This window comes from Erpetoichthys calabaricus, chromosome 8, assembly GCF_900747795.2.
Source record: "Erpetoichthys calabaricus chromosome 8, fErpCal1.3, whole genome shotgun sequence".
Classification (NCBI taxonomy): Eukaryota; Metazoa; Chordata; class Cladistia; order Polypteriformes; family Polypteridae; genus Erpetoichthys; species Erpetoichthys calabaricus.
Genome location: NC_041401.2, coordinates 101,622,128 through 101,766,306, shown reverse-complemented (window position 1 = coordinate 101,766,306; position 144,179 = coordinate 101,622,128). Strand labels below are relative to the sequence as shown.

At 37.7% G+C, this 144,179-nt stretch overlaps 4 protein-coding genes across 9 annotated transcripts; 3 read left to right on the top strand and 1 right to left on the bottom strand.

Moving 5' to 3' along the window:
* Positions 1 to 17,811: 17,811 nt before the first annotated feature.
* LOC114656710 (uncharacterized) lies at positions 17,812 to 70,857 on the top strand. Its single transcript, XM_028808337.2, has 19 exons — positions 17,812 to 17,897; positions 23,052 to 23,190; positions 24,735 to 24,880; positions 28,401 to 28,518; positions 30,268 to 30,396; positions 31,553 to 31,779; positions 36,241 to 36,346; positions 40,043 to 40,117; positions 41,515 to 41,654; positions 45,988 to 46,141; positions 46,248 to 46,326; positions 48,597 to 48,686; positions 56,503 to 56,593; positions 57,382 to 57,474; positions 61,253 to 61,281; positions 67,388 to 67,482; positions 70,017 to 70,127; positions 70,363 to 70,454; positions 70,576 to 70,857. Exons 1-19 carry the CDS (start codon positions 17,832 to 17,834, stop codon positions 70,741 to 70,743), a joined length of 2,148 nt encoding a protein of 715 aa, XP_028664170.1. The 5' UTR covers positions 17,812 to 17,831; the 3' UTR covers positions 70,744 to 70,857.
* A 4,307-nt stretch (positions 70,858 to 75,164) lies between these two features.
* Positions 75,165 to 78,013, top strand: ubb (ubiquitin B). Of its 4 annotated transcripts, none has more exons than XM_051931331.1 (3): positions 75,165 to 75,297; positions 76,081 to 76,136; positions 77,505 to 78,013. In XM_051931331.1, the coding sequence occupies exons 2-3, from the start codon at positions 76,089 to 76,091 to the stop codon at positions 77,916 to 77,918; spliced, it is 462 nt and encodes a 153-aa protein (XP_051787291.1). In that variant the 5' UTR covers positions 75,165 to 75,297; positions 76,081 to 76,088; the 3' UTR covers positions 77,919 to 78,013. The 4 variants fall into 4 exon arrangements, with proteins under 4 accessions (XP_051787291.1, XP_051787289.1, XP_051787288.1 ...); XM_051931329.1 differs by having other exon boundaries at positions 75,168 to 75,297; positions 76,821 to 78,013; XM_051931330.1 differs by lacking the exons at positions 75,165 to 75,297; positions 76,081 to 76,136 and adding an exon at positions 76,182 to 77,048.
* Positions 78,014 to 82,444: 4,431 nt separating this feature from the next.
* On the top strand, positions 82,445 to 117,473 carry si:ch211-209a2.2 (L-asparaginase). 3 transcript variants are annotated; one of them, XM_051931338.1, is made up of 7 exons: positions 82,450 to 82,731; positions 89,859 to 89,954; positions 96,621 to 96,784; positions 101,061 to 101,141; positions 110,796 to 110,895; positions 116,605 to 116,667; positions 116,850 to 117,473. In XM_051931338.1, the coding sequence occupies exons 1-7, from the start codon at positions 82,627 to 82,629 to the stop codon at positions 116,946 to 116,948; spliced, it is 708 nt and encodes a 235-aa protein (XP_051787298.1). In that variant the 5' UTR covers positions 82,450 to 82,626; the 3' UTR covers positions 116,949 to 117,473. The 3 variants fall into 3 exon arrangements, with proteins under 3 accessions (XP_051787299.1, XP_051787298.1, XP_028664168.1); XM_028808335.2 differs by having other exon boundaries at positions 82,456 to 82,731; positions 101,058 to 101,141; XM_051931339.1 differs by lacking the exon at positions 89,859 to 89,954 and having other exon boundaries at positions 82,445 to 82,731; positions 101,058 to 101,141.
* A 1,336-nt stretch (positions 117,474 to 118,809) lies between these two features.
* On the bottom strand, positions 118,810 to 139,801 carry ncf1 (neutrophil cytosolic factor 1). The gene is made up of 11 exons (XM_028807182.2): positions 139,659 to 139,801; positions 137,662 to 137,742; positions 131,564 to 131,639; positions 130,674 to 130,839; positions 129,408 to 129,466; positions 128,388 to 128,510; positions 127,791 to 127,898; positions 126,339 to 126,456; positions 122,854 to 122,967; positions 121,155 to 121,348; positions 118,810 to 119,898 (listed from the first exon to the last, which is right to left on the bottom strand). Exons 1-11 carry the CDS (start codon positions 139,728 to 139,730, stop codon positions 119,756 to 119,758), a joined length of 1,254 nt encoding a protein of 417 aa, XP_028663015.1. The 5' UTR covers positions 139,731 to 139,801; the 3' UTR covers positions 118,810 to 119,755.
* Positions 139,802 to 144,179: the final 4,378 nt, after the last annotated feature.

The window sequence follows — 144,179 nt, the reverse complement described above, 5'->3', positions numbered from 1 at the left end:
CAAAAACTACAACAATAGAAAATTAACATCCATAACAAAAAACAATCACAACAAAAATAATAATGTTATACTTGGTTTGTATTACAGTAAAGAATCCTTTAGCATACAATTCACGATCAGGCAGTGTCAGACAGTGCTCTGACTGTTATCTTCTCAATAGCTGATGAGTTTTGGAGGGTGAAACATTATGGAGAGTAGCAATTCAGAAGTCCTAGTAATTAGCAGGTTATTATCTATGTTGCTCCAGAATGTCCATGGTTCAGTGGCTGTGGAGACTCAAATGTCTGCATGGGGGAACACTTTTGTTTTTTTATTTTAAGATAATACTGCTTTGGTAAAATAAACCATTCAGTGGACATGATTATTATTATTATTTTTTTTATTTTTATTCTGCTCTCGAAAATGGTCATAGATGACTTTATTTAATTTCACACTATCACATGCCTGGTTGGCACCTTGTGGTGGACAGCCAGGGACCTTGCCTGGCCGGGATGCCTCCATGCTGGAAGGACCGGGGGAGCAGGCGTGGCCAAAACATTACCTCCCCAGGAACGCTAGATGGCAGTCCTCCTGGGTTGCAGTGGTGCCTTGGACTCCCACAGGGCTTCATGGGAGTTGGAGTTTGGTGCTGCCCTGTTGAGATCTGTGGGTGCCACCAGGCATTGCTGCAGCTGAGATAGGAGGTTCTGAGCCTTGGAGAGCACCCAGAAGTGCTGCTGAAAGTAGGTCAACGAGCACCTGGAGCACTTGTGGGTGACCTATATAATGGGCCAGCAAGCAGTATTGCAGGAGCCAGAGTCAGGAGGAGGAGGATGATAATGATGAAGATGAAGCTTGCTGAGGAGGAATGGAGGATAAAAGAAAAGGACTAAGAGATAAAGAGAAAATAAGAAAGCAAAGATAAAGAGTAAAGAAGGTGTGTGTTTGGGCTGTTGGGGACACTGTAAATAAACTTCACGTGTGCTTTTTGCCTCTAGTGTCTGTTTGTGTCGTGTTAGCATGTTATAGCACCATCTATCTTCCACAACCTCCATACAGTTTTTACACAAACCTCAGCATACACTCCCTCACAAATCTATACTCACACATACCCGGCTAATATACATTTAGTAGTAAACCTAAGAGTTCTCAGAATAGGAAAGTAAGGGTATCATATCGGGAAGTAAGTTGCTTGCATATAATAATTAATTTTGAACATTGAGATTTATGCTCATTCTGCATACTGTAGATCCATATAAAAAATAGGTCATTTGGAGAAGATTTATTATCCTTATTTCTATAGTGTATTATTGTTAAAGTTAATCTCTTCATTATTTCGGTTCACCTGCGCCACATTGTATATCTAACTATGGTGTGTATTTGCGTGTGTGAATATTATTAATATCTGTTTTCCAAATCCCCATGTGTATAAATTTATCTGCAAATAGACAGCTGCCATCAGCAAAATTAGATCTGGATATAATTGGTTTATTGAGCCCCACACTTGCAGCTTCACCCATATGTGGACACCTGCCTCAAGCACTGAGTTTTACTAACTTCGCACAAGCAGACCAAACAGTTTTCTTCAGATCTAAGTGCCTCTCTATGTCTGTGCACTTACTAACCACTCACTACACTGCTTCTTGTTGAAGGTTTCTCTTCTCATCTGCTAATTCTTGTGGGAATAGGGCAATCACACATACTAGATGCTTGTATAGTTATAACATGACAGAACCAAACAATACAAACTCACTACTGCAATAAAACAAAATTAATAAAATGCAGTTCAATCAATCATAGCTAAAAACAGGAAATGCATTTTTAAGGAGTCTCATTGAAAGATACCTAATGGAAGGACACAGAAGATGATGATGAGCCCCTTTAAGCCTGGGAGCAGAGCTGCTTCACAATTTATTCAGTCTGTAGAGATCTTGTGCCTTGCCAGTTTCAGTTTCATATTGTGAAGCAGAATGTGCATTGAGGATGAACACTGCCTTCTGTCCCTCCCACAGTTTAAATAGGCAGCCACAGGATGGCACCTTACACCTGCCTTTAGCTCCGAGATGGTTCCAACCGTTCAGATAAAGACATACTGTATATTGAAACAGGCTACCCTGAAGGATGGCAGCTCACTCTGGGAATGAATAGTGAAGAAGACGGAGCTGCCTACAACACAGCATAGATACTAGAATTACAAAAATTTTTGATTCCATTCTTTTGGTTTGGCAACAACAACAATTAAGTAGGGTAGCCTGGCTGGTTTCCCAGTTATTTCTGTCCACTGGTCACTATTATATACAGTATATATATATATATATATATATATATATATATATATATATATATATATATATATATATATATATATATATATATACACTAGGGGGCTTTGCCCCCTGTTCGCTTTGCTCGCAAACTCACGGGGGCGCTACATGCCAGCCACTTCACGTCTCTGCTGCTCGTGTTGTGAAGAGGGGGGCTGAATGCACACTAGAAGATGCAGTCGCTCCTCCAAAACCCCCTCTTAAACGGTAATACAATGGGAAACAAATACATTTTTTTTTACCTTTTTTGTTCAATCAGCTGCAAGCTTGCTGCTGCTGCTGCCATGCTGCATGATCTGCATGTTGCACAGCGCTTTGAACATTTAAAAGCCTGTACAGCAGCTGTCCTTTTGTCTCACTGCCTTGTCTCGCGGGACGTTAAAGTGTCTCCGACAAAATCACGTCTCGTCTCCTTCCAAGCCTTCCAAGAATTTTTTATAATATACTGTATATATACTGTATACAGTATATTATAAGTGCCAGGGTGGAAGGAAGGGGAATCTTACAGCCTGGAGGCTGTAATGGAAGAACAATGTGACAGGACACACATCCTGGCTGGGATGGTTATTGATTCTTATTCTAGTCAAGATAAAAGAATAATGGATAGACCAGGGGATTCTGAACAGTTCATCCCACATTATAAGAGGGGGCGGTGTTCCTCTGGTTTGGCCCCGGTTGGACCAGGTGGATTAGGTTAAATTAAAATTGAGTTAAGAATTTTTCAAGCTACCTTTCTATTTCTAGAATTGTCCACCACTCAAAGATTTTAATTTTTACTCATCCACTATTTTACATCACTAGACCAGTTAATAAATGTGTGAACTTTAAAAGTATCCTTTGGTTTATTAATAAATATAGTTGAGTGTCAGTTTATCTGCTTAGGCTTTCAGAGAGAAGTCAATTTACCACATAAAACAAAGCTAATACAGAACTTCTCTACCAAAGTGTAGTATTTCATACCTAAATGCCCAACCACATGTTCATGCAAATTGGTTCATGAGAATCTTAAACAAAGAACTGAAAAATTGAAATCTCACTTCCTGATTATACAAATATCTTATGAAACCACTTAAGTATAGTGATTAAAGATCTAAAACTATAACATACAATGTGCCTAATGAACAAACATGCCAGTTATGGCATGAAAAGGAGTTTGACTTATTCCAACATTGATTTAGACTAAAACATCCATGCTGGTATAAGTTTTAAATATGAAGAAAAAAATGTGAAAAAATTACACAAAATGTTAGCTTTCCTTCATTAGAATGTACTGTATGTGCACTTAATGAAGAAAATTACTCTTTAAGCAAAAAATGGCAAGAGTCAGGGAGAATTTGCCAGATTTCTACAAATTTAGCATTAACTGCTTAATGTCCAAAGATCTGTCATTGCAAAGAAAAGCAGATGACATGAGCAAAGTCTTTTTTCTTGGAAAAAGAATAACACTATTGGAGCAACATGTTTGTATATTACAATTACAGCTCAAGCATAGATGAAAGAAATGAAGGACACATAATAGACCTGAATTTAACAACTCTGAAAGTAATATATAATTTCTCTGGCTCCATTTTCTGTAAATCAGTAAAAAATAGTTACATTAACCTTACCTGACCCCTACTAATAACGCAAAGTTCCTAATAAAATCCAGAAACAGCATTTTTTTATGTTACAGACCTGAATCTTGAGCATGGGCTTACATTTTTTTAAAGGTCCCATGAAACTACCATCTTCTGCAGAAAACCTCAAGTATGTTCAGCTTCATTTAACAAGCACCATCCATTAATATCAAGAGCCATTGGGTAGTATAGTTTCTCTCAACATTCCAAAAAAAAACTGAAGCAAAAATAATACCAAAGATGTGCTTAATTCTGGAGGTCCGTTCTGGTGCTGCAGCAAAAAATGAAAAACTGGCTTCAAGGTTCATACTGTTGAATTTCTAGCAGTAGGTACGGAAATGTCTGCCTTGTTTTTCTTAAAATATTGATCTAATGGGCAATCAATGAAATATAATAAGATTTCTGTCTACAGACAATCATCTGAATGTACATGATCACATAGAGAAGGTGATAAGATGTAGTTTATTTAGTACATAGTGTCACATTTTATAGCATACTCACTTTAATATTGATGTAACTGCCTCATGCTACACTTCAAACCTGCACCTTGGCATGCAAACAATTGTACAGATGACGGACACTCTTGTGAGGAATATCAGTCCATACTCTTTTGAGCTGGAGACACAATTGGTCAGGGTTCAGTACTGGAGGCTGGGAGCAGGAAAGATTCTGTTCAGTCCTGTTTGGTACATGCTGAATCAGGGAGTGGTCCAGTGAGTAGGGGCCACTAGAGCTGGTGACAAAATATGAGAGGGCATTGTATTGCTGGAAGGACACATTACCCATTTAATGCAGGAATGGGTTCAGGGGTGGCTGGATAACATCCCTGACATAGGTATCGCTGGTTAATGTCTCCTCTACAAATACAAGCATTGCACACCACAATCCCAAGCATGCGTCTAAGTTTTGCAGGCATATGTCATGAACTAGCTTACGACTGTAAATTTTTCAAGCTGTTTGTTGCAGTGTAAAAATGATATCAGTGTGGTTTTGGGTGTTTCTGTGGGTTAGGAATCTAGTGGTTATATTATTTTTTGATTTCCTTATGTTTTTAACATCATTAAAAATTATTCACATTTTCAAGTGGCCCCATGTTGTTTTTCTTATGTTTTTTTTGATGAGGGGATCCTTTAGGCCTGGGGGCCATTTGCCTTGTGGAGGCATTCTCTACACTGGTGAATAAAACAGAAATTAAGCTGCTGTAACAAAATAAATACAATATGTTTATTGATATAATTTGCATGGAAGTATTAAATGTCTCAAAAGCCACACACCGGTTTCTTAATTAGAAGCCAGTTGTTCCTTATAATAATATCTACCTGAAAGATGTTGTCCAGTTCTGTGGACTCTTGTGGTGTAGCGGGTCCACAGCTCATGTCTAAAAAGCCACTTTTTAAATAAATAATCGCCGCACTCGCGGCTTAGCGAGGGGGCATGGTAGTGTAGCAGAGCAGTTCCCGGGTGATATGTGATGCGGATGGTCCTCACTTAAGTGCACAGGTGAGGAGTCGTCCGCATCTGTAATTGGTGCCGGGAGCTGCTAATTGCCACATCTGATCCATGTCCCTGTAATAAATAGAAGCGCGAGGCGGCTAGTTGAGGGGAGAAAAAGAAAAAAACGGAGGTTAAGGAAGAAGGCAGGAAGCAGCAAGGAGAAAGCCATTGTGTGAAAGAGAGAAAGAGAGTGAACGAGTGAGCAGACTCGCAGATGTATGCAGGCAGCTGGGAGTGGCGAGCCTGAATGGGGTGTTTGGCCGGCACCTGAGGGCTGATGGTAGTGGTCGTTCCTGCTGAGCACTTGTTGTGAGCAGGAGTGACCTGTAGAAGGTTGGTTCACCACAGCAAAGGCAGTGGGAGTTGGAGATTTGGAATAGAATCCCCAGCGTGAGCGTCCTGGCCGTTGGGGGAAGCCATGTCTCAGTCTGGTAGGGGCTGAACAAAGCCAGGGATTGGGAGGCCACCAGACCAGTCGAGCAGAAGAAGGTCAGCTGCATGTAGGGTGACTCCCCTGGTGCATAGCCTCGACGGGAGAAGCAGGGGAGTTACCAGTAGAAAGGCACCTGGGTTGATTTTAAACAGACAGCTTCCAGCCATTGTTTTAACCTCGTTGTTTTTAAAGGATTTTTTTTCTGTTGGATTTTAACCTCCACCTATCACTTGTTTTATGTATTATTTATTTAAAGACTAGCAAAATACCCGCGCTTCGCAGCGGAGAAGTAGTGTGTTAAAGAGGTTATGAAAAAAAAAAAAGGAAACATTTTAAAAATAACGTAACATGATTGTCAATGTAATTGTGTTGTCATTGTTATGAGTGTTGCTGTCTTTTATATATATAATATACACACACAGACACACATACACATATATATACATATACATATGTATATACATATCTACATATACACATATCTACATATACACATCCACATAAACACATATATACATATACAAATTTACATATCTACATATAGATATATATAGACATACATATAGAGACATACATATATACATACATACATTCACATATATATATATATATATATATATATATATATATATATATATATATATACTGTATATAAACATATGTACTTATTGGCTCCTGTATTTAGGATATAGCAGGTTGGATAATGGACGGATGGACATCTGTATGCATAGCCGTATTTGCCCGTTTTCGTTTTTTTTCTTTGTTCAGTAATATTTCAGTAAACACGGAGCTTGTCAGTTCAAATCCTGGTACTGACACCACTGTGTGACCCTGAGGAAGTCACTTCACCTGCCTGTGCTGCAAAAAACAAAAGTAATGTAACAAATTGTACCTCAGATGTTGTAAGTTGGTGGAATAAAGGCATAAGTAAAATAGATAAATATGTATTATACACATAGGAACTAGATAGATAGATAGATAGATAGATAGATAGATAGATAGATAGATAGATAGATAGATAGATAGATAGATAGATAGATAGATAGATAGATAGATAGATAGATAGATAGATACTTTATTAATCCCAACAACTATTCATTTATTTTCAGTTAAGTCATCTGCAGCAAACTTTTATAAATGAGGGTTTCTGATTTTTAGATAGTGCAAACTGTTTGTTCTTCATTGACGTTTTCTCTTGGAGAGCTTTTTTCATTTCATTGAAAATGAAAGCAGCAGCTGCCAAAATATGTAGCTTTCTTATTAATTTTTCAACATTGTGTAAAATAAATGTATAAAGTAACATAAAAGGTTTAAATACTGGTTATCCTTTAACACTAAAATATTACTAAAGAGATACAAAAAAAGTAAAATGGATATGTTCTTTTTCTTTAAGGAGATTAAATATTACTGAAGAAAGAAAAAAAAAATTAAACAGCCAAATGGGGCTATGCATACGAACTTAAAAGGTTTAAATAAAACAGAAATATATATTTTATTTTTACTTGCTTAACTTGTGGAGGGTGTATGCTGTAGCAAAGCCCTAACTTTTTTCGTGAAAGCCCGTTTCAGTCAATAAGTCTTAAAAAAACGTGTAAAGGTATTGACAATAAGCTACGCAAACCCAGGAAGACATGGAATCGTTTAAATCAAGTATCATTACATCTTCCTTTCTTAAAGAGAAGTAAGGCAGTACTTATAAGCTTACATATTTATATATAGACATACATATATATATACATATATATCTGAAGCCGTGCAAGCACACTCTTGAGAATGCAACGTATAGTTGTACAGAAGAAAAGCAATCTTGCCTCAAATGAATGGCAACCTTTTGTAGGTCTATGAACTTAATTTAAACTTTAGGTTTACACGGTGCTTTCTTTCCGAAGTACCTGCACTCATGAATATGTCTGTATGTGTCAGTCGGTCAAATCCACGTGCTTCGCACCGGTGAAGTACCGCTTTTAAATTTTTATTAAGAAGAAAATAAAACGTTTTTAAATTGAGGGAAAATATACTAATAACAGTTTGTTAAGGATCTGTTTTTTTGTGAAGCTGCCTTTACTCGAGTGATCACTTCGACCTGACTTGGTGGCCAAGTATAAGCGTTACCTCGTAGGTAACCACCCATACAATCAGATTGTGAATCAGACTACGAATGCCGTGAATGTAATTACACACTCACTGCACTTGCTTACGGTAATCGAACCTCGGACGTCAGCGCTAGAGGGGCTTAGCAGCGGTGAAGTATTGCTTTTAAATTTTAATTAAGAACAAAAGAAAACCTCAGAGGTTCGATTCCCGAAAGGGAGTGAAGTGAGTGTCCGGTTACCTACCAGGTAACGCTTATGGTTGGACAGCAAGTGACGTAACATCAGCCACGGTGCCTTCAGTTGTGAGAAGCAGATCATAGAATGATTGAAAATAGTTTTGCATTTACCTTTTTAGTAAAAGGCGAGCTTTTAAGCCTTAGAAATCACCCCGTAAATGCACACGTTTAATTGCACATGTGTTAATATGTATGGTTACACAGTATTAAAAGACAGTGAAGAACGTGATTTACCTTTGTTCCCCGCGTTTGATAAAAGGCGAGCTTTTAAGCCTGAGAAATCACCCCGTAAATGCACACGTTTAATTGCACGTGTTAATATGTATGCTTACACAGTATTAAAAGACACTCAAAAATTAACGTCATTTACCATCAGCCACGGTGCCTTCAGTTGTGAGAAGCAGATCATAGAATGATTGAAAATAGTTTTGCATTTACCTTTTTAGTAAAAGGCGAGCTTTTAAGCCTGAGAAATCACCCCGTAAATGCACACGTTTAATTGCACATGTGTAAATATGTATGGTTACACAGTATTAAAAGACAGTGAACAACGTCAGTTACCTTTGTTCCCGCGTTTGATAAAAGGCGAGCTTTTAAGCCTGAGAAATCACCCCGTAAATGCACACGTTTAATTGCACATGTGTTAATATGTATGCTTACACAGTATTAAAAGACAGTCAAAAATTAACGTCATTTACCTTCGTTCCCGCGTTTGAGTCGTGCTGTAAATCTCTTCCTTGTTTTCAGTTCACGTGATTACATATGACGCGATACGTGACTCCGCCTCTTCCATTACAGTATATGGACAAAAAAGAGGTTCCAGTTATGACCATTACACGTAGAATTTCGAAATGAAACCTGCCTAACTTTTGTAAGTAAGCTGTAAGGAATGAGCCTGCCATTCGTGCTGTAAATCTCTTCCTTGTTTTTAGTTCACGTGATTACGTAGGAGGCGTGATGATGCGATACGTGACTCCGCCTCCTCCATTAGAGTATATGGACAAAAAATATGTTCCAGTTATGACCATTACGCGTAGAATTTCGAAATGAAACCTGCCTAACTTTTGTAAGTAAGCTGTAAGGAATGAGCCTGCCAAATTTCAGCCTTCCACCTACACGGGAAGTTCGAGAATTAGTGATGAGTCAGTCAGTCAGTCAGTCAGTCAGTCAGTGAGGGCTTTGCCTTTTATTAATATGTATAGATTTTGATACACTGCACTTTATTTAATTTGGACACTTTGTTTTTATTTGCTGTTTTAATAAAAGCACTTGGCATTTTTGCACCATCCCCTTGCTTTGTTGTGCCTCACTGTCTAGCTCATCGGTGACATTACTGACGGTGTCGGGTTCAAGGGCTCCCAGAAGCAAGATGGGAGCATGGTGCGAACCTGCATCGTTACAACTCTTAGTGGTTCTCATTCTGCAACAGTGTCCAAAATGCAATGTGGTAATGAAGGGATCTCTTTGCATTTCAGTAGCTAAAAAATAAACTTTTACTCTGGAATTACGAAACATACAGTAATTCTGCATTGGAGAATGTTGTCACGTAAGAAATGTACATCCTAAGTAGACAAACTGTATCATATGTGGATATGTAATCTACAAACAAATGCCACAACACCTTGTACTTCTGACCAGCATCACTCAGAACACCTCCTCTGATGAGACATATAAATTTAGACGCTGTGTGTGCAACACAAAAATGACTATTTCATCATGTGAATTAAGGTAATTTTGTGCTGTGAACACAAATACCACCTTGCCACACACTAGTGCTGTATCTCTAGTCGTTAACAGTGTGGAAAGTAGAAGCCCCTTAGAAGCTGGCTAAGTGGTGTTCTTCCTGTAACGTGAGCAGTGTTAGCATAGATAGATAGATAGATAGATAGATAGATAGATAGATAGATAGATAGATAGATAGATAGATAGATAGATAGATAGATAGATAGATAGATAGATAGATAGATAGATAGATAGATAGATAGATAGATAGATAGATAGATGTTTCTGTAATCATTATCTCTACATCCTATGCTAGTTTACTTTATTTTTTAATATTTTAACTTTTAACAGGCCTGCATTTTGAGATTATTACTATAGTTAAGAAGGTGAGGGGGACTAAATCATTTATAATTATATAAGTTTTAAAAATATCTCTGATTTAATTGGAAGCCAGTGAAGTAATGTAGGTAGTGGAGCTACTTTTTGTCATGTTTTACATAGTCTAACCATCAAGTTCAGTAATAGCCAGTTCTTCCTGAGACAAATGAATGAACTGCCTTTTCAAGGTCCAAGATTACGTTAAGAGGATACCCTACCTGTGCACCTTACTCTTGAAATTCAAGATTAGGGGGTTTGATCAGGGAAGCATTATTTGTCACTTTGTTTATGACTTCATCGACTCATTCACATGTTCATTTTTGTCTTTTTTAATGTAGTTAACTGCTGTCCAATTATGGAAGAGATAAGATTTGAATCGTAAAGCTCTAAATCTGAATTATGTGCTAGGATTGTTCTGTCTGGTTCTTCTGTGAGCTGTTTACTGTAATTACATTTAGAAAGTAAGCTTCAGAAAGAGTAATATATGGTGACTAAAGATTTATTCATTTTCAGAGATGACATTCAATTTTCAGATAGATTCATCTAAATTAAAATTCAAGTCTTTTTAGTTAATAGTGTTCAATACTGCAGTACATTTCAGAGTTACCACAACTAAAAGAAATCATTTTATCCTAAATGTAAGCTCACATAATTATATTTCATCCTCAATTTTTCATCAATAAATCAGCTTAAATGTTTGGTGTTTCTTGTTTCTTCATATTTCTCTGATACTGATTACACATAAGTTTAAACAGGACCTGGTTAGCTATTGGTTCACATTGCATCTTTTAGTTAACAGGAAAACAGGAAGCAACTAAGATTTCTGAATCCTATAAAGTGGGTCAGTTACGTATGTTTCATTAACCACTGTAAGTGGCTACAATTTAGGAAAATGGCCGTGACATTCATGAGAAGAATTATAGTGTATCCAAGATGAATATAAGTTGTGTATTTCGGTACAGCCTAATCACTAAGTGATCACATGACTCTGCAACTAATACAGAGACATTGCATCTGATGTTTGCATAATTGCTAGCAGTCACCACAAGTTAAGCAGAATCAATTCCATATAATTTGCAACATTTTCTCACTTTGCAATTCTGCATTCAACATGTGGACATAAAAATTTTGCTTATGGATAGTTATTACATCATATATGCAGACAATGGACCAAAATAATTTAACTTTGTTGAGGTTTTATAAAGATGAATATACTCTGAGCATGTGACAATAAATGTGAACTGAACTGAACGGAAGGTCATACTCAAACGTGGCTTGTTTTACAAAACGTGGTAGCAGTGTGATACAGAAGTTACCAAAATAATACAAAGAGCACATTTTCTAACACCACTCACATTAGACATGTTGATAGCTGTCATAAAACAAACATCAGTGTTTATAGGACTATTCACACACAATCTTCAAATTTTACTGAACATCTAGTTAACTGCCATATATCCCAATGCCCTTGCCAAAATGTCTTAGAAGTTATTAATTATATTCAGAGTTGGATGAAAGTCTAGTCTGCATGAACACAGGTTGTTTTGGTAACTGAAATTGTTATTTTAAGGGAAGTTAGATAACATCAGCTTTTATCATAAGCTCATGTTTGCTGCAGTCTAGCTGAATCTTGTACTTCTCTGTCTGAGAGATGCATATAGGTTAACCACAAAGAAAGTGCTCTTTCAAATTTGCAGGCTGCATACTATAAACATCAATGGCTTGTAAGACAGAAGTGGGTCAGGCAGGTTTTTTTCACTAAACAGAACAAGCTTTGATATCAACTTCAACAGCTGGCAAATAAGGATATGAGTGTTACTTTTATACAGTATAGGTGATCTGGTATTAATGCATAAGAAATTCACTTTGCATTTACACAAAGTAAATCTTGTAATAATAAAATGAGGCCCACATGGTAGTGCAGTGGTTAGCGCTGCTCCCACACAGACTCCATGAGACTGGGTTTGCACTCCTGCCTGGTTAACTGTTTCTGTGAGTAGTTCACCCTCTCTCTGTGTCTGTGTGAGTTTTCCTTCCACACACCAAGAACATGCAGGATGCATGAACTTCCAACTGTAAACTGGCTTGGTACTCAATGCTCATAATGTGTAGGTGAGGGTACCCTACGATATTCTGGCATTTCATACAAAGTTAGTTCCTGTGGTTGTGAAGTTTTTTTTCTGTGATTAATATTGTTATTAAAATAAAATTTGAACACAAGAAACCTAAAACAATAAAATACGGGGCTAGTCTAACCCAATGGCTCTCAAACCACCTACCAATTCAATTAATAAGAGCCTAGAGACACAAGCAAAAGAAAACATACAAAAAATAAATAACAGTAGGAAACTAACCACATCATCCACGCAGGCTAGAAGAGTGAAAACAAAAATGCAAACAGAACCCAGACAACCAGGTTCCAAATGACAGGCAGACCAGTTCTCGATGAATTTAATTGAAGTATGATTCATTCGGCATGAAGACAGTTCAAGAGGGATTAAATTAAAAAATGAGGAATGGCAGCTGACAAGCTCTGGCATTTTTCTTCAAGAGGCAAGGCATAATTTGGCAGATAAATTGGCACTGATGAGAAGTGAGAGTAAATGTAGAGATGTCCAGTAATAGAAGGGTTTAGGGCACAGTCATAGAATAAAAGTGAACAGAGAAAGTGACAGAATTGTGCCCAAAGAGAAAAAAAGGGGCAATTCCTGAACATGTATAAAAAAAAGGGCTGAGCCAACGAAGCAAACCGAATCAGAGGACACACCAATTAAAAACCGTTCAGAGGAGTGGGGTAAAGTCTATGAAGTATTTTTTGTTGTGTGAACTGATATTTGGGATTCCTTGAGCAAAATCAAACATTCTTAAATATATTGTGCTAAGAAAGAGGGGAAGCCAGTGGAGAGAGACCATTACACCAGAGTGAAATGAGAGGGAGAAGTTGGTAGGATGATTTACAGAGTACAGAGTAAAGGGTGGAGACAATTTTCTTCTCAGGTGAAAAGGAATGAAAAAGCGAGTAAAGAGGGTTGGAAGAGAAGAGAGCCAGATAGTGAGAAGCAATGTGTCCTGAGCACTTCCTAGAGCTGTAAGTAGAAGAATAAAGATAAACTGAGAAGGTTAAAGCAAGCATGTAAAGACTGGAAGTCATTGTGATGTTTAAACCTTCTCACAGAGTCTGTTAGGGTTTCTTTCAAAATACTCTGGCTTCCTACCCACAGGCCAAAGGTGTGACTAGTAAAGTGGTGGTTGAAATTTGTATCTGTGTGAGTGTAAGTTTAGATGCATGTGTGTCTATTCTCTGTGCTCTGGGTGAGCATAAATTTAGATGCATGGGTAACTGTGCTGTGTAATATTCAAGGATTGGTACCTGCCTTACACATGCTGCTTCTCAGTTAGGCTTTGGCCTTTCACAACCCTAAATTGAATTAAGTGAGTTGTTGTGACCTAGAAATATACATTATGCTATATATTTTATGCTTTACAATAAATGAACAACCATATTAACTGATAAAATCATAGCTGGAGCAGAATAGAAAACACTGAAAAGTAGTTCAGGGTTTTGTTTCAGTGTTTCTGGATTCTAGAAAAGTGCATATACTATTTAAATGACTGATTTCATTTTATATGAAAGACATTGAAATTAAAATAGATTAACAAACAATGAAAAAGTAAAATTACCATCTCACCATAGCTCTATACTGTACAATTATACACTTTGTACTTTTACAACTGCACAGTAATTTTTCTTTGATTGAAGGAATGACACAAACATGCCTGAATAATGTGGGGGTTTACCTCCATCTAGTGTCAAAGAATCATGACAGCAGTTCAACTTCATAACAGTATTGAAACTTGAAGTCAGAAAAAAACATTCTGTTCTATTTTGTTGAGCTAATATATTTACAAAGTACAACTTTACAACATATCTAGAGTTAATAATAACAACAATAATAATGATTACCCTTTTATTTATATAATACCATTCCTAAATCTTTGATTTTTCTGGTTTCAGGGAAGAAAAAGAAATCCAGAGGTTAAGCCTCAGACAGAAGAAACAGCAAGAAGAGATGCTGAAAAAATTTAAGGGAGAAAGTGAAATCAGGTATGAGGTGAAAAAAAAGAAAAATTAACAGTAAAGCACAAAATAAAATACAAGATCCTTGTTAATAGTATCTAATTTTCCTATTGGAAAAAATGCAATAAAAAAATGTTTCGGTGTTAATCCATTGCTATTTTGGAACATCCCATAATTACAAAAGGTGCTTTCAGTGTATCTTTATCTTCTTTTAGTTGTATTGTTTAGCTTAAATAAATACCTGCAGTAATAAATGCAAGCCATTTCAATTTTTTTTCTTCTGAAATGGATTAACACAGTTATCATAACAGTATATATATTGCAAAACAGAAATATATAGAATATTAATGATTTATGGACTGGGGTGATAATTTTAAAATTCCACCTACTAAATGTGCTGGATCAGTTTAGATATTTGAACTGAAAACCAATGCAGGATAGAGCAATGCAGGATAGACATTGGCTATGTAAATCATTTTAAATTATAGAATACAGAATATGTCTATGGAATATTCAAAGAAAATGCAAATATGTTGCTGCACTTCCAGAAAATAAATAATATAAATAAATGCACAACTTGCTGTAATACAAATGAAATGATTAGCTTACTGTTGACATAGTACAACATGTTAGGCTTCAGTATTGTATATTTCTCTTAGAAAATGACTTGAATTCTTTATAAAAATATATTATTATGAGTTTCACAAAGTTCAATGGTCTTTTATCAAAGAAACTAAGAATAAGGGATATAATTGTTTAATGCATAATTTTGATGGAAAGATTTCTAATTCCTAAAACCAATTAATTCTTTGTAAACAATTTTAACAGAGTGGGCTGGAAAAATAAACAAATTTGAATTTTGATATTACATAGTGTTGATTATTATTCTGCTGTATATACATTCATCCTTCGAAATAACGTAATCTGCAGGAAGTGTGATGTTAAGTGGGTTTGGAAAAGGGCTAGGGAGATTCATGTTATTTTGCAGATGATTTTTTTTCTTGTAGGGCCTGGCTGAGTTTAGGTGAGCCACTTCTGGGCTAGTCAGTGAAGGTCCTGGGTGAATTTATGGGTCTTTTGATGGCCTCACATACCCTTTTGCCATGCTTGTAACTCTATTTCACACCAAAATGACCAAGGAGGCCAAAACGGAAAGGATATTTTATTATTAAAGAAAGAGTAGCAGGACTGCAATAAATCAGTTTAGTAAGTACAATTAAAAATAACAGATTTATTTTCTCAGGGCTTGACTATACTCAGTTGTTTAACTCTGTGATATGTGTGGGGGACTACCACATTTACTCACAAAACTATATATTACAGCAGTGGTTTTCAACCTTTTCAACAAATTTGACAAGTTTGAGAATCTCATCGAATGGCTAGATCAATTAACATTAGATCAGGGATCAGGGTATTGATCTCGGTTTGGCAACATTCTTTGCAATGTTTTCTTGGATGGGCAGTAAGGATATCACAGCATTAATATACATGCTGTGCCAGACTTTAAGTACAATATCTTCAATATTTCAGCCCTTCCTACCAGTTGTAGTCTTGTCAACTGTAATTTTCCTGGCTCCAGTTGTGCTTAATTAATGACTGGATGAGACCTTTAAGCAAAAGTTGTGAACTACTTTCAATGCACTCCTTCCAAAGTTACAAATGACACTGGAAATTCTTGGGGTTGTTTTCCTGGATTACATCCTAGTGGGAGGTGTTATTGCAATCCTGAAACCCATGTCTCATTTAACAACATGTTTACAAATGCACTAGTGAGAGGACATCCTTCCCTTTTCCAACCATGACATGATAATTTCTTTATAATAGAACAGCAGTACAGCAGCCATTTTCCCTGTTCCTTTGCATATCCTTCCAGTAACCAGGATCACCCAGGGTGCACTGAACTTCAAAGAACAAATGATGACAACCATTTGGAAATGTCTATAGAGGACAGACTGTTCTTAGAAATAATAGAGAAGGAGCTAGACAAAGATAATTTGAACAGTTGAACTGCACCTCTTCCCATTAGATCTCAGAGGCAACGTCTATTCATCAATAAAGTGCAAGTACTTAAATGTTCCTCTGCCCTTAGATGTAAACTACAAAGAAAGCCAAAGCACAATATCTTTTTTGTAGGCAGAAAATATCTGAGAATGGTCATGCAGAAATACCTCCCATGTTTAAAGACTCTAAAGAATGCATGTACCTACCAATATTTGACGTGTACCACCTCAAGAAACCTGGTCACATCCATTGCTTCCTTTTTCAAGAGAAGACAGGAATTTCTTGAGACTCTTCTGGTTTACGTACAAAGACCCCACTAAAGACATCACAGAGTACCTCATGATTGTGGATGACTGTATAAACTCCTTGTCTTCTTCTGATTTGCTTTTGTATGTTCAATACGTTTTTGTGCATTCTGATTTGTTTTTGCGTTTTCTGATTTGCCTTTGCATGATTTAATTTATTTTTAGGCATTGCTCTTCAGGGTCACTGTGGGGCAATCCTCTGCTTAAGGTGAACCGGGGAAATGCTTGCTTGTTCAAACCTGAGGATTTATAAAGTAGCTTTTAACAATAAAGAAGTTGTAGTTGTTGAGGCTTTCCCTTTCCAAGACCACTCCAATGAACTCAGAGATTTACATTTAAAAACGGATACTGTACCAATGCAGTACAAACTTAGATTTCTATAGAACTTAAAACTTAACACCTTTATCTTTTAAACAACTTGTATGATTCATTCGGTTTAGCAGCTCCTGTTATTATTTAAGGTAAAGTTTAACTCAGACTTAGACAGATAGATAGATAGATAGATAGATAGATAGATAGATAGATAGATAGATAGATAGATAGATAGATAGATAGATAGATAGATAGATAGATAGATGTGAAAGGCGTTAGTTTGATGTAACAGTATAATCTATATATTGCAGTAGTGTTTAACAATCTATATGGTGTCACGACTCAGTTTTTTTCCAAGTTTATTCACGAATCAAATGGGGGGGGGGGGGGGGGGTGAATCACTTGGTGAAACGACGGCAAATGTCTAAGAAGGTGGGGAGGTGTTTATTGGTAAAGTTCACCATGGTGGAAAGATCGCTAATCTAACAGTTGATCTGGGACCTTTATGAAGCAATAATCTGGGACGATCGATAACGAACTAGCGAAATACTCGCGTCTCACAGCGACACATTACCGCACGAAACAACAGCTACCCGCGACCCCAAAGCCATTTGCGACAGAGTCGTATATTTTACGGTTGTGGTTTAGCACTATATATAAAGAATAAATGTGAAACTGGAGCGTTTTAGCTTAAGAAAAGAAGACAGTTGTACAGAGCTCCAGTGCCAACTGTCGAGCTACACGACACTCCCACTTGTGGACCGTGGAATGTATGTCGGCGAATAGGGCACGTGGCCTTCTCTCCATGGCAACGGCGTCTGGTGGCACTGCCGCGCATGCACTGCTACCGAACTTCTGCAATGGAGGCAGGCGGCGGCGCCCCGTTCTGGATTATCACGTCGAAAGACAGCGTGGAAAACTCGCAGGTACGCAGGTAGCCCTTATGTTTGTTCGGGTTAGCTAGGGACAACGTAAAAGGCAACGGTTGATGCTGGATTCCAATCCACCCATCTAGTGTGAATTTTGCACTTTCGGCTTATGTGTGAATGGAGGTTTCTTGCCTCATCCCCAAAGAGGTACGTGTGTGTTCCGGTGGTACATGAGTGGATCCTGTGATGGATCTGTATCCTGTTCAGTGCTCTTTACTTGCCTTTTTCCCAATGACCCTGACTTTGAATAATGTGATTTGAAAATGTTATGATATTGTCTTCAAAATACTGTACATGGATCCTTAGCACACACTTCACACAAATACTAAAGACCAAGAACAGGAACAAACTCTGGAACTCACTGGTAGGGATGAAAACCATTTGATACATGTGTTCCTCAAGGCCGACTTTGACGTAAAAATCACTAGAATGCTTCACAGACACTCCTTGCAGAACTGTTTTCCTGATGTGGTATCTTATCTTTCTGGTAAAAACAGCATAAAAATCAAAAGCAACTTTAGTCACTCCAGAGAGAAGTGTATGCACTATTGACCTGTTGCAGTGTCATTTTTCCCTCTTTTGTTCACTTGCTCCTAATAACGTCGTTTTTAGCTTAATGGTTCAGCCTTGTAAAACAGCAGCTGGTTTGTCACTTAAGCTTCAATACTGAGTAGACCCAGGATGTAAAGTACTGTAATTTCCAGTTTTAAATATGTATCATTCATTTTTTATCTCTATTAAAGATAAGTAAGTTAAGGTGAAAAATAGGGATTCTGTATATAAATCAGTCATTACCTAGGCCATGTTTTCTGCGAATTTCATTATGAAGATGTATAAGTGCAAGTAACATTTCAAAATCTCAGACTAAGGAATGAATCATTATTCTTCCAGATACCATAAAAACATTTTATAATTATAAATGTAACATATTATTTTGTTGAAAACATTTTGTCAGAGGTGCATGTACTGTCTTGCAAATATCATCAGCATTATATTGTCTTTAAATGATCATTATTTTTAACATAATGTATATTGATAACTCATTGTTTGATATTCATAATTAGAAATTCTGTAGCTTCAGAAGGATGCGATTTAATCGTCAAAATGCATGGATCATAAATAGTGTACTGTATTTCCACATTCAGATGAATGATACCAAAATGTGTGGTTTCCATAATACATTTGTTTCCAGATTTGTGTTCTTTTCTTGATCTCATTTAGCTAACTGCTTTAATTAATCTAATTCATTCGGGACAATTATGCAGGACTACTTCTAGTAAACAATGCTCCAAAAATAAATATATACCGTATTATCTTTAACACACCACCAAAGAAGAAAATGTATCCATTAATTTTCTAAAGCTACTTATTACAATTCTGTGTCACAAGGAGTTGAATCTCCTCCCAGCAGCATTCAGCACAAGAGAGGAGGAAACTATGAGCTAAATGGCATTCTATAGCATTGACCACCAGGCACTTGCTGGCAAACACGACCCTTTTATCCCAAGTGCTATAAGTGGCAGAAATTACCTTTTTTTCCCAAGGCTATTGGGCTAATACTCCATGTAAGAGAGGGCCTCAGTGTAGAGTCACAGCTCCTCCAGGTAGAGAGGAGCCAGCTGAGGTGGTTTGGACATGTCAAAAGGATGTCCCCGACTGGCTCCCCTTGGAGTCTGCTTCAGGCATGTCCCAATGGGCAGAGACCCTGTGGGAGATCCAGGACACAGTATGTTAAATTAATATGAGCTAAATTAATATGTGAGCTAATCAGAGCTCTAAGTACTGTATACAATTTGTAATGTTTTTTTCAGAATTTTGAATGTACATGACATCCAATTATGTAGAAGATGCAAATATAATTGAGGCAACATCTTATTGAGTTGCCTTATTATTGTCAACTGTTTGGAATAATTCCTCATTCACCCAGTTTCCTACTGGTGTACTGTCTGGGTCTCAGAGAACCTGAAAATGAAACAAAGCAAACTAATGTCACTAAAGTAAACACTCCAGTTCGAGGTGAAGTGAAGTATACAGTACAGTAAATGGTGGTGTCTGCAGATAGCTCAGAGTCATATGGCATTTATTAAGCATACACTGGCTTCATTGCTTTGGCTTTCTTTTTTATTATTAATCCCCACATATGCTGTATATATATATATATATATATATATATATATATATATATATATATATACAGTATATATATAAACTGCTCAAAAATTAAAGGAACACTTTGAAAACACAATCCTGCTGGATATCTATACAGATATGGACTGGGTAATGTGTTAGGGATGAAAGGATGCCACATCATTTAATGGAAATGAAAATGATCAATCTACAGAGGAAGAGAATGTCCTGAAAAAGTTCTCTTCCCTGGTCCTTCCATTGTCAGGGTGTCCCGGCTTGGGTAAGGGCCCCAGCCGTCCGCCACACTATATATATACAGTATATATATGTGTGTGTGTATATAAGTATATATATATATATATATATATATATATATATATATATATATATATATATATATATATATACTAGGGGGCTTTGCGTGTCTGCCGCTTGCATTGTGAAGAGGGGGCTGAACACACACTAAGGAGATGCGGTTGCTCCTCCGAAACCCCCTCTTAAACGGTGATACTTTTTTTTTACCTCCTCTTTGCTCTATCAGCTGTTGGCTTGCTGCTGCTGCTGCCGTGCTGCGTGATCTGCATGTTGCAGAGCGCTTCGAACATTTAAAAGCCTGTATAGCAGCTGTCCTTTTGTCTCACTGCCTTGTCTCGCGGGATGTTAAACTGTCTCCGAGAAAATCATGTCTTGTCTCCTTTCAAGCCTTCCAAGATTTTTTTTTATAATAAAGATATATATATATCTTTATTATACTGTATATATATATATATATATATATATATATATATATATATACAGTAATCCCTCCTCCATCGCGGGGGTTGCGTTCCAGATCCCCCCGCGAAAGGTGAAAATCCGTGAAGTAGAAACCATATGTTCATGCGGTTCTTTTTATATATTTTAAGCCCTTATAAACTCTCCCACACTATTATAAACATTTCCCGCACAATTATACAGCATAAAACCTTTGTATTCTCTTAGATATTAGGTAAGATTCGTTGAAATTATGTATGTAAACACAGTTTATATACAGTAAAACCTAAATATTATTTTAAAGATATCGAGCGTCTCCGATATCACATATGTTACAGCCATTACGACAGACAGGCCACCAGCAATAAATACGTACAATGCAAGAAAAATTGTATACAGTAAAATGTGTGTACAGTGACACTAAACTATGTACATGTAATAAGTACTGTACGTAGATAATTAATTATGGTTACTCACCAACAATGACATGACGACTTGTCCGATAACGATGAGTTTAATTTTACTGCACAACAAAGGATAGCGTTACAGCTCTTCTAAAGGAGCCTCTTCAGGCAACTGTGTAGCACCGCCGTTGTTCTTCTTCCAGCACTCTTCAATCCAAATCCCTAAAGCAGATTCCATCCAGACTACTGCCTTATCATGTCCACTTGCAACTCATTTTGCGCCCTGGTTAAAGGACACTGCGGCCGTAGATCTTATATGCTTTTCCTCCTTTTTAAATAAAAAGAATCGTGGACTCATTGATGCCGTAATGGTGTCCTGCAGCGGTGTAGCTGTTCCCTTCCTTCAACATATCCAAAAATTTTACCTTTTCTGCAATCATTTGCATCTTCTGTTGGTGCTTGGACACGGCCCCTGAAGCAGTAGCAGGAGCACGTTAATGCTGAATGAGTGAGATGAGACTTCCTGGTTAATGCAGCACTCCGTCGGTGAGCCAATCATCACACAGGAACTTAACTGTGTGCTCTGATTAGGTAGCTTCTCAGTCATCTGCCAATAGCGTCCCTTGTATGAAATCAACTGGGCAAATCAACTGAGGAAGCATGTACCAGAAGTAAAAAGACCCATTGTCCGCAGAAACCCGTGAAGCAGCGAAAAATCTGCGTTCTATATTTAGATATGCTTACATATAAAATCCGCAATAGAGTGAAGCTGCGAAAGTTGAAGCGCGATATAGCGAGGGATTACTGTATATATATATACGTATATATTGTATATCCACCTTAATAAAATCCTAAGAGTCCGTGTGTCTGTGTGTGCATCCATCCGATTACCTGTCCATCCGATGTCTGTCATTCCAAAAAATGGCGCAAAACAAACATTTGTAGTAATAAAATGCTTTACATTTGTCATTTCAATAGATTCCACATCACAAACATTAAAACACTGCTGTTACGAATCCCATATCAAATGTTATATAACATAGACATATATATGCATTGCATGGTATACAGCAAATGTTAATGCTGAGATCAACTTTAATTACTTATTAGATTCCAAGCCGTCTTAGATGGGTAGCAGAGCTAGCATTCAGACATTGTAGAAATTTCAACTTAACATTTCAGGATATGCACATTTAGATATCCTTGACCATGATTTGACCACTTTCAGAATGATACCTGTATCATTGTGTCAGTATGCAAGTATGTGGACATGATAATCCCAAAATTAATTACTCAATCCAAATTAAGTTTGGTACCGTTATTAGTACTGAAAAATCCTAGAAGTCTATTGATTATGATTAAAATTACTCCATTAGATTTTTAGAATAATTCCAAATGTCTAAAATGACATGACTTCTTCCTGAACTCACATCACAAAGTGTAAATCTAACATTTTTTAAGTTGAATATCAAATTATTCAAAAACATAATTATTTTAATCAAAGTGATGTTCAGTTTTGTAGGGGTAACTGCAGGATATTCTCCAACAATGTCAGCCTCTGAAGCTTTATCTGGCCCATCCATCAGAATCAGTCTCAAAATCATACTTTTCTCAATCTGCTGTACCTTTTCCTGTTCTAATATTTGTTCTGTTTATTTTCTGTATTCACTAATATGTGAAGGCAATAAAATGCTGGATTCATAATGTAAAGTAATATAGGTTGCAAAAGACAATTTTTGTAAGACTCGGTGTGAAAAATTTTAAGATAGCTTAATTAGTTATGCATCATAAATTCATAGGGTGACAAAATATAGGTACAACTGAAACATAAAAACATTTTATTTGATTTTATATCTTCGATCACTAGGAATGGAAAGCATTTACAGCTGAGCTATTTGAAGCTGTCCAACAGCAACTGAATGAAAGTCATGTTAATCTCTTCACTGATCTCACAGAAGCAGAAAAAACACTCTTTTTGGAGCGAGCTGCAAAAACCATTCGAAGAGGTAAATTTTCAGTATGTGGTGAAATGCACTTTTTAAGTTCTCAGAGGATTGTAAAGGTTAAGGGGTTAATACAATATGGAAATCTGTAGGATATGTTATTATGTTGTGCTGTGTAATTATTAAATTCTTCCTAAAATAACAAACAAAAACACCTGCCAGCATGACCCTTTTTCAGATTAGTTTAGGATTCAGATTAGGATTAAGAAAATAGATGGGTGGATTTGAATATGAAAAAGCACCATATCTTTAAAAAGCCATGACTCCAATTTCCCAAAAAAAATATACCATATCAACAAATAACCCCACCATTCTCTTTAAAATAATAAAAGTACATACAAAAAAAATGCAGTTGAGCACTTTTCTACCATAGCTGCCCTCCACCAAAATTAGAGAGTCTAGAACTCAACTTGCCAGCACATCAGAAGTGATTCCAGTCTCTAGAATCTTCCAGTCCATTTTAGTTACAATTTTTTTATATTTTAAACACTACAGAATATAGTGCTTTAATTCCAACTGCCTGTTAAAAGTAAATAAAGTAGAGCTTTCTACTATTACTGCGATGGGCTGGCGCCCTGCCTGGAATTTGTTCCTGCCTGTGTTGGCTGGGATTGGCTCCAGCAGACCCCCGTGAACCTCTGTTAGGATGCAGCGGATTGGATGATGACTGACTGACTTTTGTACTATTAGATAATGATGCCTTGCCTATAATTTCCTTTGCATTCATTGGATAAGCATACAAATATAAAGATAATATGAACACATCATCACTAACATATTTACTAAAAGTAAAAATGTTTTTTCTACTGCGGTGGGTTGGCACCCTGCCCAGGATTGTTTCCTGCCTTGTGCCCTGTGTTGGCTGGGATTGGCTCCAGCAGACCCCCGTGACCCTGTGTTCGGATTCAGCGGGTTGGAAAATGGATGGATGTTTTTTCTAATGTTTATACCTATATGAAATATGTGTTGTGTGGAACTGGATGGATGGATGATGGATGGATTAAAAGCTAGAAGTCTGTATGACCATCAGCATCAAGTGACTCCGTGAAAAACCCGAACTACAAAGAGGACTATTTCATTTATGTTAGGTAGAATGCCCAGAGGGGACTGGGCGGTCTCGTGGCCTGGAACCCCTACAGATTTTATTTTTTTCTCCAGCCTTCTGGAGTTTTTTTTGGTTTTTTCTGTCCACCCTGGCCATCGGACCTTACTCCTTTCTATGTTAACTAATGTTGTCTTATTTTAATTTCTTATTTTGTCTTTTCTTTTTCTTCTCTTCATTATGTAAAGCACTTTGAGCTACTTTTTGTATGAAAATGTGCTATATAAATAAATGTTGTTGTTGGAACTGTGTTGACATTAGTTGGTACCAAAGAACATTTTAAATAAAAAATAACTATCAGTTATATTATCATAAAATAGTAAAAGTTATAGTTTGTTTTGGTTTGAAATTGTTAAAGTTGAGCTTGTATTAAGACAAGTTGGTTAAACCTGTATGCCAATTTGTTTGTTATATTTTAAATTAAATATTCAAAATACTTTTCTAGGCAATGCTTATAAAGAAATGATGAGTATCATCCGCTCCAGCCTAGAGAGTCAGCTCCGTGCATATGTTGGCAAGCAGTTAGAAGAGGGCAGCAGCAGCATCTCTTCTAATTCCGTCTACTTTCAAACCCACGTCAGGGAAGGAATGGTAAGGTTATTATTTTTGTCTCTCATTCATTAATATACATAAATGGGTCCTTTTATTAACACTCACTGAGGTACAGAAAATGAGAAAAGGCGGAAAGGTAAAAGTAAAGGAAAATCAGGTTATACCAAAGGGTCCTCTACAGGTTAGAAGAGAAACTACAGAGGTAAAACAACCTATAAAGTCTTGAGGCAATGACAAAAATAGTGAAGGAAAGCAAGTGTAATGGGTGGGAATTGAATTAAGTTTTTTTGTTTGCAAGGGAAACATGCTAACCATCATACCACTTGCATGGTGCTGACTTTCTGTTTATAGATAACATTGTAGTATTTCTTGCCACTCACTAAGATTGTGAGCTGTGGATAACTGTGGAGGCAAGGCAAAAATGTAAATATTAAAAACCTGACTTACAGTGAGAAGTACCAGTGTATCCATTTTCAGGTTCATGTCTAAATAACTAAGAAACAAAGATTGTTCTTTAATGATATAGAGAATTTTGCAACTATAATTTCCCTAAGTGTATTTGTTCATGGACAGTATCATGATCTGCATAATTAAAAGCAATGTTGTTAAACCTTTACATCTCATTTGTCAAGCTATTGTACTGATTTCATTTAATGTATTTGTTGGGAAATTTATATTGCTATACTAGGGTGCTCTGCCCCCTGCTCGCTTCGCTCGCCCACCCCTGTGTTCGGTTTACTGGATATACAATACAATACAATTTATTTTTATATTATCCAAAATCACACAAGAAGTGCCGCAATGGGCTTTAACAGGCTCTGCCTCTTGACAGCCCCCCAGCCATGACCCTCTAAGAAGACCAGAAAAAACTCCCAAAAAAAAACCCTTGGAGGGAAAAAATGGAAGAAACCTTGGGAAAGGCAGTTCAAAGAGAGACCCCTTTCCAGGTAGGTTGGGCGCGCAATGGGTGTCAAAAAGAAGGGGGTCAACACAATACAGTACAATGCACAGAATAAATCCTCAATACAGTATTAGAAGTACGGAGTAGAATTTCACATTAGATGATATCACATAATATGATTTGGATTTGTTTTAAGTCCTGGAGACCTCATTCATCAAGCTGCCTCCCCCATTTTGCCATTCCACATCTGAAATAGCGCTAATCCAATGAAAGGACCCCTCATTTCCACATCCCCATTCATCAGGGATGACTTTACCTTAGGCAGGCAATCTACAATTTAAAGAGATTGTTATTTTCTTGGGAATTGTTACATATGCATGTATTTTCACTTTTACTTTAAAAACTTTTGTAAAAACAATACTTGTCCTTTATTTTCGGCCACGTGCGTGGTTACATCTCTTTCTTGCCAGACGTTTAATGCTGCTCGTGTTGTGAAGGGGGGGAGGGGACGTCTGGATACACGCTAAGGATATGTCTTTGGATCATTTGCTGTCTCTCTGCTGCTTGCGAGCTGTCTCTTCTGCTTGTCGCATTTCGTTGTTTTAAGAGCTGGGAGCACATGATGCTTGTCTGCCAAAAGCAATCCAACAACTGCTTGGTTAGAGGTCTGTGGACTCCTTTTAAATGATGGCTCACTGCCTGGTCTCACATGATGTTGTAAAAACAATCCTTTTCCTTTATTTCTGGCCCCGGGTGTCGTTAAATTCTTTCTTGCAGGACATATAATGCTTCTCGCATTGTCGGCGGGGGGGCTGCTGTCGCGCTGCCCTTCGATCTTTCTAAAGTGTACAGCCGCTGTCATTTTTGCTACGGCCCTGGGACATTCTCTTGGCACCAAGTCTCATGTTTACGGTCCTCGCAAGACGCACCGTGGCAAGTCTCGCTGGTCTTTTAAATGTCTTTCGAGAAGATCACGTATCGTAGCCTTGCTTTTGCTTCCCAGAAGATTTTTTTTTATAAATAGAGAGATTGTAGTGCTACTTTTGGGCTCGGGAAACTGTAGTTAAGCCTTTACTGTAGGTTATTAGGCTAAACAGCTACAAACATATTGGTAATATGCTCATAATATCTCTTAGTCTGAAGTGCCAGTAGTGTTACTTTGTGTACTGTTAGCCAACATTAGCCTCCAAAGCTTCTCACAGATAGAAGGATACACAGACTACTCAGTTCAGAATACCTTTTGATGTTGTAAAACATGACTGAATGAGTTTTATAACAATGGCTTGTAGATTTCATAATAAAGTTTGATTGCTTCCAGGGCTTGTCCCTTTTCATTTACAGTAATCCCTCCTCCATCGCGGGGGTTGCGTTCCAGAGCCACCCGCGAAATAAGAAAATCCGCGAAGTAGAAACCATATGTTTATATGGTTATTTTTATATTGTCATGCTTAGGTCACAGATTTGCGCAGAAACACATGAGGTTGTAGAGAGACAGGAACATTATTCAAACACTGCAAACAAACATTTGTCTCTTTTTCAAAAGTTTAAACTGTGCTCAATGACAAGACAGAGATGACAGTTCAGTCTCACAATTAAAAGAATGCAAACATATCTTCCTCTTCAAAGGAGCAAAAAAATCAATAGGGCTGTTTGGCTTGTAAGTATGCGAAGCACCGCGGCACAAAGCTGTTGAAGGCGGCAGCTCACACCCCCTACGTCAGGAGCAGAGAGAGAGTGAGAGTGAGAGAGAGAGAGACAGATAAAAAAATCAATACGTGCCCTTTGAGCTTTTAAGTATGCGAAGCACCGTGCAGCATAGTTAAAAGCTGCACACAGAAGGTAGCAACGTGAAGATAATCTTTCAGCATTTTCAGACGAGCGTCCGTATCGTCTAGGTGTGCGAACAGCCCCCCTGCTCACACCCCCTACGTTAGGATCACAGATAGCGCAAGAGAGAGAGAAAGAAATGTAAGTTGGGTAGCTTCTCAGCCATCTGCCAAAGCGTCCCTTGTATGAAATCAACTGGGCAAACCAACTGAGGAAGCATGTACCAGAAATTAAAAGACCCATTGTCCTCAGAAACCCGCGAAGCAGCGAAAAATCCGCGATATATATTTAAATATGCTTACATATAAAATCCGCGATGGAGTGAAGCCGCGAAAGGCGAAGCGCGATATAGCGAGGGATTACTGTAATTGCATATTTTACAAGTTAGTATTAGAGAAAACTGAAAAAAGATTAAATGAGATTTATTCTGCTTGGATTTTAAGGGAAAGCCAAAGACCTTTATTTTGATTGTTTTCTCATTCGCAGAGATTGTGATGAATTATAATTTTGTTAATTTGTCTAAATCTAAAATAAAACATTTTCTTTTTTTCTTTCTCATTCATGAAAGTATATTTAAACTTGTAAAGTAGGAAGTTTGTATCTATTGTCACTAATTTAATAAATCTCCAAACTGTCAAACAATCAATTTTAATTTGTGATATAAGCTCTATTGTTTTCTGAGTTGGACTGGTTTGTCTGGTATTTGATTGCCTGGTACAACAATTTCACTTAATACATCATAAATCTCTGAACCTCTGTGGAATCTATCTAAAGACTGCTTCAGTAAAACTGTGTTGTCCTGCTGTATTTTTCTTTTCCTTTCACTTCTAGATTTATCTTCTACAAAAGTGGCCTGATATGAAAAATAAGTTGCATATCATGTTCAACCACCCTCTTCCATCAGAAATTCGAAGGACTGTCTGGAAACTGTTTTTGACAAACACAAAAAGTAAGATTTAATACAATGTCACTTTTATATGCTTCAGGAAATTCACTAACACTACACATTCCTGAAGATTTTTGCTCCACTCTGTTTTTAGAGTATTACTGTGTGTGCTGCTTTTTAATTCGGCACTTAACTTTTAGAACAAAGTAGGTTGTGGACAGTTTATTACTGTAATGAAAATAATCTGTTGAATTATCTTACTAACAGCTCAATAGCAGTACTAATAGTTTAGCTCAAGAAATTTCATACATTAGTGAAGCTGAATATAAAATAGAAGCAACACCTGGTATAAAAGCCATTATCTACATTATGACAGTTAAGCCTGATTGTCCATCCTGTTTCATCTTCCGCCATCTATGGTCTTGAGACCTTTTCTCTATTACATTTAATTCATTACCACTTATATTCTCCCACCTCTGCTACAGCACACCTTTTCACCCACTTATTCACCTAATTCTTCTGCACATGATCAGCCCATAGCCTAATTCTCCTCACCACACTATGTATTTCATCAAAGTTATTCTATTTTCTTAACTCTTCAGTCATCCTCTTCACCCTCACAGAATCCTTACATATCTAACTGAACAATTTCATCTCAGTCCTATATGACTTTCATGCTCCATGTCTCATGTCTCACTTTACCTCCCTTTCTAAAGGGGTACGTTTAAAACTCATATTCCAAAACAAACAATTCTTGGAATTTTTCATGTGCACATCATAAACACAGCTGCTGATCAATGCATTTGCATAAGAATGTACTCTAAGAGATGTGAACAACTGAGTGAGAAATAAAGCATGCACTGGTTTTACTATATACTGTAATTCTGTCAGCTTTTTTTGAAATGAGTTGGTACAACACGAAGGAATTAATTACATTACATTACATCTAAAGTTATAGAGCATACACAAATAGTGGGTCTACTGTTGATTATTTGTGAATATTTTATTTGGAAAATGCATTCATTAATCTACATTCAAATGCCTGAGGGGATATGATTGCAAATTCTATGCTCTAAATTCGTTTTTGGGACCTTTGCCCTTCTTTGTGAAGCTTTTATATTGCCAATGTATTTTAAATTGTTTTTCCAATGTCAGCTCGCTATTCTAAATGCTACAGTCAGAGATTGTGTGTGGTCACTAAACATTTTCAGTTGCCCATTTTTGCTGATCAGTTGGCCCAGTTTAGGCCCCCTACCTGCTATTAAGCCTAAACAGTTTGATTTGTTCACATCGGATTTTAATAAAAATATTAACACACCCTGTAAGGAGAAAACAAATAGGCCTAAATTACTTAGTTATTAGGTTTGTATTCAAAGCAATTTACCAAAACGCTGCCCAATTATGTCTACTTGTTTTTCAGTGTATATTCACCTTAGGCCAAAAAGGCTAACCTTAATGCATATGTACTGTATGCTTGTCTGAGGAAAAAGGCAGCCTATAATCAATGGGTCTGTTGACCTTGCAGTTGATAAATGCTGTCAGTAGACCATCTGCAGTGCCACCATTTATTATAGTGATCAGCTAGTCAGAAGAGTTCAAATAGTAACCTGCTGCCTGGTTACCACAACCATTCTAGCAGTTATGGGCCCATTTGTGTTTTGGATTGACTTAATTGAGAAGAAATTCTCATCAGATGTGAAGGTCATGTATATTCTGTTTTCTGTAGTTATTATCATAATTAATGTTTGCCACTATAAATATTTATGCTGTGCAAAATAAATTTAACATAGATTCCGTAAAATTTGTTCACAGCACGAATGGAATACTTAACAAGAGTGTCAGCAAACAAAGCCAAGTCTGTTATTGAACGGGATATTGCCATGAAGTGCAAGTCTTTGCTTACCTCTGAAGAAACGTTGCGGCCTCTAAATGATATCCAACGTAAGTATACTAGTAATGAAAGTATTAATCCAGCAAGACTGTTTAAAATATAGTTCAGAATTTAAAAAAATATGTTGGTTGGCCAACGAAATAGCAAAGGTAGTTTTTTCACACTTGGTTAGCTTACAAAACTACTTGTTCACTTTTCTCATTCAACATTTGTCCTGTAAGGCATTTGACTTTGTTCACATTCATCCATATTCACCATAGCATAGCATTCATATTCACCATAGCTTACTGCTGTAAATGAATCTAAGGAAAATGTTTTATATTTTCTATATTCTTTTTTGAGTTCTTATGAGAGAAAAAAGAACAACATGTTGATCAGTATATTTAATCATACATTTTTCTTTGTAATTTGTTTTGGCACATATGCAATTGGTCAGTGTCTGCAGCCCTAATATGGATGGATAGAAATACCTTATGTTTAATTCTAGTTCTCAATCAGTCTCAATTAGCAATGCTGATTTAAATATTTCAGGCACTTAAACCTCAAAAACACCAATTATAATAAAGGAAAAAAGTACATCAGTAGAAGAAATTTGTTTTGAAACAGTAGCTCGCTAAAAAAGCTAGCCACATATTGATCAATAACTTGTCCTCCTGATTCAAACTTTAAAAAGATGTAGGAATAGCTGCTTATTGTAATCAGGCTACAATGGTGCCAATTTACTAATGATACATAATGTAGAAAAACAAAAAAAAACTTTGTAAGGGGAGCTGTATATTTAAAGCAGGGGTCTAAGCTATCATGTCTGGCTCTCCAAAAGACTTCCATAATTGAGCACTGTAACAACATGCATCTAGGTTACACAAAGAGATAAACATGTGAATCCATATAAACCATTAACTACAGCTATGGTGAAGGCTGTGACCAGGAATGCCACTACAGCACAGACAGGCTCTGCTGAATCCAAGTCATCGGAATCCATATCATCTGGATTTTATATTATTATTCCACTTCTGAAAAGTCACTCTTTTTTATTTGCTTATTATTAATATTATTCCTTCTTCTGCAAAGAAAGTGTTTTTGAAATATTTCTATGTAATTATTTGAGCTTACTTATTTGATGCTATTAGTTTAACATATTTCTGTAAAGACTTTTTCCTATTTCTTATTTTTTATCAATTCCATAAACTTGTGCTCTTCCCGTAGTTGCAGTATCTGTCATGAAAAATGTATTATCATACTACCATCGACTACGACATATGAAGCAAAGCCTTACTGATACAGAATATTTTCTATTGATACCACTGATTCAGGCTGCTATTGATGGGATCAGCCCAAGCACCTCAGCAGAGGCTGTTACCACTGCTTTGGTCGAGGCTTATATAACATTTTTGGAATCAAGACCAAAGTACATGCAATCTGTCAGCCAAGAGGTGAGTTATTGTGTATCTTAAAAGCAGGACCCTTTCATTTCCTGGAAGTACATTTTAGTTGTAATAATTTGGGTAGGAAGTTACATTTTTTTCAGTACTAATATGTGAAGTTCCGGTCCATACAGAAGTGTGTTTTGAGCCTTGTCTCTAGATACTTTATTTTTTTATTTTGTTTAAAGAATGCAGCACATTAATAAATACAAAATAATGTCACCTACTTTTTGTTTCCAACATCATATAAAACTACAATATTGAACAGAAAGACAAAAAAGAAAACAAAATGATGCACTACCAAGTTTTAGTAATTCTTAATTCATTCCCTTATATACTTTCTACTGTCCATCAGAGCAACTGCCTTCTTTCACCTTGCCAATAAAACTACTCAGGATTAGTGGTTCTGACAAAATAAAACATAAACAATCAAAAGATTATTTACAATTGTTAAGTGAGAAAACTAGTAAAATCTACTGCTCCTTTTGTCCTATTTTAAATTGGTTCCTTAGCTGGATGGTAGTTATTAGCTGGGTACCATATGCATTTTCAGCCTGTAACTCAGTAATTTTCATGAATATGGATGTGGCAGGATTTTCATGAGTAAATACTCTTGCATTACATTTTCTATATTGTAGAATGTGCTTTATAAACAAAGACTCAAACAGCATGTTAGTATTCTGCTTTTCAGTAAGTTGGGAATATTTAATGAGGCTGATCATGCGAAAAGATGAGGTCATGACATAGTGAAAAGTCAAAAACTAAGAGATTGTGTACATAGATGACAAAGACAAAACATTGAGCAAAAATCAAAGTAAAAAATTCAAAGATCAAAGCCATAACCACAATCACACAAACAGAATTTGGATTTTTAGGACAAATGCATGTAAGGGGTTTATCTGTGAACGAACTCAAATAACAAAATGTTGCATCAGGCAATCTTTTAACCTGCCACTATTTTCGTTTTCAGGCTATGATGAGCGCTACTCATCAAGTGCAAAGGTGTCCCTCACAGCAGGAAGACAAAATGGTGACGCCCATGATAAATTAAATGGCTTCAGAAATGGTTCAAACTAAAATTACAAAATCTGATAGTCACAGAAGCTTAAATCTATTAAGAAAAATTTATGCTTTGAAATAAATAAACCTAGAAAAGAATTTCTTTTGATGGAAATTCACTAGGCGGCACGGTGGCGCAGTGGGTAGCGCTGCTGCCTCGCAGTTGGGAGACCTGGGGACCCGGGTTCGCTTCCCGGGTTCTCCCTGCGTGGAGTTTGCATGTTCTCCCCGTGTCTGCGTGGGTTTCCTCCGGGCGCTCCGGTTTCCTCCCACAGTCCAAAGACATGCAGGTTAGGTGGATTGGCGATTCTAAATTGGCCCTAGTGTGTGCTTGGTGTGTGGGTGTGTTTGTGTGTGTCCTGCGGTGGGTTGGCACCCTGCCCAGGATTGTTTCCTGCCTTGTGCCCTGTGTTGGCTGGGATTGGCTCCAGCAGACCCCCGTGACCCTGTGTTCGGATTCAGCGGGTTGGAAAATGGATGGATGGATGGATGGATGGAAATTCACTACAAAAAAGGAGCAAAAATTATCAAAACAAGTATCCCATAACAGTAAGAGTAATAAAATGAAACAGAAAACACCTTAATCAGTAGTATCGTATGATTTGTAAGGCTTATCAGACATATGTCTTACGCTATTCCCTACACACTAAGATAGCAACAAAGTGTTTCTCATCTTCAAATATAAAAATAAAGTGAAAGCCTGGATTTGCATTGAAAAAACCTGTAAAGAAATGTAATGGGAATGGAGAAAACATTAGAAAACATTTAGAGACAACTATTATGATGTCAATGACCTGAGTGTTACAGCAACTTCTGTTTTTCTTTGTTGCGAAACTGTGTGCATCCTTTACACAACAATCCCATTTTACAACAGAAAGAAGCCCTGATTCAATATAGAAGTAAAATAATTATTGTAAAAAAGGCTTCTAAAGAAGATCCATCCATCCATCCATCCATTTTCCAACCCGCTATATTCCTAACTACAGGGTCACGGGGGTCTGCTGGAGCCAATCCCAGCCAACACAGGGCACAAGGCAGGAACCAATCCCAGGCAGGGTGCCAACCCACCGCAGTCTAAAGAAGATGATGAGACTAAACATAAAGCCAGGAAATATGACTTCCATAAATAGTAAGGGAAGCTTATTTCTAGTTCTATATCAGTTGGTCTACAGGACTTTGTGCTTCATGACATTCCTCAACATCCAGAAACACCAAATACATGTCTGTATGTTCTTTACTATAACATTACTGATGGATTTAAGTAGCGATTCCTTATGTAATTAGTCATGGCATTTCTTTCTAGTGGGAAGCAGGTAGTAAACCCAAAGGATAACGTACATGTGAAACTTATCACCCAGAATATGGTTTCTCCACAGGGGTGTTTTTATCACCACTCCATTACACAAATTGCATAATTTCAAACATATATTCTAAAGAAATGATCAAGTTTGCCAATAACATCAAAGTTTGGGTTCTCATCACAAAGTAAGGCAGGACTGGGGTAGCTGAACTAGTTAAATAGTATAGTCTAAGTATCTTGGAATTAAATGTCAAGAAAACAGAAGAATTGATTGTGAATTTTAACCAAGGCAAAATATCTCTGTCGTCTTTATACATCAATGGCCAGGTTGCAGAGTTTCTGAGAATTTCATTTTCATGGATATTATTATTTCCAGCTCTCTAACATTAGAGGTCAACACAATTGTTATTGCCAAGAAAGCTGACTTGAAGTTGTTGATTCTGAGGTACTTAAAGATATTCAGGTTCTTCAGTGCCATAATGGAGTGCAGCCTTCTCTTTTGTATGAATATTTTAATAGTAGACAAAAACATAAAATTGATAACATTTCCCTCTCACACCTTGAGACTTACATAATGTAATGTCACTCTACCTCAAAAACTAAGAAATCTGGTCAAGCTAGAAAGTAGAAGATAATGTTAAACAAAACTAGGGGGCTTCGCCCACTGCTCGCTTCGCTCGCCAACCTCTGTGTTTGGTTAATCGGATATACAATTTAAAATTTTTTTTTCTTTGGAATTGTTTCAATTTCATTATTTGCACTTTTACTTTAAAGCTTCATTAAAAACAATATTTTTTGGAGACACATTGTGACAACGCAACATATAACTGTCCATGAGTGAATATTGTTTCGGTTTCTCTAATAAAAAATCTGACTTTTTGTAATGTTTGCCCCTGTGATTTATTGATTGTCATAGCAAAAGCTATTCTCACGGTAAACTGTAAACATTTTAATACGAATGGCATATCACGATCTCCTTTGGTGTGTAATGTTATTCGCGGAATATATACATTACCTTTCTTTTTGCCTGTTACAATTTGCATCGCTTCTCCGTGATCATCAATATACACCTGACCGAATTGTGTATTCTTTGAAATTTAACTTGTCGTTCCTTTAACAGTTCCGGGACCACAGATTCTCATAGCGTATGGTCCATTATTGTGTAAATCCACGTTTTGTGCATTGAATGATGCGAATGCGAAAAGACTTTGTTGTCTACTCTTTTATTTCTGACCTCGATTTGTCCTGCTATTTTTTCAGTTATACCTGGTTCTGATGATTAATCACCTTTTGTTTGCGGTAATGCAATCTATTCTATCTTTTCTTTGATACTGTAGCGACTGACATGATAAAGTGTCACAAAAGTTTTACTTGAACAATCGCCGACTTCCTAACCCCAAACACAACTTTATAGCACCCTCTCCAACGCGCCCCCCCTTAGCGCATCAATCAATATCCCGCTATCAGTCTTCCGTGCTGTACTCCGCCCTCCCTCAATCGGACGTAACAGTCACTTAAAACCAAAAAGCCCTCAACCTGGCTGGGACGCTACAATACTTTCGAATTTTACTGCTTTCATATTCTGTACCTTTCTCTGCATGTGTATCGCGCCATCATTTGTTTGAGCCTTTCGAATTCCACTGTTTTCATAATCTCTTATCTGCCTTTTTTTCTCTCCAACGCATTTGGGTCTCTATTCTCTGTATTGTCCATATACGCTTTATATGTGCTGAGAGCACATGATCTGTGTGTACTAAGTGCTTTTCACACCACTGAGTGTTTTTTGATGGGTGTGCTGTTATATGATATCTTTTGTAAATAGGGTGTGTCTTGCAAGAATCTCATGTTCCACGTCCCCGCGAGATGTCCCTGGGACAATCTCTTGGCACCAAGTCTCATGTTTATGGTCCCCATGAGCCGCTCCGTGGCAAGTCTCTTTTGTCTTGCGGGTCTTTTAAATGTCTTCCGAGAACTTCTGAGAAGATCACGTTTCGTGGCCTTGCTTTTGCTTTTCAGGATTTTTTTTTTTTATAATACAGAGGTATGTAAATGCAGACTAAATGAAAAGCAGATGGATGTCTACTAATGACTGAGTCTTTTCCTGCTTGTAGGCACCTGACAGCAATTACAGTGAAATCTTTGAAGAAGCGTGTCAGATATTGGAAAACAATGAGAGGGAACTGACAGATGTTTTTCAAAAAATATTTGCACAACAAGGTAGGTAGCTGAAAAACTGCAATGGCAGTGCAATAAGGACAACAATGAGTCTGTGTATGTTCCAGTATGTTTACAAGAAGGTTGCTAACAAATTGAATACTATACAAATTCATTAATAATATTCTCTTATTTGTTTGTTCAAATAGAATATTTTAAAAATGTTTTCCCTGTCCAGGGTTCCTGGCACTGACTCTTTACAACCCTGTACATGGATTAAGTGAGTTTAGCAATTTGATAGATCGATCAATATTGAGCTCGTTTTCAGCGCCCACACACAAACATATCTAGATGGGTTCTTGCTTATAAAACATGAGCTTGGTCACTTAATTAGATAATGAATCTGTAAACAGTCATTACAAACTTAGTCAGTCTAATTATTTTTAAGTGGTATAGCAGAAGTGAAAATGCATATAATTTATTGTAGTATAATAAAGTATATCTGCATTTGGTTTTTCCCATATTCCTGAAAGTGTTTTTGCTTTAGTATAAAAATAAAGAAAATAACTGGAGAGGACACAGGTATGGGTTGCAAAATACTATTATGCAACCCTTCACTGTTTCATTAAAGTATATATCAGTGCTTTGCACCTGCACTCAGTGAAGAGTGCAATACAAAAATAAAATCAAACTGAACTGAAAGTACTTGCAAATTTTTCAGGTTAGATACATATCTGGTAAAACTTAACTCTTTCTAGTTTAAAAGTTCTTGCTCTTCATTAAATGAGTATATAGGTTAAGACTTACACACCAATTTTTTTTCAAAGATGTCTCTTGGCCCAGATTACAAGCTTTTTTCTCTCCTGTTTAGTCTCCCACATTTCAGAACTCAGGTGAGAATATATTAATTTTCTAGATCTCTAAATGACAATAATTTAAAAAATCTAATTAAAAAAATATGAATTCAGATTATCCCATTTAATGTTTTTAATTGTAGAAATGGATTTTAGGTATCTTCACTGTCTCATCAGTAAGACTTGGAATACTCTTTAAGACATACAGCACTTCACAAATGAGTGCATCATATAATCTTAGTGCTTGGTAATTTATTCTGAAATGATGCTCTTATGTTTTTAGTTAGGGTTTCAAGCAGTAAATAAAATCTTCTTGTGTGTTGAATGTATGTTTCTATATGAGTGTAAGACACCAGACTATTATTGTACTGGTTTCACAATAAATTCATTATTAAACTTTCATATGCTTATAAAGCATACTAAACACTATTAGGTTCTCAAATACTAATAAAACTTCTACATTATACAACCATGGCTGCATGATGTTCGCTGCTCTGTATTACCCCTCTTTTCTTTTGATTATGGCACTTTGGTGCTGTGCTTTACACAGAAGCAAATATCAGCTACTCAGCACACTGCATCTCAGTTTGATGAGTGATTTCAGTAGGGCTATCTGCCATACAAAATTCTCTAACTTCTCTCTGCAAATGACAAGAATAAAGAGAGAGAGTGTGTGCTTCCCTGAGTTCTCTATGATTTCATCAGTGTGTGCACGTGCACAGCCTTCAGGTATTCTGATCAGATGTAGGGGATAAAAGTTGTTGTTTTCAGTGTAAGCAAACTTCTTTGACTTTCATGACAATACTTGTGAACTGCATGTCTCATACTATATCTAGCTTTTTCCTCCTGTAACATTATGAAAAACAAAATGCACCCAAATGTTTGAGTTGTAAGCAGACAGAGCATTTTGTTCATTATTATTAAATATTGCAAGACTACGCTATATTGATATTCCCATTCCCTGCTCCATTTAAATGACTTCCTATAAGTGGCCGCTTGTCCTTTAAATGAAAATCTTAAATCCACTGCCTAACCTGGAGTGACTGGTCTACAGTGCTCCATTACTATTTAGTTCAGCTACATATTGAGAAGCTTTTGCTTTTGTTACAAGCCATGTAATACTTTTCTTAATAGTTTGGCACTGGCAACAAAACAAAAGTTTTCACTTTAACATTGTTTGTGAGACATTGTTTAATATAGAAAGGGAAAGGGTAGCTAATTTGATTTTAGGACAAAATTAAAATTAAACAGTCCAATCAAAATTTTTTTTCTGAACTTACATAAATGATTGATATTCTTAAAACATGCTTACGTTACAAATTTTTGCTCTTTTCCCAGGCAAATGCCCATGCTAATCTAATTACTCTGGACTGATAAATAAGCTTATTTTTGACATTCCAGACAAAACAACTGATATGTCTAGAAGTATTTTTGGAACTCGAAAAGATTGAAGTGAACGATATAAAGTTCAAATCAATCAAGATCCAGAGTATTAAATCAATGCCTGGCAGTCTGCACGATTATAAGTTAAAAGATGCAAAATATCAAATAAAGATTTCAACACAAGGTAAACAACGTAGTTTGTTTGGATACTTATTTAAACAATCAGTACAGCTTGTTTAATTGCATGAAGTTAATTGGTCTTAGTTTTATTGCATTCCGTCTGAGAGGTAAAATACAAAATTCAGATATGGCATGTTTGAACATTTATTAAAGCAATCTTCAGTATGGCTTGTTTCCAATACCACACATCCAGCATCCGAGTTGTGCTGTCATTAATATCTCAAAGTTTTATATTACCAAAACTGATTACACAGTAATGTAATATTAGCCTGTTTACTTATTAGACCCATTATGAAAGCATTACATATACATGTGTAAATGTCAGCATAGCAGTATATTTAGAAAAACATATTAAGATCAACATTTGTTTTTGCATCTGGTACCTATCAAAGGCAGGGCAAGCACTAATATAAAGTAATATCCACTAAAAATCATATCATTGAATATATTATAAATACAAAATACAAGTAGATAAATGAATGCAGTAATAACAACTGTCAAGAAAATTCATCATCATTAATTTAATATGAGCTACTAAGTTAAGTTGTTACATCATCAATAAAATAAATAATTCCATTCCAAATTAGTTTGAATCTTTACACCTTGAAAATATAACCACAGATGTGACTTTGTATTATATGAATTGGATTTGAAGAGGAACTGAATAAAAAGAGCTACTAACATACTGCAGAACTTTACCCTGAGAAGCATTGTATGTGAAAATGTAACAATGAATTAGTCAAAAATTGCTAAATGATTTCCAGATGACAGATTCATAGTGAACACAGGGATTTGTCCAGAAAACTGCACTGGCTGTGTATTTTAGTGCATTATGATATAAACAATCAAGTTTTAATAATAAAAATGAATTTCCAGATTGCTGTATTATCTGCTATAATAACAAAGGCATAAACCATTATTTTCTATATGATGAAGAGAAATATGATTTTATCCTGTACAGTCAACTTAAATTTCTTTGTAATAAGTAAAGATCCAATTATTGTCCAGCCATGGGCCTAAATCTTTTTTCTGCCATGTTTTAATAATTAAATCAGCAGAGTCTAAACAGAATATTATTATGTCCAACTTCAAATTCATCTTTGCAATATTACAGTTAGGTACATGGAAATACAAAACAGTAACCTCTACATGACATGCTACTTTGGAAACCGTATGTTTGTGGAAATGAGAAAATCAGAAGTGGTGCCTATATTTAAAACTGCAAAAGTGCACAAAGATTTTCCATCCTTTACAATCTGCATCCTATAAAAAATTAACTTGCTCAGAGATGCTAAAGATTTAGGTTTCTTGCAGAGGTATTAATTACATGTTTCATTTTCAGGTGACAGTCCACATCAGGCTTTGCTTAGAGGACTCAGTTCCATACTTCATCCTGTGCTCCGAGTATTTTTTGTAGGTGAGGTTCATCATATTCTAATAGTCAGTACATGTTGTCTGAATCAACCACTGTTTATTTGGTGAGATTATAGTAAATGTATATGTGTTGCATATACTTTAATGAAGACACTTTGACGTCTACCATCATCTAAGAGTGAAGCAAAATGTTATTTAACTATGCTATATTATCTCTTTTAAGAAATTAATACGTCCAGTATTATGAGATTTTGTAAATAATATAATGTTTACCACTTATTAAATGGAACTTAGAAAATAAATATGATATGTATATAATTTTAGAATCTAAGAGATAAAAGTATTTTCTGAAAGGTGGAAAATAGTAAACCATGTGAAGATGCTTAGATTACTTTTAACTTTAATTTTTTTCACTTTTTCACTGTAAATAACAAGTTCTTCTTCCGTATACATACATTCAAATCAGTTGCCTAAATTGTTATAAAGCACACTACCACTAACAATCCTAACCTGTTGCACTAATTATAAATACAATATAATAAAAATATGTAAAGGGCATTCAAATAAAAAACCCAAACATAATTTTTATAACCAAGCCAAAATATACCATGCAATATATGCAAAAAATCAGCTGCAATGCTTGGCTCTGCTTATAGACTGAGAACGGTATCTCTCCTAGACAGCTAGCAGGATGTTTGTAAACCTTCAGGCTGATGTAGGGTGACTTATATTCCCAGGTTTTGAGAGATGTGTGGCTCTTAAGAAAACTGACACAGCTCAGGGGTGCAGGAACACCAGACGCTATTATAATGAACTCTAGAATTGTGGCTCTGTTGCAAAAGCAAGGATCTTCTAACCTTAGATGTAACTTTGGAGTTTGGCTGGAACTGACCTTGTTATTTGGTTTAAAGACACTCTGAACACACAAAGGTGAGAGGTGAGTGAGACAAAAGTGTGGCTGGCATGAGAGATAGGGAGACATGGATGGAGATGCTTGTGGTGTGATGTACATCGGTGGGCAGTTGGAGGAGCCACCTTACCTGTTCTACAGCCACTCAAGACCAGTGCACTTAGCCCAGAGAGTCTGTAGGTTTTGTTATTTTCCTTCTGTTTATATGCTGCTTTGCCCATTGTTTGTGCCTACCTCCAGTTTTGTTCTCCTCTGTCACCCACTGTGTTTTACTCTATATTTTATATAAAGTGTAAAATGTCTATGTTTCTAATTGCTGTAAATCAGTAAAACAGAGTTACAATAGTCTTACTAGACAAAGTCTGGGACACACAACTTCATATGCAGATAACTTTTAAGTATGTTCAGTTTTATTTAACAAGCACTATCTATGAATACCAATGGCCAAATCTCTCTCAACAGTACAAAAAAACTGAAGCAAAAATAAGCAAAGATGTGTGCTTTTTTGTTTGTTTTTGTTTGTTTTCAAGGTTACTTGAACATGACTACATTGCTTTATGTTTGGGACCAGTACATCATTGGACTTGATAAACCTTCCTACAACTGTGCAACTGCTCTAAGTTTCACTTTTGTTTTTCTCTTGAAAGAGCCTTTAAAAACATGTACTACGGTAGGAACACCTTTTAAATTTCTTAGTGTAATTTCACAAAATTTTGTATTTTCAGTTGAAATGCTCTACTAATGTATCACTCATCTCACTTACTTTAAGGCACTAATGTACCTGAAGCAAAAAGAATATTTTTATGATTTTAGGTGTATATGTTATTTTATCAAAGAAATCAAAGTGTTATCATTTATGCCCAAATGTGACTTATCTTGAGGTGACTTGTGTGAGTCTAGAAGTTACCAACATAATACATGCCAATGTGAGAATTAAGACAAAAAGCACATACATTTTCTATGTGAAATTTTAATTTGTAAAAATTTACCTTCCTTTACATCATTTTAATGGTGTATGACTTGGCAGCCTAGAAAAATATGGTGCCATTGCACAGCAAGGCAGTGCGGTGACATAGTTGGGGTTTAGACATTAAACTTCAAGGATATCAGTTTAATTACCTCCTCCAGCCTATTGTGTTCCAATTGTAAAATAAAAACCTTTTTAATCATTTGTACTCTATTCAGATATTTATTCTAAGTTACCTTGGGTAAAAGCAAATATATAATAATTAAAATAATAATTAGCCCAATATTTATTGCTTTATTGCCTATGTCAAGGACATGAGTCTAGAAGATACATATTGCTTATCTTTCTTTTCTTTCCTTCCTTATTAAAAGATACCACAGAGATACTCTAGCATTAATCTGTGCACAGACAGGTAGCATTGTTTCATATACTATCATGTTTGACTTTTGGAGTGTTCATTATCATCTTTTTAGGTAGGTTAAATGAGAAAACAGAAACAGATAAAGGTTTGGGGTACCAGGGAGCAACCCCGTTTAAAGTATAGTGACGAGAAAAATGTTCAAAAGGCAAACAAATTGACAGATTTGTCGCCAGAGGCTCTTCACAGACGTTTTTTGAGGAGGCTTCATTTCGGGAGGCAAAATTTGTCCAGTTAAAGGTCTCGTCCATACTGAACACAGACTCGCTGTGGCAGTGGAGGTGGAATAGACAGGACTGCTGAGTTGATAGAGGAAGTGACATCAGTGTTCTTCTGGAGAGTTCTCCATTTTAGGGTAAATAGAAACTGTGTTAAAGGCTGTGTCATACCCAAATCCTTCCCCATAATTATTTCATGCAGACCCAATACCATGTAACATAGCCAGTGCAGTGCGGTACATGACATGGCCTCCCTATCTTGGAACCAGTGTGAGGAGAGTACCTGACCAAAAGGTCATGAACATGGGACAAGTGCCTCTACATTGGCGTGTGAAGTAAACCCTTGCAAGTGACCACTTGGAAACAATACCCCTGCAAGCTGATGAACTAATGAACCACTCTTGGATTACTCTCTTTCTGAATAGCCATCCATTTTAGAAGCACACGATCCATAATTATAGTGAACTCCTGACCCAAGAGAGAGTACCTCAGTTTCTTAATACTCTACTTTATTGCAAACATGGTATCGGCAGCATACCTGGACCCAGATACAATACAGGATATTCAACAACATCAACATTCTGACTTAACCTGGCACCAAGCCCAGATTCAAAAGTGTCTGTCTAAATAAGAAAAGGGAGAGAGAAACAGGTCAAGTCCTTATGTCAGGGCCTGCTTTAGATTACTAAATACTGTTTTTATGGCGGAATTCCAGACCACAGGCATGGGGGCTGACTTAAATGTCAAGATAGTTAAAAGTGCAGCCCATTCAGAAAAACTTGACACAGACCTTCAGTAGCACCTAGCTAATCCTAGAAAGGTTTGCACTTACCATTTTTGTGTTTGGCCTGGTCCAGGCTTGAATGGCAACAATTTTAGCTCATTGTGTTATATTTCAAATTCTTTTTTTTATGCCCTTTTGTTAATTTTTTTAATCCTTTATTTATGTTAATGTTTCTTTTGTTTATTATTTTCATTGTGTACTATGCATTGGTTATGTTCCATGTGTTATGTGGGTTGTCCCCCAAGAGGCAAGACTACTAGCCAATCACCGCCATGGACTGCTCTCAATCCGTAGGGTCTTCCTGTGCTCTGAAGAGGATGATTTATTGTGCTTATTGGGGTGTCTTGTGTTTTTTTGTGATTTTCTGGATTTTTGAACCTTTGCTCTGTTTTTCGACCTTCACCATTGGAATGCTGGGACGTAGTTTGCTTGTGAAATTGCCCTTAAAGGCATTATATGTCTTTTCTACTCTTTAGATCTTTAAAGTTTTCTTCACAGCTTTTTTAAAATAAATCTTTTATTTTATAAAGACTGCGGTGGGCTGGCGCCCTGCCCGGGGTTTGTTTCCTGCCTTGCACCCTGTGTTGGCTGGGATTGGCTCCAGCAGACTCCCACGACCCTGTAGTTAGGATATAGTGGGTTGGGTAATGGATGGATAGATGGATGGATTTTATAAATACTCTTCTAGATCATTTTTGTGTATTGCTGGTTATCTTTGATATTGGTCCAACGTTGGCATAATTGGAAGTTCTTTTAGAACTTTTGGGACTTATGTTCTTTGCAACCCCTAGCTCACAACCTTGTCCTATTAGATATTTAAGATATTTGCTTCAGTCAGGCCAGAATAACATTTTTATGGGTTTATAGGAAGGCCAGTGGATAGGAAAATATAAAGTACAGCCCAGACATGACATAGGTGTTCTTCCATGTGCAGGAAAAGATGAATGTATCATCAAGATAGACAATACTAAAGGCATTATGAGGCTGTATCAGTCTGTCCACCAGACACTGAAAAGTTGACAGTGCCGTTTGTAGCCCAAAGGGCATGATAAATACTGCCAGTGACCGCTAGAGGTGCTAAATAGCGTTTTTTCTTTGGTTTCAGGGGCTAGAGCAGGGGTCCTCAATCATGGTCCTGGAAGGCCGCAGTAGCTGTAAGTTTTCCTTCCAACTAGTTTCCTAATTAGAAGACAGTCCTTGCTGATAATGAAACTTGGTATTTTACTATTTGTTAGCACTTTCATTCATCCAAGACAAATTTTAACTGCACTGTAGAGTTTCCTTCTATGACATTATCCATGTGTTTTGTGGCCCAGAACAGATTTAAACTTAATGGATCTTCAAATTCCCCTCTTATTTATTTCTAAACATTTTTTAACACAGATACTCCATGGTGCATATGCAAATGTTTAAAAGGAAGCATTTTAGCCGGAGAGTTGCTGGTTTATTGGTTATCTGCATTTCATTATTAACTAATGCCTAGTTAAGAAAACAGGCAACAATTAAAACTTAAATGCAGCTGCTAAAAACTAAAATAGGCAATTAAGGGTATTGAATTTTAATGGGCAAGATAAGTAAAATTGAGTCCAAAAAATGTATTGCTTTAGTAGTAAATAATTCTAATTAAGAAATTGGTTGAAGTGAAAACCTGCAGCCACTGAGAACCTCCAGGACTGTAATTGGGGACTTCTGATCTACAATGTAAGTAAAATTTATCTTTGATGAATGAAAGCACTAGCAAGGCATATAGTTAAATAACAAATTTCATTATCAGCAAGGACTGAGTTCTAATTAGGAAATGGGAAGAAATGAAAACCTGCAGCTGCTACAATATTCCAGGACCATGATTGAGGACCCCTGGGCTAGAAGAATTTGGCCATACCCCTTCGTCAAATCCAGTGTCTTGAGAAAATATGAATTTAAATAACTTCTTGATCAGATTGCTGGCCGACAACATCAAATACGCATCACAATGAGAAACTTGGTTCATTTGGCAGAAGTGGCAAATTTTATCAGGCATTGGTATGAGTACACTGGGACTCAACCATGGCTAATTACTCTCTTCAATAAAACCCAACTCCAGCTTCTTACAGTGAAACTCTCTTTCATCAACATCACATTTAGTTAACTATAATCAGTTTAGTTCACCCTGGTTTGGTATCAACAACATCACTTACATGTGCATTAACATCTTGTAATTGGGCTGTTTGGTCAAGTGTTAACATTTTCCCAAAATTGAGCATTTCTGAAAAGAAGAGTCTTTGTCCAAGAGTCTTTGTCGTGTCAAGACTAGCCGTGGCTCTCTTCTTCCACGGCTTAAGTAGCTTTACATGATAAATCTATTCGGGAGGTCTCAGACTGGACCTTTTTACCATGTAATCTACGAATCCCTTATGCTGTTTATAATCTCATAGTAACACTGCCAGTGTGCCAAAAACTTTGATTGTTTGGTGGGGACTAGTACCACGAATTGTTCCCTTGAGCTGGGATTTGCAGAGTGTATTTCCCTTACAAATTGTTTTTCATTCATCTCAGTATTAAGTTTCAATAAACCATTAGATGAACCCTGAAATAACAAGCAATATGTTGATTATTTTTGTTTCTGTTTGGATTTAGAACACAACAATGGCTTCTGTGTTGAAATCTCATGGACCTTTGTTAACTGTTTGGCAGTTTCAACATGTCATCAGTAAATATTTTTACAAAGACCTTTTTAGTAAATTAACCAAGGATGAGGCAGACAGATTCCCTGTGTTAGACCCAATGCAAGGTAAGCTGTCTTTATGTATGACATTTTGCTGCCTTTGTAATGTAAATTATTTTATGTTTCATGTTACTATGATGCATATTTTTATTTATATTCCTTGGTTTCTTAGCATTACTTCCCCCTTGGACAAATCTTTCCAGCAGAGATATACCTTTGAGGATACATCCTAAAGACAGAAAGCATGCAAGGTAGGGTAGAGGTGAGCAAACTCCAGCAGGCATTCATCCAACTTAAATTTTCTTCTATGTAAGTTATTGGTTTTGGATTATGTAACTGACCCTTTAAAAAATGAAAAACAGAAAACACTTCTGGAATTAACAGAATAAGTGTAATTTAGTTCTTGTAGTCTCTTTATCTTGGAGCAGTAAACATATTTACTGTATAGATATAAATTGTTACAGAAGATATAAAGCATGCAATAATTACGGTATACACATAAGCATACTTAATTACTTAAATGTCCAGGAATGTAGTAATAAAATGCATATACTTTTCACCTGACTGCTCTCAGGGCAGATTTTAGGAAATATCAATCAGCTAAATTTAAGGAATAATACAGAAATTAAGGTGCTATAAAAATTAATGTAATATGTTTATTGCTTTGATTTGCATAGAAGTTTCAACTCCCTTGAAAACCACACACCAGGCCTTCCTGTTAATTAAAGATGCTATTCAGTTTCATGGCTTTTAAGTGGTCTCATTGTGCAGATTGTGCAAATGCCCTGTAGTCAGCAGTGGGTCTCGTTAGTGTTCCAGTGGCTGAAAACCAAAATCTTACTAAGAAATATACTGTAAATCAGCTACTGAAAGTGGTATCACTTAGGAAATGTATATCCTAAGTAGATAAATTGCATCATATATGGACTTGCAGTCTAGAAACAAATGCAACAACATCTTGTACTTGCACCTGACCTGACTATCGTGATACATGACTATTTGATCATATGAATTAATGTAATTTTGTTCAATGAATGAATATACCACCCTCCCACAGACTAGTGTTGTATCCCTAGTTGTTAACAGTGCACCCCAGAAGCAGGTCATTTCAAGAGTAAAGTAGTGTTCTCCTACAATGTGAACACTGTTGGCATCATTGCATCAGCGTCTCCATCATTTTCTGGTATCCGCTGACACCAAGCCAAGCATTAATGGCTCTGTGTGACACATATTTTTACTTTTCTCTGAATGTCTCTGTTTTCTTTCTTGAATTCTTTCAAGGCATGCCAAACAATGTGCTTCCTTACACTGCCAAACAGGCTGCTGCCATTCAAGTATCTAGCCCTGCCAAGCTGTAAAGAGCGGTTCGTAAGCTGCTACAATACTCTCCCTTAAACCCAGTAATAAGCACTGAGTAATTTATAACACAGTTATGATTTTTTTTTTCTTTTTAGATTTTGTTTTCAGTGGCCTCAATAATAATGCTTTTCAGGCTTGATTTCGGTTCAAAGGCTTAATTAGGGTTTATGAACAAATGCAAGAGAAAAAAGAAGAAAGACCTTGTAATTGCAAAATAAACAACAGTTATTACAATTAGGAAGAAGTACAGGAGATCAATATGAAACAACCTCGGAATATGATCAAACATTGAATCTCAGTCTTGATTTAAGTGCTGAGGCTGATGGGCCAATTGTTACAATGGTTTCAGTATCTCACCTTATATATTAGTTTACTTTATGGGTGGTCTTTTGACCATGCAACACCTGAATATTATTTTTTTCTACAGCATCTTGTCACTTAAGTTTTAATTTTTTTTTGTCTTCCCTGACCATCTGACCTTATCATCAGACTCATCTTTAGAGACTTAAAAATGAAACTATATATAAGGACTCCTATTTTTATTACTAATTATATATCTATTTTATGTAAATGCATATTGATTTATTTTTTGTATGTTATTTATTCATTATTATTTGTACCTAATTTGCATTTGTTTGAACTTTTCTTAAATGTTGTAGTTGCTGTTGTTAAATGAGGTATTTCATTTTAAATCAAAAGAAATTCTAATTAAAATTGTTTAATGAACAATGAAAATGTAATGTTAGCATCTTGTCACAGCACTATACATCTATCCACATTGTACATTTACAACTGCTGAGTAGTTTTTCTTTGACATTAATCACAATATAAAATATGCTTGAATTGGAAATCCAGTTTCCAATAAATTAGATGGTTTACCTCCATCTAGTGCCAAAAATGTATTACAGCAGTTCTACGTCCAGTGAAGCAGTCTGTTAAATGCATAAGCAATGTTGAAATATACAAACCATAACTATTAATTTGTATTGTACTTTGTTGAGTAAGAAAAAAACATCCTGCTCTCTTTTGTCTAGCTAATATAGTTGCACAATCGTGTGTACAACTTTATAACATCTGTATGGTTAATATCAACAACAATAATACAGATAACACTTTTATTTATACAACACTGTTGATATGCTTTTGATATTTCTGCTTCCAGGGAAGAAAGAGAAGTCCAGAGGTTAAATCTAATACAAAAGAAACAACAAGAAGAGATACAAAAGAAACTTAAGGAAGAAAGTGAAATCAGGTATGAGGTGAAAATTTAGAAAAATTTGCAGCAAAGCACAAAAACAAAGTAAATGATATCATCCAGTTTGTTTCTTGAGAAAATGCAATCCCAACAACATTTATGTTTTAATACAGGTTATTTAGTGGTATCCCAAAATTTCAAATGATGCTTTCAGTATAGCATTTTCTTTTGTTAAGTGATATTGTTTTGTATAAGTAAATATTATTATTTTCATGGAATGAATAACACAGTTATTTAACATGGAAATTTATAGAATACTAATAATGGACCTATGGACTGACCATTTTAAAATTCCAGCTAGGACAGGATTAAGTCCAACATTTGAACAAGTAAAGAGCAATGCATGATAGATAGAGACATTGACATCTGATTTCTTAAGGGACATTGGTAATGTCATCACTTTAAATTACAGAATACATAATGTGGTTGTAGAATATTCAAAGACAATTAAAATATGTTACTATGTATCCAGACAATCAAAAATATAACATAAATACCCATCTTAACACATTTGAAATGGTTAGGTTACTGTTGACATGGTAAAACAAGCTTTTAGTATTGTAATTTTTTTTTTAGAAAATAACATCACCTCTTTAAAAAGTTCAATACCTTTTTATCAAAAAAATATTACAATTACTTTAGTGGAATATTGTTACAAATATATAATTTCTAAAAATCACATTAATTCTATGTAAACAATGTTAGTTGTGTGGGATGGAGGAATAAACACTTTATTTTTGATTTTGATATTACAAAGGGTTGATTACACTGCACAACAAAGTTTTTGCTTCTTGAACAATGTTGGTTGGTCTGATCACGAATATCACATCAAAATTTACCTATCATGTACTGTTTCAGAGACATCTTCAGTTTTGTCATGATTTTTTCTTATATTTGTATCCAAACATTTTCACTCCCACAAGTGACTTATCAACAATGGTTTGCACAGCCTGGGCATGTCCAGGCATGGAATCAGGCCAGGTTGGAAGCTGTTCTGTGGAAGTTGACATCCTGGGCAGGTCTGAACGAGCTTGACGCTGTCTCAACATTCTATAAAGGTGGCTTGCATACACCGATCCTGCTCATAGATAGTCATTGTTTATGTATAGTATCAGTATAGTAAAGTATAGTACTGTATCTGTAGCAATATAACAGTAAGTAAGCTTGATGCTATAGACATTTTGGTGTCGGACGATATGTCTCGTCAATATCGTAACAGCCGCGATACATTCTGCTATATCGGTGGCGAATATGCACTTGCGCCTCAGAGACGTTGGATGACTGCTCTTGTGAAGAAAGCTTTTCATCTGTATTTCGGCTGCAAAGTTGGTGATCAAGACAAGGAATGGGCACCTCACATTTACTGTGTGACATGTGCTGTCAGTCTGAGAGCCTGGCTCAGAGGCACTTGAAAAACGATGCCGTTTGCTGTTCCGATGATATGGCGAGAACAGAAAGACCATGTGACGGACTGTTACTTCTGTTTGACTAATGTGTCTGGTTTCTCTGCCAAAAACAAGAAGTCAATTGAATATCCTAATCTGCCTTCAGCAATGAGACCTGTGCCACATGATGACAGTCTTCCAATTCCGAAACCACCAGAGGATTGGACCTTAGACGAACCAGATGAAGAAACTGCAATGCAAGGTACTGACAGTGACATTGACCCGGATTTTGAACCGTGTTTATCAGGCGATCCACAGTCCGAATTGAACGACTTGGTCAGAGATTTGGGTCTGTCAAAAGCAAAAGCCGAGCTGCTGGTTTCGAGACTGCAAGAATGGTGTTTGCTGTCACCAGGTACAAAAATTTCTGTGTTTCGAGGCCGACATCATGATATAACCAAACTTTTTGCACAAGTCCACAGTCTCTGTTTCTGTTGTGACATTGAAGGATTGTTCTCGGCCTTGGGTTGTGATCATACCCCGGAAGAGTGGCGTCTCTTCATTGATTCGTCAATGTTAAGCCTGAAAGCTGTTCTGCTACACAATGGCAACGTTTATTCTTCATTACCTGTTGGCAATGCAGCACACATGAAAGAAACGAATGAAAATATGGAACTGTTGCTGAAGCACGTCCAGTATAGCAGGTACAACTGGAATATCTGTGGAGATCTTAAAGTCGTTGTTCTGTTACTAGGACTGCAGCTCAGCTATACAAAGTACTGTTGTTTTATCTGTGAATTGGATAGCCATGCCAAAGAGTCGCACTGTTCTCAAAAGAACTGGCCATTCTATAAAAAGTTAGTTCCAGGACAGAAAAATGTGGCACATGAATCGCTTGTCGACCCAGCAAAGATATTTTTGCTTCCTCTTCACATAAAACTGGGGCTCATGAAGAATTTTGTACTGAACAAAGAAGGCGAAGGTTTTCGTTATTTAAGACAGATGTTCCCAAGAATAACTGACTCCAAGATCAAAGAGGGCATTTTTGTTGGCCCCCAGATCAGACATGTTATGAGTGACAAGCGGTTTGAAGATCTGTTAGTTGGGCAAGAAAAAATTGCCTGGAAAGCCTTCATAGACGTTGTTGACAATTTTCTTGGCAATTACAGAGCCCCAAACGACATTCAGCTGATAGACAAATTTCTCAAAGCATACAAGACAATGAAGTGCAACATGTCACTCAAGATTCATTTCCTCCACTCACACTTGGACTTCTTCCCTGCAAATCTTGGTGCTGTCAGTGATGAACATGGTGAAAGGTTTCACCAGGACATTTCTATGATGGAGAAACAATACCAGGGCAACTGGAATCCGTTAATACTTGCTGACTATTGTTGGACACTGCAACATGATGCACCAGACATTGAATACAAAAGAAAATCAGGAGCAAAACACTTTTAATTCTGTTGAATTTAATAGCTTATGCGAAACATAAACGTGACTAAATACGTTATTGTCAGTAAACATATATACAGTATGTCTATTTCTCAGAGTTCCTTCGTGAAGCCGTAAAACCAGAACTATATTTGTGCATACCTATTAAGACAGAAAGACTTTTCAAAAAAATTGTTGTGCAGTTTTATTATTCTGCTGCACATACATTTAACATTCAAAAAAGTGAAATCTGTGTTGTTAAGTGGGTTTGGAAAAAGGGTACACAAATTCATGCTATTTTCTTTTCTTGTTAGATCTTCAATCCAAATGCTGAGGGCCATTTCCATTTTCAATATAACCTGACCACATACTGTTTGACACCACCATCACAGTTTTTGGTGCACAAGCAGCAAACCTTTCTTGAATTTCTGTTTCTTTCTTACAAATGTAAATGATAGGCTCGTTCGCATCATATTTATGGCTCACAGCTACAATGAAGTGACAGATTCCCTACTAATGTTTTCACCTCTTTGTTTTTTTTGGCTGCAGGCTTACTTACACTAGAATTGGGAACATGTTTAGGCCTCATATTTAACAACACTTGCAGGTAATTGACTCCCAAAACAACACTCAAAATGCAAAGTGCTACTGAATGCAAGAATTTTTCAATGAGGTTGGATTTTTCTGAGCCAAAATGTTATTGCTTAGATTGTCTGCAAATAACTAAACTTTCCATGCCAGTCACTCTGTGAGTCAATCACGGACATGTAGCTTAATAAATTGAGATGACTAGCTGCACTGTTTCCCAGCCACAATGATATCAGAGAGGATGTATTTTTTTGTTTCTTTCTAAACACAGAACATTACAGACTCAGGCTTTAAAATGCGCATTATCAAAGACATAGACTTTCTCAATGGGAGGAGACAACATATACTGTAGATTAAAAGATAAACAAATCAATCACTAGAACCCCTAGGCACAGTTATACAAGTTTGGCTCTATGTTCTTTCTGTAGTGTTTCACCCACTTGCCACCATCTTCAGGACATTATACTCCCCTTGTTCTGTCTCATGACCCTGGCTTCTTTCCTCCACCAGTAAGCCAGGTGCCTGGAGCAACTCTAAACAACTCTTGGATTAATTTCGGGCCAAGCCCTAAAATCTCTTCCAGCACTAATCGTTACCCTACTTTTGCTACTGACACACCAGACTAGACCTCCTTCTGATGGCTCCTGGTGTCCTTGCAAAATCCAGTATGTCCTAAAGGGGCCACGTCCGTTCAATAGCTTTAAGGTTGTTTTCCTTAAAAGGTCAACACAGCTCCACCCCTAACAGTTCAGGACCATGGGTTGGCCTTCTTCTAGACTTAAGCTTTAAAAGGGACAACATGGTCCTAAAAAGCACTCTCTTTTCTAACATCCAACATTTTCTCTCAGATGTTGCAACATCCCAGAGTTGTCTTTTCTCTCTTGCAGATGACACTGGTATTTGGCATATATTTAGTGAACAAGACAACTGATGACCTGTAAGGCGTTTGTTTCTCAAACTACAAACTACAAGTTCCTACCTTCTTATCCAGTTGCCCATCTTGGGACTTCCCCGTCTTTTTCTATCCTGGTTAGACCCCTCTTAAAACAGTAATTGAATGAAATCTTTGAAGTCACATTGAATAGCCTTCATTCTGCAAGGCCATCTTGATTTTTAGGAATGCCAGTACTTAGCAACGTGAAGGCAAGTGAATAGAATAACAGGTTTCAGCAGTGCTAAAGCAGTTAAAAACGTTTCTCTAATAACCAATTAACATGTAAATATGGCTAATTAAGTATAAGGTAAGGAAGTTTACCATTAGAACACTGAAGGAACTGCTGCTGTAAAATGGGGCTTTGCAGCCATGTGTGAGTAATGCATTTTAAGCAGTAATAACCATTATAAACATTAGTAATGTCTGGGGTATATTTTTAAAGTATCAATTTTATATCAAAAACATGACCGTTTTAAATGGTAGTGTACATTGATATCCTTAAGGCCCACTCTGTTCAGTGTGCACACTTACTAACTGGCTGTACCATAACCCATTACAAAGGTTGTCCTGTCCAGTTTGGCTGTCTTAAACAAAGTTGCCAATTTGCTTTAATGCATTAGTTGTCCAAAGACATCTTACAAAGGTTTTCCTTTGATGTACGCGTTCCATGTCAAAGCTTTGACAAAAAGGAATCCATTTAGATTTTTATATTTTTTACTTACAGCTACAAAATGACAAAAATCACTAAAGCACATAGATCCATTAATTTAAAATAGATTCCCTTCTGGTTGGTAGTGGGTGAAACCCCAAACATAAAAATGAGTTAAGGAGGCCAAATAATACAAAAAAAGGAAAGAACTTTATTGTAAAATAAAGAATAGACTGGAGGGATCACTTTAGAAATTACAACAAAAAAAGACAGAGCTATATCAGCTGAGTGGTTGCCTATACTACATATATACCTTGTATAATGTGTGGGGTGTCTACTATGTTTACCCACAAAGCAGTACATTAAGAGTACAACGTCTTCTGCACTCCACTCCTTCAGATCTGTCTTCTTCCTGACAGTCGTACTCTTGCTAGCTGTAATCTTCCTGGTTCCATATTTGCCTGGCTGATGACTGGAAAGGACTTTTATGCCCAAGCCACAAACTGCTTAAAAAGTAGGCCTTCTGGGGTTAAGAATGACACTTGAAATTTCTGGAGTTGTTCTGCTAGATAAAATCCTGGTGGGCCTAGCTGTTTCTGAAATCCTGAAATGCATGTCTCATTTTAAGCAACAAGCCTACCCCAAATCACTTGACTATAATGAGGAGGATCATGGACCCTTGTGTACTGTGCCGGGTTTCTCTGCTGCCACCTTCTGGTCTGTTTTGTTTTGGTGTCACAGGAATAACAATCTTCTGGGGCTCAATTCACCACAGAGGGGAATATAGTCCTGTGTTGGTGATGGGGGCATATTGTCACAAGCAACGTTAATATAGTCAGTGAATTTGTTATGGACCCTGCTAAGTCCTCTTTCATTTTTATTATATCTCCATTACCTTATTCCAAAATTCCCAGAGATTATTCAAAGTGTATATTTCAGTCCATTTTATTTTTTACTTACTTAAAAAGTTTATGAATTTTAATAAGTATAAATAGTTCAATTAAAACATCCAAAATTGAATGAAAACAGTATGTGCTGCTTAACCTCCACGATACATTCCGTGAAGTAGGCTATTATAGTATTTGGACGTTGTACAAACACCATATTATATACAGTATATAGCAAAGCTATTTGGGATATTATAATTTACTTCTTTTGACTAAATATAGAGAATGAGTGCTACAAATCTCCAGAGATGTGCAGTAGATGAAATTGGGTGCTGCTGCCTACAAGTCAAACTTACACTCAAGTCAGGTCAGGTCAAGTCGGGGAGCATGCATTGGTACAGTTTGTTGCCGCCCCCATCACATGACGAAACAGCTTGGGATCCTGGTTGGCAACCCCCCCCAGGCAGACACGCGGTCCAGTCCCACCCTCCGGAAATGACCATCTATCTGCCACAGCCAGGTGATATGTGGTCATCCCATTGGCCTGGTCCAGCTGCATGGGCCCTCAACAACGAGGATCCTGTGAGCCAGGTCACCCTCAGGGAATTGTGGCACATGGCCGTAGTTCAGTAACTGACGCTCCATCACAATGCAGGTAATGCGCCTCATTTGGGACTCTGTGAGCAACCGCTCATTCGACACCAAGTCAAACCAGTGGTACCTAATGATTCTGTGAAGAGACACAGTACCAAAGGAGTCCACTCTTTGTCTCAGGTGACTGGATAGCATCCATGTCTCACACCCATATAGCAAGACAGGAGGCACCAGAACTCTAAAGACTTGGACCATCATCCTTTTGCATAGATATCGGGAGCGACACACACCCCTTTCCAGCGACCTCATGACCCCCCATGCTCTCCCAATCTGTCTACTGACTCATAGGAAAAGTCACCAGAGACATGAATGTCACTGCCAAGGTAACTAAGCCCCTTTGCAAGGTTGACACTCTCTCTGCAGACAGACACACTGCTAATGGCTGCCAAGAGGTCGTTAAACATACACTGTTATACAGTACATTTTTTATTTGTGAGTAGGGAAATTCAAATTAATATAAAGATAGAAAGTGCAATAGAGTACTGACAGCACAATCGCTTTGTATACAAGACATATGAGATAGACATGTTGCATGCAGGAAGCTGTTGTATACACTACATCTAGTTACATCTGCTACGTCCCATTCTCTGAACTCTATTATAATGTTATGGGACCATTGACATATATGTAGTTGGAAATTGTCTGAATGGACGTTATGTCGCGCATAGCTGTATTAAACTGAGACAGTGGTCTGATTTACTAATTTAGTAAGCATTTCATTCATACATTCAACAAACTTGATTAATCCAAATCAGAGTCGCAGGGAGCCACAACCTGCCCTGGCAGCACAGGACACAAGTCCATTGCATGGCACACACCCACACTCTCTCAGTCACTCTGGTGCCAATTTACAGTCACCAGTCTTAATACCATACACATCTTTGGGGATGTGAGAGGAAAATTCATGCAGTCACAGGGAAATTGAGAAAACTATACCTAAACAATGACCTGGTGCAGGATTCAAACCCAGAGAGCTGGTTTGGTTAGACCAGAGCGCTTTTGAGCATTTACGTTAAATTATAATCAGATGGTCAGACTTGATTAAAGCATTCTTTGATGACAAAAAAATGTATTGTCGAATAATGTTTTTTTTCTATTTATATGCTGTATGCACAGTACTTTTAAAAACAACTTAGACAAATGACATAATAAGCATAATATAGCAACATAACATTTTTGATTAATGTCATGTGAATGTTCAGAGGTATGGACAAGCTCCCTTTAAGGACAAGTATTTTTGTGCACCACATTTTTAAAAGATGCTCAACCAGTTTTATTGTAGGCATGAAGAACAAAGACTACGGAAACTGTTAGAAGAAACCGAACAAAGCCACAATGAACAGAGACTTCATTTCGAAGAGCAGATAGCCCAGGTAAATTCTTTATAATCACCATTTCAATTAACCAGTTACATTTACTGGTCATTTATAAATCTTGTATACATATTCAGTTCTGCAAGTAAACAAAGTAGTTCACTGGGCCTGATAAAAAATAAAGACCTGTCAAGCATTATTTTGATTTTCAGAACATGGACTAAATAGTAAGTAACGATAATGCATAAATATAGCTAATAATGTATGTACTCTCTGTAAAATTAGCTCCACTTCTAATGGCCTGAATCCAAGTTTACAATTTCTGCACTTAAAGTCTTTTTGTATTTCTGCATGTTCTACTTCCTGATTGTCGTGATGTTATTTGATTAGACTTAATGGTAACACTTCAGTTTCAGCATTGTTAACATATTTCTATTACTCATTTGCTCTTACTGTATGTAATAAGACTTTAACAAAGACTTCTTTTAGACTTCATGACATTTCTAAAACATCAATAGACAGGTGATTCATCTCTGTTCAGTGTGGCATATTGACTAATACTGCATATGTAATATCAAGAGAAATGTGTCTCATGTAAGCCACCTTAGACCACACCAAAGTGACATTTTGTTAGTCGGTTACTTTGCAGAGATGAATAAACACTTTACTGATGCTTTGTGAGTGTTATGTATGCACAAAGAAGTGTATGGTAAGGTCCTGTAACACAGTAGTAAATGAGTAAGAGATGTATTTTTGCAGTACCTAAACTAAAGTGTTACTGACTTCATAAAATGCAGTTCATATACCAGGAATTAAAAAGTGTATCATATTAAATGCCTTCTATGCAGGAAAAGCAAAAGTCTTATGAAATGCAAAAACAAGCTGAAGACCAGATCCATCAGCTGCAGGCTGAGATCGAGCAAATTAAAGAGAGCAGATGGGTAAGAATTTTCTGGAAGTCATAATAGTCATAAAAGCTAAATAGTGGTGTTATAAATATGAAGTGGTAACAATAAACAAGACAGTGATTAAAATGCAGTTCTTGATTTTATTGTTTCATATCCTGATACAGTATACTGTATTACTTATCATCTATGTAAGAATCTATATTTGAGATTTTATTTAAATTTGTATGTGTAACAAATAATACACAAGAATAAACAGTATATGCTCTTTTCATTTTCTTTAAGCTCAGACAGGCAAGTACTTTTTTTTAGGAAATTGTTGGTATAAGCTAGAGTTGTCAAATATAACAGGAACTGTATGCACTGCTTGACATCCATGATATGTTCAGTGAAATAGAACATTATGTGATTTGACTTTATGTGAACACCATATTATATACAGTACTTAGCAAAGCTATATGGGATACTTTAGTGTACCTGTTTTGAGTAAATTGAGAGAGATAATGCTACAACGCTCCAGACACACACACAGTATTTAAGATTGGGTGCTGCTGCTTATGAGTCAAAGCGTACACTATTATGCGGCAAATGTTTTATTTGTAAGTAGGGAAACTTCACATTAAAATAAAAAGTACAGTACAGTACTGACAGTACCATCTCTTTGTGTACAAGAGATGTGAGATGCACGTGTTGCATGCGGGAAGCTGTTGAGTTTGCTTGGTCCTGTTATGTTCGCTACATCCTGTTCTGAACTCTATTATAACGTTATGGGACCACAGACATACTGCGGTCAGACGTTGCTCAAACGACGCTATGCAGCACACAGCTGTTTATCTGGAATCATGCATTTAAGTTTGTATCCTTCTAATGCTGAACATAGTAATTTCTGATAAACAAATTCATTTTTATTTTATATGGCAGCTTTCAATCAAATTTCATACGAGACAATTTCCTTTACCCTGCATTTTTCAATTTGTTCTTCTCTACAAGATGTAATTGTATTCCTAGCCAGTTTAGCTGGCCTAGTAACATCTTTTCTTCAGCATATTGTACCCTCTTCTTTCACCTGAATACACCAGTGTAACTAAGTAATAACTGGCACATTTAGCATAAAAAAGTCAGTATTTTTTTACATTTGAGAATGCAGCGCATGAAGCATCATTGAAGATTAGCACAGTTTCCTTGTGTTGCCTGTGTGGAATTTTCTCTGGCTACTTCTGTTTTCACTTCCATATCTAAAAAAAGGAGTTTACAAGATGAACTAGAGACTCTCAATCACAATGCCAGTGTCTGTAGGTAAGCTGGCTGTCTTCTGTGTGGGACTGGATTTTGCCCATTACTGTCAGGACAGACATAGGCTCTCCATGATCCTTTAATTGCAGGCATGTTTCAGAGAAAATGTGTGCTTGTAAAGCAGAAGTCACATTATGCAACTTCTAGTCATGGATTAACTCAAATTTGCAGACAACAGTCACTGATTTCATCACTGCACCATATCAGTTTACACAACTGAAAATTGCTGCCTACGCCTACTTCACCAAGTGTCTGCCAGCTTTACAGTGCAGACATGCTCGCCCATTTTTCTGAAAGCCATTAGCGGTACCAGTACTGTACAAAGGGTTAACAGCTGTGACAACTTCAGCAGCAATCCTGTCCATTTTTTTCTTTACTCCATTTTGTCATGGTTCATAAAACATGAGTCAAGTCTCTCTTCTGTTCTGAGGTTCAAAGCCTCCATGCTACCTATCCAAGCCAGCACTGTACAAAGGGTATGGCAAATTCAGCCACAATCGCTGCTGTTTTTTCTTTTTTCCATTATATTTCGGTACGTAAAACATGAGACATCAGAAAGAAGGGCCTCATTCTGTTTGTAAGGTTCAAAACACACATGTTCCTTATTCCACATTGATACACTATATGCATTGTACTTCCAGATAAGCATTCAACAAATGACAAAATCAAATCTGTTTGATTTTATTGGAGCAAGTTGCAGACTAGTTGGAGTGAATCACTGGTTATGTCACATTAGGCGATCAGCTTCATAGGAGCATCCCGTGGATTGCCTCCAACATGCTGAGATTATATAAATGAAGAGTATGACTGAAAATCACTGTAAAAATCACTTAATGTAATATGGGCTTAGAAATGTTAAAATATGTGTGTTTTAATATAATACATCCATGCATTTTCTAAGCCTTTGCTTTAATTGTTATTGCAGCATATTCTAGCCATACAGGATATAAAGCTGGAACAAGCGATAACTGGAATGCCAGTGATTTGCAAGCCTCATTCATGCACATACCCATTTATACTGCACTCACTTTAGAGTCACCAATTAACCTATGGAGGAGTCACAACATATATGCACCACTCTAATCAACAAAAAAGAGAAAAAAGGATGCCAAAATCAAGAAATATATAAAAGACAGCAGTTTCTTAATCCAAAACACAGACAAGAGGAGTGAATTAAAAAGTATTACAGTTAATTTCAGTAAAATGCATCTGATGTATAGATTGGAAATAAAGCCAACAGAAATATGTATATTATAGGAGAAGAATGAAAAACATCTTGTTTAATTATTGTGGGATTTAAGAACATAACAGAATACATACATAGTAACAGATAGTACAGTGCACAGAATACCATAAATATGGCTTAATGGTTTAATTTGTATCAATCCCATGTGTTAAAATAATTCTGTGAAATTGTCCCCATGTCTCGGTGTACTCTAATTTTCCTTCCACACCTAAAAAGCATGCATGTTAGGTAAATTAGCAAATCTAAATTGGTCCAGCATAAGGGAGTATGAATGTGTGTGTGTGATTGTGCTATGCAATGGAAAATCTGAAGATGCTTCCCACTTTACATGCAAAGCTGTAAGGGTAGATAATGGCTCCCTGCAACCAAGATGTACATAATGAAACATAGTTTAGCAATTTAAAAATTGTAGGTATGGATATGAGGTGAGGAGGATGTCATCATTTGCGTATAAGATCAATTAAAATAATCAAGGCTTTATTAAACTCATGCTTCCCTCAGCCTAGGCTCAGATAATGCCACATTTTTTAAATGTTAAATCTTAATACATAATTCGCCTGCCTCCTTACTCACTCACTCACGTCCGTCCGAATCCGAATGCGCAGTCGCCTTCTGCGCAGCTGCCTGAAAAACCTTACGAGACCGACATCCAACCCTAACATTGCGGCAGGCGGCGGATTTACGGCCGCAAAAATTCAAAGAGAAAGGCGACTTTGATTAAAGCTCTAGAGGCCTGAAAGGCGATTTCGACTACAGCTCGAGGCCTAATTACGCATTCTGATTCAATTACGCATTCATTCAATACACCTATATCAGGTTTGTGGTGCTTATACTTATTACTATTCCATATTGTACTGGAACATTCATCATTCAATAATATAATATAGGCCTGGAAAATTCATCAACTAACAGTACAAGCCTGTACAGTAATGAGTAAAGTGGACTACAATCATTACAAAACAATTTCTTCCTTACTTACTATTTGTTCTTCATACACTGCTGACACAAACTCGTGCCCGTTTCATTTTACGCTGTCGAAACGGGCTGTTTGTCTAGTATTACATAATACTGATTTCCTATCGATTTAAAGTTAAACAATATTTGCCTACATTTAGTTAGCTATACTTGTGCATATTTGTTTGTCCGCCACCTGCACATTAAATGCTAATATGATTTAAGGGGGGTATGAAAGATTAAAGTAAAAATTAACAAGATAAAATCATTCTGTATACAGTATTACTATTAACCTTGCTTTTATATTTGTTTTTACCAAAGTTTCCTGGAGAGGTTATCTCTATAAGAAGGTAAGTACATGTGCAATAAATATGTATTTTTTTGTTAAATGAGAAACTCTTTACAACAGAAATTATTTGTTGTTTCTTATTTTTCTATCTTAAGTTTCTACAGTATTTCAGTTTTAACACTAGAATTACCAGAGCCTACGAAAAAACTCGTAAATCCGTCCCACCTTAAATCGCGTCTTAAATCCGTTTGCACCTCTCCGCCAGAGTCCTTTGTCATCTAAATGTGCTGATAAACAAAAGCTACAAGCAGCCAGCTATTCCATCCCCCCACCGACTTAGAATGAACTCCTAGCTCATGCCTTGCCTTGATTTGATTACCTGGGATTGAAGTGGAGTTTTACAGTGGAAATAATTCTAGTGTTATTTGGAATACACGCATTTCATGTGTGTTCCATTTCTATAGTAGGCTGTGCAAACACATTTTTAAAACAGAAACGTTTTTCATATTCTAATAGTAAATGACAAAATGTAGGCATAAACTATATAACGTATGAAGCCTGAAGTCCATATATCAAAGAAACACTTTCACAAAAGGTACAAATAAGAGAACACGTGCGCTTTCATTCAAAAAATTTTTAAAAAAAAAAGCCGCGTTAGCATGCCACATTGACATTCTTACTACAACCGCCGCGGTGGCGTAATGGTATCAGCCCCTGATTGGGAATCACAGGGTGGCGAGTTCAATCCCGCACGGCTCCACTTCGAGAAATGAACTGCTCTTATTCTTACAATTTTAGAATAACAACATAAATTTGATTTCAGTCTGTAACAGCCGGTGTAACTTATGATACTGGTAAAGGTTAGCTTTTTTTTTTTTTTTTTTTTAATTCACTTTTCATTCTCGCAGTCGCATTCAGAATCAATCCATACAACCCCATCTGACACAGCTGGTTTCACATAAATAAAAGTGCACTTTTATTCAAGACTATAACCGAAGAATAAAGAAAGCAAGTTACAGTTGGTGGTTGATACGACAGCTTGCGTCGTGCAATGTTAAGAACTGCTAATTTCCGATCCGTGCTATATAAAATCATCACATTCAAATATTAACAGTTCCCACACACCCAAGGTCCGCCATTCCTACATTTACGACATGTGTACTTGTTGCAGTGTACACACCTCTCTGTGCTATGGTTCCTATTACAGTGAATGAGCACCTGACACTGTACTTTCTTCCCTGGGGGAAGCTGAGGTCTTAGAACGGAAGTTTGTTGATGCTGTATCATCTTTTCTTTTTCCATCGCCTTTTCCTGTAAGAAGCGACGACGAAGTTCCTCTGCAAGGTGAGCCATGAACACTCTTCTTTTCTCAGTGGACCCCGTGCATGCCTTATACAGTACGTGTGCGTTCATCGCTGCTAGGTCAAGGATGTTGTACAACACAGCAACCGGCCACCTGCGTGTTCCTGTTCGCACTGAACAAGCACGCGCCTTCTGGTCCATGATGTCAACGCCATGCTGGGGAAAAAAGAAAGACAAATATATGTGACATTTTGAAGAAATCATTTTATCACCAGAATAGCACCAGAATACTTCGTCACACTAATATTTTTTTCATTAGCATACCTTCATGTGGTTGTAGTCTGTGACCGTGTTTGGTTTTTTTTTTTTTATCTTGCCCAATCTCCACATCATGGTGCATTGTGCTGAGAATGCAGACAGACTTCATCTTTTTGGGCACATACACTGTCAGCATGGCACTGGGAGATCTAAACACCAGCGTGGAGAATTGTTCGTGTACTGAACTGACTTTAGCTGCAGGTGGAAGTTCCCATCGCACTTTATTCATGGTGCCAAGCAGAGTTGTATTGCGGTGCAGCAGTCTATTAGCCAGCGAAAGTGACGTGAAGAAGTTGTCTGTTGTTACGGTTCTGCCTTTTTGGATTGCGGCAGATTTGGAGACAAAGTACATGTGCAATGCCACTCCTTATTTAGGAAAAGATCCCAGTCGTCCCACGGGAGAAAGACTTTCCGAGTCTGTGGTCATAAAGCTTATGGAGCCATTTCTGGACAAAGGCAGAACCGTAACAACAGACAACTTCTTCACGTCACTTTCGCTGGCTAATAGACTGCTGCACCGCAATACAACTCTGCTTGGCACCATGAATAAAGTGCGACGGGAACTTCCACCTGCAGCTAAAGTCAGTTCAGTACACGAACAATTCTCCACGCTGGTGTTTAGATCTCCCAGTGCCATGCTGACAGTGTATGTGCCCAAAAAGATGAAGTCTGTCTGCATTCTCAGCACAATGCACCATGATGTGGAGATTGGGCAAGATAAAAAAAAAAAAACCAAACACGGTCACAGACTACAACCACATGAAGGTATGCTAATGAAAAAAATATTAGTGTGACAAAGTATTCTGGTGCTATTCTGGTGATAAAATGATTTCTTCAAAATGTCACATACAGTGGTGTGAAAAACTATTTGCCCCCTTCCTGATTTCTTATTCTTTTGCATGTTTGTCACACAAAATGTTTCTGATCATCAAACACATTTAACCATTAGTCAAATATAACACAAGTAAACACAAAATGCAGTTTTTAAATGATGGTTTTTATTATTTAGGGAGAAAAAAAAAATCCAAACCTACATGGCCCTGTGTGAAAAAGTAATTGCCCCCTTGTTAAAAAATAACCTAACTGTGGTGTATCACACCTGAGTTCAATTTCCGTAGCCACCCCCAGGCCTGATTACTGCCACACCTGTTTCAATCAAGAAATCACTTAAATAGGAGCTGCCTGACACAGAGAAGTAGACCAAAAGCACCTCAAAAGCTAGACATCATGCCAAGATCCAAAGAAATTCAGGAACAAATGAGAACAGAAGTAATTGAGATCTATCAGTCTGGTAAAGGTTATAAAGCCATTTCTAAAGCTTTGGGACTCCAGCGAACCACAGTGAGAGCCATTATCCACAAATGGCAAAAACATGGAACCTTCCCAGGAGTGGCCGGCCGACCAAAATTACCCCAAGAGCGCAGAGACGACTCATCCGAGAGGTCACAAAAGACCCCAGGACAACGTCTAAAGAACTGCAGGCCTCACTTGCCTCAATTAAGGTCAGTGTTCACGACTCCACCATAAGAAAGAGACTGGGCAAAAACGGCCTGCATGGCAGATTTCCAAGATGCAAACCACTGTTAAGCAAAAAGAACATTAGGGCTCGTCTCAGTTTTGCTAAGAAACATCTCAATGATTGCCAAGACTTTTGGGAAAATACCTTGTGGACTGATGAGACAAAAGTTGAACTTTTTGGAAGGCAAATGTCCCGTTACATCTGGCGTAAAAGGAACACAGCATTTCAGAAAAAGAACATCATACCAACAGTAAAATATGGTGGTGGTAGTGTGATGGTCTGGGGTTGTTTTGCTGCTTCAGGACCTGGAAGGCTTGCTGTGATAGATGGAACCATGAATTCTACTGTCTACCAAAAAATCCTGAAGGAGAATGTCCGGCCATCTGTTCGTCAACTCAAGCTGAAGCGATCTTGGGTGCTGCAACAGGACAATGACCCAAAACACACCAGCAAATCCACCTCTGAATGGCTGAAGAAAAACAAAATGAAGACTTTGGAGTGGCCTAGTCAAAGTCCTGACCTGAATCCAATTTAGATGCTATGGCATGACCTTAAAAAGGCGGTTCATGCTAGAAAACCCTCAAATAAAGCTGAATTACAACAATTTTGCAAAGATGAGTGGGCCAAAATTCCTCCAGAGCGCTGTGAAAGACTCATTGCAAGTTATCGCAAACGCTTGATTGCAGTTATTGCTGCTAAGGGTGGCCCAACCAGTTATTAGGTTCAGGGGGCAATTACTTTTTCACACAGGGCCATGTAGGTTTGGATTTTTTTTTCTCCCTAAATAATAAAAACCACCATTTACAAACTGCATTTTGTGTTTACTTGTGTTATATTTGACTAATGGTTAAATGTGTTTGATGATCAGAAACATTTTGTGTGACAAACATGCAAAAGAATAAGAAATCAGGAAGGGGGCAAATAGTTTTTCACACCACTGTATATTTGTCTTTCTTTTTTCCCCAGCGTGGCGTTGACATCATGGACCAGAAGGCGCGTGCTTGTTCAGTGCGAACAGGAACACGCAGGTGGCTGGTTGCTGTGTTCTACAACATCCTTGACCTAGCAGCGATGAACGCACACGTACTGTATAAGGCATGCACGGGGTCCACTGAGAAAAGAAGAGTGTTCATGGCTCACCTTGCAGAGGAATTTCGTCGTCGCTTCTTACAGGAAAAGGCGATGGAAAAAGAAAAGATGATACAGCATCAACAAACTTCCGTTCTAAGACCTCAGCTTCCCCCAGGGAAGAAAGTACAGTGTCAGGTGCTCATTCACTGTAATAGGAACCATAGCACAGAGAGGTGTGTACACTGCAACAAGTACACATGTCGTAAATGTAGGAATGGCGGACCTTGGGTGTGTGGGAACTGTTCATATTTGAATGTGATGATTTTATATAGCACGGATCGGAAATCAGCAGTTCTTAACATTGCACCACGCAAGCTGTCGTATCAACCACCAACTGTAATTTGCTTTCTTTATTCTTCGGTTATAGTCTTGAATAAAAGTGCACTTTTATTTATGTGAAACCAGCTGTGTCAGATGGGGTTGTATGGATTGATTCTGAATGCAACTGCGAGAATGAAAAGTGAATTAAAAAAAAAAAAAAAAAAAGCTAACCTTTACCAGTATCATAAGTTACACCGGCTGTTACAGACTGAAATCAAATTTATGTTGTTATTCTAAAATTGTAAGAATAAGAGCAGTTCATTTCTCGCAGTGGAGCCATGCAGGATCGAACTCGCCACCCTCTGATCCCCAGTCAGTAGCTGATACCATTACGCTACCGCGGCGGTTGTAGTAAGACTGTCAATGCGGCATGCTAACGCGGCTTTTTTTTTAAAAATATTTTTGAATGAATGCGCACGTGTTCTCTTATTTGTACCTTTTGTGAAAGTGTTTCTTTGATATATGGACTTCAGGCTTCATACGTTATATAGTTTATGCCTACATTTTGTCATTTACTATTAGAATATGAAAAACGTTTCTGTTTTAAAAATGTGTTTGCACAGCCTACTATAGAAATGGAACACACATGAAATGCGTGTATTCCAAATAACGCTAGAATTATTTCCACTGTAAAACTCCACTTCAATCCCAGGTAATCAAATCAAGGCAAGGCTTGAGCTAGGAGAAGTTCATTCTAAGTTGGTGGGGGGATGGAATAGCTGGCTGCTAGTAGCTTTTGTTTATCAGCACATTTAGATGACAAAGGACTCTGGCGGAGAGGTGCAAACGGATTTAAGACGCGATTTAAGGTGGGACGGATTTACGAGTTTTTTCGTAGGCTCTGGTAATTCTAGTGTTAAAGATTAGATTAGTTCTGATACAATTCTATGGGGCCCAAAATGGCAGGGTAAGGTTTTAGTAAGTGTAACACAGTGACACACAGATTAGCACCATAGCTTTCCACCCCAAGTGTGGTTTCCATCTTGGTCATCACTTGTGGTGAGACCCACCAATGCATGCTAGGATTTCTCTTCTGCTACCCTGATTTCATACCAAATCCTAAAATTGTCTATGTTATGGTCACTAGAGAATGTGAATTTCAGCAGTGTGAATGAGTGCTTTGGACTTGAGTCCTAGCTATAGTTGGTTTCTGCCTTGCTTACAGTGCTGTAAGAATATGCTCCAGCTTCATAAAATTAAAAGTATGGATTCAGAAAAAAGGATGGATAAGTAAGGCTTAGAGGATTTATAAAATAAAAATTATCTATCATTTTTATAATGCTTTCTGTTTCATGTTATGTTATGTTTTCATGTAATAGTAGGGTTTTGTACCATGTTATCCATTATGGATGCAATGAGAAATCAAGCAAAATGACACCTTTTTTTGGCTAACTAAAAACATTATAATATGCAATTGGCAAGATGGTGCCTGAGTTGCCTTGAAACCTTACATATTGTAATCTTTTTAGTTAGCCAATAAAGTATGTCATTTTGCTTGACTTCTCATTACATGTCAGTTGTAAGTATAACCTGTACGATTACCTGTTTAAGAAGTGCTTCACATTTGATTCTTCAGCTTTGGGACTCCTCCTCCTTCAGTAGAGTCTAAGACCCCAAGTCAGGAACATCAAGTACCAACACATTTAGTGCAGCAAAATTCATTCTCTAAAGGTTAGTGGAGATTCTGTCAAAATGAGATACATTTTGTATTGGAATTATGGTTAACAGATTGTCTTTATATTATAAATAGTAGTTTAAATTGACAGGCCCTTCTTATCTTTGTTCTTATTTTATTTTAATATAAGAAGTATTCTATAGTTACCTGTCACTTAATTAGACATTGCAAACAAGACAATGGTTATGAACAACAAAAGTTTTAAAATGATTTGTAGAATGTCAGCTGGGATACACAATGAATTTTGTATTTGTTATCAATATATCTCAAAAATATTACTGGTTGTATTATTAAACAAAACATTAATACCTGTGCTTCGTCAGAGTAACAATGATGAGGGAAAAAAGGCTGCAGTGAAAACAATGAATAGAATCACACCCTAAGTGGATGGAACGTTTGGTTAAAAACTAAGAAAGAGAAGCTGTGAGACAGTCTATAGGAAGTAGGTGTGGTTGTGAAGTCTCCAGAAAAACATGAGTAATTGGCATTCACAATGGAGAAAGACAAATGTGTTTAAAAACAACAAAACAGGATCGTTCCTGAATCATTGTGTCGATTCAAATTTATTTTGATGTATTTTCTTAGATCATCATCACAAAAGACTGAGCACAGGGGGGAAAATTTTACATTTTGCCTAGTGTTAATGACACAGAATACACTGGATTTTCTGTATAGTAAACCTGTTGCCCTGCAGACGCTTGCAAGATTTCTTCTGAGGATGATCTGCGATGACAACCAAGTTGCAGAAAAACTGCACACATATGTGCCCTTTAATCTTATGGCTACAAATACAATTTTTACATTGACTGCTGTTGTGTTAATTAAAGTATGCTTGTTACACTCTCATGGACTGTTTAATGACGTAACAAACCTTCAGTGACACGTGTAATTTACCTTTGCACGCATTTCAAAAGTGACTTATCAAATTCCAAAGTTTACAGAAGGCTAAGACTACTAAATAAATGTTTAAGGGAAAATTATTAAAAATCAGGCACTAATGGGTAGTTCTTTTAACTTCTGAATAATAAGAGCAAAGCAGTTCTACAATTTAGTCAAAGGCTACATCACCTGTTATAACAGGGTTATTTATTCTTCAACAAACTGCAGCAATATATAGTATATTCTATGCAAATATTACCCAATCTGGCACACAAAATATAGCAATTATTTTAGTTTGTGAATTGATACAGGACCTCAGGTAATAGGCATTTGCCACATTATTTGTTAAAGAAATTATAAGTAACTTTTATTAATTTCAAACTATTTCAGTGTATACTAGCAACTAAATCAGAATTCAGATTCCAGGGGGTTTACTGTTTTTAGTACTTTTTAATAGCTGAAATCTAGAATTAATACTGAAAATGACTTCCCACCACCTCAAGTTGAATCCCAGCAAGACTGAACTCTTGTATATCAAAGGCAACTCATCTCCGAATATTGACCTTGCAATCTCTCTTGACAACTCGGTTATCGTCCCCTCAAAAACAGCAAGAAGTCTTGGTGTCACTCTAGATGAAGAATTGTCTTTTTCTCCACACATCAGCAACCTCTCCAGGTCCTGCAGATATCTTCTTTACAACATCAGGAGAATCCGCCCCTTTCTCACTACAGAGGCTACTCAGCTTCTCGTCCAGACCTTGGTCATCTCTAAGCTGGACTACTGCAACTCTCTGATGTCTGGACTTTCACTAAAGGCAACATGACCACTTCAATTGATCCAGAATGCAGTTGCAAGACTCATTTTTAATATTCCCAAATTCTCACACACTACACCTCTGCTGCGGAACCTGCACTGGCTCCCTGTGGCTGCCCGCATCAGGTTCAAAACCCTAACCCTTGCCTTTAAGGCCAAAACTGGAACTGCACCACCTTACATATCAGCACTGGTTAAGCAGCGTGTCACTTCTCGCTCTCTCAGAACATCAAGCACTGCTCGTCTCGAACCACCCTTACTTAAAAGAAGAGGACGACATGCATCAAGACTCTTTGCAGTATTGGCTCCTCAGTGGTGGAACGAACTTCCTCTTGCTGTACGAACAGCGGAGACCCTCACTGTCTTCAAACGTCGTCTGAAGACACACTTCTTTCAACAGCACTTGGACTAAAGTCCCCATACTTTTTTTTTTTTTTCTACCCTTTTTCTCAAAAAAAAAAAAAAAAAAAAAATGTTTGTACTAACAACTTACTATTTTCTTCTAGCATGGTTTTGCGTACAACTTGGTCAGCGGTAACTTGTTTAATGACAGTAGATTTAATCCTAGCCTTAAAGACTGAAGAACAGTCGTAGACTACTAAGCACTGTTGTAAGTCGCTCTGGATAAGAGCATCTGCTAAATAATGTAAATGTAAATGTAAAATAAATTATCATTTGCTAACAAATACACATATGCTAGTAATTTAACACTCAAGAATTTCAGTCAGTTGTTATGTTAGTACTGTACTAGGGTGTTGTACCGTGTTAGCCATTATGAATGTAGTGAGAAGTCAAGCAAAATGACACCTTTTATTGGTTTTTGTGATTATTCTTTAGACACTGATGAAATGCCTGATGCAGCAGCCGTATCAAAGCAAGTCAATGGAAGGACGGCTGAAAGCATTGCCTCAGACCTGCTTCAGATGATCATGCAAACAGCTGATAAACGTAAGTTTTCATTTTCACCTAGAAGAATATTGTGTATCATCAAAACACTATGAAATTCTAGAATTACTAAGTTTTAACATTATTTGATGTACTGTATTCTGTATAGTCATGTGTTTGTACTATGCATTGTGTTGCAACAGAAACCCAAATAAAAACACAGTGCACGAAGGCCTCAGAAAAGAACTTCACCAACCTTTATATGAAGTGAGATTTGTTTTTTGTTTTTTTTTTTTAGTCATTAATGGAGAAAATATGCAAAGGAAAGTCCTCAATTCAATGACGAAGATTCATATTCACAATTATAATCAGGACATAAAAAATGCAGAGGTAACAGTTCTCCTTTACAAAGCCTTTCATTTTCCTGACAATAGCATGCATTTTTAATTAAACATAAAGCAGCTATATGGTACATTGCTTGAAAAGTAATTCTGCTTTCTTTTCTACATAGCTTGAAGTATTTGGCAGAAATCTGGATCCAGGAGAGTTGGACAAAATGAAAGAGCCATATAAATCACAAATGAAGAGAAGACTGAGTAATGCAATCACCAGAGCAGTTGAAGCTCGATACAGAGCACAGGTCACAGAAAAGAAGCTTCTTTCCAAACAACATACCTGATTATAATACAGTGTGGAGCATAATAAAAGTTGTTGAGAGTCACAATAATATTCAATTTTTTTTTTCAAATGTATTACTAAATCACATAAAATAAAATATGTATTTTTAATTTAATTTTGCCTACTTTCCATGTTTGACTGATATATTAAGAAAGATGGCATATATCAAATTAAGCTTTCCATGAAATTTAAGATTTGTCAAGATTAACAAACCTTGTTTTCTTAAATCAACCAAATAACTGAGAACTGTACTACAACTAAACAGTGAAAATATGGATCTTAAGTAGCAAGGCTTTTTTTACAATTTGCTTTGCTTCTTTTTTGCATTAGTTCAACTTAAAAAACTAAACAGTGTGATGTGTGGCACATATGGGCTGGCATCCCTTCCAGGATGGGCACTCATCCATTACCTACCCAGAAGGCCAGGATGAAGAAAAAAATGGAACAATTCCTGACTTCCTCAAGCAGTTGGCAGAAGAAACCAACAATACAAAGAGTGTGTTGGCATCGAGGCTGGGATGGAGCAAGGGCTTTACCTCCCTGGGAGGTCAGTACCATGGAAGGACGGGGCAAGATAATTGGATGTGGCTACAGTCTTCCCCAATACGCTAGATGGCAGCATCCCTGGGTTTTGACACTATATGGACACCCACAGGGCATTTTAGGGACTGTAGTGCCATGGAGCAGCTGTTAGGTTCCGTGGGTGCCACCAGGGGGTGCTACAAGGATCCCTACTTTGTGGGGCTTCCATCTGACCCAGAAGTGTTTCACATAGGCAATGTCGTGGCTCTCCTGGGTCATCCATAAAAGGAGGTGAGTTGGGTGGAAGAAAGACCAAGCTCACCTAGGTGGAGACAAGGAGAAGAGAAAGCAAAAAATGAATAATGCTGTTTTTGTGTAGTTGTTAGATGCCTTTGTTAAAGTAAAGATTTTTTAATAAACCAGGTCACAACATACTAAATTAACTTTATCCATACTAGACTCTAATCTGTAGGTACTAGATGGAATTTCCACTGTTTATGATCTATTCATTGAATTAAATATAGGAATCTGGTTATGCAAAATGAGCAGTACTCAAGGCTTCAGTCAGTTGAAGTGTCAATGTTTTATGATGTACCAGGGTATCTCGTTTGCTGACCAAATAATATGTTGTGGTATGGCCGTGTCATTGACAGTGATTCCTCCAAATCAAACTGTTATGAAGGAGATAGAGATTAACTCTATAATAACAGTACAGAATTGGACTAGCAATTGCTTTAGCAATGTAAATGTATTTAACTTTCATTAAAAAAAACAGATTCTTAGTTGAGCCTTCTTAAAAATGGAGTTGATATCAAAATCTCATTTGAGATTCTGAAAAATTATAATCTCCAGAAACTGAAGAGCTCCACATTGGTGACTACAGAACCACAGATGCTTATGGGAGTAATAATGGGGGTGGGGTGCTTCTCCTGAAGTCTACAATAATTTTGACAGTCTCCTGAGTATCGAGACCACATTGTTTTTACTGTACCAGCTCACTCTGCCATTTATAGGCTGACTCATAAGAATTGCAAAGAACTCCATATCAGCATGGTATCATTACCAAACTGAAAGGACATTTACAGTGTTCTCCTTGAATATACAAGTTATTTATGTTAAGAATGAAAAGAAGAGGCAATAGCACATAACCCTGTGGTGCTCCACTGCTGAGAGATACAGGCTGTGAATACTTATGTACATGTGATTTCTCAGTTTTTTTATTTTTAATAAATTTGCAAATACCTCAAGTAAACTTTTTTCACGTTGTCATTATGGGGTGTTGTGTGTAGAATTCTGAGGAAAAAAATGAATTTAATCCATTTTGGAATAAGGCTGTAACATAACAAAATGTGGGAAAAGTGATGCGCTGTGAATACTTTCCGGATGCACTGTATATACTTTTTATCTCAAAGAAATACTATCAGTTGAAATTTTCTGAAAAGTGATTTCTGAGTACTTTTCAGATAACCTCCTATGTGCCTTTCAAAACCATTTCTTCCTCTAGGTTGCATTCACTAAATATGTGAGTTTATTCTAATGAACACCTTAAAACAGTGGCAAGGTAAAGTGTTAATGCAGAAGTGTTGGAACATTTCACTCTGCTTCACTTGAAAAGACTGGAGAAAAGTGTTTTAGGCAAACTGTCGTGTTTCACTGAATTTAATAAAGAGAACTGAAAGAATGGATATAAAGTTGCCATATAACAACCAAATACAAAAACTGTTGCCAGTATTTAATATTGGTAGAAAATGTACCACATTTATCTCTATTCTAAAAATATACTAGCCAGGTTACCCAGTGATTACCATGACAGAAATTAAAACTGGAATTTTATTATAATTATATATTAGCCACTTTTTAATTACCCTAAAACTTGTTTCATTTGGTATTTTAATTGCTTAATGAGTCATTAGCAGGATTTTCACCATCTTCTTCAGGGAAAACAAACTTCTAACACACCACGTATTTTTTGGTGTCAGTTCAATATTTCTGTTGAAAAAAGTTATGTAATAAACTGCCATAAACCAATAGCCTATAGCCAAACCAACTACATATTGAAGTGTATTATAGTTGTGGCCCCCATACGCAAAACTGCAGAATTTTGCAAAGCAGCTTTTGGTCATATATTGTCTCTATTCAATGAAAATATTCATTTGAGCTTGGAGTTAAAATTAAGTATGGTGTCTTTTTAGGCAAATGTCACACGAATGCCATTCAAGTTAACATTGCAGGTATCAATTATGATTGACACTTTAATTGGAAACTAATTATTGTTTAAGTTAAAGCTTTTCAGATTTTACTATTTCAGTCATCAAGTCTAGAGTCCCTCCATTAAACTAAAAGGTGCATTTCTTATTTTGAAATAATATATCTAAACTGTGCATTATTATCATATAGTAAAGATCTCCAAAAATTATGAGGAAGACTACCTGGTGTATTCATTTTTGGGACAATTACAGTATTTAGAGAAAAAATAGCTAACATTTAGCCTGTCTGTGGCAAAAATGTAACAAAAAGCTTCAAACCATTATCTACAAAATATCCATGATAGCCATAGTTCTGAAAGGAGACCCCACATCAGTCTGCATTCATAACACCACTTTGAGTAGCCTGTGTCACCCAGACATGCGGGTATCACAGAACTTTTAAGTGGTTAAGGTGGGCAACGAAACCTTTAAAATCGCAAAAGACAGAAAATGGATATTCTAAAAAAAACGTTCAAGGTCTGCAGCCCAGCACACGGTGGGGTGTACTGAGTGTGAGGTCTTTGACAAAAAGGCAAAATAATTGTAAGAAGCAATTAATCAAATAAATAATAAGGTGTACTAAGCATTACTTTACCACTGGCCCTGTGCTCTTTCTCCACAATGTAGAATTTCATGCCACTCGTTCTGTTCGACCAGCCCCTTTGTCAAAAACCTGATTTATGGTGAGAAGCACCAATATGTCAAATTTCACGTTTATCGCTTAAAGAAGAGAAAAAAAAACACACAGAAATTGTGCTTTTATGGTATGTTAAAATTGTATGCTCAATAATTTTCAATACAAACTTTTAAACAATTATACAATATAACTACCGAAAAATATCTTGTATCTATTTCATTACCTAACCTATTCCTTATCTAACTATGCTCCTCAATAACAATAACAACACAATCATTTTCGGTATTTCCGTTTATCCAAGTGCAGTAGCTACAGTAGTGACACGGCATTTTTAGCCGCGAACAGTACGGCCTGTAACAAAACTTCTTTAATCACGTGATCTCGAGCTCTCCGGTTACTCGTGTCAACAAGTCGCCTTGGCTAAGCTAAATAAAGATATTCATTGTGTAACACGTAAAGACGTAACTGATAGGAAGAGGTTACACAATCAGGTACGCGTTTCGAAGCCACTATATGTAACTAACATGTTTATGTAAGTTTACCGGAATGTACTAGAAGTTTCCAAGGTAACGCTCAGAATTTTCGATTCACACCTATAAACATCTGTAAACCAGAAAGCCATTCGTCCTTCTCCTTGTTTCTGCGCGCACCCAGTTATGTCATCGTTAACCAATCAAATTTCTAAAAACAAGCCGACAAGCCTATCAGAAGACATGAAAGGCGGGATCTATTGTCGTTTTCCAGAAACTTCAGAAGCATCTCGTAACTTCCTGTCGTTTCTAGTACCGGATCTTCTTTTTTTAAATCATTGCGCAAGATATGTGTTTTTGTTGTTTTAAATATATTAAAGCGCATATGAATTGTAAGAAAAAATGAAAAAAAAATAGCAGTTTCATAAACAGTTGTGTTTAAACTGTGTCGCTTAAAGCGATACATTTAGAATAATGAAAATGAGGGTCTATTTTTTGCGGAAGAAGCATTGCTCAAATCACAGAGTAAATAAGAGAAAGGGGCGTGGAACTGATGCGTAACGACTTCATAAATTAGCACCGAGAAGGTCACTGTTGTTAGTTCAGCGCCAACGAAGACGAATAATACTGGGAGAGGACTTCTTTGGAAGAAAAAGTATCAGAAATTATTTCTACAACAGGTATTTATTATTTTAGTTGCTTTATAGCTTGCTATAGTTAGTAGTTATTTGCGCTCATAAGTATCAGGGACGCAGTAGTTTGACCTCTCGTAGGTGGACGGCTAGTTACGTTAGTATGTTCGGAAGGAGTGAAATTCCCGAGTTAGGTTAAGAATGGACCATGATCTACTCAAGTCTGTGTGTTTTTTTTTTTTTAATGGTCCCTCGGAAGGGCAGAGAATTGTGTGTATGTATAGAGCATAACATAAATACGTTTTAGCTTTTTTTTTCTTTCCCATTCGTGTGCCGGAATATCAATCGGCTTCGGAGTTTATACTTACTTACTTGCTTGTTTGTATGTTAGAAATCGGGCTTCCATTTGTATTTCCGCATTAATTTTTATACGAACGATGTCAGATGTTACTTTGCTTACGCATACTTAAGGTATTCATTTAATACGAGCCTAGCTCGTGCTCTGTCTTAACCGATGGAGATTTGCCGTAGTGAAAAGATTCCCCAAAATGTTGAATTTGCGAAGTGAATCGCTAATTCCATGCAATGTGAACGGCTGCCGACGTTCTGTAGCATTAACACTTGAATTGCCAGTCCGTTTCATAGATATGTTTGAAATTTTATTACAAATTAATGATTGTCTTGTACCATTCTGCTTTAGTGGCCCATTTTAAGAAATAAATGGAAGGACCCTAAACGGTCTTATAAATTGTTTTAAGGGAAAACTAGTAAGCACCAGTAACTTTTGTTGAATGATGATAGTTGGTTGACACAAGTTATTTTATATTGTAGATTAAACCATGCAAATCTTTGTGAAAACCTTGACTGGCAAGACCATCACCCTGGAGGTGGAGCCCAGTGACACCATTGAGAACGTGAAAGCCAAAATCCAGGACAAGGAAGGCATCCCTCCCGACCAGCAGAGGCTCATTTTTGCAGGCAAGCAGCTGGAAGATGGCCGTACCCTCTCCGACTACAATATCCAGAAAGAATCTACCTTGCACTTGGTCCTGAGGCTGAGGGGTGGTATGCAGATCTTTGTGAAAACCCTGACTGGCAAGACCATCACCCTGGAGGTGGAGCCCAGTGACACCATTGAGAACGTGAAAGCCAAAATCCAGGACAAGGAAGGCATCCCTCCCGACCAGCAGAGGCTCATTTTTGCAGGCAAGCAGCTGGAAGATGGCCGTACCCTCTCCGACTACAATATCCAGAAAGAATCTACCTTGCACTTGGTCCTGAGGCTGAGGGGTGGTATGCAGATCTTTGTGAAAACCCTGACTGGCAAGACCATCACCCTGGAGGTGGAGCCCAGTGACACCATTGAGAACGTGAAAGCCAAAATCCAGGACAAGGAAGGCATCCCTCCCGACCAGCAGAGGCTCATTTTTGCAGGCAAGCAGCTGGAAGATGGCCGTACCCTCTCCGACTACAATATCCAGAAAGAATCTACCTTGCACTTGGTCCTGAGGCTGAGGGGTGGTATGCAGATCTTTGTGAAAACCCTGACTGGCAAGACCATCACCCTGGAGGTGGAGCCCAGTGACACCATTGAGAATGTGAAAGCCAAAATCCAGGACAAGGAAGGCATCCCTCCTGACCAGCAGAGGCTCATTTTTGCAGGCAAGCAGCTGGAAGATGGCCGTACCCTCTCCGACTACAATATCCAGAAAGAATCTACCTTGCACTTGGTCCTGAGGCTGAGGGGTGGTATGCAGATCTTTGTGAAAACCCTGACTGGCAAGACCATCACCCTGGAGGTGGAGCCCAGTGACACCATTGAGAACGTGAAAGCCAAAATCCAGGACAAGGAAGGCATCCCTCCTGACCAGCAGAGGCTCATTTTTGCAGGCAAGCAGCTGGAAGATGGCCGTACCCTCTCCGACTACAATATCCAGAAAGAATCTACCTTGCACTTGGTCCTGAGGCTGAGGGGTGGTATGCAGATCTTTGTGAAAACCCTGACTGGCAAGACCATCACCCTGGAGGTGGAGCCCAGTGACACCATTGAGAACGTGAAAGCCAAAATCCAGGACAAGGAAGGCATCCCTCCCGACCAGCAGAGGCTCATTTTTGCAGGCAAGCAGCTGGAAGATGGCCGTACCCTCTCCGACTACAATATCCAGAAAGAATCTACCTTGCACTTGGTCCTGAGGCTGAGGGGTGGTATGCAGATCTTTGTGAAAACCCTGACTGGCAAGACCATCACCCTGGAGGTGGAGCCCAGTGACACCATTGAGAATGTGAAAGCCAAAATCCAGGACAAGGAAGGCATCCCTCCTGACCAGCAGAGGCTCATTTTTGCAGGCAAGCAGCTGGAAGATGGCCGTACCCTCTCCGACTACAATATCCAGAAAGAATCTACCTTGCACTTGGTCCTGAGGCTGAGGGGTGGTATGCAGATCTTTGTGAAAACCCTGACTGGCAAGACCATCACCCTGGAGGTGGAGCCCAGTGACACCATTGAGAACGTGAAAGCCAAAATCCAGGACAAGGAAGGCATCCCTCCTGACCAGCAGAGGCTCATTTTTGCAGGCAAGCAGCTGGAAGATGGCCGTACCCTCTCCGACTACAATATCCAGAAAGAATCTACCTTGCACTTGGTCCTGAGGCTGAGGGGTGGGCAATGATTACTTACTGGACATTTGTGTGGCTTCAGTATTAAGCAGTAATGTTTACATTTATGCATCTTGTGTTTATAAATTGAAATAAAGTGTTGCAATCAGCTCTGTGTTATTACTTGGATTGGTCCGAATGGTAATGCTTATTAGGCATTTAATTATACCTGGTGTTAAAAGGTCAGAATGAAATACTTGGCATTTTGTTGTTAAAAGGAAATGGGTTTAATCTTGACTCCATTATTTGTTGTGAAGTTAATCTGCTTTACACAGTACTTGGTTGGGTGCCTTATGTAATTTTTCAGTTTTTTAACTTTAGTGAAAATTGTTTTTGGTGGCCTCTCACAACCCAAAATTGTCCTGTGTTGACCCTGTGGATTGGTATGACTAGCTTGTCTGGGTGGGGTGAATTAAATGGGACCATATCTTCTGGGTGGGGTGTGTAAAGTTCTGTTCTACACACACAAGCTTCCAGCTTTTCCCATCTAGCTGTTGAGTTTGGGTAATTTTTTTTTTTTTGGTTACAATGGTTATTTTATAGCAGATACTTCCTAATGAGCAGTTTGTTGTGCATAACGTTACAAGCACAATGCTTGGCAAAATTAATGCGATTTAGGCATAGAAATACACAAGTGTAGACTAAGCGTGACTGAGAATTGTGGAAAGGGGCAAGTATATATGAAAAAACTTGGGTTTGCAATATTAAAAGAAAATAAGCAGAGCAGCTGAATATGCCTCTCATCCAGTGTAGTTTTCTTTGTTGCACAGTCCTCATTCCTTAGGAGTATTAGTAGTGGGTTGGTTCCTAGTCCCCAAACCCGGAAAGTTTTTTGATTAAACTATTTTATAAACAACTAGAACATTGTAGCTTTGGATTTTGAGGCCAGTGTATAGTACTGTGCTCATGGCCACAACTTTTGTGCTGTGTCCATGAAAAGACTTTGGCCAGCAAAACTGCTAAGATATATCTTCAGTATATGCAGTCTCCCTTGGTCCAAAGAGAAGGTTGCATCCCTTTGTAATTTATGCTCTTGACATTGATGAGAAGTGTATGGGTGGTTAAGATGGTGTCCACTAATTTTATGGAGAAATTGGATTGGGCCTCTCGCTGTTGACCAGTTGGCCCTTGACAAACTGCACAGCTGCTGTGTAAGTAAAACAAAATGCCTGCTCAATGTGAATTTTATCTTTTTTTCAATGGTAATTAAGCATGCAATATTTAAGTTCCTTTCCACAGTAATAATGGCAGATAAGTTACAGGTGGTCAAAGTAATGTTTGTGGACAGCATTTGTCCGTTTTCATCCTCACAATGGGGTGACTGACACTGCAATTGAGGAACTTCAGAGTGAGCCACAGATGGAGAGGAGATGGTTGTGGTGGTTTGTTCATGAAGGTAGGATACCCTAATTTAAAAGTTAAATGAGGGGAATACAGGGTACTTGGTCTATGCAACCTGCATAAGATAAGCACATAAGAAAACAAATGATGTTCAGCTTTATTTTTCGAGCATTGTCCCTGATAAAGCATTAATGTGACTTTTTTTGCACTTCATTTTATTTCCAGAAAGCACTTGTAGTTGCTATGAATTTTTCAAGGTGAGGCATCCAAAGATTTGACAAATTAATACAATTAGAGTGCAATACTTGACATGATCACAATATTATATAAAGCTGTAGGGAATAATTTCCACATAGTACAGAAACACAAATATAAAACAATCTGATGGTGCATAACTGCACTTGTGCCCAGCAATATGCAGCAAGTCTTTTCAAATTGAGCATAATTTAGGTTGGGTGAAGAACCAGAAAGAAACATTGCAAAAGGAAATATTTTTTACTGCATAGTGGTCCATCATTTTAGTGACAAGTTATGTTTCTGTGATTGTATGTGAAAGACCTGGTCACCTAGGCCAGTGTGGTCTCGAGTGTATTTCGTACATGTTTGCTGATGACTTCAGGTCAGAGAGTGCAGTTTCAAGCCTACAGGCCTCCCTCAATGTAGAGCAGCTGTGGAGAGAGCTGAAGATGGCAGTTTACAGATGAAGCTTGAGAGGATCTGCCAGGAATGAATGGGATAAACTACCCAAATCCAGGTGTGCAAAGCTTGTAGAGACTTGCCAAGGAAGACTCAAAGCTGCAATAGCAATCAAGGGGGTTTCCACAAAGTATTGTGTTAAGGTTATAAATACATGAACAAAAGATTTGTTTTTGATTTTTAATAATTTGCAAACCTTTTGGAGGGTATATTTCACTGTTATTATGGGTTATTTGTTGTAGCTTGATGGGCAAAATGGCAAATTTATCCATTTAAAATAAAATCAGTTAAAATATGCATAATATGAAGGGTGCTGAATAATTCTGAATCCACTGTGCATAGCACAAATACTTGGCAAGGCCTTACAAAAGAATACAGCATGATGCTAAAACTACTGAACACAACAGAATTGCAAAATCACCGTGATATAATAAAAAAACAAAAAATAGAGAAATGAGGCAAAAAATGCAGGTAATTTATATAAAAGCAGGCTCTCTGTAACACGGTGAACGAGTCATGACACTTGCTCCTAGCTGATGCTGCTCCTTTATCGTGTCAGGCTCTTTGTATTGCATGCTGGGTCAGAGTTACTTCTGCCTCTCGCAGACTGTGGATTGTGTGTTAACTGGCCATTTTCAGGAACACAAACTCCATGGTTAATAATGGCTGTCTAAAAAGTATAAGAAATACCACGTATGGAAACTACAAAATCTTTTAAAATATTAAAAAAAGATAAAATAGGTGTATATCAATAAAAGAATTTCAGAGGAAAGCAACAGAGAGCTATGGAAGCCAGCACTTTATTTTCTAAGTACATTGCAGGCTCCCCCCCCCCCCCCCCCCCCCCCCCCCCCCCCCCCCCCCTCCCCATTGTTAAAAGTCTGAGGAACCTTAGAAATGTGTTGGTTGGCCCTTAGCCTGTGCCAGTCTTACTGTGAGTGCACAGGTGGGTTTGTGGCTTTTCTTGAAAGTAAAATAACACATTGCACAGTTATAAATTACAATGGCTGGTCTCTTCCAGCTTATCAGTGTTGTCATTTGTAATCAGAATATGGATTTGTTTGATGGATGTCTTGCTGCTTTTGCTTTTATTTTTTAAATGAGTGCATAACATGGATAAACATGTAAAGAATCATTTCTTACCAGTGCTTAATGGGTGATAAAGGAGGGTGGTGATGTGTTGCATGTTGATAAGTAGAATTTCACTGTACTCTGCACATTGTGAGAATTCTGACCTTATTAACCTAAAAATGTGTAATGTGTATGTAATGTACTGTATTTTTTTGCTCCTTGCCAGACACTTTACTTTTTTAAAGCCAATGGGACGGGTTGTTCATTCACCGAGAAGCCATTGTCAAACTGTGGCTGCAGCCATTGTTGTTGAAGTTGTTGAAAGTAAATTAGGAAAATTTCAAAACCTATTGTAGTTAGACAGCTGGGCCGTGTTAAGCCTTCAACAATCCTTCAGTCAGCTCCTAAGGATTCATCCTAATATTCACTTCCTGGACTGCCTTTTTCCATGATGGGAACCCAGAGACATTCTGGAAACACTGTTATGACATGGCTAGTGCCAAGTGGATCTCCCCAGCAGTTTTGTTTGGTAACTTTTATAGAATTTTAATCAATACATGGTAATTTGTAAAATTTAATACAAACATATACTTAAATAAAGTTGTATCAATGGATTATTAAAAGCATAAGGGTGACTTAAGGGTTAACTAAACATGGAGGGCTGCCTCATCTTAAGAATGAAGTAAAAGAGTAATAAACACCCCCTTAAAAAGTGAGAACAAACTAGTGAGAAAGTCCAATTACCCCCATTATGAAGCGGGGATAAGATCGGTGGGAAAACCAGTAGGACACCCCTATTAACGATGCGATGTTCAGAATAATGGAAGAATCGACATGTACTGTATATGAAGTCACTGGTGGCTGTGGTTGATTGGCTAAGATGATATAATTCTGCATGATGTATTAGATAAGGTAATGTCAGTCAGTCATTGTCCAACCCGCTATATCCTAATACAGGGTCACGGGGGGTCTGCTGGAGCCAATCCCAGCCAGCACAGGGTGCCAGGCAGGAAGGCAGCCCACCACAGTAGATAAGGTAATGGTAATAGGAAAGTATAAAAGCATATGAATTGTTTCATTGATGGCTCACTCCAAGGACAGAGACATAAAGAATCGTTCTGCATTTTCATCTCGTCTCCAAAAATGATTTTTTTAAAAAGAGAGGAAAGTTTTTTCCACAACCCTTGCCCCGTGGTTTTGAAACCCCACAGTTAAGGTTTCAGCCCGGCTTCTGACTCCCAAGCAACATTTGTTAGTACTGTATATGGAAGTGCTTGTGCTAAAAGTTATAAATGTTGGAAGCCAATGTGCTCAAGTGATATATATATATGTACAGTACATATATATATAAAATTGAAAAAGTGGAGATTGGGTAATTGCAGACTTGTAACTTTGAAAATATGACTGAAGATGTTTGTTAATTGACTTTGCTGTTCCTTATTGTTTGCTTTGCCAACACTTGGCAATCATGGTAGGGTTGTTCTGCAGCTAACTTTTACTAACAGAAAGTGCATGCTATGAAATGATGGACATGCCATTTGGAGAGGGGTGACGATACAGATGTAATCCTCCTGTTTTTAATGCCACTGGTTTGTTTTGCAGCTACCCACCACCATGGGAGTCAAAGTCTCCAAGGCCCCAGAGGAAGGATACAAATTTTACGCTGCCGTTGTGTCAGCTCTTGGAATGGACAGAATAGGCTTCCCAGACAAGTATAAGGTACCTTGGGTGAGCAATTGTGAAGAACGTTGCCAGAAGGGATCCTACTCTGTTGGGCCCTTGAGCAAGGCCCTTAACCTGAGAACAGCTCCAAGGGTGCTGTACAATGGCTGACCCTGCACTCAGACCACCAAAGGTCATGCAGAAAGAAAATTTTTTCCTCGGGGATTAACAAAGTATTTAAAAAAAAAAGTGATTAGCAACAAGAACATTTGTAACTTTTTAATAGATTAGCGATTCAGCTGCCAAAGTACTTTATCCAGGCTGCCAAGGAAGTCCAGCCATGACACTTCAGATAACTTTATAATGCCACTAATGGACAGGATTGATAGATAGATAGATAGATAGATAGATAGATAGATAGATAGATAGATAGATAGATAGATAGATAGATAGATAGATAGATAGATAGATAGATACTTTATTAATCCCAAGGGGAAATTCACATACTCCAGCAGCAAAAAATATTAAATTAAAGAGTAATAAAAAATGCAGGTAAAAAACAGACAATAACTTGAATAATGTTAATGTTTACCCCCTCTGGTGGAATTGAAGAGTCGCATAGTTTGGGGGAGGAATGATCTTCTCAGTCTGTCAGTGGAGCAGGACAGTGACAGCAGTCTGTCGCTGAACCTGCTCCTCTGTCTGGAGATGACACTGTTTAATGGATGTAGTGGATTTTCCATAATTGATAGGAGCCTGCTGAGTGCCCGTTGCTCTGCTACGGATGTCAAACCGTCCAGCTCTATGCCAACAATAGAGCCTGCCTTCCTCACCAGTTTGTCCAGGCTTGACAATTCAGATTGTCATGAATTGGTGCATTTTGGTTGGGCAAAATCTTATGCCTGTGGAGGATACAAAAAGCATATTACTGTGCTCATGGTCACAACTTTTGGGCAGTATAAAAAAAAGTATACTATAAAAAGTATTCACCCCCTTGAAAGTTTTCATATTTTTTATTAAACAACATTGAATCAGAGTAGATTTAATTTGGCTTTTTTGTCACTGACAAGCAGCAATATATTCTTTAGTGAAAACAAATCTTTGCAAAGTAGTTTAAATTAATTACAAATATAAAATACTAAATAATCACATACGTTTTTCACCCCCCCCCCCCATAAAAAAACCCTTTGAAGTCAGTATTTTGTAAATGTAACTTTGGCAGCCATGACAGCCTTGAGTCTGTGTGCGCCAGTCTTTCTCCATCAGTTTTGACCATCTGGATACTGCCATTTGTTTCTGCTCTTCTTCTTTGTAAATCTGCTCAAGCTTTGTGAAGTAACATGGCGATTGATTGTGAGTGAACAGCCCTTTTAAGTCCAGCCACAAATTTTCCATTGACTTCAGCCACTCCAAGTCACTAACATTGTGGTTTTAAAACCAGTCCTGTGTAGCTTTGACTTTATGCTTAAGGAGCTGTCTTGCTGTAATGCAAATCTTCCCCCAAGGTGCAGGTGGACTACATGAGGTTTTCCTCAGACACTCCCTTGTATTTTTCTGCATTCATTGTACCTTCTACCTTTGCAAGTCTTCCATGGCCTGCTATAGAGGAGCATCCCCAGAGCATGATGCTGCCACCACCATGCTTGACCGTAGGGATGGTGTGTTTTGGATAATCTGTAATTTGTGGCATTTATTCTAACGGCCAGATCTCATCAAACCATAACCAAGATGTCTTTTGCATTTTTGTTTTTTTTTTTTGGCAGTGGCTTTCTCTTTGTCACTCTCCCCTGTAAAGCCGTGACTGGTGGAGTACCTGGACGACAGTTGTTTTATTTACAGTTTCTCCTGTTGTACACACTGTAGCTTGTACCTCCTTCAGAGTTATTACATTTCTCTTGGTGGCCTCCCTCTCTAGTCTTCATTTTACACAATCGCTCAGTGTGTGGATGGCCTGCTCTAGGCAGATTTCCATCTGTGCACACACTTTCCATTTCTTAATGATTGAGTTAACTGGATGCCAAGGGATATTCAGTGACTTGGATGTTTTCTTGTCTCAATCTCCCGACTTGTGGTTTCCAATCACCTTTTCACTGAGAAGCTGGTTGTTCTTTTGACTTCATTGTGTAGATTAGACCATCATACTGACTCCCCTCCAGCTGGACCTTATAGATAAGGTGCATTTAGACCAGGGGTGGGCAATGTCGGTCCTGGAGGGCCAGATAGGCTGTAGGTTTTTGTTCCAACCCAGTTTCTTAATGAGAAGTCAATTATTACTGATGAAGCACTTTTTGCTCAGGTTACATTTTGTTGCTTCATTTAAGTGGTCTCACTTGTTAAGGTTTCCCACCCTTAATTACTTATTTCAGTCTTAAGTAGCTGCTTCAGTGTTTTTAATGACCCCTTATTAGCAACTAGCTGTGTAAGCCCGTGCTGTAACAAGCCTGGGGTCCTAGAAACTATTAAAATCGTCAGAAAAAAAAAATGAAATGTAGAGATGTCAAGTAACAGAAAGGAGCTACTCTGGGCATCTCACTCCTAGGAGGTTTTGTTTTGGCGACGTGCTTGCATCGCTTGTGTATTAGCAATTAAGCAACTTGGTCTTTCTTCAAAGGTTTTGTTTTGCCTACATGCTCGCGTCACTTGTGTATTAGCGACGGGAGGAAAAGTAAAAGGGATACCGTTTTGCTGATGTGCTTGCCTCGCTTCTGTATTAGCAGCTAAGCGAGTGTCTCTTTCTTTGGAGGTTTCATTTTACTGACATGCCAGCCTCACTTGTGTATTAGCGGCTAAGCGAGTTACTGTTTCCTCTGAGGTGGAGCCCTTAGCCCAACTCCACCTCTCACTTCCAGGCCGGACAGACAGACAGACACAAACACTTCCACGTGTAGACATTTATATGTAAGATTAGATGCAAATGACAAAGGAGCCAGCAGTTCTCCATCTAACCGGTTTACATTTACACCTGAGTGGATTCATCATGCACTATTTGGTTTAATAAAACACTTTCGAGAAAAATGAGACAGACTGAAAATGATCCATTTTAGTCTTCAAATCATTTAGATAATATCCTTGGAAAGGAAAAAAATCTACGATATAAGAACCTAACAGTGCAGGCTAACAAGCCATAGAATTAAATACGGTCTGAGAATGGGAAAGATTGGTTTCTAATTAAACATTTGGGTTTGAATGTAAACCTGTAGCCACTGCAGCCCTCCAGGACCTACGTTGCCCACCCCTGATTTCAATGCAACCAGCTGAAACCCCATACAGGTGATCTCCAATGAACAAATCATGTGACTTCTAAAACCAGCTGGCTTCTCCAGTGATGATTTAGGTGTGTCCTATTAAAGGAGTTGAACACTTGTGTGATCAATCATTTTGTGTTTTATATCTCTCTATTATAAAAGGAAAACTTCAGATGAGACTTTCTTAGAGATAATTTCAACTTTGGTGAGAGATAATTTCAGGTCCCGCGTGACGAGTCTTTTTGCCAAGAGATTTTGACAAGTCCCGCCCTCCTCTCAAACATCACTTGTGTGAATGCTATTGTCAGACACAGTTCCTGCACACTCATCTCCAAGCGGGTTTGGAAATAAAAGACAAAGAGTAAAAGACAACGTTGTAAAGAGGTTCAAAAACGTCAGCACGATACACATGCAGAACAGGTTAGAGATTATGAAAGTACTAAAATTCGAAAGTTTAAAAAAACTGATAGTAAAGATCACATTAGCGCTAACAAACGGAAATTATTACTCAATGAAATAATGGAACAGCGAAAAGAGATCGAATATATGGACATAGGTGATATGACAGAAGTATGTAGATATTGTTCGGCTTTAAACTTTAAGTCAGAGACTTGTAGAACGTCTAATTCGTGTTGCCATCAGGGAAAAGTAGTGTTTGTTCCCAATGAAGAGGCATATCCACGAGAATTAATACATTTGTTATTTGGTGAAAGTGAAATCCACGTACACAAGCAGCAGAGACTTGAAGTGGCTGGCACGTGGCAACCGCCCAGGGGTTGGCGAGCAAAGCGCGCAGGGGGCAGAGCCCCCTAGGTTGTAATGAATTTAGATCTGTGTTCATTGTGACATTAAAGAGTCTTTTTCTGTTGATCATTAACAAGGGGCCTGAGTTGCCTTGAAACCTTGCATAGTATAATCTTTTTAGTTAGCCAATAAAAGGTGTCATTTTGTTTGACTTCTCACTGCATCCATAATGGCTAACACGGTGCAACCCCTTACTACTTCTGTTAATCAGTGTGTCTTAAAACCCAAGTTAATGTTGTATAATAAAATAAAATGTGAAAACTTGCAACAGACCAAATGTTTGTATAAGCACTGTAAATACTGTAGCACCTTTGCATTCTGACTTTTGTAAATTGTGTTTTCCAAATATTTGTCCAAAGTATTTTGCAACTTTATATTTTTGCTTGAGTAAACAAGGCCTCTCAGTAAATAAATAAGACGCTCACGCCTGGTTAAATCAGTTGGTAGCGCTGCGGCCTCATAGCTCCAGAACACTGGCTTTGAACCTCAGCCCAGACACTGCTTGTATGGAGTTTGTACATTGTCCCTGAGGCTGCATAGGTTTTTCATTTTGTAGTCTTGATACTCTCTCGGAAGGATGTGTAAGTTTGGTTAATAGGTGTCTTTAAATTGGGCCCAAATGTGTGAGGACCTGCAGGTGACTCAAATATTAATGGATAAAAATGATGATCACTGTATTGTTGTTCTGGCAGGCATGGAACCTGGTTTTGTGTGACTATATAATTCAGTTCAGCAAGCTCTAAAAATGGATGGCTGGAATTACTAATATCATTATACCTAGGATGGGCTGTGGCTCACCTTAACCATGTAGTGGGTTTAGCAAAATCGGATTATTGCTCCAGTTAGAGACTTCATTACTGTGTTTATTACTTTCTTCCTATTTTTATGAAAAAAAAAATTAACTTCAAGTTTTGAATGTAAGTCTTGAAATCTGTAGTGTATGTTGGATAGATTCTCTGTCTGTTTTTGTGTGTCCTTAATTTGAAATTTCTTATTCTTCTAAGAGCTGGAGTGAGTGAGTAGGTAGGTAGGTAGGTAGGTAGGTGGGTAGGTGGGTAGGTGGGTGGGTGGGTAGGTAGGTAGGTGGGTAGGTAGGTAGGTAGGTAGGTAGGTGGGTAGGTGGGGTAGGTGGGTAGGTGGGAGGGTGGGTAGGTAGGTAGGTGGGTAGGTAGGTAGGTAGGTAGGTAGGTAGGTAGGTAGGTAGGTAGGTAGGTAGGTAGGTAGGTAGGTAGGTACTTTATTAATCCCAAGGGGAAATTCACATACTCCAGCAGCAGCATACTGATACAAAAAAAACAATATTAAATTAAAGAGTAATAAAAATGCAGGTAAAAACAGACAATAACTTTGAATAATGTAAACGAGTTTCCATTACTTGCACACAAATCTAACATTACTATGTGTAATGCCAACTGTAGGCTGAAGTGGTGTGAAGCATGCCGCCGTTGGATTGTGGCGCAGTGAAAATGTGTTCTCTGGAGTGATCACACTTCTGGCAGTCTGATGGATGAATCAATGCCAGGAGAATGCTACCTTTTGGACTCCGTAGTGCCTAATGTAAAGTTTAGTGGGGGGGGGGGGGGGGATAAGGTCTAGAGATGTTTTTTGGAAAGCTCTTTTCTGTCCCAACATGGCTTTGTCTCTGTGCACAATGCCATAAAGATAATGTGTGATGTGGATGAACTTGAGTGGCCTGCATAAAATCTTAACCTAAACCCTCATAAATACCATTGTGAGTCAGATCTTCTCAACCAACATCAGTATCTGACCTCACCAATGCTCTTTTGGCTGATTGGGCACAAATTCCCACAGACCCACTCGAAAATATTGTAGAAAGCTTTCCCAGAAGAGTGTACATTCTTGTAGTCTCATTTTAATGCCCATGGTTTTGGAATAGGGTGTCCAACGAGCTCATACTGGAGTGATGCTCAGGTGTCCACAAACTTTTGGCCATATAGTTTTGTTGTATATATTGTAAAATGGCGCTATATAGGCGCCCAACTCGGCACAAAGAAACAGGGAGGCACACTTAAAAATAAAACAAAGATTTATTTTTCTTCATCTGTGGGTTACGCCTTCCCCGTACCCACAGACACAACACAGTCCCCATAAACACAAACAAGTCACCAAAAGCAAACACAAAGCACGCTGATCTCTTCACCACCACTCCTCCTGGTAATTGTTGTCCTCCTCTTCCCGACTCTGGCTCGTGGAGTGGTGGCTGCTGGCTCTCATTATAGTCCACCCGGAAATGCTCCAAATGCTTGATGACGGATTTCCGGCTGCACTTCCAGGTGTGGCAGAAGAACCGCCCACATGGGCACAGGAAGCAGTGAATCTCCCCCAGGTGGTGTCCACAGAGCCCAACAGGGATGGTCTCCGGTGTAACACGATTGTGGCCCCGATGCAACCCAGGGGGGCTGCCACCAAGTGTTCCGGGGGACATAATGTGCATCCCATGGCTGCTTCCCCGGATTCAGTGTCAAAGGGTCATCCCAGCCAGGCAAGGGTCCTGGCCATCAGCCACAAAATGTTTTGGTTATATAGTGTAATTTGGCTTGAGACCTCTTGGTCTTTTAAGTCATTAGGAGCTACTGTACTCTCCATTTTCATATTTAAGAAAAAATATATAGCATATACTGCTACAACAAAGTGAGGCTCATGTCATCGTTCATTTCATTTATCATCTTTCTATACTAAATACCATATTGTTGTGCTTTCTAGGTGCTGAAAAATTGTTCACATAAGAGGAAGTACACTGGAAACCAATCTAATTTTAAATAAAACTGTAAAAGAGCCTAAGAAATACTAAAATGGGGAATTCATTAGTTTAAAAAAAGAAATAAGTTCAGGGAGATCATTCCTCTATTCATCCATTTTGCTGAAGTCAGCAACTTTTGAATTCTGGGATGTGCATCCCTTGCTAGCAACAACTGACACAACCAGAATTTTAACAGGACATCAGTCTAACTTCCATACAATTTACTAGACTCACTTAACCCAGTTTTAGGGTCACTAAGGGCTAGAAGCCATTACAGCAAGGTTAGTCAAAGGTAAGAACAAGCACATGAGTTTTATGTAGGCACAGATTACATGTTTGTGTAAGCAGGAATTGTTTTTTTTTAATGTTTGCAGGAAACCAAGGTCATCCAGGCAGCCATGTTTCCCTATCTGATGTGCAGTTCAGCCAGCCAGGGAGATATTCTGAGTGTGAATGAGCACATCCGAGAGGTACGTCAGTGCTTGATATCTAGTGTTTTGTTTTTTTAGATGTATGGGAACAAATCCTCTGACAACATAATCATTTTTGTTTTGGCCAGTTCCAGGCTTGGTTTTAAGTACCTCCATTTGCTTAGATTCATAACAGAAAAATAATTTATTTCAGACCTATGGATAGGACAAGGCAGATACCACAGGTTTCTCAAAAAAAGATAATGACAGCCACCAAAGATGCTGCAATTCTTCACTAGCGAAAGACAGGGAATGGTGGACTGTACTCTGTGAGCAAAACGTCTTTTTAACATACTGGGCATGAGGTCAGAAAATTGGCTGAGCAGATCCCACACACGTTTCTTCAGGACAAACCGTAGCCATCTCCTAAAGAGTCCTCTTCGAGTTGGTGACAAACTTGTGGAATTGCTCATTGTTGACATGTTATTAGAGGGTACAGGGAGGCAGCATCCCTGATATTCAGGGCTTTTAGGTAAAAGCCATGAAATACTGTGAAGTAGTATAGAGTCACCTAGTCAGGCAGGCAGAATGACAGAAAGAAAGTAGAGTTTCAAGCAAAACAGACTGACGCACAGTAAAAGCTAACAGGCTGAAATCCAAGCCGGCTAGTAATGTCAAATTGCTTTTTTTTGGCAAAGCAAAAACATCAAATTACTACTGCTAAGTTAGTCATATCTATGCATATCTGCATTTCACTCAGGATTGCATGTCACAGAAATAAAAACACAGCAGTTCTTAGTGTGTTACTATCATTTCAAAGGGTGGGGAGACAAAGCTGTGTCTCTACACGGCATGACTTCTGAAAGGGGGCAAAGGGGGTCAGCATTAGAGACACTTTGATAAACAAACAATACTAATTTTCTTAATGTTGATCACTTTAGCTGGGAACACACCCTTTAAAAATAGCTCTGACATGATTACTGGTCTGCGGCGGCCTGGCACCCTGCCCGGAGTTTGTTTCCTGCCTTGCGCCCTGTGTTGGCTGGGATTGGCTCCAGCAGACCCCCGTGACCCTGTAGTTAGGATATAGTGGGTTGGATACTGGATGGATGGCTGGATGATTACTGGTGCGAGGAATTTCTTTAAAGGAAAGACTGCCAGTCATGTACCGTAAATCAGTGATGTCCATGTGAAGACTTTTACAAAGCAGCAGGGATATTCATTCCCTTTTTTGATGTGTTATCAAGGTAACACTTTTTGATGACAACATAGTGACTTTTAGAAATGAGACTTGAGTTTACAAAACTATTGACTACTATAGTCTTTGAGGGACAGGATGCTTATAGTAGCCATCAGTTTATTTTCTAGTCAGCAATATTTTTGTGCTTTAGGCAACGCACACCCAAAATGTCTACATTAATATTCGGAAAATGTCATCAGATCCTCTTTCACCATGGTTTATGGTCTGCTTGCTTATAATGATGACTTTCACTTCTATCTTATAATGTCACTCGGTCAGAAAGAAGTCTTTTCACCTTCGCAACTTCATAAACACGTTCACAAACGTTGGCGCTACACACATGCAGAGCAGATTATGAAAGCAGTTGTATTAGAAAGGCTCAAAAAAAAAAACGTATGCGCGATACAAATGTGGAGAAAGTTAAAGAATATGAAAGTAGGAAAATTAGAAAGTACAGTGAACCCTCGTTTATCACGGTTAATCTGTTCCAGACTCTACCGTGATAAATGAATTTTCGCGAAATAGGATTCTTTATTTATAAATCGAATATTTTCGCAGTTAGAGTGTAGAAAACCTGTTTACGACCTTCTAAATACGTTTTTTAACATTATTAGAGCCCCCTAGACATGAAATAACACCCTTTAGTCACCATTACACTCGTATTACCCAATATATTAGACAAAATAAGAGAAAATAAGACATATTAGACGTTACAAATATCATATTATTATTATTGTACTGTATATTTAATTACACATACACACAGTTCTTACACACAACCACTAACCTATGAAGGCACGAGCTCAGTAGGAGAGTCTTCAGGTGGTGCAGTATCTTCAGCAGGTGCGTCGTTGTCTTCTTCCACTGAAGGAGTACTAGGAGTAGGCAGAGGGTGTCTGGGTGTGCGGCTGAAGAACATCTTGATAGGCAGTTGCTGGCGCTGTCTTTTCATATGCGTGAGGAGGCTTTTGTAGGGTATTGCCATCTTTGATCATATCCAAGAGTTTCACCTTCTCCTGGATGGTAAGCATCTTCCTCCGGTGCTTAGTTTCATTGTAAAAGGCTTAGAAAAAGCAGCACGTTTAGCAGCCATCGTGGGGCTTAGATAAAAGTTCTCAGAAAGTGCATGCGTACTGACGTAAGCGTGTATGAGAAAAAATCGCGATAGAGTGAAGCCGCGAAAGTCGAAGCATGATATAGCGAGGGATCACTGTATAAAAAAAAGAAAGTAAAGATCGGACCAGGTTTCATTGGAAAAAAAGCAGGACAAGCGAGGTCAGAAATAAAAGACAGAGTAGAAAACAAAGTAAAACGTCATAAAGAGGTTAAAAAAAGGGGGGTTAAACACATGCAGAGCAGGTTAGAGATAATGAAAACTGGAATTCAAAAGACTAAAAAAAAATGTAGGCGTGAAACACATGCAGAGCAAGATACAGAATATGAAAGCAGGAAAAAACAAAAGTGTCAAAAAAGAAAGTACAGTAATCCCTCACCTATCGCGGGGGTTACGTTCCAGAGCCCCCCGCAATAGGTGAAAATTCGCGAAGTAGCGACCTATATTTATTTAATTATTTATACATATTTTAAGGCTTTATAAACCCTTCCCACACTCTTATAAACCTTTCTCACTCTCTTGTTAACCTTTCCCACGCTCTTATAAACACTTCCTATGCTCTTAAACACTTTCTACATTCTTAAACACCGCAGACCAACACTGCACACTGCACGCAGCGATCAGACGTCAATGTGTCTGCAGTCGCTTTGTGAAGGGGGGCAGCTGAACTCACGCTGAGCAGAAATGGACTTTGTGCTGCTTCTGCCAAAATGCCTGCTTGTCGCTCTGCGCGTTTGGAAGGAGGAGTGTGTGTGTGTGTGTGTGGGTGTGTGAGGGCTGAACGCACCTTCGCTCAAACCCCCCCTCCCCGGAGGCGCAGTACGCTCCTGCCACTTCGCATTGTCAAGGGGGTGGGGAGCTGAATGAACGCTAAGGAGAAGTGGACTTTGTGCTGGCTTTGTGCTGCTTGTCGCTCTGCGTGTCAATAATTTTAAGCCTGTACATCACCAATTTTCCTGTCTCACTGTCTTGTCTTGCGTGAAGTTAAAATGTTTTATAATAGTGAGATGTTACTCATATCCTTAGCCCGACATCCACATATCATATGTGTTAACAAAGTGTGTTTTATAAGTTTACATGTGTTTAAAGCATGTGGGATGGGTATTTTAACGCTTAAACTATAAAAATGTTTATTTATATGGTCTTTCTATATCGCGGATTTTCTCCTGTTGCTGATGAGTCTGGAACATAACTTCCGCGATAGGCGGGCAATCACTTGTATTTAAAAACCCCCGAAGTCGTGAATCCGCGAAAAGTGAACCGCGAAATAGCGAGGGATTACTGTACACATCGCATTAGCGCAAAAAAAGAGAAATTATTACTCGGAGAAATAACGAAAAGGCAAATAGAGATCGAATATATGAACATAGGTGATATGTCAGAAGTATGTAAATTTTGTAAGGCTTTGAGGTTTAAGTCAGAGAATTTCAAACACGGGGTTTACCTCCCATGCATTTATTGGTTACTTTGCAAAAAAAATTATTAACTGCGGATGATGTAGATCGCTTTGTCTGTGCTGAAATTCAAAACAGAAAAACCTATCCTGAATTATGGTACAAAGTCATTAAACACATGTCTCACGGACCTCATTTAAAAGGTTCAGCATATTGGGACTCGAAAGATTCCAAATATTGTTGTTACAGAAGTTCTGAAATAAAAGTGAAACTAATGAAATAGCAACAATTCAAAGAAAAAAAAAATGTGTATCTGGAAAACCAAACACGGGGGTTGGCGAGCGAAGCGAGTAGGGGGCAAAGCCCCCTAGTATATAATAAAAACATAAGGGGAAAATGAAAAAGGAAGCACATTTTAATGTCCTGATGAGAAATAAAAAGAAAGTTAGTTGGCTGTGATCCATTTGTTGTGATGCTCATGAGGTCAAATTGCGGCATATTTCAAATGGGAGCTCCATACTTCACTTAAGGAGGTCCAACAATGAATGTCATCTTCTGGTTTTGCAGCTGGTTATAGGCTAGTCTTGTCATGTCAATCATCCTCAAGTGGCTTCTGTTCCATTTTAGAAATAATGGAAAAGCCATTCATTCTAATGCATCATTTTTTTTCTTCCCCCTGAAACAACCTGGACTATTACCCATGAGACACACCTCATGCTCATGTATTTGTCTATATATATTGTCACTTATGCACATCCAATGACCTTCTCACAGGCATGGTCGAGGTATGTAATAACCCAAGTCAAGAATTTGGCGCCCTAAAATTTCTTGGAGTCTCAGAGCTGTCATTCCTGGACCCATCTAAGACACGTTGAAATCTCAATAATCAATGTAGACCTTGGTGAAGTCAACGTTAACATTTACAGTGCACCATCTATAATGCAGTTAGAAAAAAATATGCAATTCATTTTTCATTCCAATACACAGTGTATCACCAACATTAGCACTGCTTTGCTGAATCCCATATCAAATGGGTTAAATTATATACATGCATACTTCTTTCCCACATTCACACTCTACTACTGTGGACTAGAAAATAAAGGTATTTTATGTGTTATATGTTGTTTTATGATATATACAGTAACAGATAAAGTTTATTTCTTAAAATACTAGGGGGCTTCTACGCACCAGCCAGTTTGCATCCCTGCCACTCGCGTATGTGGATTTCACTTTCACCAAACAACAAATCTTTTAATTCTTGCAGATAAGCCTCTTCATTGGGAAGAAACACTACTTTTCCCTGATGGCAATACGAATTAGATGATCTACAAGTCTCCGACTTAAAGTTTAAATCCGAACAATATAGTCGATCTCTTTTCGCTGTTACGTTATTTCACCGAGTAATAATTTCTGTTTGTTTGTGCTAATGCAATCTTTGCTATCATTTTTTTGAGACTTTCGAATTTTAGTACTTTCATTATTTCTAACCTGCTCTGTATGTGTATCGTGGCAATGTTTTTGAATTCTTTATGATGTTCTACTTTGTCATCTACTCTTTGTCTTTTATTTCCGGCCCTGGGCGTTGTTAAATCTCTTAGCACAAAGTCTCGTCTCGCGGGATGTGAAAGTATCTCTCTGAAAAGTCACGTCTTGTCCCAGGCTAAAAAGTCTCATCTCGTCCCAGGATTTTTTTTATTATACTAGGGAAATTGTTAACTAATTTTTACCATAAGTAAAGTAAGTTATTTAATTGATTTTACTGTATAACAAAAAAATTATAATTAGTAGTTAGTTTCATTGTTATTGTTAGTAAAGATCGTATTAGCACAAACAAACGGAAAAAATTACTTGGTGAAATAGCGAAACAGCAAAAAGAGATCACATAGTGTTTGAGGATGTCTGGGGGACAAGAGAGACAAGGCAGTGAGACAAAAGGACAGGTGCTGTACAGGCTTTTAAATGTTCGAAGCGTCGCACGAAATGCAGATCATGCAGCATGGCAGCAGCAGCAAGCCAGCAGCTAATCGAGCAAAGAGGAGGTAAAAAAAACAACTGTTATTTGTTTCCCATTGTATCATCGTTTAAGAGGGGTTTCGGGGAAGTGGCCACATCTCCTTGGGGTGTGTTCAGCCCCCCTCTTCACAACAGCATGTAGCGCTGGGTTTGGGGTCCAGGAGTTGGTGAGCGAAGCAAGCAGGGGGCGAAGCCCTCTAGTTTGTAATTAATTTAGACCACTTTGTAGAAATTTGTTTTCTCTTTGACATTAAAGAGTCTCTTTCTGCTGATCACTGTCAAAAGGGCCAAATTACATCCAGTATGATTTAATGTTGTATAACAAGAAAAGTGAAAGCTTTCAAGGAAGGAGGTTAATACTTTTTACATGCACGCCATACTATCTGGAGCTACCTACAGCATACTAGATGATGTGTCATTTCAGGAAATTGCTAGAGAGGTCATGAGAATGTGATTTAATGGAGTCCTTGAGACTGATATTGCAGTTTCCTCTTCCTCTTCCAAACAATGTTAATGCCACTAGATAATAAACTATGGGAGTAGCACTGGACCCTTGGGGACGGCAGTGGAGGGGGAGGATTTGGGAGTGTGGTATAATTTTTGCACACTAAACAAAGAAACTGTCCACAATGGGATGTTATCATCATGGGGATTTAATTGCACTCTTATCTTGTGACATGCTGTAGGTAACTATCCGAGATAAGAATCTTGTTAGAATGCAATAAAAGGTTAGTCATTAGTGATAAGTCACTATGCCAAAACATTCTGTCATGGGAGCACCATTAGAGGAACTGCTGTATGCGTTCTAAGCTATATCATATTATGGTCTGTAATAAAACTATGTCTCATATTGGTTGACAGCACAGCATATTGTGGTTAGAAGATTAATCTTTTGTTTTATATTTTTGCTGAAATCAACCCCAGTTTTCTTCAACTGATGACCACTAATGTTCTCTATGTTGAAGGGTGCAGATGTCATGACAAAAGACAGCGATGGTCGGACACCCCTTCACTTGGCTGTAGCATCAAACAAAATGGAAATGGTCAAATTCCTGCTGAGTAAACGAGCCAATATTCATTCCAAGGACAATTTTGGCGACACACCATTGAGGGACGCAATTCGTTGCCAGTAAGTTTTTGTTCACGTCACAAATTTGAATTCAAGGGATTTCAGAAAAGCTGCCTGTTATCACTGGAGCTCAATTCTGGGCATGCCAGGGGTTATGTCAGTCCCTCCATTTCCAGTACCACTCTTAGGATGGTGTTTCAGGCATTGCTACAGTCACTACGCAGAAGCTTTAACTGAGAGAACAGGATGAATGAAAGAGTGAAATAGTTGAAGTTTATATCGTTGTTATTGTCACATGTACAGAGTACTGTGGTAAATGGAGGCGGATTGAAGGATACGAGCAGTCTTTATTTTTGTGCCACAGAATGCTAGAGAGTCCTACTCACAAAATGGTTTGGATTACTTTACATAACAATTTTTGTTCTTAGAAGGGCATTAATTATACTAAAAGAGACATGATCAAAATCCTATTGATATTATCTCTATACAGTGGAACCTCAGGTCACGACCATAATTCGTTCCAAAACTCTGGTCGCAACCCAATTTGGTCGTGACCCGAAGTAATTTCCCCCATAGGATTGTATGTAAATACAATTAATCCGTTCTGGACTGTATGAACTGTATGTAAATATATATTTTTTTAAGATGTTTAAGCACAAAAATAATTATACCATAGAATGCACTGTGTAACAGTAAACTAAAAGTAAAAACATTGAATAACACTGAGAAAACCTTGAACAGAGAAATCTAACATTGCAAGAGTTCATGTTACAGCCTTACAAACTGCTCGCTGTAAACACTTTTTTTTAATGAGTTTTAAGCACAGGGAAAAAATGAACATTTGAAAAATTTAATTTATACAAAAACCAATCATAAACAACCAAGAAAACTAACCTTGCATGAGTCGAGTTCTGGCATGAAGGAAGTGAGGAGGAACTGGGTGGAAAGGAGATTACAGTTTTGAGGTAAAGTCTGTGACGATGCGGGTTCGCTGCATGCTCCCATCTCACTTCCGGGAGCCCTTAAACCCGTCACCGTCGGTAATGTTACCGATGAGCACGACAGTGAGGCACTACAATAGAGCAAGGGGATGGTGCAAAAAGTCCAAATTAAATAAAGTGCAGTGCTTTCAGAATCCTTCAATAAATAAATAATCCCATAAAAACAGAAGTGAAGTAGAGGTTAAAATCCAATAGAAAAAAGTCTTCATTAAATAAAATGAGGTTAAAACAATGCTGAAAGCAGTCTCTTTAAAAACAAGCCCGGTGCATTCTTTAACTGGTGACACCCCTGCTTCTCCCTATCCAGGCTTCGCAACAGGGGAGCCACTCTACCTGCAGCTGTCCTTCCTTCTTCCTTCTGGTCTGGAGGCCTCCCAATCCCTGGCTTTGGTCGTGCACTCTCCAGACTGAGGCTTGGCTTCCATGGCGACCAGGACGCCCACGTCAGGGAATTCACCGCCCAAGCCTCATGATTCCCGCTGCCTTCTTGGCCTTACGCGGCCAGCCATTCTTCTTCTGGTCACTCCGGCTCCTTGATCACTTAGCTGGAGCGACCACTTCCTTCTGCCCCACCGAGTGTCGGCCAAACACCCCTGCTTGGGCTCACTGTCCAGCTGCCTGCCTGTGAGCACGCACTTGCTCGCTTGCTTGCTCACACCGGTTCTTTCCACAATGCTTCCTGCTTACTTCCTCACTCTGCAACCTCCGTCTTTCTTTTCTTTTTCCTCCCTTTAGCCGCTTCGTGCTTCTATTTATGAAGAGGACGTGGCAGCTGGACCTTATGGATGTGGACGGTTTCCCACTTGTGCACTTAGGTGAGAAACGCCCACACCATGAATTCCCCAGGAACTGCTTCAGCCACTCAACTGCCATGTCCCCTCGCTAAGCTGCAAGCATGGCGATTATTTATTTAAAACTGGCCTCTTGACGTGAGCTGTGGACCCGCTATACCACAAAGTCCCTCTGCGCGATGCACGTCTGACCGAGAACAATGTACTGTACAGGGAGAGACTGAACACGTGCGTAAATCACCGGCGAGTACGAACCGGAAGGGAAACTGGCTTGTTCGTCACTCGAGTGTGTGGTGGTGAACAGATGCAAAAGTTTGGCGAACTTTTTGGCCGTAACCCAATTTGTACGTGTTCCAAGATGTTTGTGACCCGAGGTTCCACTGTATATATAAAATCCAACATCTGTCTGTCTGTCTGTCCGCTTTTCATGAGAGAACTACTTAACAGATTTAGATTGGGATTTTTTCTATAATTTGCGTGAAAATTCTGGATGATTTTGCGACTTCTCTCATCATGCATAGTATGCTTGCAGGAGCAATTTATTCACGCTAATCCAAGACAGAGGCTGCGGGCTGAGGGGAGGGGGAAGTGTGACTTCAGGAGTGGGGAGTCAGGCAAGGCCCCATCACTTACGTGCCAGCCTCCGTTCAAAGCGTTGTAGCTCGGGCCACATGTTGGAGTGTATCTGCTTAGTGATACGTGTTTTGTTTATTAATTTTTAACGTTTGTCCTGTTTCACTGCTACGCGGGCGGAGCCGCAGGGGATGGCTAGTTTATAATAAGAATGTATATAATGTATTTTGTTTTACACAAAAACGGAGCTAAGGAATAATCTACAAACACTCTGCACATTCATCAGTTCTGTATACCTGCATTGTCAAAGGATCTGGTACCTTTGATCAATATGACAGGAGCCAACTATGGATGGGATGCCAGACCATGACAGGGAATGATAGACAGATATATAACATTTTATTTGTCCCAAGGATGAAATTTAGCTTTTTACATTAGCTCAATAAATGAATGAATATTATAACAAACCACTCCTTGAAGTACATACCAGATTTACTAAAAAGAAAGAAAACTTCTGACTTCACTAAAGACAAAAATTACAGTCACAATAAAACTTCATAAAGGTATATTGCTATTAGTATAGAGGCAGTCTTCAACTTAAGACCTATGCATCTTACGACCATTCAATTTACAACTACTACTGTGTCTCACAGGCAAATGTCAGCTTTTGCCACACCAGTTCCATATGCGACTCATTCATCTCAATCTCAGTTTATTACCTTCAGCAGTTTCTACTACATTCAATTACATTTGTCTTATAATTACAGGAAAAAAGGCAATTGACCTCAACACACACATAAAGGTGATCACATAGTATGTGGGAGGAAAGAAAGCGAATGCGATTGCATGTGACTTTAAGTTATCCCATTATAACCAGTATTAACCATGTGCACTGTACTAGCACACTCTGGCTTTGAATCTGGTTAACCTCCAAAGTTTCTGTGTTGTGACTCACGATGTGCTGCTTTATGCGAACTTCCACGATTGGGCAATGAAACCACACTGAACTCCTTTATGTGTTAACGTTTGTTGTTAAAAGGTTGAAATGTTAATACAGAAAGCATTTGAGTGCTCAAAACTGCCAGTACAATTCCTGCTCTCACAATTAACACAATGAACACTGCGAAAAGCTCACAATGATGATGTAACATAACACGGACAATGAAAGGATCTGTGAATCTGTTAAAGGTTCAGCACCCATATGAGCAACAGTAATAATGAAACAAAAAAATAAAATAAAAAATAATTTTAAAAAAAGATAGGAAATCTACACAATGTGCTAAGGATAATGATAAAAGAGGATATGAAACAAACAATATGACTTATGGAACTTACTATACATATGGTCAGGTTTGAATACATTTCCCAGTCTGTATTACGTCCAGATTGATTTACAACTGGTCCTTCAGAACTGAATGTGGTCGTAAGCCGACAACTACCTATATACACAGTAAGAGCCCCAGTAGCGTTTCTTGATACACTTCTGTTAAATAATTCATTGGTTGAAAGTATTTAGAGGGAGGATGTGCAGCATTGTTCAAAATGGCCATCATCTTAGTCTTCCTTCTCTCCTCTGCTACTATCTTCAGTGAGTCGAGAGTGAGTCCCATACTGTAAGCCTGCCTTCCTAATTAGCATATTGATTCAATGTGCCTCTCTTGATGTGATATTACCAGTCCATCACACCATAGCAAAGAAGATCACAGTGACTAGCATAGAGTTATTAAAACACAGGGGATGTCACTACCCAATGGTTCCACTGATACAAAAGAATGAAGCAGTGGCGGTGGGGTAAGTCCACAACTTTCACTGAATTCAGCTAGTTTGTGGGGTCACTAGTAATAACTGACGATCTGTCATCAAAGCAGAACCTTAAATATGAACCCTTTACTTGACCAATTATATTAACATTTCAGCAGGATGATGGCTACCCTGACTTTTTATTTATATGCTTTTGTTCCTCTAAAGAAGTCTAGAAATGGTGGAGTTTCTGGTCTGCGAAGGAGCCTGCCTAACCGTTCAGAGTGAGGAACTGGGAAGAGAGCTATGTTGGTGAGTCTGCAGTTCTCATAAAGTCATCCGTCTAATTTTGACACCTTCTCCCTCCTTTCTCTTACAATGGGGGGTCCTTTTAAGTCTGGACTGGAGACTGCACAGTGTGAGAGGAGAGTAGAATAGAAATATTCATACTCAACCAAACTGATGGTGACTTTTTCACATTTTAGTGTGTTCAGATTTTTTTCCGGTATTGATTAGATAATATTCAAAAGAAAAGCGACAGTTCTACACAGCATTATAAATGTAGCGTGTGACATATAGTTGCCATGTTTCTTTCCAAAGTCTTTTGATATCCATGTTTGTTATAACAATCAAATGATAAATTTGATTTTCAGAAATAAAGATGGAAAGCCTATCAGGGATTGAAGTCTTGTTAATGCTTGATGACTAAAGGTTATACTGAATGCATAGTCCTATGTTTAATATTTCTCTTGGGACCATGGACTTGCTGTTCACCAGTTTTTGGTGGAACTGTTCAATTCTGGAGCATTTACTGAAGTTTGGGTTTGGTGGGGCATTGTCACTGTTGCTGCTCAGAGTGTCCTTCTGGCCACTTGGAGTTGCATGTAGTGAGTCCCTTCTGGCTACTGGATGACTGGATTGATTGCAGCTTTGATGTTGGGTTAATGTAGAGGGACATTTCTAACCCTGCAGTGGGCTGGCACCCTGCTGTTCCTGCCTTGAGGCCTGTGTTGGCTGGGACTGGCTCCAGCAGACCCCCGTGTCCCTGTATTAGGATATAGCAGGTTGGATGATGATGATGATGATGATGACATTTCTAACCTCACACATTGAAGGTAACAGAGATGGAAATGTATGCTTTAAACTTTCTTTATAATGATCAGTACTTGGAGAGTGAAGTTAGCAGAAGGCTGTGCCAGTGTGCCTCTACAAAAGGAAAATAATCAGATGTGGCCTGCACGTGACTTTCTCTGTATTTTCAACATGGGTACAGTACTATAAAGTCAGAATTTGCTAAATTAGTTGCAGTGTGCAATACCACTTTTCATGTTTTATTTAGGATGTGAAATTTGCATCAATTCCTTCATTCACAGTTGATTTAATTTGAGAGGAGAAAGACTCCTGTCATGTAGCTGGGGTGGTATTGGGGCTACCATCTCCATCTTATAAGCTGAAGCTTCCATGTCCAAAAGTAAAACATTTGTTTTAAACAAATTTACACTGTGGCAATTTAATAAAAGCATACAGTCTAATCAATGTTTGCTTATAGTTAGATTTTACATGCTGTAACTATTCCATCTGAAAATTTAGCTAAAGCTTAAACTATATATTGAGCTCAAAATTTGTTCCGAAATGCCAGATTTTGTGAACTTCCCAGCAGCTGTCTGGCTGTTGTTTTTCTCGGCTTTAAAAATTTGGAACTTTAAAATCTTGATGCTGAATATTTATAATTTACGCAAAACCTAATCAGACCATAAGACTAACACATGTGATTTGTCTTCAAAATTTCATAAGAATCAGTCCTACAATGTCCACAAATTCTTTACCACAGACACAGAAACACACACATCCTTCCAAAATTGCTCAAAACATGTTCTTGGGGTATCAAAACATGTATTTTCATTTAAACAATACTTTCTCTGTATTTGAAATATGGGAAACGTTTTCTAAAGTGGAGGTTATGCACACCACCTATATGTCTATAACTTTAGTTTGCTTTTTTTTCAGTACAGGGAGTAGTTGGAACATGATATGCATTGCTATGGACTTTAAATTAAACTTTAGTGAGTACCTTTGGAAAACAAAACCTTTAAATCAGTACATTATGAAACACACTGATTGCCCACGTCCTTACACATGCCTACCTAATAGTGAGTTAGTCACCCTTTTGTGGTCAGAACAGATTGAATTTGCTGTGGTATGATATGAACAGGGGGTTTAAAGCACAGCACAGGGGTGCCAGCTCATGTTTACTCCAGCTATTAACTGATCAGACCTCTGACTCACTCTATCACGTCCCACAAATGTTTAATGTAATTGAGCTCTGGAGACTTGCAGTGTAAAGATATTACAACAAACTCAGTGTCTGATTCCCGAAAACATTTCATATATCGATAAACCTTATGGCAGGGGTCTCCAACTCCAGTCCTGGAGAGCTACTGTGGCTGCAAGTTTTCATTTTAACCCTTTTCTTAATTAGTGATCAGATTTGGCTGCTAATTAACTCTTTGCCTTAATTTTAATTGATGCACAACTTAAGACTCAGGCCCCTTAATTATTTCCTTTTTGCTTAATTAGCAACCAAACAATATTAAGATCCAAAATGTACCAACACATAAACAACAACCTGCGTCCATCACACAATAACTGAAAATAAAGAAAGGTGAAGGCCTCAGTAATGCTGATCTGCTCAGGTCCACAAAATATTTTGACAGCGCTCTTAAAAAAGAAAATCAACAGTTTTGGAAATGTCTGCCATGGCAGAATGAACGCCATGGAATTAAATAACAGGTTTAATTAGCAACGAGAATTGCCTTCAAATTAAGAAACTAAATGATGTGAAGTTGGGTGGCACGGTGGCACAGTGGGTAGCGCTGCTGCCTCGCAGTTAGGAGACGCGGGTTCGCTTCCCGGGTCCTCTCTGCATGGAGTTTGCATGTTCTCCCCGTGTCTGCATGGGTTTCCTCTGGGTACTCTGGTTTCCTTCCACAGTCCAAAGACATGCAGGTTAGGTGCATTGGCGATTCTAAATTGTGCTTGGTGTGTGGGTGTGCGCGTGTCCTGCAGTGGGCTGGCACCCTGCCTGGTGCCCTGTGTTGGCTGGGATTGGCTCCAGCAGACCCCCGTGACCCTGTGTTAGGATATAGCATGTTGGATAATGGATGGATGGATGATGTGAAGTTGGTTGGAGCTTGAGGCCCCAACTTAGTTGGTCATCTGTTGGCTCACTTCACATCAAATTTATGTTTAGGTGCCAATTAAGGAAAAAAGAATCAATTCAGCGGCCAGAGTCTCAAGAAAAGTCAATTAAAATAAAGGGAAATAATTAATTAGCAGCATTAATTAAGAAAAGGGTTAGAATGAAAACCTGCAACCACAGTAGCTCTCCGTGACTGGAGTTTGAGACCCCTGCCTTATGGTATTCATACAAATTTAATTTATTAAAATTTCCACCAAACCTGGCATTCCCATCATTGTGCATCAGCAAAAAGTGTCATTCAACAGACCAGGCAATGTTTTATATCATCCAATGTCCAGTGTGTTCATTGCAACTGCATCTTCTTGTTGTCCCTGACAAGAGTGGAGCTTGATTGGATTGTTGATCCCATCTGTCACTTTGTATGACAAATTGTGTGTTCTGATACACCTCTTTTCAGCACTCCTTCTGTACTCAGCAGTTGGTCGAGTTGACCTCCTTCTACCCCCTTTCATCAATTTTTTTTTCAAGCTGTTTGATTCTATTTTTTTTTATATATTATAGATTTATTTGATATTATTTGTGTCTTTTTTTTGGTTTTTGTAAAAACAGTCATTAAAATTGTTTAAATCTTATCACAATGCCCTTGTGTTTGTTGTGGATGGAATGTTGGGGTCTCTATACGATATATTTGTTTTACTCAAGGATTAACCCTTGATATTCTGTTGTGGATGTAGCACAGACATGAAAGAGCAGGTGGGGTGGCTAGAAGGAGCTCTAGAAATGGTTGTGGATCAACAGCCCCTTCCTGTTGTTTCAGCCAGGGTTGCAACAGCATTTATTTATATAGCATGTTTTCATACAAATGATGTAGTTCAAAGTGCTTCACAAGATGAAGAAAGAATTTATAAAATATATATATATATATAAATAAGATTAGCCAATATTAAGTAACAGAATAAAGTAATGTCCGATGACCAGGGGGACAGAAAAAAACAAGCAAAAAAAAAACTGGAGAAAAAAAAAACAAAATCTGCAGGGGTTCCGAGGCCACGAGACCACCCAGCCTCCACTGGGCATCATCAATATTTCTTTTAGTTATGTAATATTTTTGTTTTATTAATTGTTAATTTGGTTTCTTTATACCTCATGCTTTCATCGCTGCTTAGTTTGTTGTTTATTTTATTTTTCTGTTTCTTAGGGGGGACGGCACAGTGGCGCAGTGGGTAGCGCTGCTGCCTCGCAGTTAGAAGACCCAGGTTCGCTTCCCGGGTTCTCCCCATGTCTGCGTGGGTTTCCTCCGGGCGCTCCGGTTTCCTCCCACAGTCCAAAGACATGCAGGTTAGGTGCATTGGCGATTCTAAATTGTCCCTTGTGTGTGTGTGTGCATGCCCTGCGGTGGGCTGGCGCCCTGCCCGGGGTTTGTTTCCTGCCTTGTGCCCTGTGTTGGCTGGGATTGGCTCCAGCAGACCCCCGTGACCCTGTAGTTAGGATATAGCGGGTTGGATAATGGATGGATGGATGTTTCTTACAGGTTTTTTGTTATTTGCCCTGTCTCCTGTATGGAGAGCCTAAGGAGGTGGTGCCACTGAGTTATAATGCTAGGATGGAGCAAGTAGATATGGAGATGCTTCAGTTTTGTTCTTTGATTCCTCCTCTCATTGTGTATTTTTTTGATTATTGCACTTCCTGGTTTTTCATACTTGTTATCGCTCTAAGGTACTGTACTTGTTTTTGTTTTTGGATCTGTTTGTTTTAGATTTTTCTTTTAGAAAAAAACATTTTTATTTCGTTCCTGCCTTACTGATTTCTATTTTTAAATAAATATTTAAATATAAAGAAACTTTATTATGATTTTCCTCTCCTTCTTTTTGTGAACATTTTGCTATTTTACCTCCTTAGCATTAGACCTGAGCATCACTCGTGCTGTAAAAACAGTGCTAAAAGTATTAGTCCCAAGCATTACTCGGGCAACTGTATAGCCGCGTCTTGCATAAACGTTAGACCCGAGGATTGCTTGGACTGTAAAAGTGCCAACAGTGTTAGTGCTGAGCGTGCTCAGGAAAAGATATAGGCGTGTCATGGATAAGCGTCGGGTGCAAGTGTTACCCAGGCAACGGTGCAGACATGTCTTCTCTTAGCCTTATAATGCATCTTGTAAGAAACGTTTTTCAGCAGCCCAAGTGTTACACACTCTCAACAATGATCTGAGTGAAGTGAATCTGTCTTCAGGCAGTGAAATTGAAATGGACAGTGAAATCGAAAGTGACTCTGATGAATCCAAAAGTGGCGCTTGTGTCAACCACACATTTACAAAGTGCTGTTCAAAAGCTGACCAGTCTGGAAAGAAAATCTGCAAGTAATCACGCTACTATTGTCCCGACTACCACACAAATGACACATGTTGACAGTATATACAGGTAGTCCCCAGGTTACGGACACTCGACCTACGACTTACGAACGAGGCCACAGCTGTGACGCATGCGCCTCATTAACTGCCGCTCCATCATCTTTGGCCAGAGGACGCTGCAAGTAGTGGCTGGAGGGGTGCGATTTCGCTGCTTGCGCAGTGTAGTGTCCCTCGGGTGGTTCCTGGCGGCAAGTGAGCAGTGACCCGTGGTCCATAGTCACTGGGGCCACAGCTATCCCTTGTGTGTCCGCCCACTAGGCCCCCGCAGCTACTGCTCCTGACTGGACGCAGGCTGGATGGAGCGGTGTAGGGCGTTTCACTGCCCGCCCACTACACACGGCTCCCCCCGAATCATTTTTGGTGGGTGACTGGCAATGCTGCAAGCGGTGACCCGGTTGTAGCTGAACGGGGCAGCGGGGGGTAGCACTGTAGTGTGCTTCGGGTAGCTGCCTGTTGAATGGGGGCAGTGGTGGGCGATTCACTACACGCCTTTGGGCGCACTGTGTTCGTTCTCGGTGGGCGGACACACGCTGCAGGCAGCATACTGTAGTGGAGGTGACTGTGTGGTGGGTGGGTGGTGAACTGCCCCTCGCTACTCCCATTCATTCTCAATAGCAAGCCTCCTTGTACTGTTACGTACATAGCAGGAAGTTGTCTCTTGTCAGTACACCAGACGTGCTGACAAGGGATGCCTGCCTGCTGTGATAACGTGGACAGTGCTGTGCAGAAGAGCTCATCTTAACCTTTTGTCTTCACCCTTCAAGAATGTCTCTGAAACACAAATCTGATGCAAGTGCTGGTGATACAGTAAAGAAGAGAAAAACCATCACCATTGAAAATAAAGTAGAAATAATAAAAAGGTCAGAGAGAGGTGAAACTCCATCATTCATTGGCAGAGCACTTGGTTAGTCGGTCAACAATAGCATTTATTAAAATAATGTACCTGTTCCGACTTACATACAAATTCAACTTAAGTACAAACCTACAGTCCCTATCTTGTATGTAACCCGGGGACTACCTGTACAGTATTAGCATTATTTTTATTATTATTATTCATTATTAATATTATTTGTAGCATTATTATACTTTCTACACTTCTGACTTTGTACTTTTAGTATTTGTACTTTTTAGATTTAATAAATATGTCATTTTTCAAGTCATAAAATGCAAAGCTTTTTCGAGAAAAAAATGTAATGTCAAGGAGCCTAGAGCCTTTGCTCTATTTTAGCGCCTGTGTAGGCCACATGCCTGCCTATTGAGTTTAAGAGTGCCTGACGTGATGAGGTTTGCTTATTTACAGCGTACCTGTGGACAGTGTAAGTCTGGCTGTTTTTTTTAAGCTTGCGTGGTGTGTAGCATTATCATGACACCTCCACCCATGTGACTATTTGGCCTGAAGTCAGGAAGTGTGCATTTAGCAAATATTCAACTGGCAAGAGGAAGTAAAGTCCTGTTGGTGAGAGATAGGATGAGCAGGAAGAGTTTTTGCACAATTTTTAGGGTAGAGCGGCCACTGTACACGGTAGTCAGTGACATCTTTAGGGCATCTGGGCATTAAGCTGTCATTTTTCTACTTTTCTTTTGCAGTTCATGTTATCCCTATTGTGTTTAATATTGTCTATACTACACCCTGAACTTTTTATACATTTGGCTTCCTTAGAATTAATATTATAAATCTTTAGTATTTTCTTTGAGTTCAGGAGTGGTTCGTGAGCAGTCTCTACTTTCTTAACTTATAGATATGTTTTACACGCTCTTAGCACATGAAGGAAATTTCTTTGGACCACAAATGTGATCAGTGCTAGATATCAAACTAGCAACATTATATAGTTCAACACCCTAGCCACTACACCTCATTGTTGTCCTTAAATGCTGGCACTTGTGAGGTTTTACAGAATGGTGACTAGGTCTTCTTTGCTGTGGTGACTAGGTCTTCTTTGCTGCTTACTTTCACATTGTTTACTTTTAATTTTTAATTTAGTCGTATCTCAATTTTACAAGTGCATGTTGGTGGAGTATCACACACAAGACTCTCTTCATGAAAAGGCCACCTTGGTAAACAAAGGATGACAAAATACATATAAACATGAAATGGCTGAGACTGTAAAGTACTCATCTCATTTTTATGACACTCCTAAACTCAGGTGCAACCAGTTAACTTCAGAAGTCAAACATTTAGTATAATGTAGTGAGTGTATGTGCACTTGTGGTGATATATTTTTATAAGTTCATGACAAATAAACTACATGTTTAAAAATAAAAGGACATATAGGGCACTGTAAATTGCACAAAGAGTTGTAAATATCAGTTTAAAGAAACAAACAAGTGTTTGGCAAAGCATCTGTACGCAGAGCTGGGCTAAGAGCAGGAGTCAAGGAGGACACCAAGAGGCTTATGACTACTTGTTTTGTTGTGATGAGTCCTGGGATCACCCTATTCTTTGTTTTATGCTCTTTATTATGTAACCTTAAAAGAATACCTCAAATCGCCTACTCTTATCACACCGTCAGGTAGTTCAACACTCCCCCTTTCTTTTACGTTCCATAACCCCATGCAACTAGATTAGAGTACCAGAACAGGCAGGAGAGAAAAGCTGCACATTAATTTATGGCCAAATCAATAAACAAAAGTACAATTGTGAGTGTTGGAAAAATAATACAACGTGATAGTCGGGCATCAAGTGGCTCACTCTCTTATTGATTAATCTGTGCCCTGACCCGGTCACCTGTTTGAATATGGCTGCCGAGAGTTGTGGTCTTCTCTTCCATGGACGGTAAACGGAAGAGAGACTGTGCTTCTTTGATACCTTTGCCTTTACCTTTACCTTAGCCCAGTGTCCTTGTACGTCCTAGACCAGTAGGAGAAGATGACTTCCTACTTCATACTAGTCCTATTCAGCCACAACTTAGTCCTCCAGTCCAGCCATAATTCTAGTACAGGTATTCCTTCTGGAGATGGAAGGGGCATCATAATTTATACCTATCTCTTCCATTCTGGGATACACCAGCCTGTTAACAGTCCACCTGTATTCCCCCAGGCTAGCTGACCAGTCAATTTCTGGGATTTTTAACATTCATAGTATTAATCTGTAGTAAGTTCTTAAGTATTTGTTTTTTCTAAATACATGTTTTTTTTAATCATAATATTGTTACACAGTCCTCATGACATTAGTCTAATGGTGTACTCACATTAGGTAAGTTTGTTCCATACCTTGCCCAAGCACGATTGTTCCCCCTCCCTGCACTTACATGTGATTAACGTTCTAGGTCCAGCCACGCATTCGTCATGACCATGCAACTTCATGTAAATCCAAAACAAAAATTAGAACACAGAGTGACAGTATGCATGTCAAAATAATTTTACTTATTTTGTGGTTGTTTTGGAGTCTTGCATGGCAGGATAACACTCTTCCCTCTTATAGATTTATTGAGTGTGCAGCGCAGTATTTTGCAGTTAATTGTGTTGCACATATGAGATTTTTATGGTGACAAATGATGAATTTGCACCTTTTCTTGCCAACTACAGTTCACGTTCATGTGTAAGGTGAGAATAATAACTGCACCATCTGACTTGTCGCATCATTGACGTTGTATCTGTTTTCCATGCTCGGGCACATTTAGCGATCATCACTTTTCCCAAATGGCCCACCTATTCTAAGCAGGCCAGGTCATGATACAGTACGGTTGGCCCGGCCCTGAGCAATCACACTAGTTAAACGAATTAGACTTTGTGGGGTTACATGTGGACAAATATGATCAGGCATGGAACAAATTGCCAGTGTGAGTATATCCTAACTTAGGTACAGGCTGAGAGGAAGAACGATTGTTAGAACAGTCAATGGCCTCCTCTGGCCCTAAAGTGGATTAAGTTGGTTTCAGAAAATTACAATGTAAGCATGTTGTAATTAGTAGAATATTGTGCCCTCAACTCTGAATTGAAAGAGAGTGTTTGGATAATAACTTTTGGTTTATGTCTGGATTAATTGTAAAACATCCCAGGTACCTACAGTACATGAAGATTGTGATTAAAGACTATCATTATGTATGCATGGTATCACTGTTTTTAAATATATATATATATATATATATATATATATATATATATATATATATATATATATATATATATATATATATATATATATATATTTTCTGCTCTCTATTTCTATTTTTTATTTCAGTTTGTATTTTCAATTTGGGAAGTATATCTAATATTTATCCACTTGGGAAAATAAACTGGCTTTACATTGCAGAAGATAAAGAACCTGAGGAATGTCCACGCACTGTACACTGTGTCTGCGTACAATGAGGGTGCTGATGTACTGAGGAATCACATGTGCTTCTTGAATGTCTTCTTTCAGCCTGGCCTATCTTGGCGATATTAAGCAAATGCAGATCTGGATTGCAGCCGGAGCGCGCTTGAGCTACACGGATTACGACGGCCGCACTCCCCTTCATGTGGTATGTTAATGTATACACAGTAAAGATTTGTTTAATACACAATATATGGTCAAACGTTTGTGGACACTTGACCATCGCACTGATGTGAACTTGTTGGACATCCCACTCCAAAACTATGGAGTTAGCTCCACATAAGATCCTCCAATCTTCTGAGAAGCCTTTCCACAAGACTTTATAGAGTGTTTGTGGGAATCTGTGCCCGTTCAGCCAAAACAGTATTTGTGCACTGCAAAAAATGAAATCTAATCAAATCAAAAGTATTTATATCATGACTTTAAATCTTGTTTTCCTTATTGTAAGAATTATCAGCTTCTCAAAAAATTACTTTAAGAAATCTTGTCAAGTAAATTTTGCATACCTTATCAGCAGATTTTTTTTGCTAAATAAAAGCAAAACAACTCCTATTTAAAGTTTTTTTGTGTAATGTTTGTAAATACATTTTTTGTAGGTACTGATGTTCACAATCAGTGTTCCAAAGGTGTTCAATAGAACTGAGGTTTCTCTGTACCAAACTAGTCAAGCCAAGTGCTTATAGACCTGGCCTTGTGCACAGGGATACAGTCATGCTTGACCATAAATGGGCCTCCCCTAAACTATTGTCACAAAGTTAGAAGCTCTCAGTTGTCTAAAATTTTTTTGTATGATGCAGCATTAACAATACCCTTCATTAGAATCAAGAGGCCTAGCAGAAACCCTGAAAAACAGCTCTGGACCATTATCTCTCCTCCATCAGACTCTATAGTAGGCAATATACAGTCTGGAAGGTAGCATTTTCATGGTATCTGCCAAACTCAGATTTATCCATCAGACTACCAGATAGTGAAGCATTATTTATCACTTCAGATAACACTTTTTAACTGCTCCGAAGTCCAGTAGTGGTGTACTTTACATCACTCCAGGATTTGCTTGGCAAAGCACATAGTGATCTTAGGCTTGTGTGCATCAGCTCAGCCATAAAAATCCATTTCATGAAGTTCCCAACCCACAGTTCTTGTGCTGATGTTGCTTCCAGAGGCAGTTTGGAACTCTGTTGTCAGTGATGCAGCACAGGATAGATGACTTTTACACTCTGTGTGCTTCAGCAGTTGACTGCCCTGCTCTGCGAGTTTGTGTGGCGTACCAGTTTGTGGCTGAGCTGTTGTTGCTCCTAGCTGCTTCCATTTCATAATAATAGAACTTACAGTTGAATTGGGCAGATCTAGCAGAGCAGAAACTTCAAATACTGACTTGTGACAAAATTGGTGTCCCATGACAGTGCCACGTTTAAAGTCATTAAAATCTTCAGTATAATCTATTCAACTGCCAATGTTTGTCAGTGGAGATTGTTTGGCCATGTACTCCATTTTATGTTCCTGTTAACAACTGGTATGTCTGAAACCCCTGAAATTAATAATCTGGAGGAGTGTCAAGATAATTTCGGCCATATAGTGTAAATGATAAAATGGCATTTGATTTGTGTTAACTATCAGAATTTCTCTTATTTTATTGTTCAGTATTTTAATCCTCTGTTTCACCCTGATCAGACCTGCTTTCTATTTTGGATCAGGAGTTTTGTTTTGTTTTTTTCCCTGTTAGCTCTTTTTGCATGAATTGGTTTTATTCTTTTGAGTATGAAGAGGTCTGCTAGACATTTGTCTATTGATGATGATTGTTGATGCCATTAGTCTTTATTTTATAGAAAGTAGTACTGTATCTTTCACAGAAAATATCAAAAGGTACTTTATAAACAGATCATCAGCTACAGCGGTGGATACTTTCCCTCTGAGCTTTACGGCAAGCAGAGTATAAGAATTTTTACTGTTTTGCCATTTTCATAGAGAATGATTTAACTTTGTCCATTGGGATAAAAGGGACTACTGTGCTTTTATTTAGGAGTATTTTGCACTAAACTGAATTAATTGGTTTTGTTATCTTTTGTTGGATAAGCATAAATGTATATGATTTCCTGATCACTTTATTTTAGGCCTTTTTAATATTTTATGTCACTTGCTGCCATATGTTTCACTATTGCAGATGTTGTATTTACACGTGAAAAAGCAGATTCCCCACGGCTCATCTTCACAAATACTTCAGTAGCAAACATTTTCCTATCTTTCATCCTCCTGTAGGAATAAACCAAACTACCCCAACAACTATCATAGAGGGAACAACTGGGCTGGGAATTTGAACCCAGGTCCCTAGAGCTGCAAGGAAATAGATAGATACTTTATTAATCCCAAGGGGAAATTCACAAAATAATTTAATAAATTTAATTAATTTTAATAAATTTAATAAAAATAATATATTAAATAATTTCACAACGAAATAGCACGATCCGTTGTGCTGTTGGGAATAAAAGTAGTGTGAAGTTACCTTTCTTCCTCTGCTTTCTAAGCCATTTGTAAATGTTTTTGCGTTTTAATCTTCACCTATGACTCAACCTGTGCAAGAGGCAAGAAGAAAGCTACAGGGCCCAGACATTAGAATTTGCACTGACAGAACAAGCGCAAAAGATCTGAGAGTATAAAGTAGGAATTGAGAATAGGAGTAGGAATTGAAAACATTGAAGAGTAAGAAATTAGCGATCAGAATAGGAAAACAAAATCAGTACATGTTCATAAATTTGGGTACCACAGGGGCAAAAGTGGCTGAGGGGATCAGTGTTAAGGCATATTTAATATACCATAGCTTATAATAAGTGAAATATAACATACAGTATGTGCACATTTAAATTGATGTAAGCAAGTGACTTAAAATCTTTGATAATAGACTGACCATTTCATCTGAACTGTGAATAACTCTTTTGCTACAAAATACATAATTTACAATATCTGTCATCACATTTTCTTTTATATATTGGTTTGTAAACCTTACCATTAGGAGTAAAAACAGTCTGAACAACAGCATCAAAATAAGTAATATAATTTCACTGTACTGTATCACAAAGAAATTTGAAAGAAGACTTGATTGTATCACACAGTTTCCTAGATTTTATTGGCTGCCATCAGGCTGTAGGTTTTGGTTTGGAAAGACCAGGTGTATTATCGTAGTATTTCCCTCTACTTACCATTTACCTGTTTTCCTTCAAGGGTAAGGGTACTCGTCAAGTTTGTTCCAGGTTGGTCTACTGTTGCACTTTAAGACGAACACACACATACATAGCTATACGCATACACACAGACCCCAACCACAACAGTGCCCCATGAATGGCACACACACGCCGATTAACCTTTAGCACTTTAAACCACACAAGTGCTTTAGGAATAACACAGCCTGTCACTCTCTCAGCACTTCAAGAGACTTACTTATTATCGGCACGAACAACATACGATGTTTTAATGATATCTCAGACCTAAATATTACTTTGTTCTACAAGAATACATTTAAACATACAAAGGCTCAGCATCCTTGACTATAGGTCATTTATCAGCCAAGAATGCCTTACTTTACGTACTGTTCCCTACTATGGAGTGGAGCTCTCACTCGCAGTCTTAATAAACCTCACAGCACAGCATAAACCTCCGGCCGCACCAGGTGCTCAAAGAAATAATTTATTACTTCAATCACTCTATAGACATTAAGACAAAACATAGAAAGTTAAAAGCAGCATGGTCTCTCTATTATAAAAAAAAAATCCTGGAAAGCAAAAGCAAAGCGACGATATGTGATCTTCTCAGAAGTTCTCGCAAGACATTTAAAAGACCCGCGAGACAAGAGAGACTTGCCACGGAGCGTCTCGCGGGGACCGTAAACATGAGACTAGGTGCCAAGAGATTGTCCCAGGGCCGTCTCGCGGGGACGTGGAACATGAGATTCTTGCAAGACACACCCTACTTACAAAAGATATCATATAACAGCACACCTATCAAAAAACAGTCAGTAATGTAAAAGCACGTAGTACACACATATCATGTGCTCTTAGCACATATAAAGCGTATAAGGACAATACAGAGAATAGAGACCCAAATGCGTTGGAGAGAAAAAAAGGCAGATAAGAGATTATGAAAGCAGTGGAATTCGAAAGTATTGAAGTGTCCCAGCTAGGTTGAGACCTTTTTGGTTTTAAGTGACTGTTCGGTCCGATTGAGGGAGGGCGGACTACAGCATGGAAGACTGATAGCGCGGTATTGATTGATGCGATAAGGGGGGGCAAGACCCGGGGGAGGAGGGGTTGGAGAGGGTGCTAGAAAGTTGTGTTTGGGGTTAGGAAGTCAGCGATTCTTCAAGTAAAACTTTTGTGACACTTTATCATGTCAGTCGCTACAGTATCTATGAGAATCTGTAGTCCCGGAACAGTTAAAGCAACGACAAGTTGAATTTCAAAGAATATACAATTCGATCAGGTGTATATTGATGATCACGGAGAAGCGATGCAAATTTTAACAGGCAGGTAATGTATATATTCCACGAATAACATTACACACCAAAGGAGATCGTGATATGCCATTCGTATTAAAATGTTTACAGTTTACCGTGAGAATAGCTTTTGCTATAACAATCAATAAATCACAGGGACAAACATTAGAAAAAGACGGATTATTTATTAGAGAAACAGAAATAATATTCACTCGCAGGCAGTTATATGTTGTTTTGTCACAATGTGTCTCCAAAAAATATTGTGTTTAATGAGGCTTTAAAGTAAAAGTGCAAATAATGAAATTGAAACAAGTCCAAAGGAAAAAAAATTAAAATTGTATATCTGATTAACCAAACACAGGGGTTGGCGAGCGAAGCGAGCCTAGTATTTATTACAAGAATAATAATACCACTGGAACAAAGAATAATAGAAAAATAGGACTGATAGAAAAGTATGGATATATATAGTCTTTAGAAAAAGCTTACAAAAAAGTTACAAATGACAAGGATGAATGTTGCAGGCAGCTTGTGATCTAGTCATCAGAAAAGCATCATGAGCAACTACGAGTGCTAGTGACGTCTTCGTCCCTTCTTCTTCCTCCCTCCTTCCTTCCTTACTCACTTACTCACTATATCGCTCCTCAGTCGAGGTGTATCTATTCTAAAATTCTACTGGGGGGTTTTGCAAGATGTGATTGTTAGATATTCTGATTAGCTGGCTGTCACTATGAAGAATTAATTCACTGACTGTTTATGCAAACAATAAAACTTTTTTATGTTCTCTGAGGTGTCACTACGTCTTCCTTTCACAGGCTGTAAAATAATTATAACCTGAGAAAGGATGGACATCTAAAGTAATTGAGCCACCATCATGTCTTCCTTTCTTTGTTGGAACAGCTGTTTTAAAAGTGAGATATAACTGGGAAGAAGACATGCTTTGATTTGTCCTGAATGTAGTTCATCTATTGTCATGTCTTGAATAAAATATAATGGAAATATAAACCAAAATGTACAGATTTTGTACCCCTCAACACCAGGTGATTTAAGAACAAATTTATCCTCAGCCTTTGGAATTCTAGTAGACGTTTGGATTCTGCTGAACTCTAAATTATTGTGTACTGTTTGAGCTCAATTTTTTCCCTTGTTGAAATTCTAACACCAATAGCTGTTATTTGCTGCCTCTTGACTTGTTTTCTTGGATTTGTACAACAATGTCTTATGATTGCATTTTTCTGCTACAAACAAAATTTCCCTCTGGGATAGAAAACGCATACCTAACCTAACAGAAAGTTGTAATATTAAAATTTTTTCGTGAAGGACATTTATGTTTATTATTATTATTTTTAATCTAAATTAAATTCTCTTCATTTTCAGGCTGTCTGCACTAACCAGGTGGATGTGGTTGTATTTTGTATAAATAATGGTGCAGACCAGAAGGTACGCTATCTTTCAGTCCTACTGTGCAGTAATATTTGATGTCCTTTCACGCCTTTGTGTAATGCGGGTACTGTACATGCTGAGTTTGGTTGGATAGTTAGTATATACATCACAGTATAAGAAAATATTATAAAATGTTCATGTACCTCATCCTTTTGTCTTGTGTTTCACCTAATGTTTAGCAGAAAGACCTGCTTGGCAACCGGCCAATTGATGATGCCCGGCGCATGGGTTACCTTCATATCGTGAAGCTACTACTGCAGCCCGATGAGGTGTACTGAAGCACGAGGGGTTGGAAGACTGTCCAGCTGTCTAAGCCAGGAAGAATACCTTGCAGAGGTTTAGGCAATGTTAACATCTTTTTCTGTCATATATATATACACCTTGAGCATGGGAAAGCTGCTATATAAATAAAATGTATTACTATTACATATTCTTATCAACAGCCCTGAACTATATAAACATGTGCAGTAGTGGATGGATAAATCTAACTGAATTTCAGTAATGTCAAATATACTGGATATCTTAAGTAGTGCATAGTCAAGAAATTGAAAACTAGAACCTATCTGTCATCACTTCATCCATCCATTGCATTAACTTGCTTATTCCAAAATATAACCCACAGGCCCAATTTATCTCAGGAGACCTCCCCCTGGCTATATTTGTATCTGCTGCATCTCAGCTTTAATTCTAGCCACTGAGACAAAACTGTGGCGCAGTGGTCAGCTCTGCTTTCCCAGCAGCCCTACATACCCAGACAAAGTTACCAGCACGTTCACTATCTAGGTTGTCTCTGTCTACTCACGCCTTCCACATACCCAAATAAGTGTACAATACGGAATACTGTTCCAGTGTCATCGTGCACAAAACTGAGGAGACAGGCTCTAGGGTTTCTTCATCCTCTAATGAAAAAAGTTTAAGAAAACTAATGATTTGATTGGTACTGTATGTTAGTGAAGGCATGCTGAGACCCTTGATCTACTCTTCACCAGTGTTGTTACTGCTCCTCACTTTGTTCCTTTGCCAGCTATAGTGTATAGTACCTTTGATTCAATTTCTGTCTTTTTTTCTGTTTAAACAATTTTGCCAGCAACTGTGCTCGTTTTCCACTTTTAGAAAAATGGTTCTGGTTGTGTGGAAAATTACTTCACTATTTGACATCAATTGCTCAAATCCTCTGTTAAATTCCTTTTATGGCCTGCACACGTGTGTTGATTTTGATTGTTGTAGTGATTTGTTCCCAATAAAATTGGTAGTAACACTCTTTAAGACTAATTGTTACTAAATGGGTTTAAGTGGTGTGGAACATAAGCTGAGAGACCTCATGGGACTGAATTTGCATTACAGACTTTTCTGGGCATTGCCTGTTGAGCAGTTGACTACCAGATTGTTCTCATTTTTCTCAGTTTTTGTGAAGAACAGAAAGCTGCTCTTCATGGTACCTCTACTTTTTGCTGATGGGAAAATTCCTAATTTAGAAAATAGACCCTAATAGGAATAATGGAAAGTGAATTAATCCATTCCCATACCCTAAACAATGCCATTTCAATACTCTTAAACAGCAAATACACATAACTTAAAGTAAAAATAACACAATAAAATGCCCTAAATACATTAAAATGATAAATAAAATACATAAATACTGTATAATAAAATGAGAATTGCATTTATTGTACCTTAGTGAGAAGTGCTGATGTCCTGTGTGGTTGGTAGAGATGAAGAGAAAGGTTACTGTTTGGAAGAGGAGTCACCTTCCATAAACATGCTTTGCAATAAGACCCTTTTTCACCTCAAATTGTTGATACTACAACCTTCCCCTTAACCTTTGCTGCTTGTACACTCTTCTTGAATGCCATGGTTAATTGATTATTTATATATATATTATATACAGTATATACACATACACACAAAAAATAAAGTGAAAAAACACTGAAAACACATGAGTGACGATGTTTATGTATGCTGTGTAAGCACCTTCTGTTGCTGCTTTTTTCACTGTGCTTGCTGTTCAAATATTGAAGCATCGTTCAAACTCTCGATCAAATTTCTCTCGAATTTAGCGTTCAAACTCTGGAACGTTCTCAGCTATAATCGTTCAACGTACAAGGCACCACTGTATTTTAAAAAAATAAAAAAAAAACATTTGTTTTCAAAATAACATTTTTTTATTATAACAGTTCAACTTGGAGGAAAACCAGCTTCTGCAAACATAATTCAACACCCTGCAATTACTTTAGGTGAATAAAACACAATTTCAAACTAAATGAATTATCACATACAGATATTGCCTCTCATGTGAAGTCAGTCCTACAACTCAGTTTAAGGACACACTTGGTTTTTATGGTTCCCTAGATCAATTCCACTTTCCTTTCTTTTTCTCACACTGCTGGAACTAAATGAAGAGAAGCTATAAGTTGCCTACATAGGACCAAACAAGGACAAAACCCATGATAGCAAGAATCATCCTGCAAATCTCTGTGTTGTGGTCTCCAAGGGATAAATATACATATGAAAAAGAAAGTAACAGTCCTATTGCCTCACTGGAACAAGCTATATGTGTGGTGGTCCATGACTACCACTTAGGGGTAGCAGGTCCACTTGTACACATGCATTCCTGGCTCAAACAAAGCCCACACTCCTCCTTTCTCTATATCATGGCCTCTTAACTTCCAACCAGCTGAGTCCTTTACAGTGTCTCATCTCCCAACTCAAAGCACATCTACCTTATTGTTAAGAGGGTTGTAACTACTCCAAAGTATGCCCTGGGATAACTTTTGGGATTCCAAATACCACACAGACACTTTAGGGTCATTTGCCTAGAGCTCCCTCTAGTGACCCTAGAAACTCCTGCAATTCTGTGCTGTGGCAATCATCAATAGAAACAGGTGAACTCTAGATAGAATGCTTTCTCCAATAACTTTGAAGACCAAATACATTCTGCAAGACAGCCTTGGACGACTTGTTCACTGAAAAAAATATGCTTTTGCTTCTTGTCATATATACAGAAATATTTGTAAAATAAATTATGACAGACTGGCTGGTGTTGCACAAGCCTCTCCAGTATGGTACAAATGATTCCTCTGCAGTCTCAGCTGGAATTCCGGATGCTGACCTTCTTGCGGGTGGTTTCAGTACAGCGTTCCAAAATTACCTCCTTACTGGGTCGAGGGGGTATGACAGGAAAAACCTTTTGTTCATTAGGCTTATCAGTCTTTTTATGGTCAGTGTTTTCTGTAATATACATAAACAGATCATCAGTAATTTGTTATAGAAAATATCACAGAAGGCTTTGGAGCAGACAATGTAATACAAAGAGAAAGAAGATGCAATTTAATAAGGAGCAGATTACCAGGAGAAGTTGATAGATACAACAGAGTCAGTTTGATAACCACAATGAGAAATTGTAGGACTTAAGGTGCAATTTGAAAGCTACCAAGCACCTCCACAAAGGTGAAAAAAGAGAGTATTTGAAATCTACTGTACAGCATGGCTTTGAAAGAGCATGAATGATGGATTTAAGTGATCTTATTTATGCACATTTTAACAAAAAAGTAAATTACACCCAAAAGTATTAATACATGTTGCATGAAAAGATATATCAGGTACAAATATCAGTCAATGAAGGAATAATTCAAAAGCACATAGGGTGTCATATAGGTAGCAATGTTTTGTTTTTTTTTATTATTTGTATGGTCCATCAGTCCTCCTATGAGCCCAACTCCCCAGATTCCTCCTGATGGATGCAACAGCCTTTCTGAAGACAACACTGACAGCATTCACATCATCACACATGTACAGCATACTCTGACCTGGGTCAGACTCAAAACAATCAAGGTAAGACAAAACTAGATTAGATAGATAGACAGATAGATAGATAGATAGATAGATAGATAGATAGATAGATAGATAGATAGATAGATAGATAGATAGATAGATAGATAGATAGATAGATAGATAGATAGATAGATTTTATACTAAGCAGCTGTTGAAGCAAGTTAGAAGTGGGAACTGTAAACAGTTATGATTTACAGTTTATTCTCCTTAGTAGATTTGTTTTTGTAGAAAAAAAAGCCAAATATGGCATCTATCTATCTATCTATCTATCCTCCAACCAACAGAGAGACCGCGTGATAAATAAACTGAACACAGTATTTGCATCATTAACAAGTAATTATTTGCATTATAGAAGATATAATAGTAACACATTCTTGAAAAACAGCAATTTTGTTTTCTTTTATTCTGGAGTTGATTATTGCACTGCAGCCAAATACGAGTTTAAAAAAATCCCACAAAATTAAAATAACTGCCTCTCGCTTTTTTCCATACAGACCTCATTCTTATCTTGCAAAGAACCAAAAACATGATTTTAATTTAGTCGTGCACCAAGCTGACCTCACCCAATATATACCATTTTATTTTGAATGGTGCTATATAAAAATGCAGAATTAAATTCAGCTGAAAAAAAAGCTTAAAAAAAAGACAGTTACCAGTATTATTCAAGATCTCCAAAACAGATGTCAGTTTATTTTGCTGGTTGAACTGTCCACTTTGCACTCCTCTATTACGGTTAGCATGCTGACCACGTTGCTGTAGGTATCTGCGGCTGTTGCGGCGGTAGGTCTCTTGGCTGATACGGTTACGTCCCTTCTGGTGAATACTCTGGGCATTTCTAATTGTTGACCTACAAATTGTAATATATATATATTAAACCTGGAACTAATGTATACGCAGTTCTTTTTGCAATGTGTCCAATATAACTTGAACTAAACATTTTTCTTTTATTTTTATGTTTGAGTGATTATCATGATATAACCTAAGACAGAGTTTACTTTGATTTTTTAGTTCACTTACATTAAATTACACAATTTTCATTAGCCTCTGTAATACAAATCATAAATACAACATTCATGCGCAAAAGCACTTCAAGGCTTCATTTCCACCCCAAGATTATGACTTTTTGCACTCATGTTGTGCTGTTGTTATAGAGGTTGTCAACTTATTATGAAATATAGTGGACAAGCACATGGTTTCAGATATGAATATAGCCCCTCCTATTAATAACAGAAGAATCCTAACTTTTTTCAACTGGAAATAGTAAGGTTGAAGCCATGGAACAATTGAGACTGAGTAAAACGAGAGCCACACTATGGAAAGCCACTACTGTATTTCACTTTCACACCTATTTCTTCTTTGTTTTTCCCTGTATGACTAATTTTTTCCATCTCCATGCTTTGTAAACTGTTCTAAAAATGACAATGTATCATAAGTCTACATTCACTGTATGTAAGTAGAACACAACCAGAATTTGAACAGAACTTAACAGAGACTTTCAGCAAAGTTGTTTTTCTTTTACCACCTGTCTCCAGATGCCAGCAAAAGAGGAACTAAAACTACCAGTCAAATTATAGATTATACGGCCCAGTGAACATATTTATGTAAGAAACTCCATGGTCTATTTATAGCTACATGCTTTTTGCTTATAAAAACAACTACCAATTTCGGCCTTAACTGCTTGACAATTTCTTTCTTCTAAAAGTTCTCAAAAACAATGTTCTAATACATAGTAATTGTAAGAGTCAAATCCTTTAAGTTAACATTGGTAAATTTACCTTAGTTTGCTTAGTTTTGAACTAAAGGAAGATTCAGTTTAACACCCTATAAGTTAGAGGTAATGGAACGTTGGCCCTGTGTGACAATAGTATAGCCTTTAGATTGAAGATAGACAGCTAGAAAGAAACATGAACTGTTAGACAGACAGGTCTTAAGGGCATATACTTTTCTGACTGTTATGTATGTTGTACGTAGGTCAAACGTTGGTCCTAGTATGTGCAATAACAGATAGAAACCTTAAGAAATGTAACCTACATAACTAGATTCAAGTCAAATACCATAGACAAAACATTTTCCTTTCTTTTGCATGTATTATCAACCTTTTTCCATATTTTTTGTGTGAACTGTTTGATCTAAATTTTACTAAAATCTTTAAAATTAAGACACTTGGACTGTGGATATTTATTTTTATACAGCGAATCATATAAGTGGTGGAATGACTTTATAGTAGCTGCATTTAAACTATTTTGAACGTGGTGGAATGACTTTATAGTAGCTGCATTTAAACTATTTTGAACTATTTGGAAATCCTTGACAAGCACAGGTACAATAATTCTAGAAGTCATCTGAAGTTACCTTCTGGGAGGAGGTTTTGCTCCCTCATTCAGAGTTTTCACAGGATAGTCAGTTCGCTTCTCTCCAGTTTTCTGCAAGAACATCGAGGGGTAATATCCAGTTTGCTCACCTTTCCTGTCAGCAGAAATTCAGGCAATTGTCAGAATATTGTGATGTGCGTGTCCCTGTGTTGCACCCCAAAACACAAGGCTGAGACCTAGTACTTTACCAAACCCAACTTTATTCAGCTTGAAAGCTTGAAACAGAAACAGCATGGTTATTTATTGTAGCTGGATCTACCACTCTCCTATACACAGACACAGCAATCAGGCAGGGTCTTGGCCAGGTTAATGGCCAAGTAATACTGTTCCCTGCAGTTATAATGCTCCTTGCATTACCCATCGATTGCTGGTGCTCATAGCATGACCGCGATCTTTTCAGATTTGTTTTCGCGGCAAACTGCCACAGTGGTGGGAGCCCGCTGTTGCCCCGGCAACCAACAGGCTATCTTCTATAGACGTGGCGATCACACTTTGGGACGCTCTTCGGCATGTTGTCCCGTTGGGGGCAACCCCAAGAGTTTAGAAACCTTACAATATATATAGAAAATACATTTCTGTCCCATGTGGTGATTTAAGAGCAACTGACTTGATGATCATTTGAGATATTTTCTTAAATAATTCTGTTTAGTGCAGTTGTATAGTTTTGAACTAAGTATGTTTGTGTGGCTTATGTATACCATGGGACAAATATTTGACTCACCAAAATATGAAGCTCAGAGCAGCTGATTAAAAAGCTCTAGGAAGGTAACATCTCTCTATTATAATATAAAAAATCCAGTGATGAGATGAGACTTTTCAGCCTGGGACGAGATGTGACTTTTTCAGAGAGACACTTTCACATCCCACAAGATAATACTTTGTGCCAAGAGATTTAACCATGCCCGGGGCCGGAAATAAAAGACAAAGTGTAGATGACAATGTAGAACGTCATAGAGAATTCAAAAATGTTGGCACGATACACATGCAGAGCAGGTCAGAGATAATTAAAGTACTAAAATTTGAAAGTCTCAAAAAAATGATAGTAAAGATCGATAGTAAAGATTTAAAAGAAAAACCTGAGACGAGAGATTTCCAGAGATAATTTAAAGACCCGTGAGAGATAATTTCAAGTCCTGCAAGACAAGACTTTATGCAAAGAGATTTCGAAAAGTCCTGCCCACATTTAAAACATTTACAACCATGCACATGGTTCAATCATTTCTCATTCATGTGAATGCTATTGTGAGACACAGTTCATGTAGAGAGAAAGAAACGATATTCACTCACTGGCAGTTATACGTTGCGTTGTCACAATGTAATTCCAAACACGGCATCAAAATACAATGAGATATCGACGAAAAGGTAATTCCAAATATTGTTTTTACTGAAGTGTTACATTAAAAGTGTAAGTTTAAAAAGTATTTGAGTGTGAATTTCAAAGCCAAAAAGAACAAAAACATATTATGCAACCAATACCTCTAACGCAACATGAAACATTAATGCAGAGCAGGTTAGAGATTATGAAAGTACCCTAAGTTCTTGTCAATAAGCCGCGGCTTATCTAAGGAAAAAAGTTGTGAAAATGAAAAAATAGAATATCGGCTTATACATAAGTCCGGCTTATACATCCATCGCGGGGGTTGCGTTCCAGAGCCACCCGCGAAATAAGAATATCCGCGAAGTAGAAACCATATGTTTATATGGTTATTTTTATATTGTCATGCTTGGGTCACAGATTTGCGCAGAAACACAGGAGGTTGTAGAGAGACAGGAACGTTATTCAAACACTGCAAACAAACATTTGTCTCTTTCAAAAGTTTAAACTGTGCTCCATGACAAGACAGATGACAGTTCAGTCTCACAATTAAAAGAATGCAAACATATCTTCCTCTTCAAAGGAAGAAACAAATCAATATGTCTGTTTGGCTTTTAAGTATGCGAAGCACCGCGGCACAAAGCTGTTGAAGGCGGCAGCTCACACCCCCTCCGTCAGGAGCAGACAAAGAGAGGGAGAGTTTGTTTTTCAGTCAAAAATCAATACGTGCCCTTCGAGCTTTTAAGTATGCGAAGCACTGTGCAGCATGTCTTTTCAGGAATCAGCTTTACAAAAGATAGCAACGTGAAGATAATCTTTCAGCATTTTTAGACGAGCGTCTGTATCGTCTAGGTGTGCAAACAGCCCCCCTGCTCAATCCCCATACGTCAGGATCACAGATAGTCAGCGCAAGATTGACAGAAAAGTAAGCAATCTAGCTTCTCAGCCATCTGCCAATAGCGTCCCTTGTATGAAATCAACTGGGCAAACCAACTGAGGAAGCATGTACCAGAAATTAAAAGACCCATTGTCCGCAGAAATCCGCGATATATATTTAAATATGCTTACATATAAAATCACAATTTAAATGACCGCTACGCGCTCGTGTTGACTCGGCGACGCCCAGAGCAGAAAGAACGCGCTCCGGCCGCTCCAACCGCGCCATGCGGGGAGTGAGAGAGACGGCAATATCTCACACTCTCTCCCCCCTTAAAGAAATTAAATGGGCGCGAGTGAGACCACTGACCTCCCTCCCTTCTATTAGTTATAGGTTATAGTATGTTCGGCTTATCCATGAGTCCGGCTTATCTATGATACGATTTTATTTTAAAAATTCGTATGATTTTTGGTCTCCGGCTAATACATGAGTCCGGCTTATAGACAAGAACTTAGGGTACTAAAATTCAAAAGTCTCGAAAAACTGATAGTAAAGATCGCAATTGCGCTAACAAACGGAAATTATTACTCGATGAAATTACAGAACAGCGAAAAGAAATTGAATATATGGTGATAAGTGATATGACAGAAGTATGTAGCTATTGTTCGGCTTTAAACTTTAAGTCGGAGACTTGTAGATTGTCTAATTTGTGTTGCCATCAGGGAAAAGTAATGTTTCTTCCCAATGAAGAGGCCTATCCGCGAGAATTAAAAGTTTTGTTGTTTAGTGAAAGTGAAATCCACATACACGAGCAGCAGAGACGCGAAGTTGCCAGCGTGTAGCACAGGCAGGGGCGTTGGCGAGCGAAGCAAGCAGGGGGCAAAGCCCCTAGTAGCTCTAAAAAATAATGATAGGAGAAGACAGTTTCTAATAGAGAGAAAGAAAAAGCAGGAAATTCATAAAGTGGCTGAAAAAATAATGCAAAAATTGAATAGCTTAATTGTTAAAATTCATAAGTCTTGTGATAACAAGTTATATTTGTCAATCAGATGGAAATGTAACATTTCTCCCAAAGCTCTGTTAGCTAGTTTCTTCATCCCACATCCACTGATATAGCAGTCACATTCTTTGACCTTTAAATATCAGCTGCCTCTAACAGCTTGGACAGGCAATTTGCATTGTTTAAGCCTTGATCAATCTGAGTCTTCTTTTCAGTTTTACTTGCTGCACTGTGCGAGAAATGTTGAACTATAAAGTTACAGTATATACTTACCTCACAACCCACCATCCATCCAAGAGTTTATGAATGACTTCAATGGTCACATCCTGCTCTAGACTGATCTCATCCTCTTGCTCAGCTTTGTACGGCTTGGCGGTCTGATATAATTCGCCTGTGTAACAAAACAGGGATACCACATCATGCAGATTTCTACAAACAAATACAGTTTTTATGGGTTTTTGAATAGAAAATACTCCAGTAATGAATAATGTTCATAATCCATGGGGTATTCACAATGCTAGGTAGTTCTTACTTATGATTTGCAATGATAACTGTGTAGTTATATAGCTGTTTAAAAAAGTACTTACCCAAAAATAAACAGCAGTGGAGTGCCTTGTAGAATTAATAATTTAACTAAGAATAATTCTAAGATGTCCTACTATCTATCTATCTATCTACAGAGGTAGATAGCCACTATCGTTTAAGCTAGTGAATGACTATCAGATTAACAAATTCATTACTGTTTTATCTTATGAGTTCTTTCTTAGTGCGCAAACAGTAATTCCAATCGGTTATACTGTCACTTACTCATTTAAGAGACAAATGTGTCAGTCTCTTGCAGTGTAATAGTGCCAGTACACACTTTTTTGAAGTCACAATGATCCAAACTGGTCTAGTTATTGCCTTTTTATGGTGAGAAATGTGCATCTCTCTGTGTCAATTTTCAGTTTAACTGACATACAAGCCCAATTACTATGGCACAAATGTTGATCTTCTTTGCCAGTTTTCACATGAATTGGACAACTGCATCTGGGAGCAACTCTTTTTGTTATGAAGTGTGCATGATATGCAATTATGACAAATACTATAGGCTGTTCATGTTAAGAGTTTAGAAAATAGCTTATTATTTGGTAAGCAGCACATTAAGCCAATTTAGGTGTAATGTGGTTATTGTATTCAGTCAGAATTTGGACAGGAAAGTTCAAAACTATTGTAATCTGTGTTGTGTCCACACCTAATCAGCTGATGTCGAAAAATGATTTCTAACACCTTAAGCCATGGCATTGCTTAAAGCACTGCCAGAATGTGCAGATTTCACCCTCAGTTTTTTTCCTAACTTCATTGATCTGCACAAGTCTATCACGATTTAGATGCACTGCTAAGTCAGAATACAGGTAAAATACTTCTTGTGCATGCAAGCTATTTTTAAGACACTGAAGCAGCAAACTGTGAGAAAACAGCTTTGTCAGTTTTGTGAAGGTTATAGAAAGGCAAAAGGCCATAAAATTCCAAATTGTTTCCTTATTTTTCTCTTCAAGACAACAACAAAAATGCTCTCAAGCTGTCCTTATAGTTTACAATAGAACAACAAAAACGAAGTTGAAATACAAAGTAATTACTTTCAGACACAACAAATCTATTCATTACTGGAAAACGTTTGTGGACGTTCTAATTGATTCTGTTAAAAAGGACAGACAACATTTTTCAAATGGTGTTGGAAAATACCTTCATAGTTGGGCTCCTGATCTTCTGACTCATCTGGACCTTCTAGAGGTTCCAGGTATGTTGCAGGAAGCCAACCACGATGAGACTCAGTTTGACAGAACCACCAGCCTGGACAAATATTGACAAAGGGGGGTGACATGAGAAAATAAGAAAAAATCCTATTGAGAAGCGTTTAAGTCAGTATTTACATTACTTATTCTATTCCTAGTAACCACATTAGCCAAGTGCATTGACTCCATGACAATTAACTATGCTATGCATGAGTTGTGGCTGTCCGTTTTCTCACCTCTTTTAGATTTAAAAAAACATGCCTAAAATATACAACTGGAAGGGTCATTCACCTCCAGAAACAATGAAATTACAGTGAAGTAAACAGTTCTAAAGCAGCAACTTAAAATAAGGTCACAGAATTCATATGAATGAACAAAAAATATGTCTTGATTTATTTAATATGTAAACTTTAAAATGAATTGGCTGATAAATAGTGTATACAGTCAAATAAGGAAAAATGGATAATGGGCCAGGTTTGGGTGATTCAGGGCACCGAGACAGAAAATCATGAATTATTATGTTACTTTAGTATAATTACAAACTTACCACTTGTACTCTTCTCCACAACTTCAACAAGATCTCCAGCCTTCATGCTGAGTTCATGCTTGGAGCTCTTTTTGTATTCTGCAATAAGCCTATATGTTTGTAAAATGATTGGTCCAGTGATTTCTGCAAGAGGAAAAAGAGCACATAACTCCAAGAGTAAGTGCGTATAACAGGATCCAGAATAGGTGTTACTTGAGCCAGACTAAAAAAAAAAAAATATCTTAGTTCTTTTGAGTGGTAAGAGAGTCAATGACAAACAGTATTCCTCTTAGGTGTTGTATATCTAAGCAGGAGTAACCACCCAAATTCAGTTACAGTTTATTACTTTTTGTTAGAGTTGAAAAGCCAATACTAAGTCACCAAGAGACCACACATATTCCACCCTCAGAAAATTAACCTAACATAAATCATCAGATCAATAAAATTGAATTAATAAATCAGGGAAAAAAGTCGATGGATGATGTATACAGGAGAAAAGGTATAAATGTTTTGTGAAATACTGAAATTGTACAAAATGATTGTTCTAAAGGAAAAGTTAATAATGCAATCCTACCAGAATCTGTAGCAGCTTAGGAAAAGGGCTTTTAAAAAAGTTTCCCGCTAAGTGAAAACAGTTGTTCCGTACCACTAACAAAGCTCTATCCAAGAGCAGGAGTTCACAAACCCAGACCCAACTTTTCCCCTCTGTTGGCTCTTACTCAAAGTTATATGTTCACATACCAATCACGATTAATTCAAGACCCACATGCTACCCTGGACTTAAAAGGTTAGGTCTATTCATTCATTACAGTTAACCTACATGTAGGTTTACAGTGACAACACCTTTCAGATAGTAGAACACTAACAGAAAAATTCAGTCAAAGCCAAATTCTGTGGTTTGATGGTTTATGTAAGAGTCACTTTATATGAACAGATTAACAGGACATATGTATAGCACACAGTCTCTTCTCTTTGTCTAATACATTATCATCATAATCAGAATTAGACGTCTAAATCAAATCTGTTTGATATTTTTTTTACCTGATTTCTCATTCCTAGTTTGTTCTTTTCCCATAAGAAAGGTCTCATTCCTCTTAAACCTGCAATATAACATGCAGAAATCAACATAAGGCATTGTATTTCAATATTTTAGTCTTAAAGAAATGTTGGATAAATGTATATGTATTTCCAAATTTAGAAAAATAGACATATCCTATGAAAAAAAACAACAACAGGGGCCTTCCCTTGAAAGCCTTTGTATTCCAGTTTTATGCTTGTCTCAAAAGCAGGATTACCAGTAGGTTAAAGATATGCAAAAATCCATTTTAAATGTATATTGATTCTTTTTTTTTTAAAGCACCACAGCAGAGCACCACAGTTACTTAGGTAGACAAATACACCCAGACAAGGGCTATGTACAATTATTAAACACTCTTTGAACTGCTGACATACAAAGTCCACCTCAAGATTTTCTCTACCTTAGCTATAATTTTTTTTAAATACTATGCATCAGTGACTATAATGGATTACCTCCAAAAACCACAATAAATCTTCTACCCAATGGAGAGTGAACCAGTAAATACAATGTTTCCAGGCCACCCAACTGGAAATCAAAACAAGTAACCAAGCTACTAAACTAATGTAATATTCCTGTGACCTGAAAGTGCCAACCTTGGGCTACTTATATAATTGTACTGTACGTGAACGCTGATTTATATAGCAATTTATGGTGGTATACTTAGCATGTTTCTTGCAAACAAATGCATTTAAATTGGCTGGCAATTCTAAAATGGCTTGGTATTAGCAGTCTTGTGTGACTAACTGTAAAATGTGTCCTGCCTGTAACTCCAAATTACCCTTTCAGACCTGTAAAAGGAGGTTCTCGCAGAGAATGCTAGCATATGCTTCTTTCAATTTTCAGATCTCAGGAAGCTACGGCCCCTCCTAGTAGCATTAGACCAATCACAGGTACCCAACCTAAGGTTTACTACATTTTCTGTTAAGTCAAATCACACATGCAACCACACACATTCCCACATACTAAAACTGGCTTTACTTAGATTTGCCTGTCAACATGTATTTAGATGCCAGGTGCAAGCTAGTGTCCCTGAAGGTGGGTAAATCATATTTTTCCATAAAGGAAGTTCACCGGCCTGGACTCACTAAGGTAACATTAATCTCCACTATGCCATTGTGCTGCCCTTCAGTGCAAAGCATCCAATCATCTTCTCTGAAAAATACACATTTTCCTTTAAATAAATTTACATTTTCAGAAAAGTTTTGGATGATATTGATTTTACTACTCACGGATGAGGAGCAGGTGGATTCTCATCATCCTGACGAACTCGGAAGAAGTCAAGTACCAGGTGACAATGAGAAATTTTAATAGGCAGGTTGAGTAGTGCACGGCAGTAATCAGCCAGAGTGCCCTGACGAGTTTCTGTAGTCTTCTGGTTGTCAAACCATTTAGGAGCTAATTAATAAACAAACAAATAAACATAAAAATAGATCGCACCATGGGACTCCTCAAATGCAGGCATTATTCAGGTGGTAATATCTGGATGTGTCAGGATGCATCAGATGGGGGGCTACATCTACTGGCAAATGAGGGTCTACAGCATTGTGATTGCATATGTATGAGGTCGATTAGCACAGTCCATATTTGGTTGCTTCAGGGTGGCAACTGGACGTATACATATACAACAGGACTGTGATTTATAAAGGGTACATTTCATAAAAATATCTGCTTTATGTAAATGTATTATTTTGCCACGCAAATATTTTCACCCTTGAATCTAGGCAAAGTTTTATAAATGGTCTCATTCTTATTTTGTAAGAGATTACCATGGGGGTCTGCTCATCCTGACCAGAATATTAACAGAAGTATCTAGACTAAACTGCATTTGTGCAGATGAAAGTACATTTACAGAATGGATCAGATAAGAGCAGATCATGTGGCAGATTGATGAGAGTACACTCATTCATTTCTTTACTTTTTTTTTCCCACAAGCAGTGTACCACTATGCAGAACCATTAGTTCACTGCATAGCACACTTATGCATACAGCATACATAATTCCCATTGGGATTAATAAAGTATCTATCTATCATCTCATACAGGGCCAACTCAGAATGTGGCCATACTACTCATTCCATGTTACATTAAATAAATTACAGGCAAAGACTTTGTATTCTTACCAGGTAAAGATGGAATAATTCTGTCTTTATTGTCAATTTCACCAGCTTCAATGGGAAACATCTCCTTTAAATTTTTCTAAAAAATAAAAGTAAAAAATGTATTCTAAATATTTTAAATCTGGGATAATTGTTGTATTCTTTAATTATATTCAACTAAATCAATATAGAGCTGGACTAGCTCCAATTGATTTAGTAACAACTGAGGTATAGGTTTTCCAGTGCATCCTACTTGGATTGCACTACATTAGTACAATTTTTAATTGAAATAATTTAAGTATGCAGTTGTGCAGCAGTGAACTGAAACTGTAAGACTAACAATTAAGGGATGGAAAAACAAGAAATAGTCTAATGTTAAAATATTATATGAGGCCTAGTGCAGCGTGCCAAAATAGTAATATTTCATTATTTTCCATTCTGAAAAACAACAACATTAAGGAAACTTTATTAAAACACCACATTTGTATGTTTTAAATGATTTTTTTTAAAATATATGAAAGGTTAGTAGGGCATTTCATAACTTCAAAGACCTTAATTTAACTCCTAGCCCAGTAGTTAAGAGCAAATAGGATTTTTTGTGTGTCTTTAATTTTACTTACAACAAGGAATAGATTTTTGTTTTACACAAAATAGACTAGATAGATAGATAGATAGATAGATAGATAGATAGATAGATAGATAGATAGATAGATAGATAGATAGATAGATAGATAGATAGATAGATAGATAGATAGATAGATACTTTATTAATCCCAAAAATAGGTACAATTTTCTAAATGAAATCTAATGAAGACAATGAAAACTTAACTTTTAATAACAGGATTAGCGACAAGACTAATTTAGAGATATCGATACTCATGTTGCAGTATTTTGAACATCTAGTCTTATATAAATAATTATTGCAGCTAAAAAACACAAAACATTACTTATATGCAAATAAACTGTACAAACTTAATTGCTACATGTGGCTGTATAAACAAAGTTGGTATATGTTGAATGTTATCAAAAGCAAATCGGTCAATAAACAAATGGATGTGTTTCTGTTTTGAAAACTTCACAAATACTGTGCTTATCAGATTTAGTTGATGCCTTTATGAATAAAGACAAAAGAACTCATGATCATAACTGCCCCAATTTTTTTTCTATTAGCCCAGCAGAAATGTTTAAAGGTGAATATTAAACAGAGGGATCAGAAGTCAACAAAACAGTAGAATATAGCAGTGGCTCCCAAGCTTCTGGTCCTCAAGTATCACAGTTGATACAATTTCTTACTCAGAGACACACTCCATAACATTAAAGGATTACTTTTGTTTTATTAACTGCCTCAATTCTGGTTTAACTTTTAAAGTCTAGAAACACATTCCAGAATATAAGTAACTTGTTCAAGAATTTTACACCTCACTGTTTTTTTAATAAAATGACATAGGTGAATGAATAGGTTAAATACTGTTTCCTTAATTTTTAGTACACAGAACACTTAACATTCATTACTCTTTCTCTTTTCATTTGTGTGTTTCTTTTCAAGAAGTTTCTCCCTTAAACAATACGCTATAGTTTTGTTTAAAAATGATAATTAACAAACAGCAGACACTGGACAAATGTACAATATGTCCTAAAAGGAGTTGAATATTGAGTTCAATTCGTATCTGTGCTGCTCATCATGTGGCTTAATAATCGAATGAGAAAAAATAAGACAGAAACCTTTTCTCATGTTAGCTGTGAATAAAATACACATGTCCTTCCAAAAGTACAAAAATAAAGCAACTTCTTATTCTATATGCCCTGATTCATGTAATAAAGGCAAAACATAATCAAGTGTTCAGTTGTACTAAAAGTCCAATTAAATGCTAAAATTTGTCAATGCTAACAGTATGCATGTCCTTCTAAGTTCGAAGACCACTGCAATACTGCATATTTTATTTACTACCAACAGCAATGATTGCTGAATATTACATATGCATTTAATCTACACAGAAACTTCTCAAAGAACCTGAAAGAAGTTAGGAGTGGCTGTAGTTTCAGCTGAATGATATATGAATGAAATGAAATAGCTGTATGAGAACAAAGGTGTCTAAAAATGTGTATCTACCATTCGTTAATTCAAATTTTATGCAAGACCTTTAATGTTTCTAACCTACGTTTTCATCAAACCATGTATCTTTCTTATGAAAACAGGAAATGACTCCCATCTGACTGTTAGAACATTAAAACACTGCAAAAATGCTGCCAAAATTGCCTAGATCTTTCCTATGCTAAAGTCAGGCAATGACCTAATGACCTATTTCACAACATTTGAAAAGAAAAAAAAAAGTATAAAAATTAAACAAAAAACATACATTTACCATAGCATTGTTAAATTCAGCCCACAGATTTAGTATTTTTTATAATCTTGTACATTTATAAAACTGTCACCTTCATAATATGAGAAACAGAACCCATAATCATGTCACTTGCATTACAAATATGGTTGTTGTGCAATGTGATGCAATCCAGTAATTGACATAAAACAGGGTTTCACTCTGAAAACCAAGAACCTGTAGAGTGCACATATGTGAAACATCAAGCATGGCACTGAAAATTAACATAACGAAATGTTTCTGGTATTGGGAGGAAACTGAAACTCATGGGAAAAACATAAAGAAATGAAACTATAAAACACTTCTGACCACAATCAAACCCATGACCACACACCATGTTGCAACAGCACAAGCCAACACACCACCACTCTAGCCAAAGTGACCTGCATATATCATTAATAATGGATAATTACAATTAGAAAAAAAATCCAGAATTAAATGATGACAGTTGTGACTATTTTCTAACTTATACAGAATTTTTGTTCCAAATGTCAGAAAATTATAAATAGCTATAGAATCCCACCATCATATTTCAACCACCAAAACAATAGACCTTGTGTGTTCTTCTGAAATGATTGCTTTGGAAGTATGCTATTTAAGATTCTCCTATCTTTATAAAAGTACTATATACATTATTAATCTACATTCAGTAAACATTTACCAATCCTTGTTGAAATTTCTTTTCATTTCCCCATTGACTATAGATGGGTTCTAACAGAAACAGTTATGGATAAGAAACCAAAATCTTGAAATATATTTATATACTGTACATATAATTTTTAAATTAACGATGCGATTAAATTAATGGTAGGTTTTAAGGATCTTGGTAATTTATTATATTTGCAATAGACGGTGCCTAAATAGTTGTACAATGCTGAAAATAGCACTTAGTCACAGCCTTAATTGTAATCTAGTCAAAATGACAACTATCAGAATAAAATAACACTTACTATCTGATCACCTACTCGCCAACTTGTACAAGACATTTACTAAATACTTCAAAACTCCAACACATAAGTACGCCCCCACTTAATACTAAAAACCTCCGACCAGGTGAAGACATTCAAATGGTAAATTATTGATGTACATGGTTTCTACCACACATAACTAACTTTATGTAAACATATACTCTTAAATTTTAAAAGAATTTTCTCAGGCTAGATTATGTGTGACTCTGGCCAAATAATGGAGCCTTGCTACATGAAAACTCTGTATGACAAGTATAGTTCTTAAACAGATGCACTCTCTTAAGATGAACTATAGTTTCCTTAAAATTTTGGCACAGTAGATAACATTCTTAACAATACTGATTATTTAATGTCACTTTATGGTTCTTTACTGGGTTGTGCGGGTCCTCATAGAACTATTGATTGACAAAGCACCTTCTGGGATAGTTTATTTGCATATGAAGTAGGTTCTTTGCTCTTTGAAAAACTTCTTATATATAGAAACAAAAAACAAACAGTCTTTAATGTATGGAAGGCAACCTATCAGGACATTAACAGATTAAACCAGGCTATGTCCAGGTTTTCGTATTGTATGAGGCAATGTCCTTTTAACATCATGAACTACTGATATTTCACAAATCTGTTACCATCTATGCCTGGTCATTTACTGTATGGAGCCTGTTATGGATCTAAATAAACTAAGTTCTTTCATATGTGCATGGGTCTTTTGGGAACCAAAAATGGTTCCCCTATGGCATTTCTCTGAAGAACCACTCTGGCACCTTTATTTGTAAGAGTGTACCTGCATGTGGGTTCTGTCAGTTTCTTTTGTTAATGAACGTAATACATCTGACATCACAGCTACAGTCAAACATTATTTTTATTTCTCTACAAAACAGGATGCACAATTCAATTTATCTCTCTATTTAGGTTATGATGTTTACATTTTGTCTAAACACGTTTTGTCTCTTTCATTTTCAAACAGATATTTCTCATTAATAGTTAAGGGACTCTGTTGATCTATTCACATGTTTTGTACATTTTTGATATGCACAGGGTATACACATTCTTTCATAATTTAATTGAAACTTATCATGTTTTAATTATCTTCTACCTCACCTGCCATTTTGTTGCTTATTAAAAAGTTATTATTTTCCATAAAAGTCTGTGCCCAGTTTCGGGAAAGCCGATGATGCACTAATTTATGAAAACACATAGTATAGGTATGGTTAGATGATACATACATTAAAGATGCTTTGCTCAAAAGAAACTAAAATATGCATGTCTTATTCATATTGTTAATCAACTGTGCAAATATACAATTGTGGTATTTTTTTAACTGTTACTGATGCTTCCATAACGAGATTTTCTTTTCATTTATATGCTGTGGAACTTGGTACTACTTCTTTGTTATGCTGCAACTCAACAATATCACATATTTTTTTAGGAGCCTTGACTTTCATATTGCTTGCATGTTGTATATGCCATAGAGGCTGTAATCGCATATTAATAAAATCACTAGGACAGCATTTTTTCACCTAAGGAACATAGCAAAAGTTAGACCTCTTATATCATCGAAAGATGCAGAGAAATTAGTTCATGCGTTTGTCTTTAGTCGGCTAGATTACTGTAATGCACTCCTCTCAGGACTACCCAAAAAAGACATCAATCGTTTGCAGTTAGTGCAGAATGCAGCTGCTAGAATCCTTACCAGGAAAAGAAAATCCGAACACATTTCTCCAGTTTTGATGTCACTACACTGGTTACCTGTGTCATTCAGAATTGACTTTAAAATTCTGCTTATGGTTTATAAAGCTTTAAATAATCTCGCCCCGTCTTATATATCGGAATGTCTGACACCTTATATTCCAAATCGCAACCTCAGATCCTCAACTGAGTGTCTCCTTAGAATTCCAAGAGCAAAACTTAAAAGAAGTGGTGAGGCGGCCTTCTGCTGTTATGCACCTAAAATCTGGAATAGCCTGCCAGTAGGAATTCGCCAGGCTAATACAGTGGAGCACTTTAAAAAACTACTGAAAACACATTACTTTAACATGGCCTTCTCATAACTTCACTGTAATTTAATCCTGACACTCTGTATATCCAATTCATTATAATAACTATTCATTCAAAATTTGTACTAACCCCTACTCTCTCTTCTGTTTCCTTTTCCGGTGTCCTATTGGTGGTGGCTTGTGCCACCACCATCTACCCAAAGCACCATGATGTTCCAACAATGATGGATGGATTAAAAGCCAGAAGTCTGTATAACCATCAGCATCAAGTGACTCCGTGAGAACCCTAACTACAAAGAGGACTATTTCATTTATGTTAGGTAGAATGCCCAAAGGGGACTGGGCGGTCTCGTGGCCTGGAACCCCTACAGATTTTATTTTTTTCTCCATCCTTCTGGAGTTTTTTTTTGTTTTTTCTGTCCACCCTGGCCATCGGACCTTACTCCTTTTTATGTTAACTAAGGTTGTCTTATTTTAATTTCTTATTTGTCTTTTATTCTTCTTTTCTTCATTATGTAAAGCACTTTGAGCTACTTTTTGTATGAAAATGTGCTATATAAATAAATGTTGTTGTTGTTGTAATCATAAGTCGGAATATTGTAATTATACAGTACTTCTGCTTCCACTTCTACTGTTTTATCTAGGCATTAATGAACTGTTGAATTTAATTCATAAATTACTTCTCTTAAAACCAGTGAAACAGAAGCTTTTCATGATCTGAAACTTGACCATACACATAGGTGGTGGTTATAACAACACAGCAGAGTTTGTAAGTGACTTACATGAAAAGAGTAGATTTCTGTGAAAGTCCTGTAAACCAACTTCTCTGACAAGTCACTCCATTTCACCAGAAACATATACACCTGCAAATTAAAAGAAATAAAAATATCACTTCAGAGGGATTTGAAAATTGCTGGGTGGAGTGAAACCCCTTCTTCATATTCTTTAACAACCAACACAGACAATCAGATATATACTGTATTTTGAATTATGTATAGGGGTAAAAAAAACCTATTTCATCAAGAACAGATGATACCAACAAGTATATATGTATAAAAAGTAGCATATTTGTAATACACAAGAAAAACATACCTAACGTGCAGGCTAGCCATTTACTTTTCCAGAAAAAGCATACTACAGATTGTTTTACATCTGTCTTTCTTTACTTCTTGTTTTCTGGAAAATACTACTTCCTCTTTCTGAAAGCATATCTAATATCTATCTATCTATCTGTTATCACCACCCAACTGTTCTATACAGTATCTGGTATTTTAGAGAAAGGTCTGCTGTTACAAAATGCACAAATAAAATGTGCTGATTATTGTACAGCTGCTTTGATCTGAGAAAGATATTCTAATAATGCATGATACTATAACTGTAATGTGCTAATAACAAGAGTTCATAAAACATACAAATGGGTGTAATGTTTAAATTTTCTAAATGAACTTTGATTTTCACCCATTTCATTTTTTTAATCTTATTTTATTGTCTTGCAATTTATTCATTTCTCCTTTATTCCGAAAGAAGTTAAGTTAATTTGCAAATCCAAATTGACCCTATGTGTGTGATAGAGGGTGTGGACACAAGTTGGCTCTGTGATTGAGTGGTGCTCATTCCAAGGCTGGTACCTAACTAACTTTTAATGCTGCCAGGCCTGCTGCCCTTCCCCCTCAAACTAGATAAAGAATGGTTTGAGAATGTTACATTTTTTATATGCTTTTTGTAACTGATATGTCAGTGGCTATCTCTTTTCTCAGTGTCACTATCTGCTCTTTACACATTTTAAAGGATAGAATAATGCTACAAGAAAGCATACTGTAAAAAGAAGTATGTAAAAAAGATGTCATTAGGATCGGAGATATGAATAACGTGATCATGCACACGTTTGTTATTCAAACTTCTTCATTTCACTGAAAACTTTCCAAATCGATCTGTTTTACCAGCTCTGGCCACAATAGTTCTGCTTTTGTGCGCGTCTGGCAGCATAGACAGAGAACATCTTTACAGTTACCGGTATGTGCCCCTGGACCCCAACTAAATGGATTGTCCCTATCTGAATTATTCTAAACGTAGTTATTCTTTGAGGCATCTCCGGAATAGTTACTCAAAGTCTTGGAACAGATCACGTAGCAGCAAGTAAAATAAAATAAACACAAACCATAAGTACAGTACATGCCACCTATTAATGTCGTTTTAAATATATTTTTCTGCTGTAAATACATTAACTTTATCACATTTATATTATTTTATATAATTAAATGTCAGTAGCTATGCTTTATTATTGTTCTATTTGTTGTTTAACTTTTCCTATTAATGTATAATAACGTTTAATTTGCTTGTTAAACTGATCTTAAAAACAAAAGTCTGCCGATTCAAGTTTATGTATGCCACGATTGTCATCTCTCATTACTTATATGTATACCCCCGTTATAATATTTGCAAATGGCATTCAAACCCAGCGATCGGCTAGCACCTTATTACTGCCTTGCGTCTGATGTTTGCTGGGATAGGCTCCAGCTTCTCCAAGGTTCTGCACAATATATACGGGTAACGTAACTAAGATTTGAAAAGTTCATCATTTTGTCACAGATGGAAGAGTATATTGCTATTTTGTTTTCTAATTTCACTGCATTTTCCATTTCTCCTTTACCCCTTTAACTACATTGTGTTATATGTACTCAATGAAACACACTGTATTCAATCAAATTCCTTATTAGTTTGATATTACTAATGCATGCCATTGATGCTAAATAAATAATAAAGAGTAGAGTACACTCACATAGTGCTGACTCGGGAAGAATCTCCGCTCAAAGCCCAGGAGCTCCAAATGCAGAACAACCAAGTCACCCATCGTTCGTATTCCACGCTGAGGCGATGTCTGGAGCTTCTGTTTTTAAACAGCCAGCATGCAAACGTGAAAAAGGAAGGGGCGTGGATACGAGACCCCGCCCCATCATAGTATATGGCGTCAGTTTGAGGTCGGTAAGATTAAATTCTTGCTTGGAATGTGTTAGTCCCTTTTACTTTGTATGACCTCTTTTAATCTATCACTCACACTAAAAACTATCGTGTATAAAGCAAAAAAATCAACAGTAACACACGGAAACAGTTGAAAGGTAAAGGTAAGTAATGCAGAAAACTCGTAGCAGAAAAGAAGTTGGAACACGCTTTAAATCTACACTACAGTATTGCATGGAACAGATTCAAGGTTGGCGCCTGATATGCTGTCAATGCAACCGAGATAAACTCCGACAAACATCTCAGTACCGTCTGCAGAACTGTGTTCCTCTTTGCGCAATATATTAACAGATTATCTTTTAAAATTTGAAAGAGGGGACAAGCGGGGCATAACCGCAGTAAGATGTGCACAGTGTCCGTCAGTGATATACTGAATAATGTATTTTTATGATTTTGTTTTCAACCTTATGATCTTGACTGTAATTCCATCATGCGTTCTTTTTTAATGATGGAGTGCTCTGCTTTAGGCACTATTCAGTATATTATCCAGAATTTTTACAATTGTTTTTTTATTGTTTCTTACTGTTTTGCTTCTTATTTGAAAATGCTAGACTGCTAATTATGTAAATCAGTTTATGCTATTATAGATACTTATTCTTTTAACATACAGGACATGTTAAAAGATACAAAATATAAAAGTCTATTCTGAAGTAGCCAGGTGAAAGAAGCCTTTGAGATTGATTCCAGACGTTTCCAGAATTGCACTGATAGATTTTTTAATGGACTGGAAAAAGAATGGGTTAAATCATATTAAGTCATAGACTATTTGAGAGATCAATATGTGGTAGAACAACAACTCCTGGATGGTAAGGGGGTCTAAGAGGTTACTTTACATGAATCTGTAGATAAGAACATAATAAATCTGACAAAGAAGAGGAAACCATTCAGTCCATCAAGCCTGTTTGTTAAGCTAATAGCTAAACTGTCCCAATATCTCATCCAGATCCTTCTTAAAGGGTGTCAAGCTTTCTGCTCCAACTACATGTCTTGGTAGTTTGTTTGAGAGTCCCACATCTCTTTGCGCAAATAAGTGCTTTCTGGCTTCAGTCTTAAATGCACTTTGCCTTAATTTTCACCTCTGCCCTTGAGTATATGGTTCACCCTTAAGATGAAAGTATTCTGCTGGATTTACTTTATCAATGTCTTTGAGGATTTTAAACACCTGGATTAGGTGCCCAGTAGTCTCCTTTGCTTGAGACTAAACAGGTTTAATTCTCTGAGTCTGTTACAGGACATGTCCTTCAGTCCAGGGATGCACTTGGTTGCTCTCCTCTGCACAGCTTCAAATGCTCCGATGTCTTTCTTGTACACAATACTCTAGATGCAGTCTTAATAGAGCATTATATAGCTTGAGCATAACGCAACTTGACTTAAATTTAACAGTTTTATGATATTTCCTTCTCTTTTTTAATGATTTCTCCATTTGTGTCCCCAAGGTTTCTTAAATTCTCTTTTATCATCTTTTAACTGGAGTAGTACTGAAAAATTGCTTGTAGTTTGTTTTGGCTTCTCTAGCAATTTTTATTTCTGCATTATAATTTCTGTATTATAATGATCTCAGGGACAATCTGAATGGTTTAAACGGAGCATTGATACAGGCAGAACCCTGTGAAGCCTTGAATTTGCTCTTTGTTTTACTTTGCTCTGTGCCAGTAAAGTCCCAGGGACTTTCTTTCAGTTTTTGTAAAGATTTACCATGGACACTGTTCAAAGTGATGTGTTGGTTGTTGTGTTACCACAAAGCTAAGGGTCAATGGTTATAGCTAATACCCTCTAAATCCCCCGAAGGGGAACCTCTGCAAAATTAGAAATTGGTAACTTTTCTGTATAGGTACTATAAGGTTCTACCCAAAATTGGGCAACAGATTGCTGAAGGTCAATGAAAAAGTGACACCTAAAGTTCAGAACAACTGCATACCTGACAGATTCTAAAATTTCTAAGGCAATATGGACTTCATAGTGAGTCACAACAAGCAAAAGCATTCAACAAGGTTATTTAGTCTTACTGCGGTGGGTTGGCACCCTGCCCAGGATTGGTTCCCTGCCTTGTGCCCTGTGTTGGCTGGGATTGGCTCCAGCAGACCCCCGTGACCCTGTGTTCGGATTCAGCGGGTTGGAAAATGGATGGATGGATGGATATTTAGTCTTAATAGCAAATGGTGAAAGTTTCCCAATTTTCATATTATCAGTAAAAAAATGTCAAATATTGTAAAACATACCAGAAACTGACACAAATATACTTTATAAAGATGATTGAATTTGTGGCAACTTTTGCATTATGCTTATGCAAGTAAGAATTTCACCATTCTCTATACATATAACAATAATGATAAAATAAACTACTACTAATAATAAAAATACTATGTTTTATTTAAATTGCAGCTTTTACAGTTTGAGTGTAAACAGCATAAGAGAGTCGGGGACTGGGACTGAACTGACAACTTGTGGTTTAAAATCCCATGCAGAAGTCACTACTCCTCACTATCTACTTTTTATTTTGTATTTTTTATGTTGCTTGAAAGTTATAAAAATGTGCAATATGTTGAGTCTGCTAATACTAAAATACTCAGATATGTGTTTAGAAAAAGAAGACCCTTCTGGTTGTAAATATACATGTTAGAAAAATAAATGTTCTTAGTATGAGTATAAATTATCTAAACATCATTTTACTGTTTATTATCCACAACAGTTTTTTTTTATTCTACTTGGCAATGTGGATTCGGTTGGCAATGTGATCTAGTGGTTAAGGAACTAAACTGAAAACCACAATTAGGCACTTGATTTATTAACCCTGCCACTATATGAACCAGGGTTGCAATTTTCAACCTCTGCGTTTTCATAAAAACATTAAAACTTAATAGACTTTTCATTAAAATAAGTACACAAAGTCTAGAAATAAAATAATTTTTACTCGCAAAGATCCAATATAAAGCTAACGGGAGCTCCCTTTTAATGAATAAGTAACAGATAAGGAATGTAAAGAAATAACCATTGTTATACTGTATTTAAATGGACTACAAAAATAATTCCTTTTCTGATATATACTGTATTCATTTTAAAAGTTATGCTGCTTGTCCATCCTGTAAAAATAACTAGCAAGCCTGAGAAAGTTAATGCATTCATGTTCATTTAACATATTTAACATGTTAAAAAAATATTGTTGCATCCAGGGCCGGCGACAATGCAAATGGCTCAGGCAGTGCTTTGGGCAATTTCATGTAATTTTTTTTTTCAATAATACAAAAAAGTTAAGTGTGTACGTAAAGAATTACATACACATCCAGTTCTGTATTTATATGCTATCTTTAAACTTCATTTGAAGTTTTAACATTTTGTATTACGCATTTCACAATGATATGCCATTTGTCTGTACAGTATGTAGCTCTGATGTTTGTTTTCTTGATGTATACTGTGATGGACGGCCGGCATTTCAGTCTGGCCGGGACGTCCCTCAACTAAGAGAAAGAGCCTTTTTAGGACACTACATCCCCCGGGACGCTAGATGGCAGCTCCCCTGGACAGAAGTGGTTCCCCGGATTCCCGCAGGGCAGCATGGGACATGGAGTCCGGTTCTTCAGTCCTGTTGGGTGCCGTGGGTGCCGCCAGGGGGAGCTCACCATGAACCCGGGGACTATTATGGTGACATTAACCCGGAAGTACTTAGGAGTCACGAGGACGGAAACCCGCAGTACTTCCGCGACACCTGAAGAAGGCGTTTGACCCGGAGACGGAATACTTTATGGTCAGAGACTTTAAAAGCACTATGGGAAACCCCAGCAGATCGAGCCGGAGTTGGGTGGGAGTGTGACGGTGCTGCTGGCAGTTGGAGGATTGTGATTATTGATTATTGTTGTGTTATTGAGTATTGTGAATTTTGGAGAGGGTGGTGCTTTGTGCACTTTGTTGAAGAGAAAATATTAAAGAATCTTCTTGTGCTTTTACACGTGTGTCTGGGACATCTGTCTGGTGGGTTCAGCGGGGCGCTATAGAGCGCTTTATTCCACAATACATAATGAAATAGGTGTAGGGGCATGGGAGGATAGGGGCTGGGGGTTACAGCAGACCTGGCATATCGTTAGAGAAAAGTTGTGAAGATTACAGTTTCTGTAAAAAGATTGAATTAATGTTATATCCCATAAGTGCTAACTAAATAATTTATGTTTTGAGTGGCACTAAAACTATCAAATAAGTCTCTAGTATCTCTGTACATAGCTCGACAGTCTCCCGGAGAGCTGACAATGCTGACTGCCCTAATATAATGACAGAATTCAACGAAGTAGAA

Coding starts and splice junctions, on each gene's coding strand:
- LOC114656710 (XM_028808337.2), top strand. CDS start 17,832: ATGGAGGCAGGCGGCGGCGCCCCGTTCTGGATTATCACGTCGAAAGAC. Junction 36,347..40,042: donor AAAAATATTTGCACAACAAG/GTAGGTAGCTGA, acceptor TTTCATTTTCAG/GTGACAGTCCACATCAGGCT. Junction 57,475..61,252: donor AAATTAAAGAGAGCAGATGG/GTAAGAATTTTC, acceptor TTTTTACCAAAG/TTTCCTGGAGAGGTTATCTC.
- ubb (XM_051931328.1), top strand. CDS start 76,317: ATGCAGATCTTTGTGAAAACCCTGACTGGCAAGACCATCACCCTGGAG.
- si:ch211-209a2.2 (XM_028808335.2), top strand. CDS start 82,627: ATGGGAGTCAAAGTCTCCAAGGCCCCAGAGGAAGGATACAAATTTTAC. Junction 101,142..110,795: donor CTGGGAAGAGAGCTATGTTG/GTGAGTCTGCAG, acceptor GTCTTCTTTCAG/CCTGGCCTATCTTGGCGATA. Junction 110,896..116,604: donor GCCGCACTCCCCTTCATGTG/GTATGTTAATGT, acceptor CTTCATTTTCAG/GCTGTCTGCACTAACCAGGT.
- ncf1 (XM_028807182.2), bottom strand. CDS start 139,730: ATGGGTGACTTGGTTGTTCTGCATTTGGAGCTCCTGGGCTTTGAGCGG. Junction 127,899..128,387: donor TGTGGAGAAGAGTACAAGTG/GTAAGTTTGTAA, acceptor ATATTTGTCCAG/GCTGGTGGTTCTGTCAAACT. Junction 121,349..122,853: donor GCAAAACCTCCTCCCAGAAG/GTAACTTCAGAT, acceptor TACAATTTGTAG/GTCAACAATTAGAAATGCCC.